Source organism: Amphiura filiformis, chromosome 11 (genome assembly GCF_039555335.1).
Source record: "Amphiura filiformis chromosome 11, Afil_fr2py, whole genome shotgun sequence".
NCBI lineage: Eukaryota > Metazoa > Echinodermata > Ophiuroidea > Amphilepidida > Amphiuridae > Amphiura > Amphiura filiformis.
Window position 1 is genome coordinate 59,221,595 of NC_092638.1, and position 144,179 is coordinate 59,365,773.

A 144,179-nucleotide genomic window follows, 5' to 3' on the forward strand; every position below is an offset into this window, starting at 1 on the left:
TGTCATCTTTAGAAGATGCTTCCGCCAAAGTTGGCCTCTTTCTCAATTCCAAGAAGACAGAATATATGTGTATTAATGGAGATAAGAACCCAACTCCAATCCTTTCTCGGGATGGCACACAACTCAAGGATGTGTCGGACTTTAAATATCTTGGTTCATTTGTTGCCGACAGCAAGAAAGACTTTCTGACTCGCAAAGCTCAAGCATGGAAAGCTTGCAACAAACTGCACACCATCTGGCAGTCCAACATATCAAGAAATACCAAGCTTGCCTTCTTTAGAGCCTGCATAGAGAGTATCCTCTTATATGGAAGTGAGACCTGGACAATGAAGAAAGATCTTCAGGACCGTCTTGATGGTACCTACACCCGGCTGTTGATGAGGGTTCGAAATATATCCTGGCGTGAACATAAAACCAAAGCAGAGATCTATGATGGTGTTCCACAGGTGTCCTCCATCGTTGCTCAACGGCGAGCCAGATTTGCAGGCCACTGCTACCGTGCAAAAGACCAAATAATTTCAGATGTCATCTGTATGAGGCTTCCACGAACATGTAGAGGAAGAAGACCATTCAACTACATCGACTGTGTGGCAAGGGACGTCAATCAAGAAATTAATGACCTCCCAAATCTGATGGCTGATAGAGATTCCTGGAAAAGAATCGTAAACTCTTTCTCGGATGCGTCCGCAAGATAGATAGATAGATCTGTCCCTAGTGTAATCACTAAAAGGATCTGCTGTAATTACCACGCTGCAAGGATAAAAGGGATATATGTAAACAGCATGTAAAAATCAGCCAACAAGCTTCTTATTATCTTGTGTACGTTTGGGCAATTACTGTTGCCTTCTACACCATAGGCCAGTATCTGTCACATAGTGTAATCACTAAAAGGATCTGCTGTAAATACCACGCTGCAAAGATAAAAGGGATATGCCTATATGTAAACAGCATGTAAAAAAAAAAAAAAAAAAAACATTTTATAACCAACAAGCTTTTTATTATCTTGTGAACGGTTTGGCAATTACTGTTGCCATTTGCACTGCAGGACGTGTCTCTCACATAATGTAAATACCACAAAGCTGCTGTAATTACCATGCTGCAAAGAAAAAAGGGGATATATGCAAATTGCATGAAAAACTCCACCAACAAGCTTCTTATTATCTTGTGGCCGATCTGGCAAATAATGCCGTCTTTTACACCACTGTCTGTGTTTGTCACATACTGTCGTCGCTAAGGATCGCACTACAACAACAGAGAAGCTGGTAATTACCATGCTGCAAAGATAAAGGGATCTGTAATTAGCATGTGAAACTCAAGCAAGTTTAAAACCTGGGAGAAACCCTGGCTAATGACTTTGCCAGAGGCGCTGGAGAGCTTGTCTGCTGGAGGCTGGTTGGAAACAGGGACATTTGTGAGCAAAACTGCATGGTTTCCTGAGCCATTTCCTTTATTGAACCTGTTGAAACTTGAGTGCAAGGTGCTGTGGGATTGCCACGAAAGGGCGAGTTGGAAAAGACTGGCATATTTGCCATCTTCTCGAGGAAGAGGACTGGGTCATGTAGCCCACGGGCGTGATGGATCTTGGGCTGGTCTATTAAAGACCATTTCATCCCTGGTGAGGCGTTAATCCCGCTCGTATGGATCTATAACCACTACCGCCATACGGTGATGGCGTCAAGTTGTATTTGATCAAATTTCTTTACAGTCGTCAATTACGGTTTGTGCTTTACTGCACTACCTTCACATGTTTCTATTTTTTATTCATTTATTTATTTATTTGTTTATGATTTATTATTATTTGCTTTACCTTTCCTTAATATTTTTATCAGCAATCTATATTTTATCTTCAACATTTTGATTGGTTGTAAATTGTAATCCGCGGTTACAACAAGTTAATCCGGGATTTGGACAAGATTTATTTCTTGCCACATCTGCTGCTCTCTCTCTCATCTCAGTAATCGCTAACCGGGCGTCCAAGGTACCAAGGCAACGCATACACCAGTTAGAAAGGTACAAATAGCTAATGCAACACATACACCCGTTACAAAGGTACCAATAGCTAAGGTAACACATACTCCAATTACAAAGGTACCAACGGCTAATGAAACACATGCTCCAGATACAAAGGTACCAACGGCTAAGGCAACACATACTCCAATTACAAAGGTAGGCTACCAACGGCTTAGGCAACACATATTCTATTTACAAAAGTACTAATAGCTAAGGCAACACGTACGCCAGTTTCAAAGCTACCAACAGCTAAATCAACACATCCTGCAATTACAAAGGTACCAATAGCTAAGGCAACACATACTCCAGTTACAAAGGTACGGGCAGCTAAGGCAACATATACGCCAGTTACAAAGTACCAACAGCTATGGCAACACATGCTCCAGTTACAAAGGTACCAGTTACAAAGGTACCAACCGCTAAGGCAATATATACGCCAGTTACCAAGGTACAACAACTAAGGCAACACATACTCCGGTTACAAAGGTACCAACAGCTAAGGCAACACATACGCCAGTTACAAAGGAACCAACAGCTAAGGAAACACATACTCCAATTACAAAGGAACCAACGGGCAACACATATGCCAGTTACAAAGCTACCAACAGCTAAGGCAACACATACTCCAGTTACAAAAGTACCAACCGCTAAGGCAACACTTATATGCCAGTTGAAAAGGTACCAACAGGTAAGGCAACGCATACATCACTTACAAAGGTACCAACAGCTAAAGCAACACATACGCCAGTTACAACCAACGGCTAAGGCAACACATACGCCAGTTGCAAAGGAACCAATAGCTAAGGCAACACATACGATTTTAAATTTAAGGATTGAAAAGATAAAAATGCTGGTCACAAAAATACCAAATTGACAGCTTGGAGATCATAAGCAAAAGGAAAGAACCACGGGCTGCAGCATGCAGGCAAGTGCACTGAGAAGGGAGCCCTCCATTGGCCACATGAGGAGAGGGAGAGAAACCAAAGGGGAAGCTGTCTGCTGCCCTCACAGGTGGAGGCCAGGGGGGACCAAGCATGCTCCTTCTAAACCCAATTAAAGTTTTAATTAAAACTCTAATTGGTCTTAAATCCACATTATCTAGAAATTACTGGTATCTTCAGAAACCTCTACTCATACATATTACAAATACAAAATAAAACCTAACACTTTCATTCCCTTTTCAAATAACTGCACTCTAAAGTTGATACTTATAAACACACCAAAGTGTTATAAACGGTTATAAACACTAATGATATAAACGCTTCCATAAACACATGTTTAAATTTTTAACATTTTAGTGTTTACGGTAAACACTTTCAGATTAACTCTAAACACTAACAATTAATGTTTCAAACGTAAACATTATGTTTAAGGTTGGTCTGAACCCTAGAATTATGGAACCTTTCGGGCCTCATAACTGCTTAATGTTGGTCTAAAGTATATAAAAGTATACATATTTAGAATGGCAAAGACTTGATAAGTTCATCTGTGAGGTCAAGTCAAATTTGGGCCAAAATTCTCATTTTTGGCCCAAAATCCCCCAAAACGGTTTTTTTGGCCCACTTCTTTTTTCGTTAAACGTAACAAAAAATTCTTGGGGTACAATTTTGTTTAAATTAATTTTTAAAAACTAGATAAAAATAACTAGGAGCCGTTTTTATTTCTTTGAATTTTGACCAACTTTGAGAAATTTGCACCAAAAATGGTTTAAAATGCAAAAAAAATCGTAAAAAAGCCCGATTTTCGCCCAAATGTCAAATATTTTTGGTGAAGTTGGTCAAAATTAAAAAAAACAAACAAATACAAAAAAAAAAAAAAAAACGGCTCCTAGATATTTTTATCTAGTTTTTAAAAATTAATAAAAATTTTTTTTGGCCCAACAATTGTTTTTTAGTGGCGTTGTCTTTTTTAAAGATAGTTTTTGTTATTTAGTTTGTGTCTCCCGGTTTGTACTTTTTTTTAACCATGTTAACATTATGTGCGCGTACACTACGAATGAGCCGTAAAGTCGGCAAATTGTATTCTGAGATACAGTGTAAAATGTGCGTGAAGGTCGTATTCATAGGTACCTCAATTAGGCGCGACCTGTTTGTCATTTGATAGCGTTTAAACCAATCAATAATCTTCGTTGAATAGATTCATCAGGTTTGTTCAGTAAATAAACATTTTGGATTTAGTTTGACAAAACCAAGTGAATACTCACTACAATGTTTCGTCCTTCTCATCGGAGGACTTCATCAGGTATGACTGATATGGTCGTCTGATCCACTTTCCCGGCAAACAAGTTTGAGTAGTTTCCGGTGTTCCTTAGTCTCTTTTGCAGACTTCAGTAGTGGATCATAGACGTGACTTAAGAGGTATGTGCCCTCCTCTCTGTTTAGGGTCTTGGTGCCCCGTCTCCTTATTTCCATTGCTTCCCGCACTTCTCTAGACATTTTATCGTGTTCCCGTCCAAGGATCTTAGATTCTTCCCAGGAGGAAGAATTGAGGATAAAGACCTAAAGAAGCGCACAAAACTTGAGGTCGACGACATAATTGAACTGCTTGAATTCATATTAACCACAACTTACTTTGAATTCCGGGCACCATTATTTTACAGGCAACGTTTTGGTGCCGCAATGGGCAACCCAGTTAGCCCCATCATAGCCAATTTGTTCATGGAATTCCTAGAGCAGCACGCTAACTTTCATTTTTTGAAATTCACGATATAATACAAATTCTATGACAAATTATTAACATTTAATATTTTTCACATTTTTGATATATACTGTAACAGTCCTCGAAGTAAATTTTATAAATCTAATGATATATTCTTAAAGTGTATGTAGCTGGGAGGAAAAGCCGACGATCAATTGAAAATTTTGACCTTTCATATTGAAGATTTTTTTTGGTGTTTTGGGGGAAAAATACGAAAGGTCAAAATTTTCAATTGATCGTCGGCTTTTCATCTCACCTACATACACTTTAAGTATAAATCATCAGATTTATAAAATTTACTTCGAGTACTGTTAAATATCAAAAATATCAATTTTTAATCATTTGCCATAAAATGTGTAGTACATTGCGAATTTCAAAAATCAAAATTATTTGATATCAGAAGGACATTCTTCGTATTCAGAATGCAATTCGATATGTCTGATGTGCTCTAATGTCCCACAATAAATACTGTCCAAACGTTCATACCCCATCCCTTAAGGGTGACCAATTCTCTTCGAGCTTTGCTCCTTTTGGTTTACCCGCCATGTAACTATTTTATTCTCTTGTATAATGTATTTATACAAAAACATGGTGAAATACAGGGTGTCCCAGAATGATCTATACCGGGAAAGATGGAATTTTTTTAGGTATGAAGGGCATGTTGAATGGTCATATTGTTTTACATTTTAAGTTCTACATATATTTAACTTTCTCAGATTTTTTAGATTTTAAAAATTGGACGTTTCTAGTAGAAGTTATAGAAAATTGCGTAAAAATGGTGAATTCTAAGTTTTGACAACGCAACCTATTTTGAAAATCTGTAACATTACTAACCGTTCAGCACAAAGTTATTTGGAAAAAGTTATGCAGGTATTTTAGTTGTGCCCTGTTCATATTCCCACTAAATAGCCGATATCTATCTATTATTTTTGACGTTACGAAGCAATCATTATATGGAATTAAGGATTTGTGGCCTAATCCCATTCTCTCTTTTTTTAGTTATTGTGGTGTGAGGTTCATGTCATTTGAAATGCTTGCAGAGATCGAACTGGTTGTGGTACAGAAAAGACGGCTCCTCAATTTACTGTACAGCAGCGTGGATTTCTTTCAAAAACTTACGGCAAACCGGCAGCTATGTTGAGACGCAAAGAAGATTCATTAGACGATAGTGTATAACGTAAAGAAGTTTGACGAGCACGGAACTGTCAGGAATCGGCAGAGTGAAGCTTCAGGTGCTCGTAAGACTGTAAGAACTAGAGCGAACATTGCAGCTGTCCGGCAAGCTTTAAGGCGCAACCCCAACAGTAGTTGTCGTCGAAATGCTGTGCCAAACATCCCACGTTCTTCATTTAATCGTATCGTGCCATTTTTCAAAGGTATGCGAGTCGTTTTTCATCGATTTTACATTATTGTATGCCACGCCAAAACAAATAAAGGTAGCGTGCTGAAATTAACAGAATAAGTAGGAGACATGTACAACATTATAATGCTGGTATCAAAAATAGATACACTGCCCGTCTTCTATGTTTAGTTATTTTTGCAAACACGGTACAAATCATTCTGGGACACCCTGTAAATGAAACTGAAACTGAATCATGCCAATCAAATATAATTTTCACAGAACGGATGATGGCCCGGGATGGATTACATGTGTGGTGTTGGACCAGGGTCTGTGTTGGACGTGGGTGGCTGTGGTTGCATATAAATACTGATGGCAGTTGGTGTGTGATCATTTGCGCATCTTCATTTTCAAGACTACAAAAGACGGCAGACTCCTGTTTCCAACTCATCACTCCAATCGCTTGGATTTTGGGAATCAATCAGGCTCGCATCACAGTTCCTGTGCTCACATCAAAGTGGTATAGGCTACTAACACTCGCATACAATCAAAATAACAAGCTATTAAAGTATATAGCATTTTGTTTTGAATTTGTATCTCTTCTTATTCTGAATCCAAAGGACATCCCCGGGACACCCTGTCATCCAGAGCATCCATTTTGGTAAGTAAACATTTTGTCATTTTTAAGATGAAGTTAGCAAGTTTCTTATTCCTGATGATTTGTATTTATCATGTATATTTTTTTTCAATACAATGGAGATAAAACTAACTTGTATGTTTGATGGATTTACAGAGGATTTCGATAATGCACTATATTACAATTACTATGCAAGCAAAATGTGTCTTATATGTGCATGTTTAGGTATGATATATCAGAATCAATGTGGTAGTTTCTCAGTTTACGAAGTAATCACAATATTCATTGCCAGTATCAGAGCTGCGTTTACGTGCTGACCATATGCTTGAACATAAAGTCTTGATAAAAGTTTTGATCTAATTTTCTTAAAATATTAAGAGCTATCTCAACCACTGAACCAATACTAGGCTTGTTTGTACTCTTGTACTTGCTTGTTTGTTTTTAATGCATTTTTCATGCTGATTCCAAATATAGGTATGAAAATGTACGAGTTTTGAATTTTTAAGATAACTTTGAACTTGTCGTCTGCAGTTGACACCCGCGTGGAAAGGGTTAATTAAGTTATTATAATGTTTTAACATTAAAAATCCCTATTTTCTTGAAAATAAGAACAATATTTTGATGCTTAAAGATATAAAGATTCATGTCAATTATTCACAGTGATGCAAGCTGACCTGAAGGGAAAATCATGAAAAGTGCGTGAATCTGGGCCAACAGCTTCCAAAACGGGCTGAAAATAAAGAAAAGTGGAATTTGGACTTCATGAAAGCAGGAATTCCTGCAAAAGCAGGAAAACTTGCATCCCATATATTCAACAACTGTGATTTTTATTCGAAATCCCGTATTATGACCCCTGAAAATGGCGGGACTGCAATAGGTACCTTACCAAAGAATGACCCGTCAATGATAACTTTTCACTTTCCGGTACGTTTAAGCTATGAACTCGTATTTTGTGGCACTTATCTTAACGCGGCTGTGTACTCTAGACATGGTTTCTTTCGCAAAATTGAGTTTTTTTGATAAGTTTGTACTTTGTTATGTTTTTTATAAATACAAGGAATGAAAATCCAGATTTGTAAACTCCAACTGCAATATTTTAAGGATTTTATTTCACTATTCCACTCGTATTTGAAATTGAAAAGGAAAGAAAATCTTTGTTGTACCAGCAGGGTACACGCGCGCAACGCGCCTCGCGTTGCGTATCGCGCAATTTGTTAACGCACAAATACGCTACGCATACGCAACGCTTATCTACATGCGCGGCGCATCTTATGGAAGCACTGCGGAAGCACCGATTTCACAAAAACCTAGCGGTCAAATGGCTCCGTTTTAGCTGATAAAATGTGGGTTTTTTCAAGTTCTTTCCCCCGATTTAAATATCAAATTATGAATGGATTTCGCTCAAACTTCTCAAGGGGCTGTGGATTTACCCGATGTTCACGTTATATAAGGTAGAAAAACGAAAACTGCCGCATTCTCCTGTAAGATTCGATGAAAGTGCATAATGTGACCACTTTAAACTTCAACGGCCATTATTTCAATGTTCATTTTCTCGGTAAAATGACGATTTAGGTACACGATAACTCAATAAATACAGCATCTATAGGTAAGCAAATATGATCATCGTAAAAAGCATGATCGACTCAAGAAACGGTTTTCTCATTTTTTTATATTTTGGTCTATTTATGATTTTAGGCATCATTTTGTGCAAATAGGCGTTTGTGAATTTTAAAAAGTTCAATTTGATGCCTTATATGGTCAATATCTCAAAAAATAAGGCCAATATCAAAAAAATAAAAAACCGTTTTTGGAATGGAGCCTCAAGATTGAGCTAAAAACAAAATAAAATATTTTGGAAAGAGTGTTTTTTTGTTATGATGTACCTAACAAATATTGCCAAAAACTCACTTTTTTGTGATTTTCTTCATAATTGTTGTTTTTACCCCAAATCTGTATTTATATTAAGATTTATTGATGTCTTGCCTTCATAAAAATGTATACTTTTATATATCTTGCGCGAATAATTACAAAGTTATTGCACTTTTACTACATGCATATCTGAGAGTACACAGCCACCTTAAGGGGGTACTACACCCATTGATTTTTTTTTGCATTTTGTGAAGAAATTACAAAAAAAAATTGGACAAAGTGGTATGCCAAATGATGGGGCAAATCTTCTCGTTTTATTGGTGGCATCGGTATCAATGTAGCTTACATGCCTTTGCAGATAGAAGCCAAAAGGAGGTACATCACTGATGATTTAAATTCACTTCATTTTGGAAAGCTTACTATCAACGGATTTCGTTAAAATTTTGGATATGTGTTGCTAACACATTAGGGAAATAATGTTGATATGTAAAATGGGAATAAGTGGTCCCTGATTTCTTTTATGACTTCATGAACTTGGTGCTCCACAACTATCAAAAACGAACCGGTTAAAATGCTTCTATTTTCAATGTCGAGCTATATTTTGTATTTTGAACTTGCAACACTATGTCACTGAAACTTAATTAAGCCATAGGTAACAGGTTACCACAACCACACTACAGCAATGTTGAAAAAGATTGTATTTTTTGTTACCTATACCACTATATTAGGTAGTTTTCCGTAAGCTTCATTTTTGTGATTTTGGTAACTATTTAATATTTATTTGCCCAATCCAACTCAACTAGGCAATCTAAATTGTACTCACCATTTACATCCCAAGGTATTTTAGTATATCCACCTCACACATTTCCATTATATATCCAGTAACAGACAAAATATCCAAATTGATGCCTCATTATGACATGTATGATATCACAGACTATCACATGTATTCAAAATTGATGCCTGAATTTGACCTGAACCAATTGACCTATAACCTGACCATTGATGACCTTATAGCCTTTTTAATCTCTTTTCCTAACAACATATTATAGAAGATACATACATGGTGTAGTATTAAATTGTCTATGTGGAAGAGATTATTATAGGCCTATTTAATTTATTCAGTGTTATAATCAGTGAGTATATTTCTATAGATAGTATAACAAAGGATTTAATGTGTTCTATTCATGTATTCTACTTGGACATGTTCAATAGAATAAATTATGGTTTGTTATGAAACACACATCTCAGTTACCAGGATACAGTAAACAAAAGTTCAGGACATGAGATGATGAACATATTTATATACTTTATAAATTTGCAACAAAAAAAAGAAGATGGGTAGGCCTACTGATGAAAATCAGGGTATTAAATCGCCTTAAGATAATTAGATGGGGCCCAAGACCCCACGCCCATACAACAGACATGACAGAGTATGTGTTAAAATCAGGGAACAAAGCGGCAAATATTATATATGGTTTTCTTTTTTTTTTTCTCACAGGAACGGAGTTGTTCATACTAGACACTTGAGGGTTACAAATTGGCCTTAGTGAGACTCAATAGTAGAAGATCCTGGTAAGTACATATCTAAGGTTTCTTACGTCTAGGTTGTAGCGCCGAATAGATCGCATGCCTTAATCTAGGGATTGCAGCAGAGCTTAGGGTTAGGATTAAGGTTTGGGCTAGGGTTGGGGTTAGGGTGGCAATCCTGTGATTTGGCCTGCCGAAATCCCGGGATTTCGGCAATCAACTAGTCTTTGGAAGTGATTGGTATATATGCCTACATGTACCAGCGTCTGGAAGTAGGAGCTATCGGTATAGCCTATGATGTGGGTTAGGGTTTATGTTGTTTTAAGAGAGGGGATCTTTGGGTATCACAAAGTGAAAAAAAAATGGTTTATTTATTGGATATAATTTTTTTTTAAAAGGGCGGGGTCATTTGATATAAAATTTTGAAGGAAAAAAAACGGTCATCGGGTAGACAATTTTGAATAAACGAAGCAAAATTCAATTTTTGGTTTCAAATTTACCGCCGGGATTTACCGTAACTTGTTGAAATAAGAATATTTCTCATTATGTTATGGCATTTTGGTAAGTTTTTCTCATAGAAACCTAAAACAAGGGGTCATCGGGTGCGATTGTTAAAAAAGTGGTTTAATTGGGGATGATACGACTTCAAAAAGGGGCATATTGATAGACACACACCATATGAAAAGGTTTGACTACAAAAACGATTCTCTTATAAATGCATACGCAGTTTCCACCTCGATACACCCAAGAGTAGATATTTCCATATACAGCGAGTCTAGCCTCTGCGCAGTATGTGGTTATATTACACGGTTGAGAGCATAGCAGCTTAAGAGCTGTGTGAGATCGAGTGGAAATGCATCTGTGATTGGTTTTTGTCAAAATCTCAAGTGTTCCCTTAATCCAATCAATTTTTTTTTATATTGAATGAAAGCTAACACTTCCTTCTAAAACCCTTTTTTTAATAGTCAACAGATAACGCAATTCAATGTTTATAGCAAGGCGAATGTGGTAAATCTGTTGAATTTTTGACCAAATATAGGTTTTAAAAGTCAAAACCTAAAGTGTTCCTTTCAACATTTTTCAAATTTTATGTCATTAAATGAAAGAGCACACTCATATTGTCCATATAATAGGTCTATTAGCTTCATTTTAATGAGAAATGGCCAATTCTCTTTATATTGCAAATCTTGTGCAAAAAGTTGCTATTTTCGCCTGTTTTGTCATACGGTTGTAAATTCAATGAACTATGACTCGACTATGCTAAATATATCACCTTGGTCTGGGGCGGACATTTTATAAATGAATTTAGATGAGCAGCACCGACATCACTTGCATTACATTCCAGATGTTAAATCTACATCATATGCAAAATTTGAGGGAAAATGAATGGGGCACTTTTATTCTAGGGCCATTTTTCTATAACTGGTCTTTACATGTAACCCTATGGAGAGAGGACCCGTTGAGGGGGCTATAACCCCCATTTTAGTAACAAAAATGTGATTTGTTTTTTAAATGACCCGTGCTAATTTTGTAGTATGTATGTGGTATGAACATGTAGAAATATAATCAAAAAGTCCTGTACCTCAATGATAAGGCCGTATAAAATTAATATTTTGGTTCTCGTCTAGAGGATTTTCATGAATTGATGAGGGAGGGAGGTTTTTTTTTTTTTTTTTTTTCCAATGTAAAATCACCATTTTCAGTAGTTGTCGGTCATTTTTTCAAATGTGAGATTCTGAGGATAAACCCCTAGAGTACCACAAAAAGACTTGGAAGTGATCCTTGTTCTCTAATAAACTTATTTATATGTATGAAAAATTCATAGATCATTCCAAAGTCTAAAATAATTGAAAAATCTAAAAAATAAAAAAAATCTGACAAATCACAGAAATTGAGGAGGGAGGGGACGAGAACCAAAACATTAATTTTATACGGCCTAACGAAACCTAGGTGATGTATATAAAGAGCGCTTTATGAAAATTTTCCGCCTTTTTTTATTTACTAATTGTTTTTTCATCCCCTTACGTTTTGCCGCCCCTGTTTTTGCCGCCCCTTCTTCTTCCGCCACCCCTTCATTTTGGCCGCCCCCTGCTTTTACCCCGGGGGCTGGCGCCCCCAAAGCCCCCCCAAAATACGCGCATGATATTGGCAACACTTTTTCTGCATGAAAAGAGCATATTGGCCATCTACCTCCACCACACCCGCCCCCTAGTCCTGCCCCATTATCACACCCATCCCCTACCCCCACCTTACCCACCTCTATCCCCATCCTTTCCCAACCCCACTCCTACTACTCCATACCCCACCCCTACCCAACCCCACCCTAATAATAATAATAATAATAATAATAATAATAATAATAATAATAATAGGCCTAATAATAAATAAGCATTTGTAATGCGCCATTTATCTAGAAAAATAAATCTAAGCCAAGGCGCAGAAAACCAGATACACATACAAACAAGAATAGAAGTATACATAACAAAAAGTATAGCCGAATAAAACAAATAAACTATCCAAATTGTTAGCTCTATACTATTTCATACAAAATGAAATTTTGTACTCTACTAGGCCTACCCCAATACTCCTACCCACTTACCACATCCATCCCTATAGCCTCACCCCTATCCCCTTACCAACTCCTACCCTAACTCACCACACCCTACCCACCCTACCCCGCATCCCTCTCTGGCTACGGCTCTCTGAGTACTGAGTATATGAATCTGAGCCCAAGTCTGAGTCCTGTAAAAACCAAGTCAACGCCTGAGTCACTGTCTTGAGATCATTTTGAGTCAGTGTCTGGACCGTCTTGAGTCATATGTTATACATTGGTTCAGTTATTTTAGTGTGCTTGTTATGCTGATATTATTTTCTATACAGAAAGAGAAATCCTCGACTTGTGATAGGACTACCTTTCTGGGAACAATTCAAGAAGAAAAAACAAAATGTAAGTTCCATGTAAATACTACATGTAAGGTGACATCATAGTGGCACTGACTTGTAGTATCATACCATGCAGTTTTCACCCTGACTTGGCAGTGAAGTCAGCAGTGGCGTACCCATGCCCGCTTCTACTCGGGAGAAAAGATGAATTTTTCTTCCCCCTTCAACAGCCCGAAAAGTTAGCCATTTTTTTCCCCGATGGTATGAAAAAGTGAAGAGAGAGAAAAAAAAAGGATAATAGGCGCTAGCCCCTTCTTCTCCCGCTCCTCCCTTTTTCCCGCCCAATACGGGGCCCAATATACATGATAATTATATGCGCATGCATCAGGGTGAAAAATGGTATATTTATTCTGGCTTTCATAATTCGTTATGAATTCGGCAGAGTGACGAATCAAGCATTTTGAGCAAATTGAGTTACTGTATGCTTGTGATTATATATCAGGTGATCTTTCATTTCCACCAAAAATTAATGATAAATCTTACTTCCCGACGTAGATATTGAAATTGTGATTTGGACGAATCGCGCCTAAGTGCGATTAATGAATTTGACCAAAATATGAATCGTATACTCAGCTGTACAAATCAGGTTGATCTATAGTATTGTATAGCTGGAAACCCCGAATTTTCTATATTAAATGTCATCATAGACCCTGGACTATTTCCAGGGTCTATGATGTCATATACTATTTTATATAACACCTAGGTAGATCCTTGTTACTTGATTGGTTGATTGTTGGTCACATGTCATTCAATAAATAAACTATTTTACGGCCTACGTCACTACCGTGGAATTTGGTTATATGCGCCGTGCATTTTCGTTATATGCACCGTGCACTTTTGTTATATTCCGTACGTTCTATTGCACGGCTAGATTGCATTTTTTTTTTTCTTAGTTGTTATATAAAACAAATAATGAATGTTTTTTTTTCGTGCAATGGAAAGAATATTTTCATTCGTTGAAAAAATGGAATGTTCCATTCAACTCAGCTTCGCTTCGTTGAATGGAACATTCCATTTTTCAACTCATGAAAATATTCTTACCATTGCACTCATAAACATTCATTATTTGTATAATATTTGATACCAATGGATAGCTATGGGTATCGTCTATCCAGTGATACCAATATAAGTACAAACATTCCCCACATGATATCGCTATGGCTTAATAATGTGAGTGTGCCCTCGTGAAATCCCAAAAATCATTAGCAAAATACATGAAATATAAGCCAATATTGTTATTTCTGCTTTAAAATCTGCGAGTTTTAACTAAATATACTGCGCCAATAAAGTATCCTTACATTTGGAAATATAATCACAATTTCCAAACTGAACAATATTTGAGTAAATTTGTTTTGTAATAGATGCACTATCTAATCCTGCACATTATGACACCACATTGAATCCAATGTGACTTCAAGAAGTAAAGTTACAAGCATTTGATTAGACGAATGTCCGGTTTCAAAAGTGACAAACTGGCCTATTCAAAACTCCACAGACCACAAATCTGGTTTGAGAGTGGTGAATGGCTAATTTATGCGTTTGGCTTTGATTTAAAACAAAAGGAACAAAAGAAAATTGAAACAAACGAACTGACAAATAAAATGAAAGTTATGAAAAGTACAGAGAGGTAAAAACTGAAATAAAACTGCTTTAAATAACGCTTCATTGAAGAAACTGTGTTGTCTCTTTGTTGCGCTTGTTGGAGTCTTTTTGCGCCTTGTATAGGCCAGTTTGTCACTTTTAAAACTGGACCTTCGTCTATTCAATTGCTTGTAACCTTACTTCTTGAGGTCACATTGGATTCAGTGTGGTGTCATAATGTGCAGGATTAAGTAGTGCATCTATTAAAAAAACAAATTTACCCCAATATTGTTCAGTTTTGTAATTGTGATTATTTTTCCAAGTGTAAGGATACTTTATTGGCGCAGTATATTACAGGGATGATTATTTATAACTTATATATCAAATTTAAAGTCAACATCCTTAGGACAACCAGTAATTTCTACACAAAATCACCAAATCAAGAATGCGTGCTATGGTTTACACGTAGTTGAATGCGTATTCGACCTCGTATACAACTATTTCCGCAGCGGTAAAGACATTTTGGATTCAGCAGAAAGCCGAATAGCTGTAAATACCCGTTTGGAGGGATGATATCGATCGTTTCAGAACATAGAAATATTGCAAATAATTGGTGCACATTCACTTCTATAATATACATTTCAAATTAGTGCTCAAGAATGTTCTAAATTTTTAGGATGACCAACGGAATGGTACCAAGATTTTCAAACGCCGTTTACTCAGAACAGCAATTGTGCGTATTCGGCACTCTGCCGTGTGCTGATAGAATATTAAGGGATCTGGAATGAGCGTTTTGACAGTATTTTTTGTGGGACATGAGAGAGCACATCAGACCTATCGAATTGCATTCTGAATACGAAGCATGTCTTTCTGATATCAAATAATTTTCAGTTTTTTAAATTCACGATATAATACAAATTTTATGACAAATTATAGAAATTTGATATTTTTCACATTTTTGATATATAACAGTCCTCGAAGTAAATTTTATAAATCTAAAGACCTATTTTGTTTTTGGTGTTTTGGGAAAAAAATCCATATCTTCAATACGAAAGGTCAAAATTTTCAATTGATCGTCGGCTTTTCATCCCACCTACATACACTTAAGTATAAATCATCAGATTTATAAAGTTTACTTCGAGTACTATTAAATATCAAAAATATCAATTTTTAATCATTTGCCATAAAATGTGTATTAATTGCAAATTTCAAAAAATCAAAATTATTTGATATCAGGACATTCTTTGTATTCAGAATGCAATTCGATAAGTCTGATGTGCTCTAATGTCCCACAATAAATAATGTCCAAACGTTCATACCCTACCCCTTAATGTGATACTGACTTGAATTTATTAATTCAATCATTCTTGCTCTGATAGAATATTAAGGTGGCACTGACTTTTTTGTAATTAATCCATTGATTAACAAATGATGAATTATGCCTTGTTTCCCATCATTTTCTATAACAGCTGTGCAGAGATCAAGCCTGTGTTTCAAGATTACTGAGCACCAAGCCACGACCAAGCACTGAACATTCCAGCATTGATAGCATTTGACAACTCATTTCTTTTCATATACATGTATAATTTTGTATGTAGTGTAGAATAAACTATAGCAGAGTAACTTGTCCTATTATTCTTACATCTTAAGGAGATTTGTTTGCTCATTTTTAATTTTTTGCAATCCCGTGTGCAATCACTAAATTATCCAAGAAACCATAATACCACAACAACATATTTTACTACATTCACTGCATATTTTCAATAACCCCAACACTTAAGAAAGTCAGCTTGGACAATGTTTACTGAATCCTCAAAAGCAATGTTTCACAACCCAGCAGTCCTTATACTTATTTTCATGTTTTGGTTAAGTAATGTCAATTGTGAAGAAAACCTAGATTCAAATTATAGTTCAAATTATTTTTATAGTTTGGATGCTTCTCCCACTGCCTTGGGTGAAACTGCCCTGGGTGAAACTGATTTGGGTGTAACTGACTTGGGTGTAACAGACTCAGAATTAGGTGACATTGACCAACCTACTACACAAGAAATTACTCTTCTCTCACTGTCCCACTCCTGAGTGTAGCTGATGCATGTAACATTGACCACCTTCTAATAGGTTCTACCAATAACATCCAACTCAGAGCATATACAGGTCCACACAAATGCAGTGTGTTGGTTACCACTGAAAATAGTACAGCTATTTCTGTCAAAATGCTACATTCAGGTCGGAACACTGTAATGACTGTATACTCTTATTTCTATATAGAAATGTTAGGAAATGAAATCCAACCGTGTGCAGGGCAATATGCGCTACTGTCAAATAATGTTCCTTGCATGATAGCTATCAGTGGAAACCAATTCAGGTTTCACTTTCAGAACACTGACATTTTGCTAGAGATACGTGCTGAAGATGTAAATATGTCAATTTGTTTTGAAAGTTTATCTGATACAGTTGCTGTGTGTGATTTGACTTTATATGAATATCTTGTGGAGCAAATCAAACAAAACAAGAAATATAGAATCAGAGATTACTGGAGGTACAGACCGAATGACAACTATGTCACCTTTGGCGTAACTACTCACATAATCAAGTGTGAATGTGAGTGCCTTCTGTCTTGCACATGTACATTAGGTTATCGAGAATGGCGGTATTTGTGCATTACAGACAGTACTAATAAGACCAGTTCAGATTTAATAGTATATGAACCAACTGCCTTGGGTCTATCATTTGCTAATACCAGTTTAAATGATATTAAGTCACATGCATTTGCAGATCTCAACGCACTGAAATATTTAATCTTAGACCATAACAACATTCAAGTACTTCCCATGACCATATTTCAGAATTTATCCCAATTAGAAGTACTTAACTTAGGTTACAACTATTTGACTTACTTGACACCTGGCTTATTTCATTCATCAGTTAGTTTGCAGTATCTTGACTTGAGCCACAATGACATTCATGTCATACACAGGGATGTGTTCAGCCTACTACATGAATCTTTCTACCTTTACCTGAGTTACAATAATCTCACTACATTACCAGACAGAATATTCATGTCATTAAGGAAAATAGATGGAACCCTTGACCTGAGTTATAACACTTTGACCTCATTACCAGATGGAATATTCACATCACTACAGGCAATATATGGTACCCTTGACCTGAGTTATAACACTTTGACTTTATTACCAGATGGACTATTCATATCACTACAGGGAATAGAAGGTACCCTTAACCTGAGTTATAACACTTTGACCTCCTTACCAGATGGAATATTCACATCACTACAGAAAATATACCTTGGTACCATTGACCTGAGTCATAACATTTTGACCTCCTTACCAGATGGAATGTTCACATCACTACAGGAAATATACTATGGTACCCTTGACCTGAGTTATAACAGTTTGACCTCATTACCAGATGGAATGTTCACATCACTACAGAAAATATATGGTGGTACCATTGACCTGAGTCATAACATTTTGACCTCCTTACCAGATGGAATATTCACATCACTACAGGAAATATCCTATGGTACCCTTGACCTGAGTTATAACAGTTTGACCTCATTACCAGATGGCATATTCACATCACTACAGAAAATATACCTTGGTACCATTGACCTGAGTCATAACATTTTGACCTCCTTACCAGATGGAATATTCACATCACTACAGGAAATAGTAGCTGGTACCCTTGACCTGAGTAATAATAAATTGACCTCATTACCAGATGGCATATTCACATCACGACAGATAATATACCTTGGTACCCTTGACCTGAGTCATAACACTTTGACCTCCTTACCAGATGGAATGTTTACATCACTAGTGGACACAAACTCTTGCATCTTAGACCTGAGCTACAATAATTTGACCACCTTGCCTAATAGAATATTCTCCATGATGGGAGGACTACTGGCCCTTGACTTAAGTCATAATGACTTGGTTATGTTACCAGGTGACATGTTCTCATCAATGCAAGAACAGGATCTATTGTCCCTTGATCTGAGTCACAATAAGTTGGTTACATTGTCAGATGACTGCTTTAAAACTTTGTCCAAGCTGAAATTACTCAACCTAAGAAGCAATCAGTTGATGATAAATTCTTCCCTGCTTTTCAAGTCTCTCAGTGCATTAAAAGTGCTTGATATAAGCATGAACACACTTGTCCCATTTTCAACAAATTTATTTAATTCGACAGTAAATTTGTTAAGTTTAGATATATTTCAAAACAGTTTGGCAACAATTCCTTCTGGTGCACTTAAAACCCTTAGCGCATTGATCTATTTGAATATTAGTAGAAATGTTCTTTTAACTCTACCTTCATTTAGTACACTAGTAGAGTTGACAGTATTAGATCTTAGTGACAACAAACTTCAAAGCTTCACATCAAAAACCTTTCATGGACTGGATAATTTACAATCTTTGTTTCTTTCCAATAACCAAATTTCAGAACTATCAAAAGATGCATTTTATCACTTACATGAGCTTGTATTTCTAAATCTCTCTCATAATACTATTCAAGAAATCAATTCTAAGGCTTTCCAAACCAAACTTGAAACTATAGACCTTAGGGGAAATGACATGTACAGAATAACTCATCAATCATTCAACAATTTCAGCAATTCAACTGTGATATTAGTTGACCAATATTCATCCTGTTGCTTTATTGAAGATGCCCAATGCATTCCTCAAGAACCACGTCCGGAATATTTAACTTGTAACAGAATGTTACCAAATGTATCTATCAGGGTTTCAATATGGGTTATTGGACTGTTTGCATTTATATCCAATGGAATTGCTTATTACCTGCACTCACAAAAAAGACACAAAAATAAGGTACAAAAATTACTCATATCACAGTTGTCATTATCAGACCTCCTCATGGGCATCAACATGCTGATTATAGTTATTGCTGATTTATACTACAATGAGTTCTTTCCATCATATGCTCTTAAGTGGCGACAAGGATTTGCTTGTAAACTAGCAGGTTTTTTGTCAATATTATCTAGTGAGGGATCTGTATTTTTTATTACCCTGATAAGCATTGATCGTCTGATTGCAGTGAAATACCCATTTGGCGGCCATCTATTAACAACAAGAATGGCTCAAATTTGTACTGCCCTTGCTTGGTTAACAGCCATATTTATGAGTGGTCTTTCTATTGGTTTAGCAAGTGAGGAAGGTGAACTATTTAGCATTTCTGAAGTGTGCATTGGTATTCCAATAGTTCGTAGACACTCGGCCGAATTGAAGAATGACAGCATTCAAATTAATACGACTGGTTTTGTTCCTAGAATAAAGCTATTTGTAAATAGGCTAGAATATATTCCAACTGATATCATCGTAGATCAACAACAATATGAACAAAATGTCACTTACACCATTGCTGAAATTACTGGAAGCCAAATTTCCCCTATCATTTCCATTGTGATATTTATTGGGGTTAACCTATTGTGTTTTATGGTGGTAGCAGCATGTTACATACAAATATTTAGAATTGCAAGAAATGCATCCAAAAAAGCAGCACGAACACAAACTCATGATGATGAAATACGTATGGCCAGGAAAATGGCTGCCCTTGTGTTTACGGATTTCTTTTGTTGGGTACCATTGTGTATAACATGCATCCTTGCACAGTGTAACCTTATTGAAATTCCACCTGAAGCATATGTATGGATAATAGGTTTCATATTACCTATCAATTCATCAATAAATCCATTTTTGTATGTAATTTATGGGGAGATATCAGATTATTGGAAGAAAAGAAAGGACGCTAGAAATGCAAGGCAACAAATTGAGATGCAACGTCGCTGATCAAGTACTTACATCATGGTAGGTATTATAGAAGGAGGTTCCACAGAAAAATCCTAATCCACTCAATAGGGTTAAGCCGATTACGCTATTCAACGCGAGTCATCACTTGAATGGATTTAATCAGTGCAGTCCCTCAAACACGGCCTTTGATGTTTATGATCGTTATGCGACAATATCGATCATCTATTTTAAAATTTAATTTAAACAGACCCCCCTAGGTGACCCTTACCGGAAATGGATGGTATTAGTGCCCTTTTGCATCGGTCACATGATCTTCGATTGCGTCATTGTGTTTCCGAGTTCAAGTTGATTTACTAGCGAAAACCTGATCGAATTCCCTCATTTCCTTCCAAAGTTACGGTGAATTTATGTATTTTTTCTGATCATGATTTTTAATACTGGCGGGTGTCTGCGGGACTTTTAAACCAGTGGAAATGATTTGGAAAGGTTTTCCAAGGCTGGCAATGTTGTTTCTATGATCCGCCAAGCTTGGCCATAAGAAATATTGGCGTTATAAAATTACCGGAAGTAAATTGTTTTCCTTTGTTTATGGTCACGGCCACAATGCTTTGTGGGTAAAAATGACGTCATTCTGCTTAGAAGTCGCGATAACGGTGGTTCATAACCGGCCAAGCTCAATAGATAAGAAGCTTAGCAAATCGATAGTGCACCATTCATACCAGATTGCTCAGTATCGACTCATAACGATCATAGTACAAAGGGAACTGGGTTCGTGAATTCTCCTTCTATAATACCTACCATGCTTACATAAGTTTCACCTGTTGTCTCAAGTTACATACTCAAAACTAAATTCCATTCAGCGTTAAATATGACATGAGTGTGAGACAAAGGGATGATGTCAAGCATTGCCATTACAAAATGTGGTATAATTGGGCTATTCCAGTTGAAATCCATACACCCCCTATGGAAGACATGACCTTAATCTCCCACACAGGGAGTGTGAATTTCAAATGGGGTTACCTGAACTGGTGACTCCATGTGAAATTCACACTCCCTGTGGAGATTACTTTTTGTTATCACAAAATATTATTTAAACTCTTTTACTAAAATATTTTATCTCACAAATAAATTATTTTTAATGATAAAATTATTACAATAATAAATGAATAATTAATAATGAAAGCAATTTTCCCAATAGGTCAGAGTTCATCTGTACCAAAACATGGCAAAATAAAAGGTCCACTAATTTGCCCTCCATGAGCAACCATGGTGGTGGCACCAGGATTTTTTTGGGGGGGTGCCAGGGTGGTAAAGTGAATTTCAGACGGCAAAATCAACAAATTTTTGTAATTTTGGGTTTTTACCAGAGGGGGTGGGGGAACTGGAGAGGCCGCGTAAGTGTTCTGTCTGGGTCAATTATCACCATGCCCCACCCCCCACAAACAATCAGCACACTCTTTTAAGATTGCCGTGCGCATGATGAAATAATTAGGAGGTACCATAGAATTAAAACCAGAGAACCAGGACTCGACCGCCATCTTGATACAGGCATGGAGCAAAAATTGGGGGTATTCGGTTTCCCTCGGAATGCGCTCGAGGCATAATCGTTGTCATACAAGCGTGACATGGATGATGGGCGCATTTGAGAGATGTACTTGATGCGACCTGCACACGAGTACCAAGACACTTCAGATGAGACGCAGAATTGTTATCGTTCGTCTCCGCGCACCGTCGGCAAGGACCCGAATACCCCCACTTTTCTCCCCATAACTGACGGCGCAATTGTATGTGGCGGTATAGGGAGTCCCGGTTCTCCTTCTCTAATTCTGTGGGAGGTACACTGTTTTGCCCTCCGTGAGCAACCAGTGGATGGGGGGAGGTATCAGGGTGATAAAGTGATTTTATTAGTGGGGAATCAACAAATATTGTCCAAAATTGCTGCAAAAAGTGGAAATTTTGGTAATTTTGAATTTTTACGGGGGATGGGGCCAACAGTTCTGACTGAGCAAATTTCCCCCATGCCCCCCCACCTGCCACTGTGAGTGACATGCAAACATGGCAGAGTTAGTTCTCTCTGAGTATAATCTCTTTGAGTCACATATAAACTTACCAACACAACATCACCAGGACAGAAGCAAAATAATTTCAAGAACATTTTAATATAAAATAAAGGTTTACTGACCTAAAATGTCAGTAACTTTTATCCTGTCTTTGAACATGATATAAAATTATAGCCCAGAGGTTCTCAATATCCAGCCCGTGGGTCAGGGGTTCTCAATAGCAAGCCCGTAGCCCAGATACACCCCACCAACCAATTGTGGTTGGCCCTTAAATAGCTCTGAAATGTACAGTAAACATAGCAAAACAAGGCGTATTTGGCCCTCAAATACAGATCTTTGAAATGTGTTTGGCTCTCTATGGCCTGTGAGTAAATATAGTTGAGAACCTCTGCTGTAGTCCCTTTTGAGCACTGACAGCTATGAGGGATAAAGAAAGTGCACGTTTAACAAGTCATATAATATATATATATATACATATATATATATAAGCGAGAGAGGTTGGAATAAAACATGTACACATATAGTAGCATAATATATAGGGTGCTTCTGAAATATTGGTACCAGATCAGATTGGGCTCATTTGCTCACTCACAAGGATGAATATCCACATTGAAACTCAGAAAGTATGGGGTTTTACAATTAAAACCCTTTTTAAATCATAAAATAATATGTTTCAAGTAAACAAAGAAACCCAAACTATAATGAAAGACAAAGATGAAAACAATTTATCGCGTTTGATGTCACTGCCAATTACGACGATCCTTGATTGGTTAACACAGGTTAATCAGCGCGTAAAAGGAAGACCGATCTATCTGGTGCTGATCGGAGAAAAGGAATAGCAGCAAATGGCGAAAAATTCCGTACTTTTACAAGGCAAAAAGCAGCTTTTCTAGGCATTGTGGACATGGTGCCTTCGGTTAAGAAAGTTTCCTACTATAAAGACCTAACTTTTGAGATGGCGCCCGGTTATAAATCCGCGTTCAGCAAGTCATCATCACGACACTTGTAAACAAACCGTGCTCGAATTTGATTGACAGATGACGTCAGACGCGATAAATTCTTTTTATCTGTGTCTTTAATTATAGCTCTGGTATCAATCTTTATGAAATACCATGTAAAATGATAGGTACCCATGCGATTCACCAATTTTTGTTTAAGACTTGGGCTGCATTATACAGGGTGTATCAAAATTATAGGTACCCACGAGATTCCAGTGATTATGGTTAATGCCACATAAAAATGCAACATAAGATGCACATACTTTACAGATTCAATCTTTATGAAATACCATGTACAGGGTGTATCAAAATGATAGGTAACCATGCGATTCACCAATTTTTGTTTAAGACTTGGGCTGCATTATACAGGGTATATCAAAATGATAGGTACCCATCAGATTTCAGTGATTATGGATAAAACTGCAACATCAAAATGCAACATATAAGATCCACATACTTTGCAGATTCATGTTATGAAAGTCATGAATCTAGTCATTTCAAGAGCATACAACAATTGGTAATTGTTACACTTGGAAGAAACAAAAAATCAAAACTGATGGGTACCAATCATTTTCATACAGCCAGTATATACAATGTATATAATAAAAAGGCCAATAACAGTAAAAGGTGAACATGATCCCCATCTTGGCAGACAAATGAAAGAACCCTTATCTAATCTACAGAATACGTTAGACCTATGATTTGGTAGTGATATCAGTGCTTTCACGCTGTTATGTCACACACATACCAACAAATTGCCCTTGTATGCATGTGTATACATACGCTCTGCGGGATATTAAAGCTCAGTATGTGCGATTTGATACTGTGATCATCAAAATAAGCACCTATGTCACTACCTAACTATAGGTGAAATAAAGTATATGTGACACGATCAAGGGAAACGAATCGGATGTCGCTAATATTGATTTTGAGATATTGGCAAAGAAAGTGTTTAAATTCTTTTGTTTTATATTGTTTTCAGCGATTGATAAACAGACGTAACTTCAAAAAGAAAAGTCGTATCAACATGTGGTTTTCAGTTTCTGAAATTTCTAGATGTCCTCTTTTTAAACCTGTGTAAAACTCATTTTTGATCAGGGCCGACATGTGACTCATTCCCCTTGATCATGTCACATATAATGGTTGCATATTGGACAAGATGGAGTTGGAGGCAGGAGACAGAGTGTCCGCCATCCCATCCTACCCATGTAGCTTTTACAAGACTGGTCAGCTCAATCTACTGGGCAGTAGCTGCCCCCTGGAACATCTGAACTAGTGTCCTATTTGTTCTCAAATAAGTTTTTTCTTTAAAATGAAATTTCTCGAAAATTGGGCTATTCCAGTCGAAATCCATACACCCACTAAGACATGATCACCCACATAGGATGTAGATATCAAATGCAATCACCCATTCAGGTAGCCCCATTTGAAATTCACACTCCCTATGTATAAGATTAAGGTAATGTTTTCCATAGGGGGCATATGGATTTCAACTGGAATAGCCCATTGATCTAGACTTCAATGGCATAAACCAGTGTTGATGCGATTAAACATTTCCAAGGGTTATTTTGCTGACCTGCTCCTGGAATGAAAATATTTGCCACTTTTATCCGTGTATTTCAATCAGGGGGGTGGACAAGTTTATGTCATGACCACAGAATTAAAGAAGGAGAACCGGGACTCCTTATACCGCCACGTACAATCGCGCCGTCAGCTATGGGGAGAAAATTGGGGGTATTCGTGTCCTTGCCGCCGGTGCGCGGAGACGAATGAAAACAATTCTGCGTCTTGGTACTCGCGTGCAGGTCGCATCAAGTGCGTCTCTCAGATGCGCCCATCATCCATCGAGGGAGCCCGAATACCCCCCAATTTTTGCTCCATGCCTGTATCAAGATGGCGGTAGAGTCCTGGTTCTCTGGTTTTAATTCTGTGGTCATGACCCACCCAACCCGGTATGTCACTGTAAGTAATTGTGCACCTTCAGTTTGTGCTGTGTAAATATCATATATATAGTACTGTTAAAATATAAATATGGTTTAATTTGCATGTAAAAGTACTACTTACTCAAATCTTGTAAGCTAGAGAGAAATAAATATTATAAGCTAAAGAGCAAAAGAATAAGAGCTCCATTACTATTGTGTATGTGTGGTTTCTTGCTTGAATACATTAATGTGTTTCCTAGAATCATATAACATAATACCAATCTACCTCTACCATATCGTTATGAATATGGCAGACGGGCGAATCCCGATTCGACTTTTGGTAAATTCATTTTATGCATGCATTACTTTTGAATTAGAGAACAAGGGATCAATGCCGTACATAATAGAGGGCAGCATATCGATTTTTTAACGGAGATCAGATGATAACAGCATAATAAGTAATCAAAAGAGGGTGGCATATAGGGTTAGCTGACGGTGCATCGCAGTACGGTCACCGACAGTTACTGTTAAAAATTGATATGCTGCCCTCTATAGGTATAACAACGATCCCTTGTTCTCTAATTCAAAAGTAATGCACACGTAAAATGAATTTACCAAAAGCTGAATCCGGATTCGGCCGTCTGCATAACGATATATTACCAATCAATTGCTCTTCATATTTGCAGCTTCAAAGGATATACAGTCACTACACTATGATACCCAAAATGTAGGACCAACTTATCAATATCTTGATAGAATACAGCAAAGATTCGCCTAATGGCGCACATGTGTTCCTTTGCCTTAGGGTAAATTTCACGTACAAATAGAGAGCTCTCTCCTCTGAAAATCCAAAGCTGAATTAAGGATATACGAGGTATTGTTGGTCGAAGCAGCCAAAAAAAAAAATCGATTTTCATTATCTGAATCAATATATTACTGAAAAATAACACTTTGGTGTTTTGCAAAAGTTCATTCTACAAATCATATACTTTGAAAACTTGCTTAATTTATTGTTGTTAATGAGTTATGTATGTGTTACAAGTGTTGTTGTTTCAGTCCTCTTTACAACATAACTCAAGAAACACTCCTACAAAAAAGTGATATTTGAATTCTTCTACATGCTCGCTATGAATTGAGCAATGCAATTTTTGCCAAAGCTCACTTCCATTCGCAAGATGCTGTGAACTACTTTTTTTCTGCTGCTTCGACCAACAATACATCATATAACATTAAGGACCCATGCCCTTATTTGTTGGTTGGATTTTTACAGGAGGGCACTTTTAGTTTGTGCCTAACATTCTAGTTATGTCAAGGAGCCCATATGCGCCCTCAGGCGAATCTTTACGGTATGCAAATTGTAATTAAAAAAACACATGACCCTGATACTGAATCAACTCAAAAACTGTTGTCTTCATGTTTAAGGGGGTACTACACCCCTGTGGTAAATTTTTGGACTATTTTTGCATTTTTCTCAAAAAATAATAACACCCTGGTAACGAAAGTTATGTATATTATTGGGGCAAGGAATCCATTTACTACACTGAAATTTCAGTGACTCAAGACAAGCGGTTCAGTATATATGATAGGATATGAGGTACATCCTAGTGGTACCTTATTTTTTATCATAAATAACAAACTGCTTGTCTTGGGTCACTGAAATTCCAGTGTAGTAATTTGATTCCTTGCCCCTTTATAACTTTTGTTACCACTGTGTTATTAGTTTTCGAGAAAAATGCAAAAATAGACACACATTTATTGAGGGGTGTAGTACCCCCGTAAGTAAAATAGAACACCCTTGAATAAATTACATGTTTGCTGTTTATTCTGTCATAACCTCAGTAGAAGGTTGCCATCTTACACAGGCTATTCCTGTTATTGGATATTGCTTACCATAAAGAACTTTTGGTCTGAAAGAAAAGCTCTACGGTTTGGGTTTCATTTCATTTCAAGGATGTAAAAATTGAAATATATTTAGCTGCAAAATCACTGTATATCCCTTTAAGCTGGAAAAACATTATTTTGAGCCCTGTACATGTATGCAGAAGAAATTGCAGCAATCCAAGAGTTAAATGCTGATTTGTTTTCGTCCAGTTCAAGAACATCCACTGGGACGTAGCCAGGATTTATTGGGGGCGGATTTTGATTTTTCAAAATTTTTCAAAAACATAAAAAGAACTTAATTTTTTCACTTGCTACACTCGCAAAAGTGCAAATTTGGAACTTTTTAAACCGAAAAAGCATAAAAACGGTTTCTTTTCACCCGCAACAATCGCAAAGTGGACCTTTTTGACCTTTGGTGATGACGGGGGCTCCCACCCCTGGACATCCTACTCCCGATGTCAGAAAAATAGTAAGTGTTTTGAATTTTAAAAATATACCGGTAATTGTTTTGCCAGATGAAAGAGTACAATCCTCATGCTTTAGTTTGACCCAGGTTAAATTTATGTATTGTTCAATCAATTTTTACAAAAGGGGGCTTAAACCTCTAAAATTATAAAACACCTCTGCCCAAAAATCAGAATGCATAAATTAAAAATCTAGACTTTGTACAAGTCTTTGGGGTTGATTGTTTTATCATACAAAAAACACGTCCAAAATACAGTCTTATCCCAGAGAAGATATCTTACACTTCCCACAATGCATTTCTTCCATTCCAATTTTCTGTACTGATTTGCTATCTAGTGCAACATGGGTCGATAGTGACAAAAAGTACTTCAATGAACAGAGCACATACACAACTTGCAAAATATGTTTATTTCTTGACTATCGACCCATGTTTAGCCAGTCTATGAAAACAAAGGGAACAAAGAGCGTCATCTGATGAAGTGAACTGATGTATCATGTTGCAAAGGATTATGGGGAGGGTAAGGTATCTTCTCTGGTTTTAGCCCAACTTTTGACAAATTGATTGAATATTACATGTTACAGGTCGAACTAAAGGATTAGGATTGGACTATTCCAGTTGAAATCCATACACCCCCTATGGAAGACATGACTTTAATCTCCTACAAAGGGAGTGTGAATTTCAAATAGGGTTACCTGCATGGGTAACTCCATTTGAAATCTACACCCCCTGTGTGGAAGATTAAGGTCATGTTTTCCATAGGGTATATGGATTTCAACTGGAATAGCCCATTGAGCTATTTTTCATTTGGCAAAACAGGATTAAAACATATTTTTAATAATAAAACAAGTATTTTTCTGGCATCAGGATTAGACTATGGTCTTTTTCAAGCAGCTTTAAAAAAATAAAAAAATCCTCGTCTTGTGGTAAATGTACACCTAGCAAATGTAAAATATTTGAAGCTGACCCTGCTAGTCCCTATTGAGAGCTGTAGGATTCCATGATATTCTTCTTCTACCGGCCTATCCTCCTCCTCTACCTCTTAGATTAGCGTCTTTCTCATGCAGCTTTATCTTCATCTTGCGGTAAATGTACACCTAACGAATGTAAAATATTTGATGCCGGCCCTGCTAGTCCCTGTTGTGAGCTGTACGATTCCATGATATTCTTCTTCTACCGGCCTCTCCTCCTCCTCTACCTCATAGATTATAATTAGGGTCTTTCTCACGTATCTTTATCTTCATCTTGGGGTAAATGTACACCTAACGAATGTAAAATATTTGAAGCTCCCTGTTGTGAGCTGTAGGATTCCATGATATTCTTCTTCTACCAGCCTATCATCCTCCTCTACCTCAGGGTCTTTCTCATGTATCTTTATCTTCATCTTGGGGTAAATGTACACCTAACGAATGTAAAATATTTGAAGCTGGCCCTGCTAGTCCCTGTTGTGAGCTGTAAGATTCCATGATATTCTTTAATAAGTTCACATCTACCTCTACCGGTCTCTCCTCATCCTCCTCATCCCCTGTAGCCGCTGCCCCTGCTGGACCCCTACTCACACCTGCTGCTTCTGATGAGGCTTTTCTGGGTTGGCTTTGTGACAGCGATAGACTCTAGAAAGAGCAGGAAATGAAAGCAATTAAATCAATTACTTGAAAAAATTTGAAAGCTTTGTAGTTGAATTGGACAGGCCATCAATCATCTCATATTGGGCTATTACGGTTGAAATTCACACACCCCCCCATGGAATACAGTGTCACTGGGCGGGAAAAACTTCATATGTACTTTTGGCCCATGAACATGGATAAAGCCTTGTAAGTGTAGACTTTATATAGAAGAGGTTGCTGCATTCATGTTCAAGGGCCAAAAGAAACACCTCATAATTACTTTTGGCCCATGAACATGGATAAAGCCTTGTAAGTGTAGACTTTATATTGAAGAGGTTGCTTCATCCATGTTCAACAGCCAAAAGTACTTGCAGGAAATGCCTCATATTACTTTTGACCCTTGAAAATGGATAAAGCCTTGTAGGTGTAGACTTTATATTGAAGGGTTTGCTTCATCCATGTTCAAGAGCAAAAAGTACATATGAGGTTTTTCCTGTCCAGTGACAACATGGCCTTAATCTTTCAACACAGGGAGTGTAGATTTCAAATGGAGACACATGTTTAGTAACTCTATTTGAAATACATACTCCTTGTGTGGAAGATTAAGGTCATGGTCTATAGGGGTGTATGGATTTCAACTAGAATGGCCCATTGGAGCGACTATCAATCATCTTGTTATATAGGTTGATTCATCTAACAAAGACAATTGGGAAGGGGGGCGCAACAGGCAAATATATGTGATGAGATGATCAAGCAAAATGAGTCGGATGTCAGGAATATTGAGATTTTGAGATATAGCAAATAATACTTCTCTATATTAACACATACAGATATTTTCATGATTTCTGACACAGAAGACTTTTGTGCATGTTGATATTTTTGCAAAATTCATCAATGACAAAATGACATATTTGTGTGTAGTTAAATTCGCGACGTAACCTTTATTTGCATAATTCACGAAAATAAAACCCTCGCGAAAATTACCACTTATTTATACGTTATCCAACTTCCTTTGAATTTTATTGTTCTAAGCAAATACTAACATGGCCATATCTCTGGAACCGTAAGTCTAATTATTACGACAGGATTTCCAACAAAATAAAGCCCTCAGAATGATTTATGTAGTAAAATTGAAAACTGAATTTTGATTTTGATCGACATCAGACTCATTTATTGTAACGAGGGGGGGGAGTTGTTGCAACCCCAATAATTTTCAATTACCAACGTCATATACCGTTATATGGCTATTTACATATGTGTACATCCATATCAAAAGGATGCACTTGTCGGCTGCTACATGTGTCTCATTTCACATAATAGCTACGAATAAATAACCAGACTCATCTCAAGTGGAGGTCACTTCAAATCATCCCCAAGTCACATGGTTAAGGAATGTTCTCTGTATTCCCAAACCATGTGCATTTGGGATGATTTGAAGTGACCTCCACTTGAGAGTCTGGTATTCATTCTTAGATATTATGTGAAATGAGACACTTGTAGCAGCCGACAAGTGCATCCTTTTGATATGGATGTACACATATGCGAAATTGATTTTTGGCTAAAAATTCTATGAACATGAGATTTTCACAGAATTTTCTCCTAAATATAAAAGGAAATAACTATTTCAACCTAACTAACAAATAAAAAGTCAGTAGGTCTTGGAATAATTTTATAAGAACAAAAAGAGTGAAAATCATGGATTTTATACTGTAGAAACCAATGGTGGGCCTACCCCCCCCCCTCCCCTGGCCATTTTTGATGGCTGGTCCTACCCCTGGGTAAAGTGCTGAGTAAACATTTTATCACTAAAATGAGCACAAAGGATGGATCTGCGATTAACTTAGGTCATTTGAGCATAAACAAATGCATTTTTATGACGAATAAAAAATCTTAGGCCTCCCCCCTTCATAGTTCTAGGGTTAAGTTTGAGCATCAAAAATTACACAGGTTCACGAAATTTTGACAGCATCTGTGAACAAATTAAAAAACAAATACTGCCTTGTTACTTAGGATACAGCATGTTGACTTAACAGTGAGCTGGCATACTTGGCTATTCGAGTTGAAATCCATACACCCTAAATGGAAGACATGACCTTAATCTTCCACACAGGGGTGTAGATTTGAAATAGGGTAACCTGGATGAGTTATTCCATTTGAAATCTGTTCACCTACTGTGTGGAGATTAAGACCATGTCTTTCATAGGGTGTATGGATTACACCAGGAATGCCCTTTTTTTTGGCCCAACGACTTGCATGAAAAAAAAATCGACCCATGTTTAGCCAGTCTATTCTCAAAATGAGGCGATCCTGACTTTTAGACCACCCGCGCTATAAAGGGCTAAAATATTACTATTTCATCAAGGTTTAATATTCTAACAAGCTTAATCTAAAAGTTTCATCTAAGGAGTCAAGCTTTAAACTATTTAGCAAAAATATCCAACAAGCTAAAAACGATTTTTTACCCGTTTTTTAACAAGCTAAAACCAATTTTTGAAAAGAAGCATAAAACGTCAATTTTTTCATCGTAAAAATCATCTAAAAAATCTCAAAAAATACAGTGACCTACCTAATATTACTAATCTATGTTTCGATGATATCCAAGAAGCTAAAATATTGTGAAAGCGAGCAGGGCTTTGAGTAATGAGGGAAATTTCGGGGTAAAATGCATCACGTTTTTCGAGAAATTCGCCATCTTGAATAAACATTGTAAATGCAGAATTGCGTCACGCAGTAAACCGATGTCAAACGCGCTTGAAAATGCATGATACGCTAGCGTAAATTACCGTCAAAACAAGCGTACATCAAGTGCTTGTGTTATGCGAAAACTTGAGCTGGCATCACCGGTTTTGTTACCAGCTCTTTTACGTCAAAACTAGCTATAAAAGCGTAAATTTTGGAACAAAATAAAGCATTCGATGGAATAAAAGGTATGTTTGTACAGTTGAAAACATGTTTAACCTTGTTGCGAAAGTTTAATATGATAAATTTGCAATTTGTACCTTATATTAGCTCGGGTGGTCTAAAAGTCAGGATCGCCCAAAATGAAAACAAAGGGAGCCTGTACAAAGTAATAGGAGTGTCATTTGATGAAATGAGGGGATGTATCACTATCATGTTGCAAAGGATTCTGGGAAGAGTAAGATATGTTCTCTGATTTCCAACATTAGATTCATTTCCTTGATCATGTCACATATCTCCAGTGGCAGTATCAAGGTTTTTCCCTGCTGGATTGGGGGGGGGGGAGAAATCGAGTGAGGGGGGTAAAACATTTCTGTGATTTTTGTTCTTAGGAAGTAACTGAGTGGGCAAAGCCCAAGATCTAGGGGGCAATGGGGGGGGGGGAAGATGGGGGATATTGAGGTAGGAGGGTAAACAATTTCTAAGATTTTTTTTGTTCTAATTAAGGGAATGAACAGGGGAGGGCAAAGCCTAAGTTTATGGGGTAATGCCCCATCTCCCCCCCTCCTTGATGCTGCCACTGATGATCTACCCTAATTATTAAGAAACAGATTCAAGACAACTGGGCAAATTCCCATTCTAAATCTGCATTTTACACCCCCTGTGCAGAAGATTAAGATCATGTCTTCCATAGTGGGTGTATGGATTACAACCAGACTAGCCCAATACTTTTTGCCTAATATAAATTGAAGAAATCATAGAATCATATCAACTCACCTTGGTTGCATCAGTTTCAGCAGGTTCCTTCTCAAAGCTTTTGCCAATTTCTGTGCCTGCTAACTCTCTGTCCATCTGCTCCATCAGGGATAACATCTGAACATCTTCTCCTACAGGCTCTCCATCATCACCATCTGAAAGGTCAATAGGTCAAACTTGAGTCATTAAGAATAGTTCCTTCACACTGTTTTGCCAATGTAGCCCATGTACTAAAATACCAAAGTATTGACACCTCATTCATTGCACAAGCTGCATAGCACAGCATGCATGCAAAAAAATGAGCTATTCCAGTTGTAAGATAAGACATGACCTTAATCTTCCACTCAGGGGGTGTAGAAAATGGAATCACCCATTCAGATAACCCCATTTCAAATCTACACTCCCTGTGTGAGAGATTAAGGTCATTTCAACAACTCTACCTATACCTTCGTTCAGGAGTCAACCGTTGTTAATCTGTGATAAATCCACACTTGTACAGAAGCGTATGCACGGCGCTAGCACGAATACGCTGTGTGCGTGAGCACGTAAATTTGTCATGTCTGGAACCTGTGTGCGAATGCACACTTAACTTGGAGGTAGCGGCTAAACATTGCCGCTTTATTCTGTAGTTTTAATTTTCTGTAATTTTTGCTGAAATCACAAATCTTTTTGTAAGGCTAAGTGGCAATGATTAACTGACATTCCTCATGAAATAATCCTTTGAATTATACGATCTTTAGCTTGCTTTTGTTGTTGAAAGAGATTCAATCATGTTTCACCCTTGTACTCCACTGTTTAACAACTCGCGTCTGGCGCGTCAGCGTGGTTTACTTCGTTAGAAACTCTAGCAGCATGTAGCAAATATAATATTTTGCAGTAAACCTTTGACGAGTGCGTACTACCGTGATGTTGCAAAGACAGAGCTAACAACGTGTAAGGCACAAAGTTCATTCATAAATATCCACTCGGCAACAGCAGATCGGAGACAAGTGTGTTCAACGCAGTAAATATGCGATGTACGCAAAATATGTTCTCGTCAAAGTTTTACTGCAAAACATTATAGTAAGGGACGAGTGAAGTATCTTGCGCACACACAACCTATAATAGTCCACGGCCTTACATCACAAAAATGCCAGTAGGAATTGCATGTTCATTTTGTTCTTGAACTGAAATTCAACCTACATGGACAATGCATCAAATGAATGGTTTCAGGGGGTCAAATGAGGATGGATTTAAATTAAAAAAACAAAATGAATGTGCACACAAAATGACACAATACCCTAGACTACTTAAATGTTTATTCTTTGCTGGTACCAGCCCTCTAATTAAGGATCTGAAGGGGCACTGCAACTTTTTAGGGCAAGTTGATAATTGACTTGGATTTTCACTGAAAAAGGCAAGGCAGCACGGCAGTTTGTAATATTTCAAGAGGGCATCATGGTAACTGTTGAAAATTTGAGAAGGGCACCAAGGCAATTTCTCCAAAACAAAGAAAACACACACAAACAATCTGATAGATGATTTCATAATGATGGGGCAGGGCTGAGGCACCAACGGCAACTTCATTAGAGGGCACGGCAAGTGACTGCCGTCGGAAAAGGACATATTTGTTTGTCAAAGTTAAGAAATAATATTATGACAACAGCCCTTAATTGGGCTATTCCAGTTGAAATCCACACTACCCCTGTGGAAAATTTTGGAAATATCTTCCACAGGGGGAGTATTTGGTCAGAGTTAATCATTTTGAAATCCATACTCCCCCTGTATTATGGCTTTACCAATATCTTCCACAACTGAGTATTTCAAATGGAAAATACCCAACTGTCTATTCTATTCAAAACTGATACTCCCTCTGTGGAAGACTTTAGGGGGAGGGGGAGTGTGAATTGTAAATGGAATGTGAAGACAGCAGTGAAACCACAAATTAATGCCATAAGTTAAGTTAGTATCTTACCTTCGAAATCAAAGTCATCATCATCATCTGAATCGGAATCATCTGAATCATCATCAGGACCAGCTCTCCTATAGCCTGAGAAATTACAAACAAAACTTGAATTCTTATAGCTACCAATTTGTTTCACAAGATATGAAGATATAAAACATGATTCGCCGATCGCACGCGTCATCTCAAAACCAGGTTCTACCCGCAAAGTGCGTGGTGTGCTTGCATACGCCTGCCAAACGCATACTTTAATTGCCACATACACTTTGCAAAAGCCTTCTGGCACATTGCTAGAAAAGCATGAGAAACAAAATGCACTGTTTGTGCATGCATTTGCAGGGAGAACCTCGTTTTGGTAGCAAGATGGCAGATCCGTCCAAATAATGCACCATTCTCAGTCATTTTGAGATAAGGCCAGCAACATGTCCTATTATAATATTGACAACCTACTTTTAAAATTCCCAAGTAAATTTGTGAAAATATGATCAAAAGTAGCACATATTTTCTTATTATTTTTTGACCAGATTTACTGGCCAATATCTCAGATTGGGAGCCATGCATGTATACGCTACCACAAAATTAGTGTTAAGTCCCAAGTTGGTAGTTTCGAGACATCCTGGCTGCTGCATTGGTGTTCTTTGTTTCACACGCACCTGTTCTAGCCAATAGTATGTCTGTACCATTCACAATGGGGGACATTTTGTATTGCTATCCAAGCGAGGATGTGTGTATGGTGTTTTCATCATATAACCATGGACTTAAATGGCAGATTTTTTGTGTATGATAGGAAACAGAATTTTACCAATCAACTGCTGACTGTATTTTTTACACATACGGTCTACGGTTTTTAGCAAGTACTGCTCAAATGAATTAGCATGCATTTGAGGTCTATTGCAGCAGTTTGAAACTCAGGATAGTCCTCGGTTGCAGGTAAGTCCACCGATTAGAGTGAAAAATCCTCTGTGTGTCCTTGTTTACAGGCAAACACAGACGCACCCCTACCCACTTCTACACACCCATAACTTACTCAAAATGTTTTCTAGGGCCTCTTCAAATGAGCCAACATCAAAGTTAATTGCTCCACCATCATCATCTCCACCAAACTCCTTTGGGAATTCTGCTCCTTCATAACTTGACACTTTATCTACAAATGTTTTGATTCCTTTTGTCACAGCATCAAGGTCCATGCTGGGATCATCGTTTGCGGAACCACCTGATGTGCTTGCTTTGTCCTTGGATTTGGAAGGATTCCCTGCAGCTTTTTCTAGCATTTTGTCTAGTTGTTCAGGTGTGAGGTTCAGCCAACTGTCATCTAAAATGGATAAAAAATATGTCGCATAAATTATCTTGCATTTGGCAGTATACAAAATCCACAACCATATCACATGACCAAATCACATGATCACCAGGGACCAATCATATTTTGGGATTGGACAGTGGCTCAAACAGCACGTCACATTAGTCACCACGATTGGACTATACCACGATTATATGCAGGCATACACAGACACCTCTGCAGCATACAGGAACGATTCTTCAGCATACATTAATTGGGACCTCCATAGTACTGGAGGAGTGATGAAGTGGAGCCAAAGCAACACCAAGAATCACTTGGAAGTTCAAATGGTAAAAGTCAACATGTAGACCAGCGAAATTGACTTTCAAGACTAGAGCCCTTCTACCACAGTAAAGTAAATTAAACTTTCCACTAAAATATGTTTTAATTTTTCTGTGGTCTGGGTACGATAATAATAAAGTATTGATGATTTAATGTAGTAGATTTCAGGATCCTTACCTTGTGATGGAGGTAGATCTCTCTCAGCTGCTTTCCAAGCTGCAATGTCACAAGGCACAGATTGCAGTATCTGAAGGACTTGGTGACCTATGCCCGAAGTACCCTCACTGTCAAGGAAAAAGATTTTTATTTTTTTATTTATTATGGTAAATTACACAAAAGCTAATGTATTCTCTATAACATTTCCTACCCTCACGGCACATGTACCACCAACAGCTAGAATAATCCCACTCCTTGGGTATTCTGAATACAAGCCCAGGATACAAGCCCATGGCGGCCATCTTGGATTGAAGGAAAACATGTACTACAATTACAATTGACCTTTTCGGTAAATCCCATAAGCCTTTGCAAGTACACCTGTGAACTCGTCATTTGATGTCACGCTGATCTGCGCCGATGCGCACATCGTTTATTGAACATCATCACTGCGCATTTCAAGTTGGTGTGACGTCAAATGACAAGTTTCGCAAAGGCTTATGGGATTTACCGAAAAAGGTCAGTTACTTCATAAACATTTCAAATGATTATTCCTCATTCCTCCTAAACAGTTTTTTAATTCACCTTTAGCACATCCAACATGGCCACTCATGCCAGGTGGGGCCATCTTGGATGTGCAAGAAGGGGATATGCCCATTTTGTGCAAGAACATCAATCCTGGCACTTCACCAGTAGTTGGGGAGTTTACGTACGTGTATGTCTGCTTGCGCAATGCTTCAATAGTGAAAATGACTTAAAAACAACTTTCTGACAAATAAAAAATAAAAAACAAAAACCAGCAGGGCACAGGGTTATTTTTCAAACCTTTTTATAGCCTAATGTGTACCAATTATTTTCAAACAGCCAATCTATACTCACCTGGATATATTACTGGTAGTTTCTTGGTAGAATTTCTTGGCCGAGTCTAATAGTTTGGTGTACAACTTAGAACCTTCTAATTCATCCTAAAATGACACAGGTTAACTGTTACTACATTGTTATCAGACCTACCAATTAGAGGCTATTCTTAGTCAGTGGGAGTGGTCTATTACGTAGACACATAATCTGATTGGACAATCGCATGATTTTAGGTGTCGTCTATCAGGCGGTAGGGGACCCCACGTCATCATGAGTGTTGATAATGTGTAACACGCGCCATAGAGGTGCGTGTATGTATCGCGTTGTATGCGTAGATGCAGTGAGGAATACTCGCACGCGTTAGCAGTACGCGCAACAAAAGATGACAAGTTGTAAACAAGTTTCGTTCATTTTATAAGAAGGGTAGTTTTTATGACGGTAACTTAATTTTTGCTTTAAAAAAAGTTTACAGTTATTAAAATAATATTTAACTGACTAAGAATGAGAATAAACAATAGGAATTTTTATTTTGTCTATCCTCTATCTATGATAGATGACAGGCAGGTCAAATATTTTTATCATACGGTAGAGGATAGTCAAAATAAAAATTCCTATTGTTTATTCTCTAAATAACTGACTGTGCATTAGTCTTGGTCCCAGCCGATTTGTGCTCCTTCGTCACTAAACAAACCGTCTGGCGACAACTTCATAGTGCGTCTTTCATGATTGGCTGAATTAACTCATTAAAATATGGTGTTGCCAAATAAGGCAAGTTGATGGACAGCCATCCGGTGATATAAATCAACACAATGTATGTGAGTACGCGCTGCGAGTCGCTGACATGAAAGCCTATATCGGACGCTTGGCGCCTCAGTGGCTGCAAGCTAGCGTACATTATGCGTTTGTGGTATCTACAAAATACAATGTTTGTGTCACTCACACAAGTCACGCCCTAATTCATCAGCCATATGGGTTCCATAGCCAATTGAAAACCTTTTTATTTGGAAATTCATTAAACCAATCAGTGATCGTCATTTCTGGGTTGCCGCCAGATGGTTTGTTTAGTGATGGAGGAACACAAACCGGCTGGGACCGAGACAAGCTGTGCATCAGTTGTTTGGAAATGGAGAGCATTCAATGTCAAAACATGTTCAATTTGAGCCCTTTTCCTTCCCAGCATGCATCACTTTCGCCTATCGATCGCTATCAGCAATATACCTTATATTACAAAAACAAAAAAACCCTGTGTAACAATCATGTCATACTCACCCTGAAGTAACCTTTGTCTTTAAGACTCTGTAGATATCGCTGCCACCTCACGCCACTAGTACCTTCAATACTGCTCTCACTGTTGGATGATCCACCATCGGCACACCTGGAGCAGAGTATTTCAAACCCATGTGCCTGTAAACAATAATTGATAAAACAGTTGATGTGGATATATTTTTACTACTTTTAGTCACTTTTCTGAGCTTTTGAGACAGGTTACGTCAGGGGTTCCCAAAAGGGTTGTGATCTCTTCTGAAAGGGGTCACAGGACTTACCAGAAGTGGTGCAGCCCGTGTACCACTGCATTGCCACTGCGTTGCCATTGCACTGCCACTGCGTTGTATGCCTGTTTGTTTGTCCCTGAGGAAGGGCAGTTTATCTGCTCGAAACGTTGGTTGTATTTTTGTTTCAGTTTGTCTACTATCCCTGTGGTTTTCTAGTGCAGTAACAGTGTACACCATTCTGGTTTACATACTGCATTAGTTTTTATCTTGTCTTTGTCTTGTTCCCCACACCAAGTTGGTATACCTGGCTTGAATCTCACTTTTACAGTGCTATGTGCATACAGAGTGTTCCATGGTGGTTTACTTAAAAGGACTGTAGACACACTCATTTGTTAGATGCATGAAACGTTTTCTCTCTCAAATTGGACTATGCCAGTTGAAATCTGTACCCGAAGGCATGACCTTAATCGTCCACACAAGGAGTAAAAATTTCAAATTGGGTTACCTGAATAGGTGATTCCATTTGAAATCTACAACCCCTGTGTGGAAGATTAAGGTCATGTCTTTCATACAGAATGTATGGACTTAAACTGGAATAACCCACTCTCATTCTATGGAGAATCTAGTCATGTTGAGGCCAAAAAAATAAAGTTTGTTTCCTGTAGCGCGCGCATTTCGTTTTTGACGGCTTATTGTGCGCATTTGATATTTTTTTCTGCCAAAAGCAGTATGTATTGGAATTGGAACTTGAAACACGACTATTGGGCGAAATAATAGCCGGCTTGCCATGACCAATCATTCTGTCAGTCAGGTTTGGGCTACGTTTTCCATGTTGCCACGAAGTTCTTACGGTACAAAATGCTCAATGAGTCTGCATTTCGGGCTAATGAATTATAAAAAAAAAAAAAAAATGGCAGGGGACGGTCATAAATTCTTTATACTGGGGTTGTAGTAAAATGTTTGCCTTGAAGAGTGATTATAAAAATGTTTGACTTGATTCTGGACTTTGAAAAGAACATAAAGCTTTGAATGTGTAAAGTTTTTATTGTTTTAAAGAAGTTAATCTGAAATAAGGTATCTGTGGAGGATTTTAGGGATATTTAGAGGGCCTGCACCCCCCGTCTTACAAAAATGTCGAATTATTTTGTGAACGGCACCTAAATAGTTCAGCCTGAGACGAATATTTAGGGGAGACCGGGGCAAAGTGGAACACGACACTCATGCAGCATAATTTGTGACCGAAGGTGATCGAGTGTGGTTAATGAGATATAGTCACTTTTTTGTACTTTGTGTACTTAACCCTCAATATCCCACAGAGTCGTGCGATATGTCAAACTTTTCCTCTGGTCATAAGGAACAAAAAAGTCAGTGGCCACATCTCTGTAGGATCATTGGTTAATGAGATATAGTTACTTTTTTCTACTTTCTGTACTTAACCCTCTATCTTTTTAACCAAATATCCCACAGAGTCGTGCGATATGTCAAACTTTTCCTCTGGTCATAAGGAACAACAAAGTCAGTGGTCACATCTCTGTAGGATCATTGGTTAATGAGATATAGTCACTTTTTTCTACTTTCTGTACTTAACTCTCTATCTTTTTAACCAAATATCCCACAGAGTCGTGCGATATGTCAAACTTTTCCTCTGGTCATAAGGAACAAAAAAGTCAGTGGTCACATCTCTGTAGGATCATTGGTTAATGAGATATAGTCACTTTTTCTACTTTCTGTACTTAACCCTCTATCTTTTTAACCAAATATCCCACAGAGTCGTGCGATATGTCAAACTTTTCCTCTGGTCATAAGGAACAAAAAAGTCAGTAGTCACATCTCTGTAGGACCATTGGTTAATGAGATATAGCCACTTTTTTCTACTTTGTGTACTTAACCCTCTATCTTTTTAACCAAATATCCCACAGAGTCGTGCGATATGTCAAACTTTTCCTCTGGTCATAAGGAACAAAAAAGTCAGTGGTCACATCTCTGTAGGATCATTGATTAATGAGATATAGTCACTTTTTTGTACTTTGTGCACCAAACCCTCTATCTTTTAACCAAATATCCCACAGAGTCGTGCGATATGTCAAACTTTTCCTCTGGTCATAAGGAACAAAAAATCTTACTATCACTGTATGATAACTTCTGTATGATAACTTCTGTATCAAGGTGTACCAATTGACACTTTTTGACTTTCAAGCTGAAGTTTCTGGTGTCCAAATTTCAAATTTCCTACACAGTTATTAAGCTATTTCCGTGGTCACAAGTTGGGAGTTGAAGGAGGCCCTCTATTATCTATACGCATCTGGGGCACATGATACGTGATTATAGCCTTCCTTGTGTGTAGCCTTCTTCACTCTGTACGAAGGCTACAGCATCAATGTATTGAAAAATGCAGGGTCCATCCAGGGGCGTAGCCAGCTTTCTTGGTCAGGGGGGGCAAAATAAAATTTTGGGGGCACAGACTTAAACAAGGCGGTTCTCGAACCACGAGTCTCGCCTGCTTTTGTGACCGCCTGCTTTTGCGATGACTGTTGGTAGAGAGGTAAATGAATTTGGCGGTTATCGGCTGGGCACGATTATCTGGCCGATGGTAACTGTACCCACCAAGTTTCATGTCCATACGACAGTTTTTACTAATTTGACCTCAGATGACCCCTGGTGACCCCAAAATGACCTTCCAAAAATTTGCCTTGAAATGTTGACTGTACCTATCAAGTTTCATGCCCATACGAGTTTTTAATAACTTGACCTCAGATGACCCCTGAGTGACCTCGGATGACCCCGTAATGACCTTCCAAAAATTTGGCAAAACCAAAGAACTATTGCATCAAAGTAATAAATCAAAACAGAAAGATGCTTCCTTTACGAGTTATCACTCATTGAAAGTGCTACTTTGCTATACTTTACATGGAAAGCGACTATCTTAAAGTCGTCATATTTCCTTAATTACATGACCGATCAAGCTGTTATTGGGATATGTGATGCACAGTTGAAAATTAATTATTTAAAGATTTGGTGACCTCAGATGACCTTTGACCTTGTATGTGACCTTTGACCTCACGAAATTGGATAAAGTATGTTCAGGGAATAAATAAAGATTGGGAAGCGTCACTCGAAGATAAATGTAATAAAACTATGGGTGCCGCCATTACCCTGCCATCGCGTAGGCCTGGAACACTACCGCGATTTCTACCGGCTATATCGCGTCCATGCTCCGCGTTCAAGTCATGAAAATTACTGGTAAAATCGCGGCTTGCTGCATCCACGGTTAGACTTTTTCAAGCCTGCTACAGTGCATTTTTTTCAAATGTTGAACAGCTTTTTTAATACTTTTAATTATATTTTTTAGCGCATCCATGAACTTAATTTATCAAATGCATTAAATCAACCAACAATCCCGCTATCCGGGCCAAGATTTATACAATAAAAATACTGTTTCAATCACGAAAATTAACCTAAATTTCGCGCATACACGTAAGACAATAGTGATAGTCTATTCAGATATCGTTGTCAAGCTCGAGGTGATTGACCTCCAATGATTGACAGTTGGGAACGCGAACTGTACGCGATGCTGAACGCGTAGTCAAGGTAGCCGGGTTCTAAAGTGGGTGCTAAAACTCAAATGGCGGCCTCCATGCGTGTACCAGGGGGTGCTAAAGTGGAACCAAAACAACAGCGGGAATCGTGTGTTAAATCTACATAGAAAAAAAAGGAGGGATCAGCGAAATTTACTGTCAGCCCTCTGGTATGTTGCGCTGAAAAATCAAATTTGGCAATACCAAAGAACTATTTCATCAAATAAATCAAAACAGAAAGATGCTTCCTTTACGAGTTATCACTCATTGAAAGTGCTACTTTGCTATACTTTACAGAAAGCGACTATCTTAAAGTCGTCATATTTCCTTAATTACATGACCGATCAAGCTGTTATTGGGATATGTGATGCACAGTTGAAAATTAATAATTAAAAGATTTGGTGACCTCAGTTGACCTTTGACCTTGTATGTGACCTTTGACCTCATGAAAATCTAATCAGGTCGAGTACCTCTAGCCACCAACTCCCCACCAAGTTACCAGGGGGGGCCGGCCAAGATTGGCTGAATTTTGACGTTGTCATTGGTTTTACACGTAAACACAAAAATGTCTCAAATTATTCCAAAACTGTACGTATGTTATTAAGCACTATTTTATCAGTCTAAATCCGTTGAGGTTCGCCAGTGAACCTCATTGTAAGTACTGTTTTTTGAATGTTTTGTATGAATAACGCACGGTATGTTTATGATATATACCTAAAATTTCTCCCATTGTGTATCACGGTTCGCTTGGTCTAATGGTACGGGTCTCGCCTGCGGTGCATAGGATCCGAGATCGAGTCCGCTCACTCCCGGCTATAATTTTTTTTTCTTCACATTTATTTTGAATCCAAAATATTTATTTTTATGTGAAAATTTATACATTCACTGAGAAATATATTTTGTGCATTTTTTTTCTTTTTTTTTGCTAATAGAGCTAAAAACACAACTCAGCACGTGGCGTCCAATGTCCAGGCAGTGTTGCCGTCATATTGTCTGTTTTGTTTATACGATATTGGCTGTTGCCACAGTGAATAATGTAGTCCACCATCGTCTGCAAGTTACGTCACTGTACCCCATACGGATCTTCAGATAATCTGTTCACAAGGTATTTTGCTTATTACGCATATATTATGCAAATTAGGTACTTAATTACCATATTTTACGCTCAAAATCTAATCAGGTCGAGAACCTCTGGCCCTTACTCCTCACCAAGTTACGTCACTGTACCCCATACGGATCTCCAGATAATCTGTTCACAAGGTATTTTGCTTATTACGCATATATTATGCAAATTAGGTACTTAATTACCATATTTTACGCTCAAAATCTAATCAGGTCGAGAACATCTGCCCCCGCTACTCCTCACCAAGTTACGTCACTGTACCCCATACGGATCTCCAGATAAGCTGTTCACAAGGTTTTTTTGCTTGATACGCATCAAATACGCATAAATTATGCAAATTAGGTACTTAATTAGCATATTTTGCGCTGAAAATCTAATCAGGTCGAGAACATCTGGCCACGCTACTCCCCACCAAGTTACGTCACTGTACCCCATACGGATCTCCAGATAAGCTGTTCACAAGGGGTTTTTGCTTGATACGCATCAAATACGCATAAATTATGCAAATTAGGTACTTAATTAGCATATTTTGCGCTGAAAATCTAATCAGGTCGAGAACATCTGGCCACGCTTACTCCCCACCAAGTTACGTCACTGTACCCCATACGGATCTCCAGATAAGCTGTTCACAAGGGATTTTTTGCTTGATACGCATCAAATACGCATAAATTATGCAAATTAGGTACTTAATTAGCATATTTTGCGCTGAAAATCTAATCAGGTCGAGAACATCTGGCCACGCTACTCCCCACCAAGTTACGTCACTGTACCCCATACGGATCTCCAGATAATCTGTTCACAAGGTATTTTGCTTATTACGCATAAATTATGCAAATTAGGTACTTAATTACCATATTTTGCGCTCAAAATCTAATCAGGTCGACACCCTTTGGTCATGCTACCCCTATAAAGTTTCATCATCATAGCACTTACGGTTCTCAAGATAACGCGTTCACAAGCTTTTTCCGAACACACACACGCACACACGCACCCCCCCACACGGACACACACACACCATAGTGATTACTAAGTCTCTCCCTGAACATTCAGGCGAGACAAAAATTGCAGTTGCATCATACAATACATAGAGACTGTATGTCTTCGAGCTTCCCGAAAAGGGCCTTATTGGGATGATGTGCGCGCGTAGCGAGAAAAAAATTGTATTTTACACTATTTTCGCCCATTATCCGGCTAAAAAGTGCTTTATTGTTACAATTTTGTATTTTACACTATTTTGGCCCTGAATTTTGCTAGAAAAGGGCTCCTTGCCCTTTTTCTTTTCTTTGCCCTCCTGATTTTCTCTCTCATTTTTTTGTCAGAGGGCACTTTTTCTTTCATTTTTTTGTCAGGGGGCACTCTGCCCCCTGCCCCCCCTCCTAGCCTAGCCTAACTTCAGTAAAAAAATACGATCGCCGATATCGATGTGATGTGGGACTTGCATAGGATTACACAGAGATATTTCTTGCCAAAATTTGACCATTTGTAGGCAAGTTGGCCTTACTTTGTCTGCGTTATGTAAAAAAGGACAGTCTTAAGTATTATGTGTAACGCTTTTGATGTTTTGGGAGACTGTGAGGGATCCGAAACAGCGGGTGGCGGAGCTTCTTCTTCACTGTTTAATATTCATTCAATACGCTGCCGACGGTAATAGTCTTATACGATGGACAGATAGTATCAGTTTGTGAATGAGGACATCGTATAAGTTCCTTGTACTAAGCTTAAAGCTAGCATTTCAAGTATCTCTTATGGCAAATAACAGATGGTGCCGCTGGAATCTCTTGAGGCATTGTCTTTTTAAAGACATTTCTTGTTTCACTTACAAAGAAAAAAACCCCGGAAAAATCACAAAAAAATAATATAAACCACTACTGGAGTAAACATTTACATAACAAATGAGCACAGTGAAAAACTACTGCAGGTTGAAAGGGGCTCATAAATATTCTTGAATATGAAGAAATATTTTTTTTGTGTGTCGGAGAAACCCACTGTAAATTCCCATTCCAATTTGCAGCGAAAAGGATATTTTTTTCCATTTCAAGACATGGATTTAAAACAAAATGCATTTTGCATTTGACTTTTTGGACCAGCTACAGGAAACAAACATTTTTTTTTTTTTTAATACTTCCAACCACTTCCCTGATCTGGGTGGAATTTCTGCTGAGTTAACTAGGCAATATATTTCATGCCTAGGTCACATGCTTTAACTGGGCATATACTTACTAGTTTCATGCCTAGGTCACATGCTTTGTGCCTTGGATTAGACTGTGCAGGGACCTTCCAGCCACTTCTCTGATCTGGGTGGAATTTCTGCTGAGATAACTGGGCATACAGACATCGAGTGAATTTCACCTGCAAATGGTAACACAATGGTAAAGATGAAGTCAACATTATGCCCGCTATATCGTCCATGGACAGGGAAAACCTAGACATGCATTGGGATATTCCAGAAATTAACGGCACCTACCCTAACGAATACATGGGAATCCCAAAAAGTTTGAGTTTTCCCATGTCTTCTTTAGGGTAATCTTCCATCCTTAGCAATTGCGAGCACCAACATGCTATATACAATGTACACCCCACACACACTTTTGAACATGAGAGTCTGTGATCATTATTTTTAGAATCCAATTAAATATTCATAGCTGATTGATCATTGATTATCGGTTATCGACTATCGATTAACACCATCTCAAACGCTGCTTACCAGCGTGCTAAGTTATAAGACTGTGATCATGAACTCCGTAGGCAGGATACTCTATGTACTGCTGGCTATGTTCTTTCCTTTGTTTTTTCTTATTTCATTTGTCTTATGATTTTTAAAAGAGGTCAGCTGTGTCAAATTTGTCTTCTTTAGGGGTAGGGCCAAAAATTTCTCGAAGCGCCCGTTGAAATCAATGTACCCAGATTTAAGGAGGCACACAGGATCACTAATTATCCATTATTATTCATCTCATAATTCGAAAAACTATTTATGTAAAGTATATAAAAGTATACATTTTTTTAAAGGAAATTAGCTCATAAATCCATTTAAAGCGTCAGTTTTGGGTCAAAAAGTACAATTTTCGAGAAAATCTCAAAAAACGGCTTTTTTGACCAAAAATTTTTGGTCCGCCATAAAAAAATTATTTGAAAATCAAAAACTGTAAAACATGAATTTTATTAATTTAGACAAATAAATCTAGAAAGTGGTTTTTTTTTTCTCGAAATTTTGCTTAGTTTTTAAAATACTAGAGTACCTGCGGCTGTGAGGGCACTGTAGCTGTACGTGAGAGCACCACCAGCATCAGATAGTGATGCTGTTTGACCCCCACTGAACCCATCGACCTCTGACCCTAAATGACCTTGGCTTGATCCCTTTGACCTTTGATGACCTCAGTTTTATTTGATACATCCATTTGAAATTTAGAAATCATTTTCAGCTATGAATGCTGGGAAGACATTGCAGTCCTCACAGGGAGTGGTGAAATCTTCCTGTTCCTGTCATATTGAGAATTAGTTATACCATGTTTAAGCCCTCGTAGCAAGGACTCCACCCACCAAGTCTGTGCCCGATCGGACAAAGTTTGAAATTTGACCCCCTCCGTAATGACCTTTGACCTCGGTTGACCTCAATGGTATTTTGCGCATATATTCCCCTCGTAGCAAGGATTGCACCCACCAACTTTGAGCCCCATCGGACAAAGTTTGAAATTTAACCCCTCCATAATGACCTTTGACCTCGGTTGACCTCAATTTCATTTCGGGCATATATTCCCCTCGCATCAAGGATTCCACCCACCAAGTTTGAGCCCGATCGGACAAAGTTTGAAATATGACCCCTCCGTAATGACCTTTGACCTCGGTTGACCTCAATTTTATTTCGGGCATATATTCCCCTCGTATCAAGGATTCCACCCACCAAGTTTGAGCCCGATCGGACAAAGTTTGACATTTGACCCCTCCGTAATGACCTTTGACCTCGGTTGACCTCAATTTTATTTCGGGCATATACTCGCCTCGTATCAAGGATTCCACCTACCAAGTTTGGGCCCGATCGGACAAAGTTGAAATTTTGACCTTTGACCTTGACCTCCGATGACCTTTCAAACTACCCCATAAACGTGGAATGCCCGATACATATCTATATCCGAAATATCGGAGTGATGCGTCGAAGCGCGGCGAAACGCATTGCCGGACAGACGGACAGACAGAGCTTACGATTTTATTAGTACTAGTGCACCTGCAGCTGTGAGAGCCCTGATGCTGTGAGAGCACTGGCATGATAGCGATACTGTTTGACCCCAGATGACCTTTGACCTCGGTGTAATTTTTTTCATGGCCCCCTCATACGAAGGATTCCACCTATCAAGTTTAAGCCCAATAGGGCAAAGATTAAATTTAACCCCTACATGACCTTTGACCTCGGTTGACCTCAATTTTGTTTTGCGCATTTATATTCCCCTCGTATCAAGGATTCCACCCACAAAGTTTGAGCCCGATAGGACAAAGTTTGAAATCCATGACCTTTGACCTCGGATGACCTCCATATAATGTTTTTCATGCTCCCCTCATACGAAGGTTTCGACCCACCAAGTTTGAACCCGATCGGACAAAGTTTGAAATTTGACCCCCTCCGTAATGACCTTTGACCTCGGTCGACCTCGATTTTATTTCGGGCATATATTCCCCTGGTATCAAGGATCCCACCCACCAAGTTTGGGCCCGATCGGACAAAGTTTGAAATTTTGACCTTTGACCTTGACCTCCGATGACCTTCAAAACTACCCGGTAAACAGCGCCCGCCCGGTACCCATCTATGTCTGCAATATCAGAGCGATGCGTCGAAGCGCGGCGAAACGCATAGCCGGACAGACAGACAGACAGACAGACAGACAGAGACCGGCTATTATTTTAGTAGTACTAGTGCACCTGCTGCTGTGAGAGCCCTGATGCTGTGAGAGCACTGGTTGACCTCTATTTTGTTTTGCGCATATATTCCCCTCGTATCAAGGATTCCACGCACCAACTTTGAGCCCGATAGGACAAAGTTTGAAATCCATGACCTTTGACCTTTAACCTCGGATGACCTCCATATAATGTTTTTCATGCTCCCCTCATACGAAGGATTCGACCCACCAAGTTTGAGCCCGATCGGACAAAGTTTGAAATTTGACCCCTCCGTAATGACCTTTGACCTCGATCGACCTCGATTTTATTTCGGGCATATATTCCCCTCGTATCAAGGATCCCACCCACCAAGTTTGGGCCCGATCGGACAAAGTTTGAAATTTTGACCTTTGACCTTGACCTCCGATGACCTTCAAAACCACATGGTCAACATGCGTTTCCCAATACCTATCCATATCCGAAATTTCGGCTCGATGCGTCGTAGCGCGGCGAAACGCATAGCCGGACAGACAGACAGACAGAGACCGCTTATTATTTTAGTAGTACTAGTGCACCTGCTGCTGTGACAGCCCTGATGCTGTGAGAGCACTGGTTGACCTCAATTTTGTTTTGCGCATATATTCCCCTCGTATCAAGGATTCCACCCACCAAGTTTGAGCCCGATAGGACAAAGTTTGAAATCCATGACCTTTGACCTTGAACCTCGGATGACCTCCATATAATGTTTTTCATGCTCCCCTCATACGAAGGTTTTGACTTACCAAGTTTGAGCCCGATTGGACAAAGTTTGAAATTTGACCCCTCCGTAATGACCTTTGACCTCGGGCGACCTCGATTTTATTTTGGGCATATATTGCCCTGGTATCAAGGATACCACCCACCAAGTTTGGGCCCGATCGGACAAAGTTTGAAATTTTGACCTTTGCCCTTGACCTCCGACGACCTTCAAAACTACCCGGTAAACAGCGCCCGCCTGGTACCCATATATGTCTGAAATATCGGAATCATGCGTCGAAGCGCAGCAAAACGCATAGCCGGAGGGACAGACACACACACATCTAACGGCTATTATTTTAGTAGTAAGTGCACCTGTAGTTGTGAGAGCAACTGTAGCATGATATAGAAGTCATACTGTACACTGCAGTTGTAGGTCCTAGGAACGGCAGCATTTATATTCTGGTGTTAAATGTTAAGGACGCAGTGATATCAAGGATTCATTTTCAGAAAGTGTATCAAATTTATTCCCTGTCCTTGGAGCTGGTGGCGGGAAAGAAAACATACAAATTGTACAACATGAATCCACCAGCTCCACCTGTTAGATTTACCACATTTTTAGAAAAACATGTAAGGGGTTGTGCAATAACTATGAGCCCTTGGGGAATAGTAAAAGGGGGGGGGGGGCAAGGATTTGTTGGCAAGGCGAAGGGGGATAGTAATTTGTGGCAAACATGCATGGGTGACCTTGTAAATAAAATGCTTTGAATAGGCTTGGAACAACAGTACAGAATCAGTCAAATATGCCAATTTTTTGGCAGGCCTGGGGGGAGGGGTGTCATTGTTGGCAAGCTAAGGAAGGGCTAGCATTTGTTGACATGCTGTTTTACCGGGGGAGATACATAATTATAGCACAGCCTTTAGGGGGTAGTGCAATAATTATGTGTTCCCCGGGTTGGTGAATGCTCAAAATAGTTTGACTAAAATTGCCCTCCCCTGTTTGGTAGTGCTAAAAATCTTGTCCCCGCCCCCTTTGAGCTGAAACATTTTACCGAATTGGAAACCTTAATTTTCTAACCATTTTGGTGTGTGGATATGTGTTTGTCTTCTACTTTGTCTACTTATATAATTTGCCACTCTGGTGTTAGACAGAAGTATTGCACTACCCCTAATATAAAGAACATGAAATATTAAATGTATAAATTATAGGCAGAGCAGGAAACGAAATGCATTCATCTAAACTTTTGAAAGTGTTATGGGAAAATGTATATCCAGCCATCAAAATGCTTATTGAAAATTTGCAGGAAGGTACATATTTTAGCGTATACTATTAAAGTACTTCAATTCTTGTTTGATAATGGTCAAATCATATTTCCTTTCATTTATTTGCATTTCCTTCTCTTCCTTACAAAGTGAACATTTATCAATTTGATGTTATTAATTTTAAATAACAATTTATGTGTTCCGAGAATTCTGTGTATTATTCTGTATTGAAATCAGCTTAATTTTACATAATTTGTGAATTTCAAATTAAGACTATACTATATATATCTTTCCATCATGTTTTCATGAAATGGTACATTAATTGACTTTGCTAGTTACACGTATATAATAACTAAAATTTGTCGCTGTTTTGACATACTGTCGTTTTGAGAAAATCACATTTAAAGTTTTTCCAATTTTTGAAGACCTACTGGAGAGCACCAAGGTAAAATATGTTATTATTATCAAAGAATATAATCAATCATATATTTGTCTTTGTTCTCAACACAATACAAACTTTGTATTCATTCACTAATTAGAAGTAATTAATCTGCAAACTCATACGACAGTATGCCAAAATATGTACAATTTGACAACCTATGTAAAAATATATGATACGCCATGTGATACGACAGTATGTCAAAACAATAGGCAACTGCAGTTACACGGTGGCCTATGGCGACGTATCATGATACAACTGTATGCCAAAACAAAGAATGAAGATTTAAGGGGGGTGTTACATGAAAACCATGTCGTATCACACTAATTAGTGCCATAACTCATTAACTAATTACATTTAGGTATCAAAACTTTGTGAATATATAGATTTTGAAAGTTTATATAACTCATTTTGCCCAAAAAGCGTCATACGACAGTATGCCAAAACAGCGACAAATTGAAACAATAACACTCCCATCCCACTCGCCTTAACACTATGTAGATTATGTTATGATATTTGTATTGCCCTTAAAGCTTTAATGTTAGGGTTGGTTGGTCGGTTTTTGTAAAAAATAAATAATTTGTCACATGAAATGTTTAGCAATGCAAGTTCTCCACAAAAGGGTAATGAAATCTTTGTTTTTAGGCTGTATGAAATGCGCACAAAAATGTATGCAAAAAGCCGTATCTTAAAGACACTAAAACTGAGCCAGCTCGTTTCATATTAATGACATGCAATGATTGCAATCCTGACACACAAACATATCCTAGGAAACGTAATTGCTTTTGTATATGTAATCGAATTTCAGAAGAGAGAGGGTTGAATAAAGTGAAAGATTAATGGAAAAATTTGTTCTGCGTAATTTGATACCATATTCAGGTTTCCCTCGGCGCACACAGCTATGTCAACTGTTCTGTCCTGTATTGAGATGCCTACAGGATTTCTGTGTACACAATGTTCTTGGTAAGGCACTGCACCTGTCCATTCATATTTCGTGTACGCTTCGATGTGAGGACAGTGATGTTTTCAAAGCGATCTAGCTCTTGACAGGGCAACATAAAGTTGTCCGTGTGTGAAGACTGGCTCTGGCAGATAAAGTCCAACATAGTCTAGAGTTTGACCCTGAGATTTGTTGATGGTCATGGAGAATGCAACTCTCACTGGAAACTGTCGGCGTCTTAAGGTGAATGGGAGGCCTGTGTCTGATGGGGACAGAGTGATTCGTGGTATTAAAACTCTATTGCCATGATGACGCCCTGTGCAAATTTCACACTCAATGACATGTTGATTTAGACTGTGGACTATCAAGCGAGTGCCATTGAGTAGTCCTCGTGCTGGGTCTAGGTTTCTAAGAAGCATTATTGGAGTATGCACCTTGAGGGTAAGGTCATGTGGTGGAAGTCCGGAGGGGGTGAGTGAATTTAAGAACTCTGTAGGATAGAGTGAAGCCTGACTCTCTGCATCTACACTATCTGCACTGCTATATGTGAACGGTTGTCCTGGAAACTGTTCCATCATCATTGCATTAATTTGATCTACAGTGGAGTTCTTTGTAGTGAGGATTGCTCGAGCACATAGGAAGTTACTGTCCAGATGATTTGATGGCATATTTGGGAAGACTTGAGTGATGAGGTCTTGTAGACATCCATCTTCTGATTGGAGGGAAATTGTTGGAGGAAGCGTCACAATGTCCTCTTCACCACAGTGCGTGGAGGTTGGCTCAACACCATTACCAATGCGGAGGAGGTAGTTGGGGAATGTGGAGTCTCCTGATGCTGATGCTCTCATGTTGCATGTCAGGTGGAGTGTTTTAACATGTTTCCAGAGTGTCGATCTTTTGAAGGCTGACTGCACAATGGTAGCTCTGTTGCCATGTCGCACAACAGGAAGTACCTGTCGGAAGTCTCCTCCGAATGCTATAACTTTTCCTCCAAATGGCTTGTCAGATTTCGAGAGGCTGCGCAGTGATCTCTCAAGGCATTCAATTACTTGTTTGTGTGCCATGGGTGCCTCATCAAAGATTATGAGGCTTGCATCGTTGATGAGCTTAGCAATGTCCGTGTTTCTCCCTATATTGCAGGTTGAAGTTTGCTGAATTGGGATGGGTATTTTGAATGCACTGTGTGCTGTGCGTGCAACATCTAACATTTCAGCTGCAATACCTGATGTGGCAACAGGGATGACGATCTTGTTCTGAGATCGGAGTGTGGCAGATAATGTGTTGTATATGAATGTTTTGCCAGTTCCACCAGGACCATCAATGAAAAATGCTGTGTGATCAGCCATGTCAGGGTTTGATGTTGTTGCAATGATCTCATCATACACTGTTCTTTGATCTGCATTCATCATCTCTATGTTTGTTGATGCCTTTTGTGCTTGTTCAGATACGGAAAACGATGTGAAGTGACGGATGAGATTGGAGATGGCTTGCTCTTGTTGTGTCTCGGGGAGCCCTTCATAATCACATAGGCGCTTGCCATGGATCTGGAGGTGACGGTCAATGTCAAGAAGTGCAGTGTTGATGACATCATTGCTGGGCCCAATTTCTGTTTTGCCATGCCTGTGGTACTGGATGTCTTCACATAGTGTTGCTTTGTGCTTATTCCACAATTTGCCTGGTTCTGCAGGTGATGCAAAAACCAAGATAATTGCAAATAGGTGACGCAGCTGGCTAGGCATCTTGTACTGAGCTGCTTCAGTAAGACAGGTGTCCCACTCAGCATCACTCTGCAGGAGTCCAAGTTTCAGGGCTGCCTCTTTGTATGTGGAACATATCGTGCCATCACTGAGTGTTCGTAGATTCAAGAAGCTTGTTTTTCCACGAACATGAGTGAGAAGCATTCGGAGATAGTATCTTTCTCCCTGAGATGGAGATGCTGTACACATGCGTCCTATAGTGACACCTGCCTTTCTTGCTTTCCACTGGCTGCTCTGAGAATTCCAAGTATACTTCTCTGGGAAATCGGTATATAGCAGCTTTCTTGCTTCAACATCTCTTTGGTTGGTTTTGAACCACGCCATCAGTGTAGTGTCTTTTGCTTTTTTTAGTGCATCAGTAGCATGTCCCTCTTTGAAGAGTATCTGCTGTTGACCCTCGAGATGTACACTTAGTCGTTGGATTGCAGGTGACCTGTCATGCAGTATGTAGTGGAAAATTCTCCAGCATGCTTCTTGCGGTGTGATAAAGCGGGCATTGACATAGTGGTTGATTTCGTCGATCACTTTTGTTGGTTGATCTCCACTGCTTTGTTGCTCTGATGGTTGCTGTTGACTGATCTGTGCTGTGATCATATCATTGCCCTTGTACACATACTTGTACAAATACTTCACTGCTCTGATAGTATTACAGATCTCTACATTGATGTGAGTGTTGAGTAAGGCAGTCAGGTATGGATTGTAGGGGACTACCCATCTGTTGTCCATTGGAATCTGTTCTTTATCTCCACCTGCTTGCGTGATGGTCTTGAGAATTGAACGGCCATCATTCCGTCGCCTATACACCGGGTAACCATCTTCATTACTTTGTGATACATCAGCAAATTCTTTTGGGTACCCCTTGGAACAGATTCCATCCTTCATGCATGGGGAGGTAGGCTTGAGATGTCCGCAAGGACCGTGTATCATGTGACTCGTAACTGTATTGTAAAGTGCTGGGAGGAGCTCCTTATGTGGTATCTCAGCTGCGACAAATTTGTCATAGTCATCGGCACTCTTAGGTTTGTCATCTGGTGCGAGGATAGTAAGAATGTGCACATGTGGTAGCCCTCTCTTTTGAAATTCGATTACATACACAAAAGCAATTACTTTTCCTAGGATGTGCTTGTGTGTTAGTTGATTAATTAACTCCTTCATCTTGATCATGAAGACTCGCACGACAACATCTGGTCTGTCACTTGCTGTCTGTTGTGGAAGAAGAGCTTCTTTGATCTCTGGCCAGTTTGGATTGCATGTCATTGTAATGAAAAGATCTGGCTTACCGAATCTCCTGACTATAGCCATGGCATCCTGATAGTGTTGATGCATAGAGCGAGGACTACCTGTAAATGTAGCAGGCAGGACAACCAACCGACCAACATTTTTTCCATCATAGTCTCCATTGTTAACAGCATCACAGAGACCTTGATAGAGTTCAGCATACAGTGCATCCTGATTTAACCTGTGGAATGTCAGGCGTAGTGATTCAATCTTGGCATACATATCCACAACATACTGCTGCAGCAGCCTGCCTCCATGCAGCAGAGTACTGAACTCACCACGGACCATAAGTTTGTACGAATAGTACATCATTGGAGACATCTTCTGTTTGGACCCCTGAGGTAAGTTGATGCCAATTTGCCAGCCAGTTTCTCCATGAGGAAATAGTAGAACATACAATAGAGGGTCGTACATCTGGTGACATTCGTTGATGTGTTTTAGAATGTGTCCGCTTGGATCATCACTTGCTCTTCTATAGAGTATGATGTCTCTGTGTCCTGGTTCTTCACCACTCCCTGGCATTATTAGGGCTACATCTGATGATGTAGGTAAGTTGTACCTGCGGGGATCACGTCCAGTTTCCTTTAAAACTAAACGGATATCCCCAGCGTTATCACCTGCTGTACGGATAGCTTCAGCAGCATGTTTGTATTCTTTGATGTATGGGTTGACATCATGGAGCATGGTTTGCAGTTGGTGCAAGCATTGCTCATCAAGGCCACTGTTCCATTTCATCCGGTTCGTCAGTTGATTCGCGACATCATAAATAAAAATCTGGCTGAACTTTGGTTGTTCCCCCTCTTCTGGAAGAAGTTGTCCAGTCCGATGACATACAGTACCTTGGATCCTGAAAGTAGGGGGACCACGCCCTGCAAGATACTGCTCATTAACCCCGAGAGATGTGAACGCTAAGCTTGAGTTGTATGCACGGATATTGTTCCTGAAATGTGTGCCCTCTGGCCCTGGGTTAGTTAGCAATTGTTTCAGTATACTTGGTGGCTCAGGTGGTGGTGGTAGTAACACCTTGCCTTGTGAGCAACACGTTGAGTACTTAACAGTTTTATTCTGTATAGAACCGGTGTGTGTCTCCTTGTTCCACATCTTGGCATTGCATTTACTACATGTGATGTCCATAAAGCCAATGTTCAATACATCTGGTAGAACTGATGTTCGACTAATGTACTCTTGTAGTGCATGAGTAGCAGTCTTGTGTGTCCTCATTTGTGCGCTTGTGTGACATGCTGCATCTACTTGTAGCCTGCGTTCTCTGTGTTCATCGTCTTCCATTGCCCTAGCTCTTGCATGATGTTTTGCATCTACGTGTAGTCTGCGTTGTCTGTGTACATCCCCTTCTGTTGCCCGAGTGCTTGCTTGACGGTCTGCATCTACTTGTAGGCTGCGTTCTCTGTTTTCATCGTCTTCCATTGCCCTAGCTCTTGCATGATGTTCTGCATCTATGTGTAGCCTGCGTTGTTGGTGTACATCCCCTTCTGTTGCCCGAGTGCTTGCTTGACGGTCTGCATTTACTTGTAGCCTGCGTTCTCTGTGTTCATCATCTTCCATTGCCCTAGCTCTTGCTTGACGGTCTGCATCTACTTGTAGACGACATTGCCTTTTTTGATCATCTTCACGTTGTCGTTCTGCTCTTTTACGTGCTGCTTCCTGCTTGGCAGCTTTACTGTATGTGCTTAATGACAGTTTCTTTTTAGGAGGCATGATACTGGTTCAATGCAGGTACCGTAGATATTCAGTGGTTCAAAGTTCAAAGGTAGCAGCAGCCTTTATGAGGATATGGATCTGGATAAGAAAGAAATAATAATGCAGAAGATGTAAAGAAAGGATGCTATGTTGAATGCAATTACATTTAAATGAATATTTTCATACATTAGTAACTTACACAACTGCATACATGAATAGTGTTGTTATGCATAGTCATTATAAATTCACAATAGCTAAAACCATTTGGTGAGTTACCCTGTACATATTTGGTGAAACGTTGACATGCATGAGATAAAGCCATGGTAAGATTCTGTATTATTTGATTTTGTACTTTTAACTATTTTACCCAATTGAGAGCGGACATTTTGTTCCAAAGATATAGCTGTTTAAAGTTTAATCAATTTTTCTTTTGGTTTTTTTTTGCTGCTGTGCCATCTGCGAAATAGGAACTTGAAAAGATATGGCCCCATCAGGAATCGTAACACCTGTAAAATTGATAATCTGGTATTTGGATATGATCGTTTGAAGTGTTAGCCAAGCAGAGGTTCTAACGTTGATGTTATAATACAAATTCTTTTTATTTTGTTCAATCAAATTCATTATTGTTTTATTGAATTTTGTCAAAGTATAAGCCTTCATAAATAATCTTACCTTACTCATTACAAAGAAAAACATAGCTTTAACCAATAGCAGCACCAGGTATTTTCAGGGGCGGCGCCAGGAATTGTTTTTGGGAGGGGGGCATTGAGGGGGCAAAGTGGATTTCAGGTGGGGGGGGCAAAATCACCCAATTTTGCGCAAAATTACTATGGAAATTTTGGTAATTTGGGGTTTTTACTGGGGGGGCAAAGGGAGGGCAGGAGTTCTGATTGGGGGCATTTGCACCTCATGGCCCACATGGCCCGCCACTGGGAATTTTGGTCAGGGGGACAGCATGGGGGGAAGTGAATGTCAGGGAGTCAAACATTTCACAGAGTCAAAAAACATGTGAATTTTCTATAACATTGAAACATGAAATTGTAAAATTTAGATTGTTTTGATTCCATGGTGTGGGGGGAAACTATAGGGGCAAGATCTCTTATCTTGATCGCTGGCATTCCCATGTCCCTTGTGGTACTGCCACTGGCTATGTTGGGGCCTATAGGTTAAATACCACTAATTATGTATTACACAGGTTTCAATGGGGAAATGGCTAATTTAGGGTGGAATTTTTTCATATTCAGAACTCTCACAGTTAAATGCCACTAATATCAGGTGAAACTATATGATTTAGATGCCAAATGATCAAAAACTCAACATGGGTTGACCTGAGACTTTTCTTGTTGTAACGCTCGAAGTTGAAAGTTACAATATGGTAGGGCGAATATTTACTAAAAACCGAAGCCGTGCATATGAATTTTGGTACTATTACAACAAAAATGTCATATAATGAGAGAAAATATACCATTTTGAAGCATCAAATCCTAAAAAGTACTTTTTTGGCTATATAACTTCAGTCTTTTCAGATGCCATGCAAACAAATAGTTACTTGTCGTATTTCCATGTATAGCCCAGGCCTATTAGTGGTATGTAACCTATTAGATCTTGTTACTTGTTTTCCTAATGTATAAAAGCCTAAAATGTTGAATCAACATGTGTAAAATGATTGCTTTCTTGCTCTTGTGTCTGGTATGACTTTTCAAGTTCATTTTGTTCTCAACTGGCATGCAGGCCTACAAATGAGCACTTGAAATTTTTGATCAATATCATGATTATGCTTTCAGATTTAGTGCATTTCTGTAAAACCTATTCCATAATTATGCAATATAAATATTCAAATTACTTAAGCCAATTCTGTACACTGGACAGTCAGTCACCTCTCAAATTATTAGGTTACATTTGTTGTGTAGAATATTCAGCCGCGGATCCAGAGAGAAAAAATACGGGGGCGCAATATACATGAGATTTCTAGAGAGCGACGAACCATATGGCCGCGACGCGGTCATCGCGGCGCGCTTGCGCGACGCAGGGGGGTGCCTGAGGGGGGATTTGCCCCCCTCAGAAGTGAGAAACTTTTGCAAAATGAAGACCTAATTGAAGCCATTTGGTGGACCATTTTGACACTATTATTGTGTAAAATTTGAGTTTCAAAGAGCGGAAAATTTGTGAAATGACGGCCCATTTCCCATTTGTGGGCAAGTTTTCAATATTATTGTATAAATTCAATTGCTTTAAGGGAAGGGGTATGAACGTTTGGACAGTATTTATTATGGGACATTAGAGCACATCAGACATATCGAATTGCATTCTGAATACGAAGAATGTCCTGATATCAAATAATTTTGATTTTTTGAAATTCACAATGTAATACACATTTTACGGCAAATCATTAAAAATTAATATTTTTGATATTTAACAGTACTTGAAGTAAACTTTATAAATCTGATTTATACTTAAGTGTATGTAGGTGGGATGAAAAGCCGACGATCAATTGAAAATTTTGACCTTTCGTATTGAAGATATGGATTTTTTTCCCAAAACACCAAAACAAAATAAGTCTTTTGGGAAAAAAATCCATATCTTCAATATAAAAGGTCAAAATTTTCAATTGATCGTCGGCTTTTCCTCCCAGCTACATACACTTTAAGAATATATCATTAGATTTATACAATTTATTTCGAGGACTGTTATATATAAAAATTTGAAAAATATCAAATTTTAATAATTTGTCATAAAATTTGTATGATATCGTGAATTTCAAAAAATGAAAATTATTTGATATTAGAAAGACATGCCAGTATTCAGAATGCAATTCGACACGTCTGAGGTGCTCTCATGTCCCACAAAAAATACTGTCGAAAGCATAAACGCTCATTCTAGATCCCTTAAACATACAATTCTGGGTATCTAAAGCATAAAGAAAAGGGCAACTTCTTTATACATACGCAGTGGGGTGTCTGAGGGGGGATGTTCCCCCCTCCGAAGTTGGACAATTTTGCAAAATGAAGGTCCAATTGAAGCCATTTGGTGGACGATTTTGACACTATTATTGTGTAAAATTTTAGTTAGATAAAGTTCGGAAATGTGTGAAAATGAAGGACCAATCGAAGCCTTTCTTGGACCATTAGTAGGCCTAATCATTAAGTTATTACTAAAAACAATATAAAGTTTTTATACGGATGTCCAAAACAAAAGCAAAAACGGCCAGTTGTTTACGCATAGGCCTACGTAGAGGGTGTCTGAGGTGGGAATTGTGCAAAATGAAGGTCCACTTGAAGCCATTTGGTGCATCATTTTTGCACCATTTATATCATTGCTTTAAACAAAAAAGGGCCCGAACTCAATTTGCAAAATTTTAAATGTTACACTGGTCCAAAGCTTTATATTAGCATGATCAACGGGCTCACAGTACAATGATTTTCGCGTGGTTTTGGGCCGAGGACCTGCCTTCAAGCAAGTATGCCTAGAATAATCACATAACCTACACCTATTAGGCCTTCGTGATCGATCGACCCGACTCTGCAATTTTTTTAGGCACGGGCCTACTCAATTACGCGCAATTCAACCTTTCTCTTCCCTTTTTCTCGCTTTTCTCTTCTCTTTTTCTCCTTCTCTCCTTTCCCCTTTTCCTGTTTTTACGGGCGCGCCCTCTTTCCTACTTTTGCTATTTTTACGGGGCGCCTCCGCCCCCTCTGGATCCCCACCTGATATTCCAGGTAACTATTGCACCACAGACTGTAATGTTGTACAGCTGATGAATTCATGTATTGAACTTGTTGACCTTAGTGCTCTAAGCATGTTTTAAACAGATTAATTGAGTAGAGCAAAGCACACTTTATCAATATGCCTTTTGTTTGAAGCAAATCGGACATGAATGGTTTTCAAAACTTTTGCCTTGAAACTTGGTCAAAGTGTTTCTAATATGTTCTAATGTATTATATAGTGAAACCGCCCACTAATTTGCATATTTGCACAATTAATTAGCATTTATGCAAATTAGCTCATTAATCATGCAAATATGGAAATTAGAGGACAGCTTCACTATATGTAACATTAGAACATATTATAAACACTGTGACAAAGTTTCAGGGCAAAAGTATGCAAAATAAAAGTACCCTGAACATTTATGCATTTGTTTTTAGCAAAATATTGGCAAAACATTATATATTAATGAGCCTTTCCAGTCCTTTTAGCTCATTAACTATATTGATTATTGATGAAAACAATAAGATATAAAGAAAATATAATTTGATGTATTATCATGGAAACCGTATGTCGGATTTGCTTCAAACAAAAGGCATATTGATCAGTGTACTTTACCCCCGGCTTTACCCTACTCAATTAATCTGTTTAAAATATGCTCAAAGCATTTCTTAATTTCTAGAAAATGCCTCCAATACCACCTTTATAATGAGCCTCATATATAGTTTTATTTAGAGCCTATTTCACAAAAACGTTAAAACTTTAACACATGTTTGAATTTGTAAACATATGCATTTAAAACACAATATGTTATAAGAAATGATAAAATAGCTTGTCCAATTCAGTAAACATCGCCAAGTAGAATGAATCTGGCGAAATATGATGAATGTCAATAATGTAATATGAAATACAGCTCATTTAAAAAATTAATTTCAAGGACCTATTTGTGACATGATCAAGGGGAATGAGTCACATGTCGGCAACTTTCAATCAGAAGTTTTTTACATCATTTTCTGGCAGTTTATAAATGCTACATTTTGATGCAAACCCCATCAAAATCGGACATCTGGTTACCGAGTTATGAGCAATTTATCAATGGCTGAAAACAATATAAAACAAAAGAATTTGAACAGTTTTTGCCAAAATCTCAAAAACAATATTAGCGTCATCCGACTCATTCCTCTTGATCATGTCACATTTATGAAATAGATTTTGAGTTTCTGCGGGCGTGAATGTTTTGAATGAATTTGAAATGTCCTTCTACTATAAATATCAATGACCAAGGTACTAATGTAATCATGGTAATAATGTTAAGATATTTGCAGTAAACTAAATTGTATACAACATACAGAATATAATAATGAAATGAAATGGAGCTAGTTGCATTGTACTAAAATATAACGCACAAATTATTAAAGGAGAATTTCGTGATCCTAGCATCCTCTTTCAATGACATTTTTCAGTAGATATCCACGATAAAAGCTTATTCCCTAAATTTCAGTTGGTTCTGATTCTGCGTTTGCGAATCAATTATGCACGATTATGTGTATTTTACTGCTCCATAGACATTGTGTTGTAATTTCGTTCTGGTATACCAGAACGAAATTCAAAGTGCACTATATTAAGGGATCCAAAATGGCGTTTATTGCGTTTCGACAGTATTTTTGTGGGACATGAGAGCACCTCAGACCTATCGAATTGCATTCTGAATCTGAAGCATGTCTTTCTGATATCAAATAATTTTCATTTTTAAAATCACAATATAATACAAATTTTATGACAAATTATAAAAATTTGATATTGTTCACATTTTTGATATATAACAGTCCTCGAGTAAATTATATAAATCTAATGATATATTCTTAAAGTGTATGTAGCAGGGAGGAAAAGCCGACGGTCAATCGAAAATTTTGACCTTTCATATTGAAGATATGGATTTTTTTCCCAAAAAGACCTAATTTTTTTGGTGTTTTGGGAAAAAAATCCATATCTTCAATACTGAAGGTCAAAATTTTCAATTGATCGTCGACTTTTCATCCCACCTACATACACTTTAAGTATAAATCATCAGATTTATAAAGTTTACTTCAAGTACTGTTAAATATCAAAAATATCAATTTTCATGATTTGCCATAAAATGTGTATTAAATTGCGAATTTCGAAAAATCAAAATTATTTGATATCAGAATGACATTGTTCATATTCAGAATGCAATTCGATATGTCTGATGTGCTCTAATGTCCCAAAATAAATACTGTCCAAACGTTCATACCCCAGCCCTTAATGTGCAAGAAATATTTCGTACATAAGCATTATTTAGCCACAGGTTTTCAGTGGTATAAAAATGTCGTTTTTTTTTTTTTTAAGTGGGGGATGATGCTGTGGATCACGAAATGCCTTTTTAAGATATGCATTGTGTTGAGTAACGCAGCCAAGAGCCTTTACAAATATGCCTACAGCTTCAAAACTATTATGTGTAGGCCTATCCACAATATTTTGACACAGAGAGGAGGATGGTGTACTTACGCGCATTTCAATATCCCATTTATGCAATGTTGTTCAATATTAACAACACAGAAAAATACCGGAATTAGTAGCAGTTTACAGCGAGCAATGGTTATTATGCAAGCAGTGTGGCATGTAAAACCTGCAATTGTCTTCGCAATAATCTTGACTTCAAATCAATACAAATAGCAGTAACTTTTAAATTCAGGCAGGTATTGTTATTTCAAAACACTGCTACATGTATGTTGTTATTATTAAACGAATGGGGTATCAAAATGTGCGGAACTAAATCATTCTTCTTTCTATGTTAAAATATTGTGGAAATGATTATTAGTTCTGAAGCTGTAGGCATAATTTTTAAATGCTTTGTTAGTTTTGTGAACTTTTTCTATATGTGATGCAGCACATCAAAATTGGGGACTTTGCAGGAAAGTGCTATAAATATATTAAATGGGTAGGAAATACAGAAAATAATTAGAATTTGGGATGCTTTTGCTTTGATCAATTTTAGCAAACATTGGCAAATAAGGTGTCATTTTACAGCTTGCAAAATGCTTTAAATTACATATTATGAACATCATCAACACGTATTGATGGACAAAGATCGTTCCATCAGTAGGCAGTTTTAATATACAGTCATCTTACCAATATTAGAAAGATTAAAAAGTATTGTCTTACCTTGCTCCTGTAGCATCCAAAATGACAGTCCCAAAAAAGATAGCAAATACACAATATTGTCCTGATAACAGTTTGCAGCAATTGAATATAAATGTGAACTGATAACAATACTTTTACACGTTGATGAAAATGAGTGCTGTTCTGCAGTTGATACAACCAACTCGATGGTACAACTCTTGGTGTTGTCAAAGTAGATGTGATCCCAATAATCTGAGCTCTCTTTATAAATGATTGGAAGAGAACAATATGTCACAATCCGCAGAAATATTCTTCTAATTTGATAGATGATCTCATGTTGACACTCAAGAAATACTTGTGCTGAGTAAAGCAAAAAGTTCTCTCTACAATGTATCTTTATATGTCACAATCCGCAGTAATATTTCTTTAATTTGATAAATGATCTCATGTTGATACTCAAGAAATACTTGCGCTGAGTAAAGCAAAAATTTCTCTTTACAATGTATCTTACAGATGATGTTATATTTGAATATGTCTATATTTAATATTATGTCCACTAAAATACTATGTCCACTAAAATTTACCAAGCAGCTCAAACTTTTTAGACTTTCACTGTTTAATATGCATTGTAATATGACCACTTTGTAATTTGGGCTAAAGGTATGGACTTTCCTATGCTTGTGCAATGCATAGGGCTACATTTTTGGAATCATAACAATGAGCTATAAATAGCAATGATCAGGTAGAAGTAACTTCATTTAGATAAACAAAATACTACTTCAGTGAGATAAAGATTTATGCTTACATTTACTTTTTTAACAACTGCCTAGTGACTGTATACTGTACTTCTTGAAATTGTAGTGTATTCTATAGCTTATTTGTTACCCCTGCTTGTGTAAAAAAGCAGTGCCTACAATTAATGTAGTTCACTGATCTTGGCTACTCTTTTTAAATGTCTGAATATTTCGAAAAATATGTCTGAAACTTAATGCAATGCTCACAATATTGTTCTTTTTTTCTATTGTTCTTATTTTCAATTGTTGCTTGGTACGCTCTCTGAGTATTCAATTTTATTCAAATACGGCAAATTATCTGATTTAATTTTCCCCCCTCTGTGACCCCAGATGACTGTGACCCCAGATGACCTTTGACCTTGGATGACCGTTAATATAATTTTTTTCATGCTCCCCTCATACGAAGGATTGCACCCACCAAGTTTAATAAGCCCAATAGGGAAAAGTTTAAATTCAGCCCCTAGATGACCTTTGACCTTGGTTGACCTCAATTTTGTTTCACGCATATATTCCCCTCATATGAAGGATTCCACCCACCAAGTTTGAGCCCGATCGGACAAAGTTTGAAATCCATGACCTTTGACCTCGGATGACCTCCATATAATGTTTTTCATGCTCCCCTCATACAAAGGATTCCACCCACCAAATTTGAGCCCGAGTTTGAAATTTGACCCCTTCTAAATGACCCTTGACCTTGGTTGACCTCAATTTTATTTCGCGCATATATTCGCCTTGCATCAAGGATTCCACCAACCAAGTTTGGGCCCGATCGGACAAAGTTTGAAATTTTGACCTTTGACCTTGACCTCCGATGACCTTCGAAACTACCCGGTAAACATTGCCTGCCCGGTTCCCATCTATGGCTGCAATATCGAACGATGCGTCGAAAGGATTCCACCCACCAAATTTGAGCCCGATCGGACAAAGTTTGAAATTTGACCCCTTCTAAATGACCCTTGACCTTGGTTGACCTCAATTTTATTTCGCGCATATATTCGCCTTGCATCAAGGATTCCACCAACCAAGTTTGGGCCCGATCGGACAAAGTTTGAAATTTTGACCTTTGACCTTGACCTCCGATGACCTTCGAAACTACCCGGTAAACATTGCCTGCCCTCTATGGCTGCAATATCGGAACGATGCGTCGAAGCGCGGCGAAACGTATAGCCGGACAGACACACAGACGGACAGACAGAGCTTATGATTATTATAGTATAGAAGATAGATAGATAGATAGATAGAAGATAGGCAAAAAATCAGTGAAAATGTGTGACCCGTGTTCAAAATTTTGAATCATGGGTGATAAAAAAAGTTCTAGGCCCTAATTTAAAAAAAAAAAAAAAAACACTATCTAGATTTTGGCCATATCTAAACGTTTGACTTAAAAACTTACCTCAGTGATGCTTCATTTAGATGCTATGGCGTACCAAAAATGGTTAAAAGTGGTCAAAAGTGAACTTGCCGAAAATCGCGATTTAGACAAATATAGCGTAATTTTAGGTCCATTTTGAAGATTATTCAATAAATATATAATCCGGTGACTTGTGACGTTTGGTCAAGTTAGAAAATGAGAAGGGGCGTCCAACTGCAGCAGATTGGCATTTTTTTGGTGATTTAGAAGGTAAAATATGCAATATGATAAAATTATCCGTGCACATTCGGCAGATGTTTATCCACATGGAGTAGCCATTTTATTTACTTCAGTCTTGTTTCCATGGTGCAGCAGAGAGTCCGGCAAGGCCGCGGCGTCAAGCGTCGGCGTTTGAGGAGCGACTGGCGCGCACACAGACAGACAGGTTACGCAAATAAGTTGCACAGTGCATGGTCGTGTTGCCGCGAACGAAACCAAGATTATTTAAGCACAATTTTGTCCTGTTCCGTATAAAAAAAGATCATGCTCTGTATTAAAATTTGCGGACATAGGAACATTAAAAGTAGCATAGAATAACTGACAAGCAATTATTTAGCAGATAATCAGGAAGTTTTATGAAATGAAGAATAAATTGAGACATATAATCATGATAAATGCAATTTCTGTTTTGTCCTAATTTTCATAATTTTGCTTTAAAAATGCAATGTTTTTAATTTATCGTTTTTGTGGATTTTCTTTCTTTTTTTTTTTGGTGTTGACAAATTTTGAATTTTTATGTTCATTGTCCTTTTCTGAACCACAAACATGATGTTGTTACTACTTGAGAGGCACCATTGCGGCCCGTCCGCGCCAAAGATAGGGGCCTAGGCATTTTAACGCCCGTAATAGCTAGGCCTACCTACATCACAGGAATCCCAAGTAAAATTTTAAAAGATTCTGATGTGTCGCATTACTCAATATTCCGCTTTTTGTTATTGTAATTGTTTGTTGTTATCATATTTTATTTTTAACTTTTTACGGAATATCAAACACGTACAAAAGTCATAGGCCTATTATAGGCCTAAAGCCACAATAAAGTTGTAAAATATTTTGTGCCGCATAAAAAGTGAATAAAATACAACAACAAAAATTTAAAAAAGTGTGTCTGTTGTTGTTTTCAATCAAATAAACGTGTAAAAAGTGGGGTAAAAGTTGTAATATGTCTTGTATAAACTTCTTGTAGAACGGATAAAAAAGTAGGCCTATATAGGCCTATTATGTTAAACGGGCAAAACACGGAGAGGTCGCAAGAAAACTGAAAAACACAGAAATTGACATAGCCTAACAAGTGTGTGTCTTTGCTAGCTGTACGCCGCAGTACGCGTTACGAGAACGCGATCTATTGCGGGAAAACAATGATTTATTTGCTTTTGCATTTTGACGAATTTTTAATGAAAAAGGGTCTTTAAAATAGCTTTTCTTATGGTTCAAATTTTAAGATTTCTTTAAAATCTATTAATGACAAGATAAAATACGGTTTGAAGATGACATTAGTGATGAAAACTCAATTTTGGCCATGTAACACTTCAGTGATCCTGTGTGCATCCTTAAAACCAAACTTTTGTACAATTTACAACCAAATGACTGTAACAGCCTGTTTCTTCAAATTTAAAACTGAAACCAAAGCATAGATTTTTAGAACCTTTGCTACCATGCAGGAGGATGTTTAGTTCTTGAGAATTTTGATACACATTCCAATTTTGCAGATAGGACTGGTTCTGAAACTGGGTACATTTTCACAATAACAGTTTTAACTTCTAAGGTCAAAGATCAAATAAGCATCATTTTTCCTGACCAGCAATGATATGCTAATATAATAATCATTTGCATTATATTTGCATAATGATTACTGCTTTCAGCATGTTAACTCTTCTTTTAAGTACTCAAAATTGTACACAGAGATATTGTTGTGTTTTCGTTTTGAAATATTTTAATTATCGGTAAAACAAGTAATTTTGCCATCACTTTTTTCGAAAATAGACATAAATCCACTGTTCTGCAGAAACCATAATTTGGGAAACTTTGTTGGAATATATATGAACAAATATTTTCATGACTAAAGTTGTAATCTTACCTGAACCATAACCATGTCTTCTGGAAGAAAATGTTTCATAACTCTACAAGCCTGAAAATAATTCAAAATAAAATATGTAAGAAAATTATTCAGAACAATATGTAAGTCAATCAATCAATCAATCAATCAATCAATCAATCAATCAACCTTTATTTTTCATCAATCTCATATAAGCATAACAGCAAAGGTAAAACAATATTATTGCACATTAACAAGTATTGATGAAGGTAGGTAGGTACACCACAAGGCCAAGGCCTGAAAACGATGTACCACCTTATAACATACTAGTATAACTATAATAGTACATTAAATATTCAGAACAGTATGTAAGTATTATCAGAAAGATAACAAAATGAGGAAGCCTAGAACATCAAAAAGGGCTACTCCAGCTAAAATCAATACAGCCCTTATGGAAGACATGACCTTATTCTCCTACACAGGGAGTGTAGATTTCGAATGGAGTCACCCAATAAGGTGTGTAGATTAAAATGAAATCTCATACCCATTCAGGTAACCTAACCATTCAGGTAACTCCCTGTATAGGAGGTTATGTCTTCCACAGGGGGTGTATGGATTTCAACTGGACTAGCCCACTCAATCCATTTAGCTCAGAAAAGAGGTAGCTCTAGTGGTTTGGTTTCATAATGACACACTTTGTCGTCTGCATCACATACTGCCGTATCTCAAAAGGTAGACTTCTCTTCTCCATAGTCCACTTGCCCATTGCGTACTATGGCTATTACATTATACAAGCATAAAACTCTTGATTTGTATTAATTACCTTTACATTAACACCCTGAGCACTACCTGCCGATCTAACATTGCCTCTGATTGGACAATTACATGATATCTTCATTTTAATCACCAATCAGAATGAAGCTTTGCAAATAATTCACCCCATTTTTGTGTGTGTGGTGAAATTATTGCAACAATGTTGCTGATTGGTCCAATTGATAATGAAACTTCTTTTTGGCCAATCGGCAAGTAGTTCTCATGGGGTTAAAAATGTTCATTCTCTTATATAACCTACAAATTTGTGGGCGGGTTATTCAAATGTCAAAAGAAAAATATCCAATAGAAAAATTAGACTTGGAGTCAGGTGAGGTATGACAGACTTAAGTAATGTTCGAAAGTTAGATTGAACCGAAGGAATTAAAAGAACGTAAAAATCAACCTTGATTTAAGTTTAAGTCAGTTTTAGATCTGGTGTCTTTATTGCACATTGTGTGCTTTCTTATAAAATACACAGTGCCTCATGGACAAAAAGTCACATTGGGTATCACAGTAAAATGACTCATGAAAATTAAACAGCAGAACTTTGCGATTCACTTAATTTTTTCCAAAAAGGTGATTATTGAATGGGGCATTAATAAAAACTTTCAACAATGGGAAAGTTCAACTTGTTTCTCACGTAAATATTGATTCTTCACCCTATATATTGCACTTTTTTTTACTCACCCTGTAGCTAGCGTACATGCATGCATGCAGCTTACTTGACAGGAAGATAGAATATTAATACTTACCTTCAGATCTATAGGATCCCTTTGATAGAATGTCTGCACAGCAGGAGCAATAAGTGTTGGTTTATGTCTAAGTACTACAGCTAACTTGACAGGAAGATTGAATATTAATACTTACCTTCAGATCTATAGGACCCCTTTGATAGAATGTCTGCACAGCAGGAGCAATAAGTGTTGGTTTATGTCTAAGTACTACAGCTAACTTGACAGGAAGATTGAATATTAATACTTACCTTCAGATCTATAGGATCCCTTTGATAGAATGTCTGCACAGCAGGAGCAATAAGTGTTGGTTTATGTCTAAGTACTACAGCTAACTTGACAGGAAGATTGAATATTAATACTTACCTTCAGATCTATAGGACCCCTTTGATAGAATGTCTGCACAGCAGGAGCAATAAGTGTTGGTTTATGTCTAAGTACTACAGATAACTTGACAAGAAGATTGAATATGAATACTTACCTTCAGATCTATAGGATCCCTTTGATAGAATGTCTGCACAGCAGGAGCAATAAGCGTTGGTTTATATCTAAGTACCACACCTAACTTGACAAGAAGATTGAATATGAATACTTACCTTCAGATCTATAGGATCTCTTTGATAGAATGTCTGCACAGCAGGAGCAATAAGCGTTGGTTTATGTCTAAGTACCACACCTAACTTGACAAGAAGATTGAATATGAATACTTACCTTCAGATCTATAGGATCCCTTTGATAGAATGTCTGCACAGCAGGAGCAATAAGCGTTGGTTTATGTCTAAGTACCACACCTAACTTGACAAGAAGATTGAATATGAATACTTACCTTCAGATCTATAGGATCTCTTTGATAGAATGTCTGCACAGCAGGAGCAATAAGCGTTGGTTTATGTCTAAGTACTACGCCTAACTTGACCGGTAGATAGCAATGTGTATAATGCCAATCATCCTTGATCTTTCCTGGAAAACTGTAAGCATATAATTGGATGTAAATTTCTTATTCAGTTAGTAAGAAAGACTATTTTGGTATCTCTATGTTTGCAGTCAATTACACATGTCAGGTAAACAGGGATGGTCCTCGGTTGCAGTAACGTCCACTGTTGGAATGTAACGTCCACATTTAACAGTGTTTATCTATGCACACACACACCAAGTATACAATAAACTTGTAATGAGGGACTGCACGTTTATAGCCCAGCGGCGGTGGTTGGTGCACTACGGACAAGATAAACCACTTACTCACATGCACACACCACCTATCTAACAGCATGGATAGTGTGCCATGGCAAATGCAAGATTTGTGCTGGTCACTATTGAGTAGCCTTGCTGCACATATGTATCAAGAAGATACATCAAATCTGGTTATGAGTACAATATATGGAATGGACGATTTCAGTTGAAATCCATACACCCTCTATGGAAGACATGACCTTATCTTCCACACAGAAGGTGTGAACTCCATTTGCAATCTACACTCCCTATGTGGGAGATTAAGGTCATGTCTTCCACAGGGGGTGTATGAATATTAACTGGAATAGCCCAATATGCTGAGTAAGATGAAGACCCCCTGCAAGGACTCCTAAATTAGTAGTACACATATCAAGAACTCAAATCTGGCAAAGCTCGAGAAACACAGCTAGTAGTGTGTGTGCAACGTCTTGTGGTTCGGAAGTCATGTAAAGCTGTTGGTCCTGCATGTACGAAGAGTCAAACCCTGTGCACGTTAAGTGTCAGAACTATTCGAAAAGAGAAGGGGGACCATCCCCGGTTCTGATATCTGGAATCAATCCTAGGTTCAAGGATCGCGCATAGGTAAACTGTGCATGTAAAGCCCATGCGTTGATGCTAAATCAGTTGAGGTAAGCACGTATATGGAAGGAAGGGAGGAAGGAAGGAAGGAAGGAAGGAAGGAAGGAAAGGAAGGAAGGAAGGAAGGAAGGAAGGAAGGAACGAAGGAAGGAACGAAGGAAGGAAGGAAGGAAGGGAGGAAGGAAACAAGGAAGGAAGGAAGGAAGGAAGGAAGGAAGGAAGGAAGGAAGGTAGACTCTTTAGCTAAACATCTTTGGGTGAATTATAGTAACATTTCTTACTGGTTGATTCTCCTATGAATATCATCTCTGATAGGTTTATCAGCAAGAGTTACTACATCCTGTCCTCTCACAAGATTCAAAGCTTGTTGAATACTGGGCACCCCTGCTGGTAGTGTGACTAGCTCTGACGGGTTGGTGGGTGTAGGTATCACATGTAAATCACCATTGTAAATGAATACCTGCAATATAACAACAACAAATCAAACTTTAGCATTAAAAGAGAAACAACATTGACCAGGCCAACTACAGACAAAGGATGTATTTATGTCATTTGCATGCATTTCGGGTGCCATTCACCAAAGAATGCCATCAAAGGATAAAAAATTAGGCTGTTCCATTTTAAATACATACACCACTACTGACAGCATGAATTTAATCTCCCACACACATTTTGGACAACTTTTGGAAACACATTTGCATGCATTTATTTGAGCACAATATGTAACCTAATGAGAGTAAAGTCCCAAGTTGGTAGTTTTGAAACTGCCTGGCTGCTGATTTAGTGTTCTTTATTTGATACACACCATCATGGTCGGGGTAGGGTGGGATGGTAAGGGATTGATTGCCCCCAAATGAGTTGATTGGCTAACTCAACCCCCAAAAGAACCCTCCCCCCTAAATAGTGTAAAATTGAAAATTGGCCTAGTAAACACAAAATTTTGCCATTATTTTGGACAGAAATAGTTTAAAATTGAAAATTGGCCTGGTAAATACAAAATTTCACTTTGTATGTACACCTAGCACAAGCCAATAGTACATGTCTTTGTGAATGGGTCATTCTGCAAGTCAGTAATCCTTTGCTGTTGTTGTAATTACTAATACTTACCCTGTTGGAGCTAGTGTCAGGATTCAGCCAACGTGGTAAATGGTATGCAGCCTCTATCAGAAGAAAGTTACCATCGTTATCTTGAATGCTGAAAAAAGTAAATCCAGGTAAAATTCTTAAATCTATAGATATACTTTTAATCGTTTAAAAAGCCTTAGCACACCTCTAGGCCTATATACAGGTGTGTACAAGGTATATACTTACTGCATTCATAAGATGCTGTGTATCATTATCTGTATGCGTTTACTAGGCTGTGTGATAGGGAGATCCATGTGATCACACTATTGAGTCTTGTGTCGATCAAAATCAAAATTTACTTTTCAATTTAATTACATGAGCAATTCTCATAGCTCTATTTTGCTGATAAACCCATCATATTCAGACTTATGGTTTAAAAGATGGTCATTTCAGTGTAACATTCCCTGACACACAAAACCAGGGAATGCAGCAGTGAGTTGATGTAGCAAGTATACAATAAACCACTTACCTACACACTAAGCCAGGGAATGCAGCAGTGAGTTGATGTAGCAAGTATACAATAAACCACTTACCTACATACCAATCCAGGGAATGCAGTAGTGAGTTGATGTAGCAAGTATACAATAAACCACTTACCTACACACTAAGCCAGGGAATGCAGCAGTGAGTTGATGTAGCAAGTATACAATAAACCACTTACCTACCAGGGCTGTCAACTTTTTGGAATTGCTTGGCGTGAGACAGAGGCGTACCGGGATTTGAGTTCATTTTGTACCATAAATATTTGAGCCACGGCGCTCGGGAATGTGAAAAGCGGGGGTAGGAGCAACAAATTATTCATGACGATGCGTGAGATTTTACTAATTTTGCAGCTTTTTGCGTGAGATTTACTAGACTCACGGCCAATGCGTGAGAGTTGACAGCCCTGCTACCTACACACCAAGCCAGGGAATGCAGCAGTGTGTTGATGTAGCAAGTATACAATAAACCACTTACCTACACACTAAGCCAGGGAATGCAGCAGTGAGTTGATGTAGCAAGTATATAATAAACCACTTACCTACACACCAAGCCAGGGAATGCAGCAGTGAGTTGATGTAGCAAGTATACAATAAACCACTTACCTATCACACCAAGCCAGGGAATGTAGCAGTGAGCTGATGTAGCAAGTATACAATAAACCACTTACCTACACACCAAACCATGGAATGCAGCAGTGAGTTGATGTAGCAAGTATACAATAAACCACTTACCTACACACCAAGCCAGGGATTGCAGCAGTGAGTTGATGTAGCAAGTATACAATAAACCACTACCTACACACTAAGCCAGGGAATGCAGCAGTGAGTTGATGTAGCAAGTATACAATAAACCACTTACCTACACACCAAGCCAGGGAATGCAGCAGTGTGTTGATGTAGCAAGTATACAATAAACCACTTACCTACACACCAAGCCAGGGAATGCAGCAGTGAGTTGATGTAGCAAGTATTCAATAAACCACTTACCTACACACCAAGCCAGGGAATGCAGCAGTGAGTTGATGTAGCAAGTATACAATAAACCACTTACCTACACACCAAGCCAGGAAATGCAGCAGTGTGTTGATGTAGCAAGTATACAATAAACCACTTACCTACACACCAAGCCAGGGAATACAGCAGTGAGTTGATGTAGCAAGTATACAATAAACCACTCATCTTCTATGTTGTCACCAAAATGTGTGGCTCCAAACAAATGACTTGGTAGATTGTCTGAAAAGAAAAGATGCAATATATTGTCATGAAAACATCATCACAACTGAACTACATAATTTATGATAACATTTCATGGGCTATAAGTGCAACCTGCCTCATCTCCATTTTTGATCAAAAAATGGCATTTTTGATACGAAAGTTTTCAGAAAAAACATGGCTTTGCAGTTAACAAAGGCCAAAATGCCAATTTCTAAGACCCACAGACCTGTGACACATAGCCTGATCTCCAACTGGTCTAAATTGTTGTGCAAATAGGGCAGTTAAGCTATTATCCTTTAGTGAACATGAATTCTGCAATCTCATTGGTCAAACACTAACACAATAAAAAAATGTATTACATGCGTAAACCTAATTAATATTCATGACCTGGATACGCAGGTAATATTTCTCGTATCACCTGTTTGTAACATCTTGCGCATGCGCACATCGGCTGTAGTAGATGGCAAAATGGCTGACCCTGAAATGCCTGCACGGCGATTTCAACATTTTTCAAAATTTGAAATCAATGATAAAAAGGTTTCTTCCACGCCAAAAAATACTCTAAAAGCAAACAAAAAGGCATGCCGGGCTATAAGATAGGTATGAGAGGGAAATGTCAGTTAACACATTTGCTAGTCAGCCAAAATAGCCTAAACTGGCAATACAAATTTACATTGAAATTTAAAAGAACTGCTTGCTCAAGGAAACCTACATAAATAAGTTGTCTATACTTCACTATGACAAAAAGGTTTTCAGTGTTGGCTTTCTTTACTCAAGGGCTTTAATTTGATATATAAAATGATGCAGTTTGATGGCAAATTTGACTTCACCTGGCATACCTATATAAGAGCCTATCTAGAAGAAAGCGATGACTACGATGACGTCGATTTTGAAAATTTTCCACCAGAAAAGCTTAATGCCGGTCTCGAAGGATTTTGGTTGGGTGCTCGCAAACAAAAACAACTTACCAGGCGATAAACAGAAGTGTCCGATAATTGGTAGTCCTACCCTAGTACGCAAAGAGTTGTTACATGAGTAACGTTAATAAATTTTTGTCCAAATAAAGCGTTAACATATGGTTTACACTTTACAGTACAACCAGTGTTTAAAACGTACTAGAGGTATACCCGTATGGCCGTATGCATTAATGAATTTATTTATTTAACTGACCATTTCTTTCTTCAGTTAAAGGGTTAATATAGCCTAATACAATCACCAGCATAAAGTGGTATAGGTCTAATCCTGGGGACTTTTATTTATCATAGCCTGATTCCTCAGATTTATTTTACCAAGTTAATAAGCTCAATCCAGCTGATAGTGTACTGTTTCACCCCATTGACCCCTTATGACCTTTGACCCTGGATGACCTATTGGATGACCTTTGACCTCAGATGACATCACTTATTTACCGTAATTAACTACATCAATTAATAAATATATTTTTATTGTTTTACTGACTACACTTTGTTTCTTCCTTCATTTAATGGGTTAATATAAAACCCACAGTGGAAGACATTGGCTTGATAGCAAGAGTTGGTATATTGTGCAAGGCCTATACATGTATCAGCATGATCAGAACATATCATCAGAGCTATTTATAGATTAACAGAGAGGGCATTCAGGGTGCAATATACCATACTGTGGATTTTGGATAAAACAAACAAAATATCACATTTGCGCCGATTTTGAGCCCAATCCTTTACCGATCTCGACCAAATGTGACCTCCGCATTCCCCTCGCATCAAGGAGTCCACCCTCCGAGTTACAGCCCAATCGGACCAAGTTTATAATTGGACCTTTGACCTTTGAGCTCCGATTTCGACCGAAGGTAGCTTACGACACTCCCCGTATTTTTCTGCATCCCCTGTGCGAATTTGACGAGGCTCGGATCAAAACTGACGGAGCCTTTAACACACACACATACATACACGCATACAACATTAGGCAAATTATAGTAAGACTAGAGGTATACCCGTATGGCCGTATGCTACGGAGCCTTTTACCTTTCAAAACCCACAGTGGAAGACATTGGCTTAATATAGATGTTACCAAGTTCAAGTACATGAATCAGAATGCATCAGAGCTATTTATAGAACACAGGCAGCAAGTGCAATTGTTTATACCATGGTCACTGACTTTTGAAAATGCACATTTTCACGGATTTTGAGCCCAATCCTTTACCGATCGCAACCAAATGTGATCCCCGCATTCGACCGAAAGTAGCTTAGGACACTCCCCATATTTTCCTTGATCTCTCGTATAAATTACAGCCCAATCGGACCAAGTTTAAAAATTGACCTTTGACCTTCGACCCCTGATTTCGACCGAAGGTAGTGTAGGACACTCCCCATATTTTCCTTGATCTCCCATATGAATTACAGCCCAATCGGACCAAGTTTAAAATTTGACCTTCGACCTCCGATTTTGACCGAAGGTAGCTTAGGTCACTCCTCGTATTTTCCTTGATCTCCCGTATGAATTACAGCCCAATCAGACCAAGTTTAAAATTTGACCTTTGACCTTCGATTTCGACCGAAGGTAGCTTAGGACACTCCCCGTATTTTCCTTGATCTCCTGTATGAATTACAGCCCAATCGGACCAAGTTTAAAATTTGACCTTTGACCTTCGACCTCCGATTTCGACCGAAGGTAGCTTACGACACTCCCGTATTTTTCTGCATCCCCGTGCGAATTTGGCGAGGCTGGGATCAAAACTGACGGAGCCTTTTACACACATACATACATACATACACGCAACATAAGGCAAATTATAGTAAGATTACAAACGTTCTACTTCTGACACGCATGCATGATAAAGCTTACTCACTGCTTGTATCTGGGCCTACAGCATGAAGCGAAAACGGTTGGCTCTGCCAGATATAATCAACAAGGAATGGACTGAGATGAGCTAGATATATGTCCATACATTCTTCCAATGTTTGTACTATTGCTGTTTCATCTTTAAGATCTTCTTGAAGCGCAGGAAAGAGTCGATATTCAAGCACATCATCGCGATGCACATGTGGTAAGCTCACCATTTTGCAATGTTTTCACTTCGTTTCGGGTCGAAGGTCACTGGGAAAAGCCCTCTGCGTTGCCAAATTGTTTATATTTAGTGATTTCTGAATTGCATTGGGGATTTTTTCCTTTAATCTACTCAAGAAAACAAAGATGAATAAAATTAATTACAAAACAAAAGAAAACAAAGTTAACTACATTAAACAATAAAAAATATCAAAAATAAACAATAAAAACTAAAAAATATAGGCCTATACATCCGACTTTCTTTTGCCAAATTCAGAGGGGGTGTACTCAGTTGAAGCGGGGGGGGCACTCAACTTTGGAGGTGACGCGTATGTAGGGCTGTTAAGACCCCTTTTTCAGCATCGCTGTCACCCAAAGACCCCATATTTTTTACGAACACATGCTCGCTCCGCGCTCTGTCACCCAAAGACCCCCTTTTCCATTTGATCTGTCACCTAATGTCTTTATCATACTACATTTAAAGAGAAATATTCTTTTTTCCTTTATTTTGTTAATAATTTTGAAAAAATAAAGAAATTTGAAGCCATTTAGAACTAGAAATTCGATTTTCGAGGTTTTTGTGGCGCTGTTTTGGTTCTCACCCATGATTCATGTTCTCACCCAATGACCCCATATTTTTTACATTTTGCTCTCACCGAATGCCAAAAATCATGCTCTCACCCAATCGGACCCCATACTTTTTTTGACGCGTATGTAGGGCTGTTAAGACCCCCTTTTTCAGCATCGCTGTCACCCAAAGACCCCATATTTTTTTACGAACACATGCTCGCTCCGCGCTCTGTCACCCAAAGACCCCCTTTTCCATTTGATCTGTCACCCAAAGACCCTTACAAGTTCAATTTGAACAGCAACTTTCATTTATCACTGATTTTGTTACTTATTTTGAAAAAATAAAGAAATTTGAAGCCATTTAGAACTAGAAATTCGATTTTCGAGGTTTTTGTGGCGCTGTTTTGGTTCTCACCCATGATTCATGTTCTCACCCAATGACCCCATATTTTTTACATTTTGCTCTCACCGAATGCCAAAAATCATGCTCTCACCCAATCGGACCCCATATTTTTTACATGTTGCTCTCACCGAATGCCCCTTAGTGTGAAAGCGCCAGCCCTACACCTATATCCATTTCAAATTGAAGTGCCCCCCCCCCCTGGGAGTTGAAGGCCAAGACAAAGAAAATTACTATGAAGAAGCCATTTTTTCAATTTAGTCTCAGCCACAGAATTAAAATCTAATTCTGTGGTCTCAGCTCAGCCTGAAGTGCTTGGGGCATTTATTTTATTATTTTACCACTATCATAATCATGAACAGCAGGCAAAATAGGCAAAAATCTCTTGAATTTGTTGAACTTTGTTAATTTTGATGACTTGGCTACACCATGGCGTGGATTAGACTATAGAGTGAGTGTGTGAATAGATTCTTCTTGATGAAGAACTGATTTAAAGGTCCATCGGTGATTTGCTCACCATATGTTCACCAACCCCCTCTTGGCGGGCCAAGGGGGGGGGCCCGGGGTGGGGCAAGCGATTTTTGTGAGCTGTTTAGAAATTCAAGTTCCCGGGGGGGATGAAGAACCCCCTCTTGGAGCCAAGAGGGGTGCCGGGCAAGCGATGTGTGAGCTGTTTGGAAATTCAAGTTACCCCCGGGGCCTCATAATTATTGCACAGCGCCCCGGGACAGAGCCTTAGTGTGCGGCATTGTTAGACCTGTGAAGAACTGATTCAGTAAAGGTTCATTCATGATTTGCACAATCCAGTTGATAGGCCTACGTGTATTTGAATGGGGCTTGCTTCTACTTTGTCATAGGCCTAGGCCTATATAAGTTTTCCTCGTTTTTTGTTTGTCTCTTTGTTTTTTTGCTAAATTTTTTGTTTCAAAAATACCTAATAACTTATCCGTCACGTTTAGGTCATCTATAAACAATTTCAATTTTTCAAAATTCTCTTGGATCACTGAATGGCCTTATAGGCTTTAAGCAAAGCAAAAAAGTAACAATAACAACTTAGTGATTTCCACGACCAACGTTGTGAGAAAGTTTACCAATCAATGAGACGGCAACTCTAATTATTGATCATGATCATGTGACTTAAAAAACACGGGTGCAGAATTTTGAAGACTTGTTGACGTTTTTTAGTGCGGAAATTGCAAACCTATTTGAATAATGCTGAAGCCCAAAGCATTGACGCAGGTCCTCAGTCAAGCTAACACAGGAGGTGTTCAAAGCTCATTGTAAGTTTTGAATAAGATTAGGATAACCAAGCAAACCAAATTGCGATGTTTCTGTATCTAGTCAACTCATTTTGTTAAGCTTACCAAAATTTTCCAAATAATTGCCAAATATCTTTGTAGGTAACCTAGGCAAACCTTAGTTAACACATTTACTAGTCAGCGAATTCGCCGAGACCGGGGCCCCAACACAATGCATATTTACATAGAAATTTGAATTTTTTTCGAGAATAGGTGGGTGAAGGAAACCTACATAAATATGTTTTCTATACTTCACTTGACCCAAATATATGATTTTTATGGTGATAATCAAGTCGCACATGGAATTTTAGAGGATTTTGATAGCAGTTCCATTAAAAAAAGCTGCCATCGCCATGAGACTAAGATCTAGAAACACCCCGAAATGCCGTTTTGGGGAATTTTGCTAGCTGAATCTTTTTGATGAAAGTCAATCTTTGACAAGATGTAACTTTGCTACGGAAAGTGCTATGAAAAAAAGGTTTTCAGTTTTGGCTTAGTTTACTCAAGGGCTTTAATTTGATATATAAAACGATGCAATTTGATGGCAAATTTGAATTCACCTAGGATACCTAATCTTTGCCGAAGACTTTAGACACTGGATTATTGGCTACTACTAACGGCTACGATAAATTTATAGTTGCTTACTGGACGTTTTAAGGAGGATTCCCTGATCCTAGCATCCTCTTTTTATGACATTTTTCAGTAGATATCCACGAAAAAATTTATTCCCAAAATTTCAGTTGATTCCGATTTTGCGTATTGCGAGTTAAGCTGAATATATACTCGATCGCTTTTGCAGAAAAGCGATTCTCACGCATGCTCAGTGTTTACTTACATTTCCAGAGTGTCAAGCCGATCAATCGATTCAAATCGCGGAGACAAAAACAACGTCGCATTTGCAAGTTGAAGAAATCTCAACTTTCCAGCGATATCAGTGTCACTTGACACATGAATGCGTCAACCAATCAGTTTCAACCAAATGGATCTATTATTTTGCTAATTAATTTAACTTTCTCGATTATTAACTTTTGATAATGAATTAATTCAAAGCAATAATTATTGACAGCAACTGATGTTTTAAAAATGTATTTTGAGGCATTTAGAATATTTTAATTGTCGTCTGCAATCGCTATCGCCGTGATAAGTATAAATGCAAAAGCGACGAAGCGATGCATCATAAAATTCGGCGATTGCCCATCGCTTTTCAAAAGCGTTTTATCGCAATCGCTCGGCGATCGAGTATAAATTCAGCTTTATATATATACGGTATGCATGAATATTATTCAGATTTCCTTTTACAAATTAAGTGTACTGCTAGCTGTCCAGCGCTTATTATTTTGCACATGGTCCAATGCACGTGCTTGATAGGGTGCATACGTAGCCCCCTAATTTTCAAAAATGTAAACATTGAACTTCTACCTACCCCTATAGTGTTCCACTTCCTAAAAGAACCCCTCATGTGAAATTTGGTTGAAATCGATCATTGTCTAGGGGTCCCACGGGCCGTTCAAAAGTATTTTACTACTGAAGCACTAAATGCGAAAGGCAGCTATTTGGAATGCAATATATTTATGTAGAAAATGATAGCTGCTTTATGATTCATTCTGCATAACTACCCTGTCCATAGTTTCTAAGAGTTTTTCAGAGTCCTAATTCACAAAATTAAATGCAGAGCAGTTTTGGGCAATGTAAAGTACATAGTTATCAATAGCTGCCGTATGCTATATTTCACTGGAGCTTCATGTACACAGTAATATATGGCAAAACGGCTACATGAATTTATGCTGAAGTCACAGAACTTTAATCCCAAAGGCAGAACAATGTCAGAAATGGTACTAACTATGCTGCTGAGCACTAACTTAAAAAGGAAGCTGTAAATACCTGGTTGACTGCTTGTTCTTGCATGTTTTATATTTTATTGTCATATTTCTCTTCAGATTTCCGCTTCCAAAGGTTTGACATAAGTCTTGTTTATTACATTCAAAGTATCAACATTATGATCAGATGCTTGGTATGCAGCAAAGTTAGACCAGCTTTTAACATTCTCTGTGAGACTGTGAGAAACCCGGGGGGGGCACATCAAAAAATTTTGGTGGGTATGCTCCCCGGAATTTTGAGGTGGTGGGTCTTTGGGAGCTGATGGCGAACCGGTAAAAGGGGTCTTTCGGAGCTGTGAACCGGGCTGTGAACAAGTAAAATGGGGTCTTTTGGAGCTGCGAAAAAGTCAAAATCAAGGGTCTTTCTTGGCTTTTTGGTTGAAAATCGCCTGAAAAAACAAGAAATATGAGGAATTAGCAATTTTTGGGTCTTTTAGAGCTGAAATGATCAAAATCAAAGGTCTTTCGGAGCTGTATTTTGGTCAAATATCGGGGTCTTTTCGAGCTGCGAAACCCAAAAGGGGTGTCTTTCCGGGGAGCATATCCAGTATGGTCATTTGTGTTGAGTGCCCCCGGGTGAGAAACTCATGGTCTATTTGTAAAACTTGTAACCTTTTGTGAACCATGAATCTTGGTTGACTAGATCAGCAAGGGTACATGTAGTACACTGGTCTATGCATTTGCGGACTTTGGGCTTCCTAAACCTAGTACCATGATCACTTGGTGCATGCATTAGAGTCTATGCTGAGGCCTAACAGCCAAGAGTCCATCAGCTAGTGCTTGTTTCTCCTCTTTTGGTACAACACTACTGAAGAGTGCATGTGGAACCATCTCTGCATTGAGGTGCAGAGATGCCTTTGGAAAGCTCCGATTTCACTTCTTAAAACCACAGGATCTACGACCTTGTACATTAACAGAGAGTGGTACAGTTTCAAGTCATTCCATGGTGCATTGACAGCAGACTTGCATGGAATTTGGAAACCACCACAAGCTGCTATAGATAAGGGTAGCAAATAAGTCCCTCACTCTTGGCAATTGTTGTCTTGTTGTAATTGTTCCTTGGGGAAGTTGGAGATTCCAGCAGACAGATCTTTATGGCATCATAGAAGCTTGGCCATCAAACATGCTTTGTGCAGTGCTGCTCGGGGCGGGGCTCTGGTTTGCCTCAAGTTCACTTTGTCCTTGCCACCTAAAAATACAAGACATAGTTCCATAAACTCTTGACGATCATTGATCATCTTTTGAAGGCCTAATTTGGGGTATAAGGTTTCCTGAGCACTAGCTCTCCAAAGTCTCCAAGCATGCCAAGCTTCTATCATCTTCTGAGTGCTTTCTGTATGGGGAAAGGTTCAACTAAGATGCCGGTTCACTCTTTTATGGCAGTAATTCAAAGAAATCGCAAGAGAAGAGATACATCAGGCAACTTTGAGACCTCAATCTTTAAGTCTGCCATTGAACATATGAGTATAATTTCACCACTGTGATGCCTACAACCTGACCACAGGATTGCAGGCATAGGTGTTGCTGAATGGTCACACAGGTTGCTGTCACATGTTAGACTCTGTTGCTTCCAGTGCTGTCAAATACCATGTTAACTTACAGAGAAATTAACCGGAAATCAAAACTTCATGTACAACACTTATAGTTATAAAATACAAATTATAGGCCTACAATCACAGACTTTTCCCATGAAACATATTAAAATACATGTGGCAGCTATAATTGTGTACATATTAATAGCACCAAAAGCTGCTTTATGTATTTTCCTTTTATTCTATTTCAACAAGTGATAACTAATGATCTCACAGCATTAATACAAATAACACAGAGAAGGCAGCTATTACATTTGCAATACATTAATGAGGCATTTACAAATAGCTGCCTTATGAACACAGGCAAGGAAGAAGATTCCGAACTTTGGGCTCCCTGTGGGACCCCTAAACGACTTTTGATTTCGTTTAAATTTCATAGGGGGTATTTTTTTAACCAATGGAACATTTTAAGACTAGGTAGAAGTTAATTGGTAACTATGAGGGCTACATATGCACCCTAGTGCTTGATGTCGCGCACATATGCGCGATGGTTAATTTGTAAAAGGAAATCTGAATAATACTTTAGCCAGAGGTTTCCAGTGATTATAAAAATCTCAACTTTTTTTGAGAAAAGTGGGTGGGATGAGACTGTGGATCACGAAATTCCCTTTTAAAGCTGTAAATCACTCTTAAATTGCAGTCAGGGGAGCTGTTTTTACGACTTCACCCAATAGTTTCACAGAAATTGTATTACAAATTATGACTAAATAACATACTTGCAATCTATTGATAGGTTTTACCCAATTCAAAAACACTTTTTGCATTCTAATTTCTAGGTGCCAAAAAAAACTGTCCATTATCAGGCTTGATGTAGAAAAATCTCCTTACTTGCCCACCACGCTCCTTAACAGTTCGGCCACTCTCCTGGGAGCGGTTTGAACAGCTCTCCTTAATACCCTCACGGGGAGTTGTTCACACCTCATCTAGACAATTTTTAAAAAGGCCTGATGATGGGACTTACTCAACAACTCTTAATTAGCTTTGAATTTGCACACAGTCAATAGTTAAATTTTGTACGCATTCGATGCTTGAGTCCATTACTATTTATTCGGTAGCATTGAAATTTTAGATGATCACTTGGATGAAAGTCATTTTGATCACTAGTCAAAGTTTTTGTTCTTCTTGAGTGTAGCCTTGTAAACATTAAAAAGGTCCATCAAGTATATCTTGGCTAGACAGGTACATGTAGATCCCTGCACAGCCAGCTGATGGTATCTGACTATCTTCATCAAGCTCTTGAAGTACATACAGGACAGTGGTGGCGGAAGCATTAAAATTGGACGAGTGTGGTATATTTTGTTCCAATTTTACTGGGACCTTTTTTTCTTTCAATTTCAGACCATTTCAAATACACATGAGGTATGTTATGCTATTTTGTGGGCCAGTGCATGCAAAAAGTGCCCAATTTTGCAATTTTACAATATTTGGACCAAAACATGTTTTTTTGTACTAAAAAAGCAAATGTACAAGGTTAGCTTTTTTCCCTCTGTTATGATTTTAGCTGGGGATGTCCCCCTTGCAAAAATGGGGGAGGGTGTATCACCCCATCTCCTGCTTCCACCACTTCTGGTCTAGGGTTAACATTGGGGGACATGTAGATGTAGCCTGTAGGCATGAGAATTTTCAGTTTTAAAACTGAAATCCGTTTTTTTTTAGTCAAAATTTCTGCAACTTTATTTAATTTCAGCCTGTTTTTGGTACTTTTTGCCCAATTTCACATGCATTTTCAGTTTTTTTTAAAGGAAAGTGCAGTCTTATACAGGACAAACATCGATGATGTACTCCATCATTTGAATATCACCACATTCACGGCAATGATGCTGCACCAATCTTGTGTAAGAAGTGCTTGGTCGGTCCTATTTAAATTCACCCAGAAACAAAAATGGCCACTTGTTTTATCCACAATGCAGGGGGGGGGTGTCTGAGGGGGATGTTGCCCCCTGGAAAATTTTGCAAAATGAAGGTCTAATTGAAGTCAGTTTGGTGCATCATTTATACACTATTTAAATCCCAGGTTTAAACCATTGCTTTAAAGAGAATTTTTTAGAATGTGTGAGATTTTACTAATTTGACAGCTCTTTGCATGAGATTTACTACCTAGGCGTGAGATTAGACTACCTTGGTGTGAGACCGTGAGAAAGTGACCGAATGCGTGAGACTCACGGCCAATGCGTGAGAGTTGACAGCCCTGATTGATTTCTACTGCAGGGTCAGAAATTTGCGACCAAGTGTGAGAATCCATAGAATTCTGCAAGAATCCATGGATCTCGCTATATAACTTTGCATGATAAACTGAAATATTTACGTGAACCCATTTAGATTCTTGCAATTTTGTTGACGAGAATCTTTGCGAGGATGGATTCTCGTCAAATTTCTGACCCTGCTACTAGATTCTGCTACCAAAGTTTGGACTCCAATATGAAGCTATCGGTGAGCAAACTTGAAGCTAGACTTCTCGAGCAAGATGGGACTTGATTGTTTTTGATATTCTTGTTTGACGGCTTCTAGACTTGGTAAAGTTACGGTGTTCTCGGTTAGTTGGTTCCGATCTTGAGTTGTTTGAAGGAACCAAGTAGGAGAACTTGTTGGTGTTGGCAGATATATACCTTTCGAAGTTTCTTACTGTGACTGCCTCTGGTTTTGCTTTCTACTGCGAGTATGATGTACTGGTTTTTTTTTTTATTCCCACCAGCTTGTTGTCAATTTTGAACATTATAATTCTGAAGACCTGTGATTTCTCTCACTCAGGGTATCTCATCATCACATCAGTCGCTACCAGGGGTAGCGCTAGAACAAAACACTCCAGAGTCCGCAGGGACCCCCGAACTTGCAGAAAATTAAAAAGTAGGGGGTTCGGAGTAGAGTTTGGCGAGTCCGAGTTGCACAAATGCAGCATAAATAGTATGTCTGTGTAGCTCTAGATCAGGCTTCCTCAAATACATGTAGATTTGTTGAAGCGCCACATGAAATTTAAAAAAAACTGCAAAGCGCCACTCAATGGCTGCTAATTGCTGGGAGTCAGAGGGGGTTTCCCCCTGTGAAGCTATCGATTTTTTTTTTTTTTGAGGTGCAAATGACGCCATTTGGTGCAACATTTTGTACTATTTTAGCCTGTCTTTACAAGGATAACATGGGAATCGCATTGTTTATTTATTTATTTTTAAATCTAAACGGCGCCGCGCTCCACTCGGGAAGCCACGGCGCGCCACATGTGGCGCGCGCGCCGCTATTTGCGGAGACCTGCTCTAGATTGAAAAACTGGGGGTCTGCAGGGACCCCTGAACTTGCAGAAAATTTAAAAACAGGGGGTCTGAACTCTATTTTGGTGGGTCCGGGACCCCAAAATGCAGCCTAGTGCTACCCCTGGTCGCTACTCTGCTGCCCATAATCATTCATACAGAAGCATGTATACAGCTATTCTCTGAACCATATCTACATCTCCTTGATATCCTTATCATACTGAGGATCTCATACCACGCTGCTGTATTCCAGGATTGGTTTGTGCAAGCATTTCATAATATAATAATAATAATAATAATCTTTCTTTATTGAGGGTAATTCCACTTCAGTGTCAAGCACTGCTTTCCAAGCAGGCCCTCATACAATTATAAAATACTGTAATACATATTGATACATAGTAAATTTACATCTTACACATGGTAAATCAATAACATAATAAATAGTATTGAACTCATATGGCAAAGATTATACAAAATACAAGCTAAAGCTAAAATGTCCTTATAAAAAGTACAATTTATAAGGGATTTATAATTCATATGCTGTAGCTTAAGCTGTTTTCCCCGTAGCTTTCAACTCTTGATCATAAGGCCAATGGAATTTGTCATGGTACATGTCAACTACCCATGGCAAAATAACGGCCACGTCAAAATGTTATTATTTGGTCACAATTTCGTGATGGCTGCCCCAATATTTTTGACTTTACTACAGCTCTGTGCTACGCCAAATATTAGACAAAAATCATGTGATTTAAATTGCAATTTAAAGTTTAAATCGTGCCAAACCTGTGTCTTCCATAGGGGTTGACGGTTGTAATGGATTTCAGCTGGAATAACCCATTTAATGTCATTTATTTGTATGCTTATTTGACAGACTATTAAATCAGGAAGGCTCACTCTTGGCATATTCTGGATACGGAGACAAAGACGCCAGAGTCACAGCTGCTATTGCAAGTAATATTTGGGCTGCTTATGAGAAGAATGGCAAGATAGCGTTCCATGAAGATGACTTACAGCTGGTATTAATGGACTGTGAGGTAGGTAGGACAGCTACAAAATGTATGTATCAGTGCAAACAGTGGCGGCAGCATGGGGGGATAAGGAAATAATCAGTGGCGTAGCTGCCGGGGGCAGGGGGGCAACCTATTTGGGCCCCGCCCTCTAGTGCAAGGAAAAAAGAGGAAAAGGAGGGAGATAGAGGAAAAAAGAGAGGAGAGAGAGAGAGGGAGAGGAGGGGCAGAGAGATGGGGAATCCATACGATATGTAATACCATACAATTATAATCAATAAGCCTGGCAAAAATTGTCTATTTGCCCCCCCCCCCCAGGTGCAGGGAAATTTGGTGGATTTGGGCATGGGTGGGGGGCAGTGGCCAGGGGGCCTGGCTCCCCCACTTTTAATCCATAATGTGCTGTGTGTAACATGTCCGGGTGAACATAAATAATCAAATCTCTATTCTAGACCCTTAACATGCTTAAAGAAAGTGTAAAAATGATGCATGAAATTGGCTTCAATTGGACCTTCATTTTGCAAAATTTTCACTGTGTTAATACACAGTGTGTAGGCCTATGGATAAATAAATTTCCCTTTTCGCTTCTGCTTTGGACACCCAACACTAAAAGCAATAATTTATACCATAATAGTGAAAACTTTCCACGAATGGCTTCAATTTGGGCCTTCATTTAACCCATTTTCGGATTTTTCAAGCTAAAATTGTTCACAATAATAGTGCCAGAATGGTCCACCAAATGGCTTCAATTGGGCCTTCAGTTTGCAAAAGTTTCTCACTTCTGAGGGGGCCACATCCCCTTAGACACCCCCCTGCGCCCCCATAAGCGACACGATGGCCGCTTCATGGCCATTATTCCGAATTTTTACATCACCCTGACTGGCCCCCACTTTCAAAATTGTTCCGCTGCCCCTGGATTTGGGCCCCGCCCCATACAAGCTTGCCCCCCCCGGAAAAAATCCCAGCTACGCCGCTGGAAATAATGGTGTTCTAATATAATAGTTGTCCCTTGTCCGTAGTACAAGTGCATGGCTCATTATATGGTTGTCATGGTCAACATGATTTTTGGACAAGAGGACATTACTTTGCTGCAAGGGTATGCGCTATCCTTGTATCAGCAGAATTTCTTTAGATTTTGAGGTGGCACGCATAATTAATGGTAAATTCATAGCTTAGGCCACAAAAAACTTGTTTTACGGGTGGATGGACTTTTCAAGTAGGGTCGGTCAAAAGATTGAAAATTTGGCAAAAACATATTCTGAAAATGTTCAGATTTTTTTTCAAAAATTTTCAGTCACCCAAGAACGGTTGATTTTACATGATTTTAGCAAAAAGTAAAAATAATATTCTCCCAAAATGCAAAAATCTGGGTTGGTCGGGTTATTTTTAATTGCATATTTCAAATCTTTTAGGATTAGAGGCCTATCTATTCTACAGGTCTTTTTCTTTACACTATTCTCTGTTAATCGAATTATGGTGTTTTCTCTTATTATTATTTTGCACAGAATGGGAGAGTAGCAATTACTAGTGTTGCCAACTTACTGTTATGTGTCTATGCTACACCTGATGTTGGATTTGGAATGCTGAAAGCTAAGGTAACTAAAGGGAACATAACCAAAAGATGCTTGCATTAAGCCTACTCCCCATTCCAGAAAGACATGTGCACTAATTTTTTTGGATTGAAAAAATATTATCCTGTTTTGCCAAATGAAACATAGCTAAATCCTAATCCTTTAGTTAGTCCTAATTGGCAATGAAAGTAAAATTTTAATGTTTTCAACCTTTGGAAATAAGGGCCAAAAACATGCATTTTAGGGTGTTTTTCGACCTTTTTCGTATTCTGTGACAATCAAGCCCAAAGACTTGAACAAAGACTAATTTCAAGCTATGCATTTTAATTTTTGGAAAACGCATTTTCCAATCTTTTTCATAGCCAATTGGCATAAAAAACATATAATATTAAAATTATGAGCTAACTCTTACCTCATACTCAAGATTTTGAATGCTTAGTCTTGTGCCAAGTCTTAAAATTGTGTGACTGTGTGGGAGATTAAGGTCATGTCTTCCATAGGGGGTATATGGATTCAATTGCAATACATGTAGGTCAATGGCGGCAAAGGTACGTCTGACGCGGGGTTGTAGCTAGAGAATATTTAGTGCCGGGTGTATTTGAGGGAATTTTTCATGATTTTGCCATTTTGACACTTGCTGGGTGCTAAAGTGGTGGGCTCTAAATCTGAGTGCCAGGCTCTGCTACCCGCCACTGCCCACCGTAGCTACATCGTTGGTACGTCTAGTCGTCCATAGACACATCTTTCTACCGGTTGCCTATTTTTATCAGAACATAATATTCTATATTATGTAATGTTTTCTTTTGTTTTTCTAGGTGGAAGCCTTAGCAGAGTACCTTCAAGAACCATTAATGCAAGTTGCAGCTTCATGACACCAGCTGATGATGTGCTCCTGAAAATGCTATTTTTTATATAAACAAACTATAGAAACATGTGAATAAACCCCATGTGCACTACCACCTTTCATACAGTACTCATGATTGGTTAATTACATGATACAGCCTTTCATACAGTGCTCATGATTGGTTAAATATAGCTTGATCAGCTCGTAATCGGCAAGAATTGTTAGGCTTACCACTACGCCAAAAAGTAGACCGACATTAAAAGTGATATAGTTGACCTGTATGGTTTATATTTTGTGTGTTGAAGAAAGTAGACAAAGTATAGGACTTCAGTTAATGCTAGTAGTTTATGATGCTTCTGGCGAGATGTCACAAGACAATTCTCAAAATAAAATATATTGATCTTAATCCGCAATGTTTATAAGGCCTGCCGATTACGAGCTGATCATACTGTAGATGATATAATATAATAATCTGAGTAACAAACCAAGTTAGGTATCAGGTAAAGTTAAATTGAATTTTGGGAATAAAATTTGCAAGTTACATGTGCCAGTTGCATCCGGTAACTCAGAACTTCATCAGGCTGATTGGTCACATGACAAGCAACTGGGAAGATTTTGTAAAGCTTGGTCCCAGGCATGTGGCAGTTGAAAGCGGAGTCCTCCTTTTTTGTTGATGGCTGGCTGCTCCATTCTATCTCAATTGGCTTCCCAGACACCCCACTCGAACCACTTTTCTTCTTGGGACCAAGCTTTGCAAAATATTCCCAGTGGCTTTTCACATGACCAATCAGATGCCTGAAGAAGTCCGGTGTTACCAGACGCAACTGTCGCATGTAAGTTACAAATTTTATTTCCAGAATTTGATTTAACTTTACCTTATATGTTATTTACTGGATGACTAATCTACATGAAGACAACCAAGTTAGAGGTTTTTGACCTTTTTGCAATTTTAAGCTTAATTCCTCTCAACCTTGGTATTGACTATTCTTACCATATCATTCTGTGATTGGCTTAATTCGCCCTTTTCACGGATCCGCCATCTTGCTACCAAAACGAGGTTCTCCCTGCAAATGCATGCGCAACATGTGCATTTTTGTTTCTTGCACTTTCCTAGCAACACGCCAGAAGGCATTTGCAATAAGGTAATTAAAGCATGCGTTTGACAGGCATACGCACACACAGCACACATTTTCGGGTAGAACCTCGTTTTTTAAATGATCGTTCGATCGGCGAATATAGCCATCTTTGTAGCCAATCAAGATATAGGATCCACAACTTAAAAGTCCCCCATAACACTTTTTGGAATAAATCACAAATATGTTACTAAATGTAAAAAGGTATGGGTAGCCGTATTTGTTTACACATGTAGACCAATTTATAGCGTTTTACATCATTCTTCAGTCACAATGGTTGATTTTGTAAAATGGAGGCCGTTTTAAAAGTTGTACCCGAGTCCATAGCAGTCATATTTACCTTAACTAACACAAGGATAGGCCTGGCCTTCTGTATTGTTTGGAGAGTTGTCTCTGATAGACTCAGATGTAACTTTTAAAACAATCTCTTTTTTACATAATGAACCATTGTGACTGAACGCAATGATGTGTAATACTATAAATTGGGCCATATTTCTGAAACAAATAAGGCTACACATACCATTTTACATTTCGTAAAAAGTTTGATTTATTTCAAAAAGTGCTAGGGGGACTTATAAGGTGTAGATCCTATAGATTTTAGATGCCGAGATCGGCTGGTAGAACCCATGGGGTTAATAAGTGAAGGTCAGTTTATATAATTTTGTACAAACTAAAAATATGTGAATGAATCAAGTCTGTTGCAATTGGATATAAATCGTAATATAACCGAACATTTAAATGTTTTCTGGCAACCTTTCACAAGTGTTTTTTGAAAGCATTTTGTGTTTGCTGGAATAAAGGTTATAAAACATTATTGTAACATTTTCAAAAGCATTGTACCATAATATTATTACAAGTGTTTACAAATTAAAGGATAACTGAATATTTAGAAAAAATATTTTACATTTTGTTGCTAAAGAATGTTGAATCTTTTTGAATAATCAGATTTGTAAATGCTAACACAGCATGGAAGATATATCTTACACTTCCCATAATGCATTTCAATTTTCTGTACCGATTTGCTGTATAGCAGTAGCATAGGGGCACGACAGGGGGCATGTGCCCCCAATCGATTGCAAAATTTAGAAAACCCCACAGGAAAATGCCACAAAAGGTGTTTGTGCCCCCCCCATCAGATTCAGTGCCCCCGGGATAGTGACGAAATGTACCTTATTGAGCAGAACATTCAGATCGACCCATGTTTAGCCAGTCTATTCTTAAAATTAAAACAAAGGAATCCTGTACAAAGTAATAGGAGTGTCATTTGATGTAATGAGGTGATGCATCATGTTGCAAAGGATTCTGGGAAGGATATGATATCTTTTCTGATTACACAGTATATTTTGAAGTGTCGTAATAATCTAATAATCGTAATAACTACCACAGCGATGGGGTAAAACAATTTTTGAATATATATCGCACTTCACTGGTACGTTCATGCGGTACCTCTGCATTGAACCATATCATGCTGATCACTCACACTTGTAAGATTAGTATCTTTGAAAAGAGCGACATTGTATTATTATTATTATTTTATTATTTATTCTTTCTTTATTGAGGGTTATACTGCTTCAGTGACAAGCACTGCTTTTCAAGCAGGCCCTCATTGATACATGTTATATAGCAACAAAATATATTACGATACACAATATTTACAAAGTATCATACAGTATTTACAACGTATTTACAATATATTACAAATAAGTATAATGGTACCATCAACTACAAGATAATTATAAATACCATGATTCAAAATACAGAAATACAATAATTATATTTATATACAAAATCAAGCAAGTAAATGAATAAAATATAGAAAAAGACAGGCCTAAATTTCTTTAATTTTTGATTGAAATTGGCCTAAAGTCATATTTTGCATCTGAGCTCTTACTGTCGGTGGCAAAGAATTCCATGCATAGGCTGCCCTGACATGAAAAGTACGTTGACCTGAATTTGATTTAAATTTTGGTACAATCAATGTATTAGAAGTATGATTTCTAGTTATATGATTATGGTTATCATGAACAAAATCAAATTGAGAAGATAAGTACGATGGATATTCATTCTTTAAACATTTGAAAACAGTCATTAATAGAGTATTATGCCATCTTAGTTTAACCCACTGCAATGTATTCATTAAATCATTAGTTGGTGTCCTTATATCTGCTGAGAGAATTATTCTAGCTAGATTATTATGAAGTACCTGAAGCCTATTATGGTACTCTACACTAAAATTTGACCAGACCATGCTTCCATAATCAAAGTGGGGAATAACAAGAGCATTGGATAACATTACAGTGGTTTTGTATGGAAGGAAATATTTTATACGTTTTATTATGCCAGTTCTTTTGGAAATAGTTTTACTAACATTATCGACATGAGCTGACCAAGACAGCTTGCTATCAAATTTCACACCTAGATATTTAAACTCATCTACTCTTTCAATATCATTGTTGTTATATATTAAATGTACATTGTTGAACTTTTCAAGCATTTTGTTTGTACCAAAGATCATAAACTTAGTCTTTTCAACATTTAAAGTGAGTTTGTTTACTTTGAACCATTCAGCTACCCTACTTAGACATGACTCCATTTGAATTTTAAGATCAGATTCATTTTTAGCTTTACACATTAAAGAGGTATCATCTGCATACATTACAGTTTTACATTCAGACACAGCATTAGGTAAACAGTTAACAAAAATTATAAACAGTAAAGGACCTAAAATTGAGTCCCCTGAGGAATACCAATATCAATTGGCCTAAAGTCAGAAAAAGTTGAGTTAACATTAACAGTTTGTTCTCTGTTGTTTAAGTATGATTTAAACCATAATAATTCATCCCCACATACCCCATATTGTTTAAGTTTCCTAATCAGAATATCATGATTTACAGTATCAAATGCTTTCTTTAAGTCTATAAATAAAACGCCTGTAGCATAACCTGTATCCATATTCTTTAAAATGTAATCTTGAACATCTAGAAGGGTTGTTGTTGTGGAATGATTTGGACGAAATCCTGATTGAGCATTTGATAATAGTCCTACATTACTCATATATTCATATAATTGATCATGAACAGCTCTTTCAATGATCTTTGATACAAGTGGTAATACAGAGATAGGTCTATAGTTACTAACATTAGTTTTATCACCCGATTTAAATATTGGAGTTACTTTAGCCTTCTTCCATGCATCAGGAAAAGTAGACCCATTCAAAGACAGGTTGCAAATATGAACAAGGCATTTTGAGATGAAAGGCGCAGCCAACTTTAATAACCTTACATTGAATGGATCTAATCCTGATGATTTGCAATTTTGCATTTTACTTATTTGTTTAAGAACAAATTCATTAGATATTGCTCTAAAACTAAATTTGTTTACACTATCATTTTGATGAGAACATACAGTATTACAAGTGCATACATAATTATCATTGTTATTATTAAATTTGCTCCCAAGTTCATTACCTATAGAAGTGAAAAACTCATTGAACTCATTTGCCATATCCTTTTATTACCTGAGTAATTACCATTCTTTTTAACAACTGCTGTAGGTATACTTGATGTTTTGTTTGGTATAATTTTCTTAATTGCTTTCCAAAGATTTTTACTATTATTTATGTTGTTATTTATAGCCTCGTTACAATAACTCTTTTCAGTGAATATTTCATATTGTTTACTTTATTTCTAAGAGACTTTGCTTTACTCCAATCTTCAGCATTATTTGTCTTATGTGCTTTTGAAAAATAGTAGTCCCTATCTTTACTTAGTCTCAAAATTCACTGTTCACCCATTCAGGTAAACAACCTTTAACTTTCTTTTCCTTAAATGGTGCATGCTTGTCACAGGCAGCATTGAATGAAGACTGCCATTCATTAAGTGCTTCATTGACATCATTTATATTACATATTCTACCCCAATCAATATTTTTGATTGTATCAATATAATCTACTTCATTGAAGTTTTGAAACACCTGGATCTTACAATTTTTGGTGGAAGTTTCAACTTATTACATTTTCTTACAGCATATATTAATGAATGATCACTAAGACCTAAACTATGAACACCAGATGAGATTATAAGTTCTGGTTTTGATACAAATATTAAGTCAATTTTTGTTTTACTAGTTTCGGTTATTCTTGTATAATCTGTTATAATTTGTTTCATATTAGAATTGTTTGCCAACCTTGTCACTTTTCTTAAATTACCAATTTTAACCTGATCTAAATTCAATCTATGATTGCAGACATACACAGGTGATGAGTGCAACTTGCTTGTAGTGCAGCGCAATATGTTCAAAAATGGCTTTACCCTATTGCTATGGTAGTTTATCCATGGCTGTCAACTCTCACGCATTGGCCATGAGTCTCACGCATTGGGTCACTTTCTCACGGTCTCACGCCAAGGTAGTATAATCTCACTCCCAAGTAGGAAATCTCACACAAAATACTGGAAAATTAGTAACATCTCACGCAGCATCAAAATAATTCATTGTCCCTCCCCCCCCCCCCCCCCTCCCGCCGCTTTTCAGATTCTTTAACGCCATGGCTCAAATAATCATGGGTCAAAATGAACATTGTAGTCGACAAATCCCGGGATAGTCCGGTGGCAGAGCAAGGTTAATGGTTTTGCCAGTTAAAGTAGTTTTCTTTGCTGATTATTACTCTTTCAGTGGTACAAAATAAGATTTTGGGGGATGTAAAATGGTAACCCTTGGGCAATTAGAAATATTCAAGATGGCCGCTATGACTACTAAAATTAAGCTCGGTTATTCACTAGCGGTACCATAATAAATGATAACTTTTGTTTCTTACAATAATTAATGTACACCCTAGAATTAAGCAGATCCAGTTTGATATTTTACTTCTTTACAATCGCATAAAAATTCCAAGATGGCCACCACCGAAATGAAAGGTAGAAATATAACACATTTTAGAAGACTTTTTGCAGGGAGTCTATTGAGTGACAGCTCGGGGTTAACAGCTTTCCACTTGGTGATATCTGAACTGATATCTGTATCTGCCCACTTGTACCAATCCTTCCTGAGCTGAGCGCCTTCAATTCCTTGACGACTAATATCAACAGCGCCTGCAACTGCAGCCGAAATTCTTGAAGTGTAGGACCGATCCTTATAGCAACATGTAACCGGGTAGTCAAACATAATCATCTTTGAATCTCTGAGTAAGACACCCAAAGCCACTTGAAGATCCATTGCTTGCTTTTAATTGCACAGGACTTTGTTGCCTATCAGTAAAGCTGTCAAGGACTTCTTCAACTTCGGCGAGGAACTTGTAGCATGTCAGATACTGATTATGCAGCCAAATCCTCGTCGATAGGGATATTGTAGTGTGACTTTACAATGCGAATATCTTTGCACTCTCGTACTATCTGTTTGGCTACTCTTTGGATGCTACTGCATATAACAGTATCATTATAACTTTACATTTCACGTGCGTTAAAGTTGCAACGGTATACGATAATACTAGAATAACTTTGTGATGAAAGAACTAGAAGCTCTTCGGCAAAGTTTGTTTGGAGTTCTTCATTGAGTCACCTACGATCAGCACGAGTTAATGTGATGCAGCATTCCTGATACAATTCAGCAGGTTTCCAAATGCGACTCTTATCACCAGATAGGGCATCTAAAGCATGTTTTAGGAATTCATCAGTTGCATCTTCTTCAGATGCTGCAACATCACATCGTGTATTGCCTTTGTCACTAAAAACAGTAAAATAATACAGTTTTAATGCTTGCTTTAATTCTTCTTTAACATGGAACGCTCACTGAATTGAAAACACAATCATCTATTCTTCCTTGAGGCACACAGGATCTCTGTGATGCCTAATTCCCATCGCGTGAAGATCACTCACAGAGATTTCTAAACGTTCTCTGATTTCATTTGCCTATCTATCACCACGATCGCGCATTTTGCTATGAGATACTCAAATTTTGGCATAACGTTTATGTGTAGATATTTACATAATGCAAGCTTCCTTCTGTCTGGAAGCTTTGAATCACTTCCCCACATTAGTATTCCTGGAAGTCAAAGTGGGGGGAAGATCAACGTAGTCGTTTGGCGGACTGGGTAGAACCGTCTTCTACATAATTGCCAATATCAGTTTTGCGTGATATACAATTATAGCTACAATTCTCAGGTATTTGTGATAAAGAACATATTTGTGGATGATAATATAATACACATGTAATGATTTTTAATTCTAATTGGTGTATTCTATTGCTAAAATGGTCTGAAAGACAGGTAAAACTTTATGCAAATGGTTAAGAATGATTAAATTAAATCAAATAACAAGAAACGTATGAGTATGATATGTTATGCAAACCATTCAATATGTTAAGAAAAGACAGTTACCTATTATGAGCATACATTCCACAACTCACGGGACGCCATCATGGCAATTTGGGATCACTGAAGCGTGTCAATTCATAATCTATGTGCATATACTATTGAGCCCACACTACCATTAATGCGCACTAAATACGCTATAATTATTTATTTTGTTACCAAAAAATCTTTTGAATGCTATTTAAGACTTACGTGTCGGCCATTTTGAATATCTCGGATTGCCCAAGGGTGACAATTTTACACCCACTAGAATCTTATTCTACACCACTTAAAGATCATTTATCAGCAAAAAAACTAACTTTAACTGCCCAAAACACTATAATTATTTGGTATGATACCATTTGTCACTAAAACACCATTTAAATGCTATTTCAGAGTTACGAATCGGCCATTTTGAATATCTCGCATTGCCCAAGGGTGACAATTTTACACCCCCTAGAATCTTATTCTACACCACTCAAAGATCATTTATCAGCAAAAAAACTAACTTTAACTGCCCAAAACACTATAATTATTTGGTATGATACCATTTGTCACTAAAACACCATTTGAATGCTCTTTCAGAGTTACGAATCGGCCATTTTGAATATCTCGGATTGCCCAAGGGTGACAATTTTACACCCCTAGAATCTTATTCTACACCACTCAAAGATCATTTATCAGCAAAAAACTAACTTTAACTGCCCAAAACACTATAATTATTTGGTATGATACCATTTGTCACTAAAACACCATTTAAATGCTATTTCAGAGTTACGAATCGGCCATTTTGAATATCTCGGATTGCCCAAGGGTGACAATTTTACACCCCCTAGAATCTTATTCTACAGCACTTAAAGATCATTTATCAGCAAAAAAATAAACTTTAACTGCCCAAAACAGTATTTGGTATGATACCTTTTGTCAATAAAACACCATTTGAATGCTATTTCAGAGATACGTGGCGGCCATCTTAAATATCTCGGATTGCCCAAGGGTGATAATTTCACACCCCTTAGAATCTTATTCTACACTACTCAAAGATTATTATCAGCAAAAAGCAAACTTTAACTGCCCAAAACACTATAGTTATTTGGTATGGTACCTTTTGTCACTAAAACAATATTTGAATGTTAGTTCAGAGATACGTGGCGACCATCTTGAATATCTCGGATTGCCCAAGGGTGACGATTTTACATCCCACGGAATCTCTTTCTACACCACTCAAAGATCAATAACCAGCAAAAAAACAAACTTTAACTGGCAAAACCATCTACATGTAACCCCCAAAATATGGTGTTTGCAGCCGGACTAGGACGGGTCTGTCTCACGCCAAGCAATTCCAAAAAGTTGAGCCCTGGTTTAACCAATTTTTACATCACTTAGACAGCGAATAGTAGTTTATTTGTGAAATAAATAAAAGGCATGGATTCTGTGTTCAGTCTATTTCCAGGGCGTGCAGACTCGGAGCATTTTGCATTTTTGGCCCTTAATGGTGGGGTGTCGGTCATTTTTTTGTCCCTGCCAAATGAAGTTTGTTGTTGTCCCTGCCAAACAAAGTTTGTAAAGGGGACTATAAATGAAATCCGATTTCTTTTAATGTGGCTCTCTGTATGTGCAGAAAATGTTAATCTTTTGCAAGAAATATTTTAATATTAAAATCCTTTGACATTATATTGTTAATTTCTCCCACATGCTTTGATTCATTGGGGCTTGGACACAATCACCCAATGTCAACAAGTGAGATCAAAGGTCATGTAGGGGTCACTTGAGATTTTTTTACGAATCACTATTAAAAGCCTGAGAACTGTCCTTCTAGCGGAAACACATTTTGTGCACCATGTAATTTACTAGTTTGTCACTGGGAAAGTGTGCTCTGTTACGAGTCGTACTTGACTCAAGGCCAAAATCACCTTTTACCCAAATTCACACGAATGCACAACACAAATACACTGTTTGGTTAAGCTAACAAAATCTAAGTCTTTAATTGAAAGCTCGTTATTATTGGTACGATATATGACAACAAATGCACATACACAATAATCAAATATAATCACTCTATCTATTTTGTACTTAGCCAGCATTCTTCTTCTTGGCGATCATAAAGTTCCTGCAATGTTCTGGACGACTGATGTAATATATCCTTATTCACTTGTCCTGCGAAAATCAGCGAAGTCCAGTGAACACTTGAGTTTATGAATATCCTTGCGTATGAAATCCTCACACAAAAATGGTGTTGCTTTCTCCTTGCGTTGCTTTCTCCTCCAAACTTAACTCCTTGCGCTGCTTGCTCCAAACTCAACTCCTTGCGCTGCTTTCTCCAAACTTGGTGCTATTTCCACCTTTCACACAATATCTTCAGGAAGCAGGACTGCGATGCAGTTGTCCCCACTTATTTTGACAGTTGCGTTGAATCAAAATACCAGACTTCAGCAAGTTGACAGAAGAATATATTTCCTGTCTTGGAAGAAGTACGTTCTTTGACGTATTCTAGATCTTTTCCAACAACACTGGCAAATAGTAGTACTTTGACTACATAAAATATTTCTGGTTTGCAATTTCCTTTCTGTGAAGGAATTGGACTGTAAGCATATTAGCTAGCTAGCCCAGATCAACACTATCAACTGTGACCATAATTGTGTTTCCATTTTCTTATATCCAAAGCATTGGAAAAACCCCATTCTATTATGGGCCATTTACTACCTTCACATTATGCTCAATCTGTGGAATTCCAAAGTCTTAATTATAATATTAGCCTTTCTCATTACATCACTTCTTTAGGGGAATTCCATTACATCACTTTCCCTTTACAACCTCAGGGGGTTTCCAAATTTCCAAATTAGATATGATTCAACTTGTTTTGTTCAATTTGAGAGGGGAATTCTCCCAAAATGTCATCACTCATGTAACTTTGTAAACAAAGATAAATCATCAAATTAAATTACTCAGGGCACATCACACCCTCCCTCTTAAAAGCAGAAAGTTTGAATGTAATGAAAACTTTCTTGTTTTCTTCTTTTACATCAACTTCAACTTAATTAATGTTAACTTTGAGTGCTTAACTCAACATACACAGTGACTACTTGTCACACAAGTTCCTTTTTAAAGGAATTTTTGTTTGTCAGTTTTTTATGCAATTTTGGACAAGGCATCAGCCATTACATTGTCTTTTCCCTTAATATGTTTAATGTCCAGATTGTACTCTTGCAAGGTCAAACTCCACCTCACCAGTCTTTGGTTTTTGTTCTTCATCCTGTTGATGAAGGTGAGGGGATTGTGATCTGTGAAAACAAGCACAGGGTATACTGTGGTACCCAAATACACATCAAAATGTAGCAATGCTATTATAGCAATGCTAGACACTCCTTCTCAATTGTGGAGTAATTTCTCTGGTGCTTGTTGAATTTCCTTGAAAAGTAACATATAAGGTGGTCAATTTGATCTTCACCCTCTTGCATCACAACACCTCCACAGCCTATGTCACTGGCATCAACAGTCAACTTGAACTGCTTCTGAAAATCAGGTGCAGTAAGTACTGGTGAACTCATGAGTATTGATTTGACTTTGTGAAAAGCATTTTCACATTGTTCTGACCAAATGAATTTTGCATCTTTCTTCAACAAATCAGTCAAAGGACTTGCTATCTCTGAACAGTTTGGACATAACTTTCTATAATAGTCAACCATTCCTAGAAATCTCATGAGTGCCTTTTTGTTTACAGGTGTGGGGTATTGCTCAATTGCTTCAACTTTGGCTTTGATAGGCTTCACCTGACCTTGACCTACAACATATCCCAAGTATGTGACTGTGGCATGGCAAAACTCACTTTTTACCAGATTGACTGTCAACTGTACTTCAGACAGCTTCTTAAACAATTGATGGAGTTGTTCCACGTGTTGTTCCCAAGTTTGACTGTAAACAATCAAAATCATCTGCATACGCTTCACATCCCTCTATGTCTGCCACAATTTGATTTACCATTCTCTGAAATGTTGCTGGTGCATTTTTCAATGCAATCATCAATTCTTGGAATTGGGTACGAGACCGTCTTTGAATGAACATTTGCAGCTCTCATGTCTGCGACCAATCGGTATGAACCATCAGGCTTGGGAACAAGTATACACGGTGAACTCCACTCACTACTACTTGGTTCTATGATATCATTGTCTAGCATGTAATTGATCTCATTTTTGAGATGTTCCATTTTCAATGGATTGACTCTGTAAGGATGCTGCTTGATTGGTTTTGTATCACCAACATCTACATCATGAAATGCAACATTTGTTCTACTTGGCGTATCAGGAAATATATTGTCAAATTTGTGAATCAAATTTGCAATTTGACTTTGTTGAGCTTGAGAAAGATGACCTAACTTTGAGTCCAAATTAGTGAACACATCAGAATTGTTCAATTTTACATTATACTCTTTGTGCTCCAGCACTTTATCCTGGTCAAATGCGACATCAGAATTGTCATCTTTACTCTTGTCTACATTGGCAATTTTGTCTACATCGGCATGTTTGTCTACATTATCAGCATGTTTTACTGTACACACAGGTTTTGAAATGCCACTGTCACTTCTTTTAACATACTCTTTGAGCATATTTTTGTGGCATAACTGCCTGCTCTTGCGTCTACCAGGAGTCTTGATAATATAATCTACTTCACCCACTTTTGACTCTACTTCACATGGGCCATGATATCTGGCTTGCAATGGGTGTCCTGGAATTGGAAACAGTACTAGAACTTTTTCACCTGGTTTGAACACTCTTTCTCTGGCATGTTGATCATACCATTGTTTCATTTTGGCCTGACCCTGTTTCAAGTTTTCTTTGGCGATATCAGTTGCTCTGTTAAGCCTATGCTTAAAATTGGAGACATAATCCAATAAATTGATATCTGATTTATTGAGCCACTTTTCTTTCAACAACTTTAAGGGCCCGCGCACCGTGTGTCCAAACACTAACTCAAAAGGACTAAATCCTAAAGTTTCCTGAACAGCTTCCCTAGCAGCAAACAACAACAAGTGTACTCCCTCATCCCAGTCCCTCTGAAATTCCAAACAATATGTCCTGATCATATTTTTCAACGTTTAATGGAACCTTTCTAGTGCACCTTGTGATTCTGGATGGTAAGCACTTGAGGTATACTGTTCTACACCTAATTGATACATGACCTGCTGAAATACTCCAGAAGTAAAGTTTGATCCTTGATCTGACTGTATGGACTTGGGGAGCCCCACAAATGTGAAGAACTTGGTTAAAGCTTTCACTATAGTCACTGCTTTAATATTTCTCAAGGGTATGGCTTCAGGAAAGCGTGTTGACGCGCACATAATTGTCAGAAGGTATTGATTACCTGACTTAGTCTTTGGTAGGGGGCCTACAAAATCAATAATAACCCTACTAAATGGTTCATCAAAAGCTGGAATTATTATTGACAATGTTGAGAATAGGAATTACCTTGAAAAATGTCTCAAAAATATATGATGCCAGTTATATTCCGATCTGAAACTATCAGACAATATTTTAAACATTAACAACATCAGTACATCACAAATTCGCAACAAACCCAAATTGTGAAAAAAATCACCCCGGGCAGATTTTGGTTATTTCTCCATTTACGATTCTGCCCAAAAGTGTCTCCTTTTGACATGTCCCATGTCAAAGCTCAAAGTTGTTGTTTTTTTGTTACATTTGATAATGTGAGCAGAAGGAACAGAAGGTCGCAGTGGACGGAGAACTGCAAACGCAACGTCTATCACATTGGAAACCACCGCAAAAACGTCAAACTATATCTTGGCCTTTAAGAGAACGAGACGTACAAATCACGTGACACTCACCGGTACATTAACATTGCATCCAGAGATTTTCGGAACAAGAGATAGATGCCGTTGGTGGCGTCTGGCCAGGCGTCTGGCCAGAGGAAGGGGGCTACCTGTACATGTATAGACCCGTGATGTCGATTAAATGCACTTTTTAGCCCAGATCTATGCTGTTTCGTATATTTATCAGGGGGTCCATACAATCATCCCCCCCCCCATGTTGACGCCTGATAATGGGTTTCTGACCAAATTAACCTCATATTTGCCCCTTTTAGCCCCAAAAGTGCAAGCATTTATTCTACTTTTACACCACAATTCATCACTTTAGCTTCAAAGAAGCAAAAATTTTCGAGCGCTTCGCGCGCATTTCTACCATAAACTTTTTATGTTGCCAAAAAGTGCCGGATTGACTATACGTCAAGATTTTTTTCCAACCCCATCCCTCCAATGTCAAAAAGAAATCTACTCCACTGTTCCGTGTCGGAGTAGTAATGGTCATTCAACTCCAAAAAAAAAAATTATTGTCTAGATTGGGGGAATAAAGTAAGTTATACCTTTAATAACATTGGAATGGTTACGGAATGCAAAACATGCACTTTCAAAAATGGCATCGAAATTCTAAGTAACAATGACCCATCACATAGTGCCAAAACTTAAAGTCTAGTGATAATAAACAAAGCAGGAAACTACTGGAGTGGTGTCTTGAGTTCTACAGGGTTCACTTACTGGAACCATTCCACTATTTGATTATTGATTATTATCACTGTAGACCACCGGAGTCAAGTCCGAAGTCGACATCCATCCATTGCCCATGACGGTCAAGAAGATGTCTCTCCAAGTTATCATAGTTATTGAATTACCTGAACTGAACTGATTTTTTAATTGCCTGAGCCCCGTCACAGTTCTCTAGGATCCGACAGCGGATCCGGGTCGTCGGTGCTTCCAAAACGGAATCCATGACTTCAAAATGTCATCCCAGCCAACATGCTCTTGAGGTTGAAGACGGTACCGCGCACCGTCGGCCTTGTTTTTGATATCAGTTGGGGGTTTCGATACCGGGATTTGAAGAAACGTAAAGCCTTAACCTGGGCAGTGTTTTGGAAGCGGGAACGATGCTTTTTGAGACTACCAAGGATGTGGAGGATGACATCGATGATTTTGCTGCATATTGCTGTAGGATCGTGCTTGAAGTCAGGGGGTGGACCGAATCCCTAGTGAAGCCATCTACAAGCTGATCACAGTACTTCTGGTCATCCGAGTTAGGAGCGGTTAAGACCCATCAACTGAAATTCCTGGGTCATGTACTTATCGCATGCCGGACATTGAGCCTGTAAAGGAATATGTGATATGCCATTTATGTTCCACCACACGGGAAGAGGAAATTCGGACGACAAAGCACACTTGTTTTACTGGTAGTCCCATGTTCAGCACATGTTGGGCGATCTTGATGGAATGTTGCAGCCATACCAAGTTGGTCAAGAAAACTGATGTACTATAGAGCCAGTGGCGTACCGGTTGCAATTTCCAGGGGAGCTACCCGCTACCGGAATTACATTACCGAGATGAATGCGTGCGAAAATGCGCCATAAAATGCGGTTCCTTTTTGACTGAAACCGGAAAGAAGTTAAAAATCGCAAAATTGTAAAACTCTGTCCCGGTATTACTAATCAGGGGGCAACTTGACCCTGGTCAGTACGCCACTGACTCATATACATAACTAATTATCTAGATCGCTAAAGGACCAAACACGATGGACGCGCTAGCTGGAGGATTGGCGGCTATATGCAAATTAGGAGATTTATGTTTATGTCCATGACGTCATTTTTTGTCAAAATTATTTGAGTCGAAAAATTACGAACATTTGCACTTTTCTTTTTCATTACTGTTATATTGTGAAAAACCATATAGCTGTGGTGTTAGTCCAATACGGTATGTTAGAAAAATATTAAAAGCGATGATACCATGTTGACATTTTCACTTGTAAGGGTAGAACTTGTCGCAATTACGTCATCAACTTTTACAGACGAATTGACCTTTTGAGGTCATTAAGTAGACTTTTTACCAGTCGTTTTCTTTTCGTAACAACAGTTCGCACTTTGAAAAGTGAAAATTTTGAAAATTCTTGCCACCAGCCACGATTGTTTTTTACGACGCTTCCCGATTTCTTCTAATCGTGTGGTTGAGCGAAGCCAGAAAACAGGAGGGAAAAGGACACGCGGCACTAACTTAGCTGCCTTGTACTGACTAGACCGTTAAAATGTATCACACAGCATCCACTAGAAACAGTGTATTACCATTACATGCAGTCAATTGTACGGAATCCTTCCAAAGTTGGAAGGTGAAAAACAATGAAGCGAAACTATTTCATCGACTATTTCAGATATATATGTGTGTAGTACGAGTCGATAGTCTGAAAAGCCATTAGTCCGAGAACCAAATAACTTGATCCTAAACTGCCCTAACCCCAACCTAAGCCTGAACCCTAACCCTAAACATACCCTGAACCCTAACCCAAAACATAACCATAAGTCCAATCCTAACACTTACCCTAACACTTACCTAACCCTATCCCTATCCCTAACACCATAAACACTAACCCTAATGTTAACCCCAACTCTAACCCTAACCTTGTCCCTTATCAATAACTTGGCAGGGGGGGAATGGGTGTTTTGGCAAAAATATTGACAAAAAATTTCACGTTCCCCCCTCGCGTCCGCTCAAAATTTTCGCGTTCCCCCTTGTTTTCCCAATTTTCTCCATTTAAAATTTAACAATCCCCCCTCCTGGTTCAGCTAAAAATTTCGGGTTCCCCCTCAAGATCACAAAAAATTTCGTGTTCCCCCTAAATTTACCCATTCCCCCCTGCCATAAATAACGATCGCTCCCTTAAAATGCCCTAAACCGTTAATTTAACCCTTTTCGGGCTAATGACACTTCGCAGTAACGGTCTTTTCCAGTTTTGGGTTTAGGGTACCGATACTGACCCAGCAAACACAAAACGTTTTCGACATCAGTCGCAAAAGGTTATAAAAGGTTGTCAGAAAACGTTTAAATGTCGGGTTATATAAAGGGTATATTAAGGGTATAAAACGTTTTCATAACATTAAAAAACATTTTTTGATAATCTACTGCCCAGCAAACACAAAATGTTTTACATAAAACGTTTAAATGTCGGGTTATATAACGGATATAAAAAACATTTAATAACATTCCAAAAACATGTTTGAAAACTTGATACAAAACATTCTAAACAGAATGTTATTTTGGGGTTGAAAAAATATTTTGCGAAAAATGTTTGCCCAAAATATTTTTATATTTTATATAACCCGACATTTAAATGTTATTAAAAAAAAAAAAAAAAAAACATTTGAAGAACATTTATGTGTTTACTGGGTGCAAATATTCTAACATAATGTTATTTAAGTCTTGACAAAATATTTGGCAAAAGATGTTTGCAAAAATAGTTTACAATAGCATTTTGAAAATATTTAAAAAATATTGTTGTAGTGTGTTTTCATACAAACGTTTTAACTTATTACCCGAATAAAGCATGAACACCATTTTCAATTACGATTGCACAAATTTACACCACAACTATATTTTGTATCTTTTCACCCATCAAGAATGCTGGTAATTTCAAAGTGACGGTGTATATGAGAATGTTTCTACTTATCATTTTATCACTAGTCGCTGTAATTTCCGCAGGTGAGTATTTAATATAACTATCAGTCGCCTTTAGAGGTCACCACCTTTAGCGGTTGATAAATGGGACTGATATTTTGGATATGCAAATGTTCTATTGGTTAGCGACTATTTTAAACTGTTGCGATTTGGTAGTTCGTAGCATCTTGCAAACGGTAGTGAGCTTTGGCCAAAATTGCATTGATCAATTCATAGCGAGTGTGTAGAAGAATTCAAATATCACAGCTATACTTTTGTAGGTCTTGTGGCTCTTGAGTTATGTTGTAAAGAGGGCTGAAACAACAAAACTTTTGTAAAACGTACATAACTCGTTTACAACAAAAATCAATCAAGTTGTCAAAGAATATGATTTGTAGAATGAACTTTGCAACACATCAAATTGTTATTTTTCGACAATATATTGATTTTATAATAGAGAATGAAAATCGTTTTTTTTTACTGGTTCGACCAATAATACCTCGTCTACCCTTAACGTGATTATGAGAGGAGATTGTCATTTAGGAATACAATGATAGAGAGGTAGGTTCCCGGGGTGGGTTATTTTTAAAAGTACACATCATGTAGCAGATGAACACAACTGTTATTCACACATCCTAACAGAAATATCTGACGTCGGAATGCTCATCCCATCATTTGCTGAATAAATATGCAGTGTTTCTGATTAAAGGAAGTCTCCGGCAATCACAACATCATGCCTTTAGGTAAGAAAAATAATTATCAAGCACAAATCATGTGGTTTTCTTTAAAACAAACTCCTAGTGACCATAAAAACGAATAAAAACATCCGTCTCTCAACACGCGATATTCAAAATTCCCGGGGGCCGAAATTGACGAGTGCAATGACGTCCCAGTAATACAGTGAAGGTTGACGACAAATGAGCACAAATAACCATTACGTCATTGCACTTAGACAATTTGGGCGCGTGAATTTTGAATATCGCGTGTTGAGAGCCGACTGTTTTTATTCGTTTTTATGGTCAATATGAGTTTGTTTTAAATAAAACCATGTGATCCGTGCTTGATAATTATTTTTCTTAAATATATAGCATAATGTTGTGATTGCCGGTTAATATTAATCTTTATGGTGTAACAAATCATCAATATCTTCTAAATCAGTCTCATTTTACTCGCATTCTTTTGTCACATTTTGCGTTTCTATAGAGATCAACTCAGAAATATGTGGGACACGACCAGCGATCGGACCTCAAACTAGGATATTTGATGGCCGGAATGCTGCACAAGGAGCCTGGCCGTGGATTGGTGTTATGGTTCCTCGAATAAGAAATTTTCCCGGGGGAAGTTTTGAGTGTATGGTAGCTCATGACGAACAACATGCAGTAACTCCACATATTTGCGGGTCAAACGACTTGATCCACCAAAAAGTAGCAAATTTTAAAAATGTACCCGCCTCTGCGCTCTTTTTCAAACTTGGTCCCATTTGTAATAGGTAATGATTGAGGAACCTATCGTAATCAATTTAAAACATTTCCAGAAATGTTATGTATCTTTTTGTGCAGATGCGATATTAATTTGCTTGCCTCATTGAATCACCAGTAAGGGCATTTGCTTGTTCTTGCATGTTTTATAATATTAATTGTATGATTAATGAAAATGACAGGCCTGTAATATCACTGATGCTGTTGTTAAAACGTTACAGAAAAAGTAATATGTTGTTGAAAATAAAATAATATGTATACACTTATTTGCTGTAAATGATGTTCAAACTGGGACCAAGTTTAAAAAAGTAAGCAGAAGTATGAGCTTTTCTAAACTTGCTGCTTTCTGTTTTTTTGATGGATTTCTTTTCTTTTTATGAATGTAGCCAAGCTTGATAGTCACGTAGGCATCATGTTACGGAGTAGTCCATTCAAAAAATCGAACAAAATCGAAAAATGAATAATTAATAAGGAGGTAGTCCATGAATAAAATGAAAGAATATAATCAACAAGCGCACACAATTATAACATAAGGTCCATAGGCCTAACAAAGGGCTTAAATGATAATGAAAGTAAATGTGAATGACGAATACAGGCCTGGACTACTATAACAAATCAAAAATCTTGCCGTGATAAAAAAATAATATCAAAATATTCCATTGGATGTTTAAAATTAAGTGACGTCACGCTGATGCGCACATCGTTTAGCGAACATCACTACTGCACATTGCAAGTCGGCGTGACGTCAAATGACGACGTCATTCTAACCACAATAAATTATGGCATTTACCGAAAAGGTCAGTTGTCTTAAATTGCTTCCCTGTCATGACCATCCGAGACTGACTCCTCCGTGGCTTGAACCGGGCAGAACCGGGATTTTATACGAACTTACTGGTCATCTTGGTGTTTGTAATTGATTTGCTATTTTGTACTTTTTGTATCTAAGTATGAAGGGAAGCTTGATATTCCCAAACGTACAGTGGCGGCGCCAGGAAATTTTTTTCGGGGGGCATTAGGGGGGCAAAGTGAATTTCAGGGGGGGCAAAATCAACAAAGTTTGCGCAAAATTACCGTAAAAGTGGAAATTTTCATAATTTTGGGTTTTTTCTGGGGGGCAACAGGGGGCAAGAGTTCTGACTGGGGGCATTTGCCCCCCCCATGCCCCCCGTGGCGCCGCCACTGCAAACGTATCAGCAAGCATGGGAACGTGTTTATAGAAAATATAAAACCATGCACAGCGACAACGCCAGGTAAATAATTATATTGTACAGGTGGGAAACTAAATCAATACACGCGTATATAAGAAATTTCAAAATAGAGTTGACATTTCTATTTGCTCCTAATCAATGATAACTACCCTATTGTTAGTAACGACCAAACAGAATAAAAATCCTATATTGTTGAGCCATATACAATAAAATAAGCAGTGTCTCACCGTCTCTGTAGAATTCCTGAACGATTAAACCACATGGAGGCAATGAGATAATTTGAAGTAACAGCTCGCGCTCTTGTCCTTTCTATGTGGACTAAGGGAATTGGGGAGCCGAGTTCTGAACTGGCGTAGAGTGGTGTATCTGCTGTTTGATATTCAGACAGTAGATCTTTGAATACCGGAGTAGAAAATGATGAATATCTCCCGTTATTTTTGGTTTCTATAAAAAGTGTAAGGCTTGCACTAGAATATATATTTGAAAGAACATGATAATCGTAATTGTGCGTATTAAAAAGTAAGCTTCCGTTTTGAAATCAAAAACTGACAAAAACTTATGTACAGAACAAAAAATGACTACTTCCCTCATTCGTCAGCTGATTCGTCAACCCTCAGGATAACGTAGCATATAACACAGTACATGCATAGTGTAGAAGACTGTTAGAGTTAGTCTAAGGCAGATAACGTTGGTCAGTGAGCAGGCTATTGGCAATAGCCTTAGGCCCATAGTCTCAAAACTATTTAACAGGTCGGAACAAAATGGCCATGCGTGGCTGTTGAAGAACTAGTAGATTCGACCTACCATCATGGTGATTTTTGCCATGAAGATATCAGGGCGATGACACTGTGCCATGAGTACTTTAAAATTTGATGTTAAACTTGTTCATGTCATTTATAGACTACGAGATGATGTTACAGCAATTGTTTTCGGTGACACAGAAATTTACGGTTCTTCACCAAATCGCCAGGAAATGTCTTTTCGAAGAGCAGTCTCTCATCCAGACTATATCGAGTTCATACAAAATGATATTGCGATATTGGAGCTAGAATCACCTGTGACTATCACTGATTATGTCCGCCCTGTATGTCTGTCTGGTTTGAAAAATGAATTGGAAGCTTATGATAACTGTTGGATTGCTGGCTGGGGCGAAATCAACGCATTGAGTAAGTTTAATATTGACGTTTCATATCTGCAGTTTCGCGGGCCTTTTATTTATATGACCCTTTATTGTTTGGCTATAACCGCCGGGGAGGCATCCGCATCATAGCATACGGGGATGTGAGAGCTTTTCCGCAAGAAGTCCTTGAGATGATGGACCTATATTTGGTAGAAAACAATCTTTAGATATGTGTCCCAATGTTCCTTTAGAAATAGGTGACGGTACGGAAGCTCAAGGCGAATATCCCAGTCAAAATACAATTAAGTAGCCTACTCACCCGAGTACGGTCATAACAACAATTTTGATACTTAACAAATTTTGAATGCCTTACGAGTTGACACACAAGTTAACACATGGCACATTTGAGCATACTTGGATTCCGTTTATTGATTAGTGTTTTTGTTGTTGTTAATGCAATAAAAGTCGTTGTAAAACTCGGGTCATTAGTTATAAAATCGTCATTAGTTATAAAACCGGCCCTAAACAACTGAAAATCGGATTCCAACTTTCCCTTTTACATAATAGTGCTGTTTTACTGCACAGCAAACATGATGCGACCTTTGCAGTACTTAAACCTGGTTAACAGGAAACTATTCCAGCAAAATCAATCGATAAAGTCTAGTCTATCCTCCACATTGAATGGTGGACTACACTTATGCCCAAATATGGCACTTGCCAATCAATAATCACCCACTTGAAATCCCCTGGCTCGCTGCACTGACCAAAGTTATGGACAGATATGGGAGCCGTTTTTTCTGTTATCTGTCATTTACATATCAGGGAGATACGAACATTTGCAGATGCCCCACATACTCAGTTTTTAGCATACATGTAATGTATACATTATTCTTGATTGACATCAAGTACAAAAAATATGCGTCAAGTGGTTTAGTTTTAATGCCCTTCGAAGAGAGCAGTCTACAAGTGAGTGATAGTCACTAAAAGTTGCATTCGATTTACATAGGGAATTTTGCAGGCCATGCCGTGCCCTACTTGTTGAAACACCAAAGTGCGAATATTTCCAAATATCTAAATTAGCTAAAACTTTAGGACACAGCTATATTTCCTAGAATTTCAGAAAGTACAATAAATATTGGCCGATTAATTTGTACACAGTGACGTTAACTAGGAAATGCCCTATACCTCTAACATACACTGTTTAGAGGTCACACCTCAATGGTGAGAGCACTGTGTATTGTGTAGGAAAATGAACAGTAACTGCAGTATGACGAGTACACTTTGTTATAGATCGTGTAGATCAGTGGCCTATCATGACAAAGAAGTGCATTGACACCAACGGATTTCTATGTATCTGCTGGATGCATTGTACTTTCAGATATAAGTTTATATTGATTGAATTTAAAATTATTATTTGAAGTGGAGAATCCACAGTTTCTGCAAGAAGCTCCATCGGGAGTTCAATCTGATGATGAATGTCAGGCGGACTTAGAAAGTATTGGTGGTACCTATCACCAGACTGCACTATGTGGACGTATAGGACCCGAAGTGGAACCACACATATGCTCGGTAAGGTGATTGGTATGTTCTCTAAACAGTTTTGCTAATGACAGTGGAAAGATGTTTAAGCATTACGTTTATTAATGTCAGTAGAAAGATGTTTAAGCATTACGTTTACTAATGTCAGTGGAAAGATGTTTAAGCTTTACGTTTACTAATGTCAGTAGAAAGATGTTTAAGCATTACGTTTACTAATGTCAGTAGAAAGATGTTTAAGCATTACGTTTATTAATGTCAGTAGAAAGATGTTTAAGCATTACGTTTACTAATGTCAGTAGAAAGATGTTTAAGCATTACGTTTACTAATGTCAGTAGAAAGATGTTTAAGCATTACGTGTACTAATGTCAGTAGAAAGATGTTTAAGCATTACGTTTATTAATGTCAGTAGAAAGATGTTTAAGCATTACGTTTACTAATGACAGTGGAAAGATGTTTAAGCATTACGTTTATTAATGTCAGTAGAAAGATGTTTAAGCATTACGTTTATTAATGTCAGTAGAAAGATGTTTAAGCATTACGTTTATTAATGTCAGTAGAAAGATATTTAAGCATTACGTTTATTAATGTCAGTAGAAAGATGTTTAAGCATTACGTTTACTAATGTCAGTAGAAAGATGTTTAAGCATTACGTTTATTAATGTCAGTAGAAAGATGTTTAAGCATTACGTTTAATAATGTCAGTAGAAAGATGTTTAAGCATTACGTTTACTAATGACAGTAGAAAGATATTTAAGCATTATGTTTATTAATGTCAGTAGAAAGATGTTTAAGCATTACGTTTATTAATGACAGTAGAAAGATGTTTAAGCATTACGTTTACTAATGTCAGTAGAAAGATGTTTAAGCATTACGTTTATTAATGTCAGTAGAAAGATGTTTAAGCATTACGTTTACTAATGTCAGTGGAAAGATGTTTAAGCATTACGTTTATTAATGACAGTAGAAAGATGTTTAAGCATTACGTTTACTAATGTCAGTAGAAAGATGTTTAAGCATTACGTTTATTAATGTCAGTAGAAAGATGTTTAAGCAATACGTTTAATAATGTCAGTAGAAAGATGTTTAAGCATTACGTTTACTAATGTCAGTAGAAAGATGTTTAAGCATTACGTTTACTAATGTCAGTGGAAAGATGTTTAAGCATTACGTTTACTAATGACAGTAGAAAGATGTTTAAGCATTACGTTTACTAATGTCAGTGGAAAGATGTTTAAGCATTACGTTTATTAATGTCAGTAGAAAGATGTTTAAGCATTACGTTTATTAATGACAGTAGAAAGATGTTTAAGCATTACGTTTACTAATGTCAGTAGAAAGATGTTTAAGCATTACGTTTACTAATGACAGTAGAAAGATGTTTAAGCATTGTGTTTACTAATGACAGTAGAAAGATGTTTAAGCATTACGTTTATTAATGTCAGTAGAAAGAGGTTTAAGCATTACGTTTACTAATGTCAGTGGAAAGATGTTTAAGCATTACGTTTATTAATGTCAGTAGAAAGATGCTTAAGCATTTCGTTTACTAATGACAGTAGAAAGATGTTTAAGCATTACGTTTATTAATGTCAGTAGAAAGATGTTTAAGCATTACGTTTATTAATGTCAGTAGAAAGATGTTTAAGCATTACGTGTACTAATGTCAGTAGAAAGATGTTTAAGCATTACGTTTACTAATTGCAGTAGAAAGATGTTTAAGCATTACGTTTACTAATGACAGTAGAAAGATGTTTAAGCATTACGTTTATTAATGACAGTAGAAAGATGTTTAAGCATTACGTTTACTAATGTCAGTAGAAAGATGTTTAAGCATTACGTTTACTAATGTCAGTAGAAAGATGTTTAAGCATTATGTTTACTAATGTCAGTAGAAAGATGTTTAAGCAATACGTTTATTAATGTCAGTAGAAAGATGTTTAAGCATTACGTTTATTAATGTCAGTAGAAAGATGTTTAAGCATTACGTTTATTAATGTCAGTAGAAAGATGTTTAAGCATTACGTTTATTAATGTCAGTAGAAAGATGTTTAAGCATTACGTGTACTAATGTCAGTAGAAAGATGTTTAAGCATTACGTTTACTAATGACAGTAGGAAGATGTTTAAGCATTACGTTTACTAATGTCAGTAGAAAGATGTTTAAGCATTACGTTTATTAATGACAGTAGAAAGATGTTTAAGCATTACGTTTACTAATGTCAGTAGAAAGATGTTTAAGCATTACGTTTACTAATGACAGTAGGAAGATGTTTAAGCATTACGTTTATTAATGTCAGTAGAAAGATGTTTAAGCATTACGTTTATTAATGTCAGTAGAAAGATGTTTAAGCATTACGTTTACTAATGTCAGTGGAAAGATGTTTAAGCATTACGTTTATTAATGTCAGTAGAAAGATGTTTAAGCATTACGTTTATTAATGTCAGTAGAAAGATGTTTAAGCATTACGTTTACTAATGTCAGTAGAAAGATGTTTAAGCATTACGTTTACTAATGACAGTAGGAAGATGTTTAAGCATTACGTTTACTAATGACAGTAGAAAGATGTTTAAGCATTACGTTTACTAATGACAGTGGAAAGATGTTTAAGCATTATGTTTACTAATGACAGTAGAAAGATGTTTAAGCATTACGTTTACTAATGACAGTAGAAAGATGCTTAATCATTTCGTTTACTAATGACAGTAGAAAGATGTTTAAGCATTACGTTTATTAATGTCAGTAGAAAGATGTTTAAGCATTACGTGTACTAATGTCAGTAGAAAGATGTTTAAGCATTACGTTTACTAATGTCAGTAGAAAGATGTTTAAGCATTACGTTTACTAATGACAGTAGAAAGATGTTTAAGCATTACGTTTACTAATGTCAGTAGAAAGATGTTTAAGCATTACGTTTACTAATGACAGTAGGAAGATGTTTAAGCATTACGTTTACTAATGTCAGTAGAAAGATGTTTAAGCATTACGTTTATTAATGTCAGTAGAAAGATGTTTAAGCATTACGTGTACTAATGTCAGTAGAAAGATGTTTAAGCATTACGTTTACTAATGTCAGTAGAAAGATGTTTAAGCATTACGTTTACTAATGACAGTAGAAAGATGTTTAAGCATTATGTTTACTAATGTCAGTAGAAAGATGTTTAAGCATTACGTTTACTAATGTCAGTAGAAAGATGTTTAAGCATTACGTTTATTAATGACAGTAGAAAGATGTTTAAGCATTACGTTTACTAATGACAGTAGGAAGATGTTTAAGCATTACGTTTACTAATGTCAGTAGAAAGATGTTTAAGCATTACGTTTATTAATGTCAGTAGAAAGATGTTTAAGCATTACGTTTACTAATGTCAGTAGAAAGATGTTTAAGCATTACGTTTACTAATGTCAGTAGAAAGATGTTTAAGCATTACGTTTATTAATGACAGTAGAAAGATGTTTAAGCATTACGTTTACTAATGTCAGTAGAAAGATGTTTAAGCATTACGTTTACTAATGACAGTAGGAAGATGTTTAAGCATTACGTTTACTAATGACAGTAGAAAGATGTTTAAGCATTACGTGTACTAATGTCAGTAGAAAGATGTTTAAGCATTTCGTTTACTAATGTCAGTAGAAAGATGTTTAAGCATTACGTTTACTAATGTCAGTAGAAAGATGTTTAAGCATTACGTTTATTAATGTCAGTAGAAAGATGTTTAAGCATTACGTTTACTAATGTCAGTAGAAAGATGTTTAAGCATTACGTTTACTAATGACAGTAGAAAGATGTTTAAGCATTACGTTTACTAATGTCAGTAGAAAGATGTTTAAGCATTACGTTTATTAATGTCAGTAGAAAGATGTTTAAGCATTACGTTTATTAATGTCAGTAGAAAGATGTTTAAGCATTACGTGTACTAATGTCAGTAGAAAGATGTTTAAGCATTACGTTTACTAATGTCAGCGGAAAGATGTTTAAGCATTACGTTTACTAATGTCAGTAGAAAGATGTTTAAGCATTACGTGTACTAATGGCAGTAGAAAGATGTTTAAGCATTACGTTTACTAATGTCAGTAGAAAGATGTTTAAGCATTACGTTTACTAATGACAGTAGAAAGATGTTTAAGCATTACGTGTACTAATGACAGTAGAAAGATGTTTAAGCATTACGTTTACTAATGACAGCTCACTTTAGTGGTGCAGAAGAACAAACCTTTCAGAAAGTTGTTTTACCTGAAATCGCAGAATATGTTTATGTGACCAACCAAAACGCAACACAATTTGTGGCCTGGCAAGATTTGGTAATGCAAATGGATAAGTAGCCATCAACTTGATCCAGTTTGCTCTCGAATGGTATCACGTTCCACTTGTACATACGTGAATTGATAAGCAATTACTATAATGAGCCGTGTATATACGAGTACGTACGCAGAAGTGGACAAATGACTTTTAGTTTATGTTCTAGATATAGGATTATTCTAAAGCTGCTCTCTATCAGTAAGGGTCACCTTTCTGATCGTATTTAACCTTCTGTTAGATCTTAATATAATCTCAAGATCAAACAAGACCTTGGATACCAACAGAAGGTCACAAACGACCTTTGCCGAGAACAGCATACCCGGCGGAACGTTGGTTTCACTAGAATGGGCAAACATATTGATCAAGAAAAAAAACATTAAATCGACAGCTCAATACCAGAAGTGGGTAAGTGAAATAGTTGCCCTGTGACCATTTGCCAATTTACACACAGTATATTGTACTCATCTACACATGGCAGCAACACATGGCAGCTATTGCACTTATCCACTGCTGGCACTGAGCAATCGAAATGCTCTGTCCTCCCTGGTGACAGAATTATCAGAGGAACTGATGTTGGTATCCCTATGCAGCATGGTCCAATAATGCTGAAGCTCTACCTGAACACAATACAAGACACACTACCTACACGTACCAGGCAACCTGAAGGACTGGAATTAACATGCACTTGGACTGTGCGCCCTGTGGGGCTACAATAACTGTACAATGATGCATATCTTCAACTGCTGCCAGTATTCCCTAAGATCTGAAAGATACTACTGGAGACAGTCACGACATGGTACAACAAGAGATTGTTCATCAACTAGTGCCAGATATTATTCGAGCAAGAGCTCCAGGGAATAAGGACATACACAACGTTCAAAATAGAGAGTACAAGATACAGCAATGTAGCCTGGTTTGGTGACAAAACTCAAGTCAAAATCCAGAGTTGAGAGAATTTTAATGTGGTGTCGGGAAACCAGGATGAAGGCTTAAGTACTTCCCTGTTGAAGTTGGATCCAGGGACTTCACCAACAAGACACTGAGAACTTGCTTCAAATTCCTTGGCTTGACAAATAAGGAACATTATTAAAGACGGCGCTAGACAATAATATCAAGAGCGGTTCTACGAGCTACCTATACGTTATGGCTATCAAGTAACAATAAGACGTTTGGTAGTTGGAAATTGATTACAAAAGCATACATCCCCCCTGTTGAAGAAGCTCATGCCAACAGTACATCCATTACAAGGCTAGGATCAGTCAGATGCCTTCACTTTCACTTTGCACTTTCTTCAAATGGTTCCAGCTTACAAGCCCGGCCCTATGGACACTATCCCAAGAGAATATATAGCGGTCAAGTAGGCGCCCACGGTCTTCTTTAATTTGTTCATGAAGCGATGTTGCAGTTCTAACACACTGAGCTATAGCAGCCCATGTCTATCTATATACATGTATACTCTAGTATTCATTGCACAATGCCGCTCGTTAAAGGGGCATTTCGTGATCCACAGCCTCATCCCCCACTTTTCCCAAAAAAAAGTTGAGATTTTTACACCACTGAATACCTCTGGCTACATAATGTTTATGTACCAAATATTTCTTGCAGATTAATTCGTTTAGCAAAAATATCACCAAATTTTAATTTCGTTCTAGTGCACCAGAACGAAATTACAACACATTGTCTATGGAGCAGTGTAATACACATAATCATGCATAACTCGCAAATGCAAAATCGGAATCAACTGAAATTTTGGAAATAAGCTATTTTCGTGGATATCTACTGAAAAATGTCATAAAAAGAGGATGCTAGGATCACGAAATTCTCCTTTAAGATTAGTTTCTCGTAAACATTATTTGTCACCCCTTTAGGACGATGTTGGTGGACCTATGATGTGTTATGGTGCAGATGCCCGTTGGTATTTAATTGCTCAGTTTGTCAGTAGGGCGGGTGAATGCGGAGATATGCATTCATACTATAATCGTGTATCCTATCTGCGAGACTATATTAATGAGACTATCAACCGCATTGAAGGTATGTAAATTAGATCAACACTCATGGATTTATAACATAACATAACAAAAAGTATTTATATGCGCCTTTACCTAGGAATTCAAGGCGTAAGAGAATTTTTCTTTTACAAAAATACAGAAAGCAATGACAGCAAAAATTGATTGTAGTTGGAAAGCCATTTCAAAACTTTGGAGCAGTCACTGAAAAGGCTCTATCCCCAGCACATTTCCTGGTGAGAGGAATAATAAAATTAACACTCTCACTGGACCTGGTTCTCATACCATGCATGGAGCTCTTGACCGTGAGACAAATGTACTGAGGAGAGTGTAATCAAGACGTGAGAGAATGAGGGTTCTCGCAGTATTTGACAAGTATTAAAATCCAAATATGGACGAATTCTGATTTACATAGTTGGGTGATGTGATCAGACATACACATTTGACGATAAAAAAAACCACAAGGTTACGAACAAAAGTGGATGGAAAAATTCCACACTATCAAAAATAAGCCTAACATTGGCAATATTTTTAAAATGATGGAGACTGGGAGATGCTGCCAGAAAAAACTCAAGTCTTTTCTTAATTTAATTTGAGCTTGTTTTCAATCACCCAAGTCTGTATGTCAGCATCACATCTGGAGAGCTTCCATAATACTCACACTACATCAGCAGGAATTGTAGGATCTACTACCAAATACCAAATAAATCTGGATTTATGAAATTTGTCATAAAGATAATATTAATTCGATTATTCGATCAGCGGGTATTTGATATGCCCACTTATACGAGTTCGGGTTAGTGCGTAATCGTGGGAACCAATCACATCCTCCGTTACAAAATTATTTACGCAGTGTCATATGGCGGTACATTCATAGTTACAGATAACATATTGCGATTTAATCCATCCAACTTTGTATCGGATTAAAATCCCAACCTTGCTAGTTCGGTTCTTGGTAGACGAGTAGTAAGAAATACGCTTTAGAATGCCGAGGTACCGGGTTCGATTCCCAGTCTGGTAAATTGGTATAATGGTATAGAAACAAAATCTGATTGGTTCTCACGATTAGGCATGGACCGACCTTCGTACGATCAGAGTGATTGAAATCAGATTTTTACCCGACGAGTGAGTCGGGCCCAAGGTTTCTTTGCGGTAGTTACAGAGCATTTTGGGTTTATCATTACACGTAGAATACCACCATTGGCGTATAGACGAATCCAATTTCACACATTCCTATACCTCAATGGCAGCCATAGCTGTCGGCTCCATCCCACCTAAAATGTAAAATGATGAGGCCTTGGTGTGGATTTTAAACTGCATTCTATCACCCATGTTACACGTAGACAAAAGAATGATAACAGTTTATAACACAATACAATAATACATCGACTTTTAAGCGGCTTAAATACATCAAATTGGGCAGTCACAACAACGGTGTGGTGCGAATTGACCCAGTAATGGCCGAATGGATTCTGACCATCACGTGGTTCGTTGGATTCCTATGATGATGATCACGACCATGATGATAATGATGGTGATAACGACGACGAGGAAAAATATACGTATGAAGATGTTAACGCATTGTATTCTCATTTTCTGATTGCAGAGAACCAGATATGATGTGTAATGACGGTGTGACGTGTGTTCTTGAGAGAGAATTATGTGATGGTCGAAACACTTGTCCTGACGGTGGAGATGAAATCGACTGCATTAGTAAAACTATTTTTCATTATTTTATTATTTAAGAATTTAATTAATAATTATTCAAGTTAAAACTTGATTACATTTTAAAGCTACAAGGTGATCATGTTAACATGATTTTGGATACTTCTTGTTGAGATTTAGGACAGAAATAATGTACATAAACTATAGGGCGCAACTTTAAAATCTGAACGCCACTACTCACGTTTGTTAAAAGACAATAGTGTTACAAAAGTATTCAAGGAAAACCTTTGACCTTTTTTTCTTCTTGATGGAGCCGTCGATCATGGCGATAGTTTCGAGACAGAATATACCCAAATATGTTGCATTCTTTACCTAATTGGACTACAAGTGCATATTTTCTCCCTATTCTACAGCTTTATCTGTCATATCCTGGTGATGCTTTATTCAGCCTGTTCGTCTTTCTGTCCATATGCTTATCAAAAATACCATTCACACACTGAATAGGTTTGGCTAGAACGAGCATAGAGTACAAGTTATATTTACAACTGGGATCTTGATTAATTCGAGAACAAAAGCGATAAAATAATGTACAATATTGCCAACATCGCGGTTAAGACGCCAGATTGTGCTAGTTCAGTGTATAACATAAAATCGTTTACCACGGCTTCACCAAAATATATGACTATTTAATTTAGATCCCAGTTTTGGATATTGTTTGAAAGTATGCTTTCTTTACGAGTTGATGGAGCAACGTAATATATTGGTATTGGATAATTTATCAATGAAGTATTCCTCCATTGGCTAGAAGTAACATTTTTTTTAAACCGAGTACATTTGACGCGGAGTCTGGGAGGTCGATTGTTGATTCGCCACGCCTTTATGCTTTCACTGCTTATAAGGCATCGGCAACACTGATTGAGGTCAAGATAGGTTCAAATAAGGTTTTCTAGTGAGGTCAAGCAGATGCGTCCTGTCGGCACCATGGTCATACACTCTTTGATTATTTTAAGAATGGTGCATACTGGCGTAATAAATCGCAGCTCGAGCCTCGTGTGTGGCGCACCTTTCTGTGAAATGCAGCATGTTATTTTTTCATTTTAACTCTTTCTCTCTCTCCAATTCCTATGTTTTTGGTGCAGGTTGTTTTAACGACACGTGCCAAAATAAGGGAACTTGTCAGGATACTTCAGATGGCTACCTATGTCTATGTCATGATGGTTCATCTGGAAATAGGTGTGAAATAGGTAGGTATAAAAAGTTATGATCACCACCCAATGTACCATCATACCAATAAGCAGTAAGCTAATAAATGGACCGGGCAATAATAAACCAGTATGAACTGTGCCAATATTGCGTATACTGTTGTATGGCGGCCTGCTAACTGATTACTGCGGCACCTCATAGCGCCATCTATTGATAAATGGGTGACGGTCTGTATATAATTAAAGAAACTGCACATTTCTGCCATCGTATGAATATGCAGTTTATTTCATTGTTTATTTATTCCAAGTTCCCTTATTGGTCAAGCCATGCCTTAAATACAAGGATATAAAACCATACTTTAACTTTGATTGCAAAGGTAAATATCATAGTTTTAACCAATTTAAAGTAAAAATCATAGTTTAACCTAGTTTAAAAGCTCCATGGCATGATGTAAGTTTTCATAGAGGTTTGGATTGGGAACTAGATGTTAAATTTCTCCAAGCCCAGGTAAACATCTTTTCTGTATTGTCATTTCTGGCAAACTTGCTGCTACTTCCCCCCGAATTAGTACGGGCGGTGGTGGGTCACCGCTTTGTTCCCGAGAACCTTTCCCCTTATTAGCAATATGTTAGAAAAATAATTTTCCTGATGACTTCATGTTGACACTCGCTAGATAAGCTGTATTTTCCACTCAAGAGGGTTACCATTACTGCTATTTCGCCATTTTTATTTTCACAGACGACTTGACCTTTTGAGGTCATCTAGTAAAATTTCTTACCAGTCGTTTTTGTTATGAGTTCGCCCTTTGAAATGTAAACTTCGGCGTACGGGGTGTAAAAATTCTTACCAATAGCGGCGATCGGTTTGTTTGGCGGTTCCTTTTCTTTTGACCGTGTGGTACGGCGATGTCTGAAACCCGGATTAATGAAACAGGGCAAGGCAATAGCTTAACTGTCTTATTTGAAGCAGGTCTTTATACTGTGGACTTGAACTGTTTCCTGTGATTGGTCTGTGCTAATCGGCTGGTACCGTCAATTAAATTATGATACCTCATTTCTCAGATGGTAAATAGTGGGTTTTGTGATGTTGCATTCCCGGGTTGTACTTTTTCTAGAGCGAACATAGCTGGATTGTTCTCATCCCGAACCTCTTATTAACAGTCCTCACTGTATTGGATTCTAGTCTTCTGCCCTTGGTGCTAGTTCCTTGCGAAGTTATATTGTTGCATCTTTTGCCTTCACCTGTCTTTAAGGTAATTTGCCTGTTGTCTGGCCCAGGTGGGTACCTTATTCGAAGGATAGCTGGTACTATTTGGTGTATACAATATTATAATCACACGTAGGACTATAGCATGCAGCCAATCGACCCGTTCATGTTATAAGGCAGTGCTGACAACAATTGTACAACAATATAGTTATTGTAGCAACAGAGAGGACACTGGCGAAGCTGATGTTTATACCGAAGATTGTGCCTGACGACTTATAGGGACCTACATAGAATTTTATATCGTGTTAAGATGTGATGTGGAAAAATGTACTGTACATCCCATCTGCTATTCCACCCCTTCAACACGTTCAGTAAATTTTCTTCTTTTCTTTCTCCTTACAGTTGACTGTGGTTCTTCATCCGTCCAGTTAACACCAGGAACACCTTTGGCTTTCAGCTCGCCACTTTATCCGCAAGACTATCCTGTTAATAAAATCTGTAACTATACGGTTTCCGTTCCGGAAGGCTATAAAGTACTGGTAGAGTTCTTAGATTTTGAGGTGGAAGATAGCTGGGACTTCCTGTTTCTTGACGATGGCATACTAACAGGGACTAGTCCACCTGACAACTATACATCCGTCAATGAAACACTTAGCATGCGTTTTGTCTCCGATCCTTCTTACGCTTATCGTGGATATTTGTTACAGCTTAGTGCAATAGACGTATCAGGTATGATCATTCTCTTTCATTTATACATTAGGGCCTATATTTGTTCCTATCTCCTTTTTAATATCGTTGTATGCGAATCTTTCAAATTGGACATAAATTTATATGGCGCGTAAGAACACGGGTTAACCCCTGGACACTACTGGTTATCTAACAGTATTTCTGATTGGTTGATAACTTGAAATGCTCATTTCAATTGCCAATTATGACAAGGCTTTAAACTATTTATGGTCAAACTTGCATTTGCAGATGATCTTATTAACACCCTCCTTGATTGGTTCAAAATTGGACACAATATTCATGTTGACCAATCGGCAGGTAGTTCTCATGGGGTTAAAAAATAATTACCCTTGTCCTTTTTTGGCTTTGGTTATTTATATGAACCTTTAAACATCAGTCAATATCCGTAAATAATTTCATCAAGATTATCAATAGATATCATTTGTAAAATTTCTTGTAAAAAAATCCAAGTGAATATTGGGAAAAATGATGTTGAACATACCCATGATTCGGTTTTGTGTTCTTTTAATCGCGTAACAAACACTCTGGAGGTTTCACCAATGTAGGTTTCATCACAATTACGGCATAGTATTTCTTAAACGTATCCAGCTTTTTGTAATGCATCGCGTTTGTCCTTCCGATGGACCAGGATGTTTTGTAGTGTCTGGTGTGGCTTAAAGCCTTAATGTACGATCTTTTTAAATTTTTAGATTTTTCTTTTTTTCTACCAAAATGATAATATGCAATCATTTTGAAACTTCACCTCTATCACTCGAAACATCTCGCACTATTTTGGATTAGGACAGTGAGTGCGGCCTCAGAGTTAGTCTCCTACGCGGCCAGTTTGGTTACGCTCCCTCCACATGTGGAGGGAGCGTAACCAAACTAGTATTGTAGGAGACTACGGTTTGCGATCGTGGCCGACATGAAATCATAATCTAAAAAATTATGATTTTATGTCGGAACAACAGAAAATCATCCCGTTTTACTACAAATAGGGATCATAGATTTAAGTTAGAACATGTGTAAGTATTACAAATATGCCAAAAATCGGGTTTGAAAATAATGAAGGTAAATTCTGAAAAAAGATCGTACATTAAGGGATCTAGAATGAGCGTTTATGGCGTTTCGACAGTATTTTTTGTAGGACATGAGAGCACCCCAGACGTATCGAATTGCATTCTGAATACGAAGCATGTCTTTCTGATATCAAATAATTTTCATTTTTTGAAATTCACGATATAATAAAAATTTTATGACAAATTATTAAAATTTGATATTTTTCAAATTTTTGACATATAACCGCCCTCGAAATAAATTTTATAAATCTAATGATATATTCTGAAAGTGTATGTAGCTGGGAGGAAAAGCCGACGATCAATTGAAAATGTTGACCTTTTATATTGAAGATATGGATTTTTTTCCCAAAAAGATCTATTTTTGTTTGGTGTTTTGGGAAAAAATCCATATCTTCAATACAAAATTTTCAATTGATCGTCGGCTTTTCATCCCACCTACATACACTTTAAGTATAAATCATCAGATTTATAAAGTTTACTTCAAGTACTGTTAAATATCAAAAATATCACTTTTAATGATTTGCCATAAAATGTGTATTACATTGCGAATTTCAAAAATCAAAATTATTTGATATCAGAAGGACATTCTTCGTATTCAGAATACAATTCGATATGTCTGATGTGCTCTAATGTCCCACAATAAATACTGTCCAAACGTTCATACCCCTTCCCTTAAGGCTTTAAGCGGGAAAAGCCCCAACAATGATTAACACCGGGAACACAGAGGAAGGCCTCAGTCACCGGAGAGGTAAATAAATCCACAATCACAGATCATGTGGCGGAGGACAATCATGTCATTGGCTGGAAAGACGCGAGTATCAAAGACAGAGAAATTGAAGACACATAAAATAGACTGGTTCTATTTTGGAAAAATCGCGTTCCTGGCGGCAGGTTTGCGTCAAAGTTGGCAACCATCTTATTTTTTGTTAATTTGGCTATGCTGAACTCGAATCTGTTGTCTGCCAAGCAATACGAAAATTTGAAAAAGTGCTACGATGTACATGTAGCACGAAACATCATCATAGGTATGTTTAACATCATTTTACCTAATATTCACTTGGATTTGTTTACAAGAAAGTTTACAAAATGACATCAGTCAACTTGCAGGTAACTAATCTTTGATTATATCGTAAAGCTGAAACTGGGATCTTAAACATTAACATTTAACATTACTTTGTTTCTAGGAGTCAACGAGTGTGAATGGCAGCCATGTGGAGTTAATGGCACGTGTACTGATGAAGAAGATGGGTACAGTTGTGAGTGCGGTGATGACAGATTCGCAAGAAATTGCATGACTCCAGGTAAAGATTTTCATGGAGGAACAGAGCTCCTGGTCTTTCTGCCATGTCTGCGATTACTATAAACAACAGGGTCGTCAAAATCCAACATTTACATTTGTATGACGCCTAATATAGGTTGTGTTGCAAAAATGCTTTCGTTTATTTGGATGTTTTGTATGGGTTTTCGAAACCACCGAAAGCATATGAAGGTATCAGGGTGGATTTTGTGAATGTGTACCTGAGACTAAAATACCTAGGGATTGGTAGCGCGGTTCTTTTACGGATGAGGGCGCTGTTAGCGTGCATCAACTCACACTGATTTGGTAAATAATTGCGACTCTGACATTGTACTTATTTTAAAACTATGTTTCTTTACTAGATTGGGAAAATTTTTATTTTTAAAGGTCCTTGACCCGATCGACAGCCTCATCCGCCATATTTCTTCATTAAAATTGACATATCCGAGGGTGAAATTTGGTACTTTTTACGCTGAGTGTTAAACTGTTCGTTTCTGTCCTCAGTTGCCACCTGTAAACCAGATGACATCTACTTGGATGATGGTTCCTCATATAACCTGACCTCCTTCTACTACAACTTCATTGGCGACATCTACGCCTTACGTTATGGCTGTAGAGTGACAGTTACTGTACCAAAAGGTCATAAAGTACGTGTGGAATTCATTGACATCAATTTGTCTCAACCATGGGAAATTCTGAGTTTTGACAAGCAAGTCTACGATAATTTTGATGAGTACATATCTGATGATAACTCGCTGGAAATTATCTATTACACGCAGACCCCATGGGCATGTTGGAGTCTGCTGCTTTATGATTGTATTCCTGAAGGTAGGCAATGTAGTTTTGATGTCATCTCTTTCTATCTTCTTTTTGTCTGTCTGCCTACGCCGTCTTTCTGGGTGGGTGTCTGTCTGTCTGTGTGTTGGGGTGTCTGTCTGTCGGGGTGTCTGCCTGTCTGTCTTTCGTTAGCACGAAGACTGCCTATTTGTTGGCTTGTCGCTGTATACCCTATTTTGTTTTGTTTTAGTGTTGTCTTTGGATGACGAAATGTCAATCAAATTTTTAGTAATAGTTATCCAAGAGGTGTCATTATAGGTCATACAATGTCATCTCCTGGGACAAATATTACTAATTTGAATTGTTCACTAGCAATGTGTATTGACTAGTTTTTAATTTTAAATGCACTCGTATTGAATTTGTAGCTTTTGCCGTTTGGAGAGGGCGCCAAATCGAACGATGTATGTATGGCCATACAAAATACAAAAATCAGTCAATTCGGCGCCCCCTAAACACCGCACAGGGGCACGTGCCCCCGTACACCGTTGTTACACCCCTGAATTTAAGCACTTATTGCAAACAGTTCCTTCATGTTCCTATAAGTGATGGTATGGGCCATGGAGCGTTAATAATAGATTAAACTCACTATTAACAGGACCAGTAAACCTAAAATCAAAAAACCAATCCAATCGACATGATCATTATTATGCCATTTTTAACAGATGGTGACGAGTGTGCAAGTGAACCATGTCAAAATGGCGGCGTTTGTATTGACAAGCAGAATGGCTTCAGCTGCAAATGTAGGCGCGGATTTCAGGGTCCAACGTGCCAGCAACAAGCAGGTAGGGCATTTATATAATGTTAAATTAATGTTAATGATAAACCCCGACTGCATGCTAAGGCGATGAGTTAGCTTCGTGGCCATCGGGAAATAGAGAACATAAAAAATGTACAATTAGAGTATTGTGCTGCATACAATAGGTGCTTTGCATAAGCATGGTAAGGCAGCTATTACATTTTACTGCACTTACGATGGTCTTGCACAATGCCCATATCACTTCTGGCTTTTGGCCAAGTGTATAGTCAGTGACGTCTGTGCGAGAGAGATACTCACACTCTGAATGGGGAAAAGAATTAATATGCTTATTTTGTATCCTTTTTAACCTTGAAATGGCCATATTTTGATCATTAATGCGATTCTGAGTGGATAGAGAGGATGAAAATCCCTGGTCCAATTGCGGCAGGGGGGGGGGGGTAAAACATTTTCTTGGCTCTCCAGTCTGCCCCTCCTTACTTTTAACCAAAATTACGATATTTTTCAATTGTGCAGCAAGTTTGCGCAAAATGTGTTGATTCCCCCCATGCTCCCCGAAAATAATTCCTGGTGCCGCCACTGCCCTTGTCTTCAACCCGCTGGAGCGTATGAATTCAAAATACACTCGGTCGATTGCGGCATAATATCATATGACGTCATCCGCGCAGTGGACCCCCATCCATTTCTTACCTAAACCAATATATTATTACGGAACTTGTTGTTTGCGGCTATCATGATCGAAAGCCGCACATCATCAGAGTGACGACAGTTATAGATGATCCAACATTTTTGGATGCCAGTAGGGTTGCGCTCACTTCCAGAATAGGGTCGTAAAATGATCCAAGATAATGTGCAACCTCCGAGGATCCGTTGGTATCAGTCAAGGAAAGGATGTCAAATCGTCACCAAAGTACCGTTGCGTCAACCACCGTCCGTGTAGTAGTCTGATGATGGCTTTCGATTATGACGCACGAAATTGTCAGATCAGCATTTTTTATTGTTTTTAAACCCTTAAATGGGTATGAATTACGGAACTCGAGATGAAGCTCATGTACAAAGTAGAAAATACAACATATTTTGCGAGCAGTGAACACATGGTGTATACTATGAAGAAACTGTATGACAAGCATTATACAGATGATTTTTTCAAGGAGAATTCATGTTGAAAAAATAAAATCATCTGCATAATGGTTGTCATCAGGGACTCAATGACTCAGTATGTCAATCTATTTAGTGAAAACACGTCTAATAATTTTGTTTTCTTCCAGGATTGTCACCATGTGGTCGTAACTCTTTCTTATGTAACAACGCCCGATGTATTAAGGCATCTAGAGTATGTGATGGGCGCAACCACTGCGGTGATGGTAGCGATGAGCTGAACTGTAAGTGAACCACGAAGGGAAACATTGAGAAAATCAAGTGATTCTGTATACATGTATATACGAGGGGGTATCAAAAAGTTTTAGAAATCGCCAAGAAGTGAAAGAGCTATATCAATGAAATTTTGTCAGTGCAATCACTGGTCCTTATGTACACTATGGTGCAAAAATGGTCTCATAAGTATGTTTACTTTTTTTACAGGAGCTAGATGTCACTACCTGCCTATGTAACCGCATAACCAGCAAAATGGAGAAAATTGAGGCATGCAGCATGATTAAGTTCCATTTTAAGGGTTACAGTGCCCAGAAAATCTGTGATGAAATAAAAATTCCTTTTCCAAAAAGCGACAGTGACATATCACAATCACCACCGAAGATAACTTTCATTTCATCATCAATTTTCTAGGCACTGCAACCCTTCAAAAGCAGGATCTTAATAATGCTGCTTGCCTCAATTTTCTCAATCTTGCAGTTTATGCACAGTAACTGGGGCAGCAGAATATTGGCATCTAGTGCCACCTGTAAAAAAAGTAAACATACCTATGAGACCATTTGTGAACCATAATGTACATAAGGACCAGTGATTGCACTGACAAAATTTCATTGATATAGCTCTTTCACTTCTGGGTGATTTCTAAAACTTTTTGATACCCCCTATTACTTTTGCAATGTAAAATCTGATTGCCACATATCAATTATTTTTGGAATCCCTGTATAATTCAAATCAATACCTATTTCAGCCAAGAACAGGCTCACAACCAGTTATTAAAGCCGCCCTCTGCATGTAAGCGGGATTTTTTAAAGAAAAAGTCTATATTTAGAAATAGAAACGGTGTTTTTCTGTAGTAAATTAGAATTAGGTTCCTCAGGACTTTGTGGCCTAGCAATCAGAACGTGGTGTTGTTCATGTTCTTTCATGTGATGATATTATCCATTTACTTCTAAAATGCAGGTGATTGTGAATATCCCTGTTACAATGGTCGATGTATACCAGAGCGTTATGTTTGTGACGGCAAAAATCAATGTGGTGATTGGACGGATGAATTGAATTGTCAATAGGTAAGTGAATAAATAAATAAATAAATAAATAAATAAATAAATAAATAAATAAGTAAATAAATAAATATATACTTTGATAATTATTAATAAATGACTGAATTAAGAATATAATTCGATAAGTGATGTAATAATCGGATTAACTACCACAGCAATAGGGTAAAATAATGGTTCTTGAATATATCGCGCTGCACTACAAGCAGGTTGCGCTCATCACTCATGTATGTAATCGTAGATTGAATACCACATCGCTCTTTTTAAAGATACTAATCTTACAGGTGCGAGTGATCAACATGATATGGTTCAATGCAGAGGTACCGCGTGAACGTACTAGTGAAGAGCGATATATTCCAACATTGTTTTACCCTATTGCTATGGTAGTTAATCCGATTATTGCATCACTTATACGGCGAATACAGACACTACCGTTTTCGTATTATTCCCATATTGTAAAATGTAACCTTTTTAAAAAAAACCTGTCATGACTACAATTTTACTGTCATGACTACAATACATTATTATTTTTAAAACACAAACGGCCGGCATCACTGCAACACCTCAAATTTGTTTTTCTTTGTTACATAATTTATAGGTTGAGTAAACATTGATGCACCAATCAACTTGGGATATATGACGATTGTGGAAAGACTATACATTGAAAGCAAACTATAATCAATATTGGTGTATTAAACACAGAGAAAGTTATTAAAGTTGACTAAGGACTTATATAATAGTGTAATTCTTAATTAGCATTGGATGTACTAGTAGCCTACATCAAATATATGAAGTATATTACTGAAAGAAATATTAAGGGCTCTGATAAGAGCGTTTGGACAGTAAATTTTATGGGACATTAGCGTAGCCATATCAAATTGCATTCTGAATACGAAGGATGTCCTTCTGAAATCAAATAATTATTTTAATTTTAATTTTTAATTTTTTGACATTCACGATATAACACAAATTTTCGTCGGCTTTTCATTCCAGCTACATACACTTTAGGTACATATCATTTGCCATAAAATGTATATTATATCGCGAATTTCAAAAAGTCCCACGAAAATCCTGTCCAAACGCTCATATCCCAGCCCTTAATTCTCTATCTTCCACAGTCGGCTTACCGGAAAAAGTGTCTTTGTACACAATTTTAGGTACTCTGGTTCAAAACTTATTTTTTCAAGATGGCGCCGGCGGCCACCATCTTGGATTTCTGGGTAAAATGAGGTCGTAATGTCAAAGTAATGTCAAATTTGAAATCCTTGTGGTCGACTTATCCAAAAAAGTGTCTTTGTACACAATTTTAGGTCCTCTGGTTCAAAACTAAATTTTTCAAGATGGTTGACCGGCACCTCATTTTTGGACCGATTTCAATAAAAGAGGTAAATAAAGCTGGAGCCCTAAGGAATTTGAAACATCATGGTTGTATAACCCAGTACTAATTCCAATAACACTTTCAAACATGTCAAATCATGCGTCTGGACCCGCGGATCCCAGAAATGTAATGTTTGTGCGTTTATGACCTATCGTTAAGAAGTTATGGGCACAAAAGGTCACAGGTCGATTTGCATGTTGTGTATGGGTAAAAGTTGTTCAAATTTTCGTAAAAGTTGAGGCAAATTGTTAGCATAGCTAAGAGGTTTCAGAAAAAGAATAGTTTGCAGTATCTGCGATGTCTAGTTAACATGTTACACAACAAAGAGTCAAAAGATATGAAGGATTCCATAGGATTCAAAAGAATTTGTATTTATTTATCATCTATCTTCTGAACTTGACATCGCATATAAAAACTCTTCCTTTCCTGAATCCCTTGGACTTGAGGAGCAGTTTGCATCCATTTTTACGAAAATCGGAGCAACTTTAAGGGATGAGCGTTTAAAAAATGAGCGTTTATTGCGTTTCAGACCTATCGAATTGTATTCTGAATACGAAGCATGTCTTTCTGATATCAAATAATTTCCATTTTTGAAAATCACAATATAATACAAATTTTATGACAAATTATAAAAATTTGATATTTTTCGAATTTTTGATATATAACAGTCCTCGAAGTAAATTGTATAAATCTAATGATATATTCTTAAAGTGTATGTAGCAGGGTGGAAAAGCCGACGGTCAATTGAAAATGTTGACCTTTCATATTGAAGATATGGATTTTTTCCCCAAAAGACCTAATTTTTTTGGTGTTTTGGGAAAAAAATCCATATCTTCAATACGAAAGGTCAAAATTTTCAATTGATCGTCGGCTTTTCAACCCACCTACATACACTTTAAGTATAAATCATCAGATTTATAAAGTTTACTTCAAGTACTGTTAAATATCAAAAATATCAATTTTTAATGATTTGCCATAATATGTGTATTAAATTGCGAATTTCAAAACTTCAAAATTATTTGATATCAGAATGACATTCTTCGTATTCAAAATGCAATTCGATATGTCTGATGTGCTCTAATGTCCCAAAATAAATACTGTCCAAACGTTCATACCCCAGCCCTTAATTTTTTACCCCTGTATAACATACAAATTAACCTTGGACCTATTAAGCCTCATAACTTGGTAATTATAATGTCCTACGCGCAAATATGTTACATTTTTGTGATTCTTAGACTCAGAAAATAATTTGACATCTTTTTTAGTGAATTTGGAGCATTTTTAATATTTGGCCCTATACCGTAAAACCCCGTCTACAAGGATATACCCAAGAAACGCCCTCAATAAAATTGGTTGCTTGTTGTATTTGGAGTTTGAGCAAATATATACTGGCACTGGGTGGCTTTGCATTCCATCTAAGTATGTTGTAACACCAATCAATTGTATTGACATAATAACGACTGTTTCGTATATCAGGATCGTATAGCTCAATTGATAGAGCGTCAGACTTTGGAACTGAAGACATGCTGAAGAGAGCATGGTCCGGGCACAGGTTCCGTTTTTTCATTCTCGTTTAATTTTAACTTTTGACATGTTCTTTTATCTTTCTTCAAATCTACCTTTCTACTTTTAATTTTAGGTGCGTTTTTTTTTTTTTTTTTTTTTTAATAGTTTTTTTTATAGTTTTTTTTAGTAATTTTGTGGTTTTATAGAAACTAGTAAAAGCATTTATTCTAAAAAATAGCGAAACCCACGGTTAGACAGATGTGTTGTAACTACTTGTCTGTCCTCGTCTTTGCAATAAAACCTATGTTGCACCTTTGTGCCATCCCAATTCTTGAGGTAGGGTGCGTTTTTGGCTTAAGCACGATTTTGTTTCTACTTGAAATGAAATCAAAATAAATATTGTTCTGTTGCCACAATTGCAGTTTTTTCAATAAAAAAAAATAGATGAGGAATAATAATTATTCCATATTTGAATCTATTGTCCCATCAAGAATAGAGTGTCTTCAAAAACTTCAATCAATTCATCTGACAAAGGAAACTATTCTGGTCATTCAATTTTGTTTCGCTTGCACCTGTTATGTCACAGGCGTTGGTAGAGAAGGCACACTTCTCTTGTCTTCACCGAAGTAGTGATGTAAACACTAACATGATTAATTACCATAGCTAGCAATGGACATACACTATTTTTTGTTCCACTTGAACCCATACTATAGGCTATTCGCTGTCGATGTGACGTAATTAATCGGATTAACTACCATGGCAATTGATGAATACAATGTCGAATATATAGCCCTGCACTTCATCGTTCACGTGGCACCTATGCATTAAACCATAGTTGTCAAAGAAATGCTAATCACTCGCCATGTAAGATTAGTATTTATGAAAAGAGTGGTATTCAATCTATGTTTGGTGACATACGCGGGTGATTAGTGCAATCTGCTTGATGGTAGTTATTGCGATTATTACGTCACTTCGACAGCGAATTGTAGTATAGACGAATCCAACAAGCCAAGTGATCATGGTGATGGTCAGAATTTATTCGGCCATTATACGCTGGTGAAGTTGCGTAATTAATCGGATTAATTACCATAGCAATAGGTGAAAACAATTTTGAACATATCGCGCTGCGCTACAAGCAGGTTACACTCATCACCTGTACTGTGTATGTCTGCAATCATAGATTGAATACAATACTGGTCTTTTCAAAGATCTTACAGGTGCAGCATGATATGGTTCAATGAAGAGGTACCGCCTGAACGTATCAGTGTATAACCAGAGAGTTGATATTCTTGAGAGGGCACTCAATTCACGTGGTTTCTTTTCCAACGCTAAAAGATCACGAATTTTGGTGGTTTGCAAATAAAAAGTGTCCGCACTATCGATTGATTACGTAACTGTTATGAATAATTTATTAGGTTTTTCAATGCAAGCGCCTCGACCCATTAATACATATTATCTGTATTATCAAAGTACTAGGAATAGCAATCCGGTGAGTTCACTGAACTACGCCCTAATACTGATGGCGTTTTAATGGCGTTTAATGGCGCTAATCCTCTCCATACACAGATGAACAAATACAATAGATGAAGGTCAACACGTATGACCTCCTATGTGACATGTTATATGTGATGTACAAAAACCTGAATATCATAAAGATCAGTATTCGTTTGTGCATATGAACTGCACATTTACGTTGCTAGATATTACTCATTATATATAATGACAAATATTGGTATTATGACAATACGGTATACATTGTATATAAAACGACTAATAGATCCTACTATCATGGCGTCAGGTCAATGTTCATCATACCCCGTATGTTTCTTAAAATTCATTCATATTTGAGACAAATTGCTGTGCCAATTTTATTGGTGCACAAGTAGATCCGTGTTTTTTTTAATTTTCATTTCCTTTTAATGAAAGAATTAAGGTTTTCCACTGCACGGTGGCCACAAGGGTGATACTAATTTTAATGCTATATTTTCAAAACGAATACGTGCTCCCGGTTGGCTCTATAGCGATTTCACAGAAAAGGTATTTCTAGTGCAATGCAGCGTCGGACTCTAGCTAAGAGCGTAGCCTAAGTCATTAAGGACAACAAAAAGGGCTCTCCATACACAAATGAACAAACACAAAGGAGGGTAGTCTCCTCCGTGACCGGCTTGATTTCGATGGAGCGGAACCAAATTGGCTGCGGAGGAGACGGGTCATTTTTCCATGCAAATTTTTCAGTGTCAGCCGCCTGGTATAACGCGGTATATTCAAAATTGTTTTCACCTATTGCTATGGTAGTTAATCCGATTATTACGTAACTTCGCCAGCGTATTGGAATAAAACAGGAGGATGTGAGTTCATAAGGGCAATGTCGGGGATAGGTCACAATCGATGTGGAGAGATGAGAGGTCCGACCAACAGCCATAGCGATTCAACTAATTCCAGCGGACGGTCTGTGGCTAGTAAGGAATCGTCTTTGACCACATGCGCAGATCTGTCTCGTCAGGAAGATATTTAATATCCCGAATTTATAATAGGCCTATGCCTACCAGTTCCATCGTATAACCGATCTGCTAGAGAATATTTGTTACCATGTTTAATAAATTCGTATTTATCGTATAATAAAATGTAGCCAAATGTATATTATGTGTCACACGGTTTTCTGCTGAACATGCTGAACCACTAGCAGGCTATGTTACCACATCTATGACAATGACAAAGGTGAATTTTGATGATTTTTACGATCGTCCGGATGAGCAAATCACTGAATGGGTCTTTAGTTCCTCCTCTCCTTATCCTGCCAATAGTATATGAATCAAAGAAAAATAAAGAAAAAATAAAATTAAACAAGAAAAAAAGACAAAGAAAAGAAACAATAAAAGAAAAACAATAGAATAAATTAAACTAAATATGAAAAAAAAAATGATCACGAAAGGAGTCTTTAGAAAATGCAAGAAAATATAAATGAAAAGTTTGAACAATATTTTGTTTATAAAAGTTTGTGTGACCGTGATGAGGCTCGAACTCACCATCTTCCGATCTAAAGAACCAAAGTCTTATGCCTTGCCAAGTGAGCTATGCTCGTGAGATGCGAAATAAAGATACAATAATACATTGTATACCTGCTTGTGTCGGTAAATGATTTGCTCAAATTCCATAATGATATAATATTGTGGAGGGCGCTAGCGTGAAATATGCTATCATCACAGTCGCTTCTATTCCTTATAGACGGGTTTCTACGGTATGAGCATGTAAGGGATTTTTTGGAGGGGTTCTTTTTAAGGGTCACGGGGCTCCAATATAGCTTGGCAGACATTTGTTTTTGCATACTCGAATTAACCAAAGTAATTTGGTTGCCAGCTTTTACACAAACTCTATTGATGCTTAAATAAGCACACATGGACAGTTTAATATTTCAATGCTAAAATTCAAAGGAGTCTATGAGCTATTTGGAGTCTATGAGCCAAATGAACAAAATTGAGGACAATTGTGTCTAGAATCGTGTCAAAGGAAGATGCACATGCCTTTTACAACTTTTGGTTAATTTAGTCCCGGTATTTTGATCCAGCTCACGAGTTTTATGCCTTTATCCATAAGAGTGACTATTAGCAGGGGAGAAGACTGACTTGTCACCCTGCCCCATGACCAGTAGCTTAGACTTATTTTTGACATGGGGAGGCGGTAATGGGTGTTGGTGAAGGACGCGGTGACGAGGGGTGATGGGATTCGCATATATTTTTTTTTATTTAATAGTGTTAGAAGTACATACACTTTAAGTACGTATCATTAGATTTAAAAAAGTTTATATCGCGAATTAAAAAATTATTTGATATCAGAACGACATTCTTCGTATTCAGAATATAATTCGATATGTCTGATGTGCTCTCATGTCCCACAAAAATACTGTCCAAACGTTGCTACCAGAGCCCATCGCCATCGTGGTGTCATTTAGTATAAGAATGTTTGAAATCCCCCCTATGGTGACGGCCCTTGCTGTAGCAATAGAGCAATAAAGGCCATTCACTATTGACCACCGTCCGCAACCCATGTTGGGGTGTTACCCAATAATTTAAAACACTGACGCAAGTAAAATTAAGACAGATCATATTTACATCTTGAAACAGATTCATTTGATTGATAAAGGTTCTTTTTCAGATCCAATTAAAATGATACTACTCACTCAGAAATATTTCAATTCCTTTCAGGAATCTTGTTCACTCAGGTACTGGTGTTTCTAGATATTTAGATGTAGTAAATACGACATTCTTGTTAGTCCAGTTACGATTACATTATGCTCTGCAACATGTGCGAAATGTAATAATAGTTCTATTCATTCATCAAGATATACAGCGTTACATCCAATCAATACTGACGTTGTCACATTTAATTTTACCCAATTTAAAACACAAACACTGACATATTCTTTGTAATATTCTAGTTACCTATTTCTACAAAATGTTCTATTAATTCTATCAAGCTATACTGTTTTTTTACTAGCTCAAATACTGCCGATACTTTATTTTACAACATTCAAAACATCGATACACGTAAAGTTAAAGTCAAAATGTAACAACAATTCTATTAATTTATCAAGCTATGCTAGACGGTTTTACATCCAATGCTGACAATAATTTATTTTACCAAATGTAACACACCGATACAAGTAAGTAATGTTCACACTTAGGAAATACGGCACTTCTTAACAGTCCGATCTGACTGCCTGCCCAGGAAACATTGCCGGGCCAGGTAGCACCCCATTCCCAGCAAACACAAAACGTTTTCGACATCATTCGCAAAAAGTTAGAAAAGGTTGCCAGAAAACGTTTAAATGTCGAGTTATAAAGGATATATAAAGGATATAAAACGTTTTCATAACATTCAAAAACATTTGTTGATAACCTACTGCAAATATTCTAACATAATGTTATTTAAGCGTTGACAAAATATTTGGCAACAAATATTTGCAAAAAATATTTTACAATAACATTTTGAAAACATTTTGAAAATATTGTTGTAGTGTGTTTTCATACAAAACGTTTTAAAACGTTTCCATGACCCGACATTTAATGTTATTAAAACGTTTTTATCTAACCCAAAACCCAAAATATAACATCTTTAAAAACATTTTTGTGTTTGCTGAGATGTTGTTTGGTAACTCTTCTGAATTTGGCAGACTAATCCTAAAATTAAATTGTTCATGGTGATTTTATAAAATTTTACTTTACACACATGAGCTACATATAATTTGACAATTTTTCACCGGGCGAAACAAATTCACTAGGAGGTAAATAATTTAAATAACAAAACAATTTCTATCGGTTTTTGACAATTTCATTTAAATATGCAAATTATCTTCATTTTAAATTAAAATAGAACATTGTATTGTGTGATACCACGTTGCTTGCACAGGCAAATCGGATGCCTGGCCCGGCAATGTTTCCTGGGCAGGCAGTCGGACCGGACTAATTTAGGTTCCATTATGTTCTGCAACATGTTCGAAATTCAACAATAGTTCTATCAAGCTAGACTATAATATATTTTTCACCCTAATATGGCAGTGACGTCAGCGCGTTGAGGCAACTTTTTAACTGTACGCCAGCGCTTTGAGCGAACACGAGCGCTTTTTTGTTGCGCTCAATAAAATGAGCAATGACGTCACTGCCACGTCAAAGTGGACAATTGCTAACCTTCTACATCTAATACTGACTGACGATATTTCATTTCAAACGTATTCATTGTAATTCTACATGCATACTGAATTATACGGCCGATCGCACACAAGAATACTGTTTGACACTCTGCTTTTCCTCATAAATCATATTTCTTCTCATCTAGATTTTAGGTTTCGGTACTTTAGTGATTAAGGGTGCACACTCTTTCTAATTATGCAAGAAGCAAATTTTTGTGACAATTCTAACTGTCATCTTTCAATGAAAATATAATACTATGTTGGTATGCCTCATTTCCACAGTATAAAAATGGTTTCCGCTTTGACATCATGCCACAAAGTTTTTTGTGTCAACAATTAAATGTTTGTGCATTTCGTATTTAAGGAATCGGATTTTAACGTTTGCACAGTATTTTTTGTGGGAGCTGAGAGTACACCAGATTTATCGAATTGCATTCTGAATACGAGGAATGTCATTCTAATATCAAATAATTTTGATATGGTGAAATTCGGGATATAATACAAATTTTATGACAAATTATTGAAATTTGATATTTTTTAATTTTTGATATTTAACAGTCTTCGAAGTACATACACTTTAAGTACAAAACATTAAGATTTATAAAGTTTACTTCGAGGACTGTTAAATATCAAAAATATCAATTTGTAATCATTTGCCATAAAACACATGTATGTATCGCGAATTTCAAAAAATCTAAATAATTTGATATCAGAACGACATTCTTCGTATTCAAAATTCGATATGTCTGATGTGCTCTCATGTCCCAAACAAATACTGTCCAAACGTTGCTACCAGAGCCGTTAAGTTCGTGGTGTCACTTACTATAAGAATGTTTGAAATACCCCCCCCATGGCGATGGTCCTGGCTGTAGCAATAGAGCAATAAAGGCCAATCACTATTGACCACCGTCCGTAACCCATGTTGGGGTGTTACCCAATAATTTAAAACACTGACACAAGTAAAGCGAAGTTCGTAGAACTCGGTATGCTACTTTGTCGCACGCTATTGAATTTGGTCTCATTTGAAAGCTTGTTCCTTCAAAACATTACTGCAAAGATATTAGATTTTTGCATCACTGTATGTGGGCAGGACACTCTTCAGAGGAAGCCTACCTCCATGAATTCGGAGGTACTACCAGAAGTGAATACAGGGTCATTATAGAAATATCTCCGAACGGCGGTAAAAACTCAAATGAAATTTAACAATGTACAGTTGCTGTAAATGGTAATGAAGTCCTTGATATTCAACACCAACGAAATGGTTCTTAGAGTTCAAGAATGGAATGAGCGTCCTTGAAGATCATCCTAGGTCCAAAAAACTTGCTGACGTCACCACTAACGATATACGTGCTGGTACAGTGGCATTGATAAAGGATAAAGAGCCAAAAAAGAAAGATGAGATAGCCACAAAATATGGCAACTCTGTTGAATGTGTTTTCAACATTAATCCATTAATATTGGGTATTCCAGGGTGTCTTCTAGATGGAGTCCCAGAATCTTAATGTTCAAATTTGATACCAATTGACATATTCAGGTCCACACCTTCTATACACTTAGAATGAAGACCGAGACAAGTTTAATCTATATGTGGCTAAAGGTGATAAAACACACATTAATCACTGGAATTACGAGAGCATTTAGTGGAAGCATCTGGATCTCCCACCCCTAAGAAGATCATCACTCGGTCACCATAGTGCAAGGTCTTCATCGCTGTCTCTGAGATCCAGGGAGAGTCTTCATGACAGATCATTTGCCAAATGAAAGTACAATCATAGGCATATATCATACAATTTTGATAGCAAAATTGAGGCAAGCCATCATGTGATGAAGGTTGATGGTAGGAATGTGACTGTTCTCGGATTGTGTCCTGTACGCTATTCTTAGTTTGTCAAGCTGCCATTCACGACAGAGGGGTCAGTTAACTAAAGTAACCACATTGTGGTTCAGGCATGGCCTCCAGTTAGTGAAACCTATTTTAGAATTTTAAGTCCTAGCTTCATAATATCAGATTTGCTGGTGATCAATGCTGGTGAGCCTTCACTGAAGAGTGGCTCAAGGAGCTACCGGAAGACTTCCATTTTGTTGACATAGAAGGTTTCAAGAAAAAATGCGACGGGTGCATTAAGGTTTGTAGTGACCATGCTCAAGAGTGAGATAGAAAGGATTTGGCTAGTACTCTTTCAAGTACCTTGTTCTACGAACTTATTGACCGCCCCTCGTAGAATAGATCGTAATATTTACATGTAGTAAATACGACATTCTTGTTAGTCTAGTTACGATTACATTATGCTCTGCAACATGTGCGAAATGTACATACTGCAGTTACTGTCCGTTTTCCTATACACAATACACAGTGCTCTCACCATTGACGCGTGAACCCTTACAAATGATGTATGTTGGGAGAATGGACACTTGCCTAGTTAACATCACTGTGTGAAAATTACCAGCCAATATTTTATTTATTCTCCAAAACTTCTAGCAAATATATTTCTCTAACATGACCTAAAATTACAGCTAGGTTAGATGTTCAGAAATGGTCGTACTTTTGTAAAATATGAGTGAGGGCAAGGCATAGCTAGCCAACTCCCCGTGTTATTTGAATGGAGATTTGACCGAAAATATTGGTATCGGACCGCTCACTTCTGAAGGATGCCACAAAAAAACCGGTAAAAGCTACATTTAAATTATTCTAAATAGGTTCTAGAAAATAAAGTTTTGTAACATGTCCTAAATTTTTAGCTAATTTAGGTGTTTGGAGAGGGTCGTACTTTTGTGTTTTAGGAAGGACATGTAAACGACAGATAACACCAAAAATATGAAGAAATTATTTCTAAACCGTGTTAAGTCAAAAATCATTATGTTGCTCATTTTCAAGAATGCTGGTTTACAAAAAGCACGACATTGTCTGATTTCGTGAACAAAGCCACACATAACATTGTTTCCTTTCGTTTCCTTTATAATCGGTTACCCAACTGAAGCTATGAATGGCAGCTTTATTGCGATATCGCACATGAAAACAGTCACTTGTGCACAACCAGAGAAGATCCGATTTAATCAGTTGAGCTGTTTCAATGAGTGTTATCTTGGTTTAATAGCTTTTAATGGGGTTAAGTCCTGCAAAGGTCGAGATGAATTCTACTGTAGACATGACTGCATCATGAATAATAGTTCTATTCATTTATCAAGCTATATAGCATTACAACCCATCAATACTGAAGTTATCACATTTAATTTTACCTAACTTAAAACACAAACACTGACACAATTTAAGGAAATGCGATATATTCTTTGTAATAGTCTAGTTATGGTTACATAATGTTCTGCAAAATGTAACAATAGTTCTATTAATTCTATCAAGCTGTACTAGTTTTTTATATCCAATACTGACGATACTTTATTTTACAAAATTCAAAACACCGATACACGTAAAGTTAATATCACACTTGGCAAATACGATATACTTATTAGTCTAACATTATGTTCTACAAGATGTTCAAAATGTAACAATAATTCTATTAATCTATCAAGCTATATTATATAGACGGTTTTACATCCACTGATACTTTACTTTACAAAGTGTAAAACACCGATACGAGTAAGTTAAGTTCACACTTAGCAAATACGACACTTTTCAACAGTCCGATCCGACTGCCTGCCCAGGAAACATTGCCGGGTCAGGTAGCATGTTGCCTGCGCAGGCAACATAGACTTTGGTAACTCTTCTGAATTTGGCAGACTAATCCTAATATTAAATTGTTCATGGTGATTGTATGAAATTTTACTTTACACACACGAGCTGCATATAATTCGACAATTTTTCACTGGGCGAAAAAAATTTCACCGGGAGGTAAATAATTTAAATAACAAAACAATTTCTAACGGTTTTTTGACAATTTCATTTAAATATGCAAATTATCTTTATTTTAAATTAAAATAGAGCATTGATATCATGCTGCTTGCGCAGCCAAATCGGATGCCTGGCCCGGCAATGTTTCCTGGGCAGGCAGTCGGACCAGATTAATTAAGGTTTCATTATGTTCTGCAACATGTTCAAAATGCAACAATAGTTCTCTTAATTTATCAAGCTATAGACGAATTCAATTTCACGCATTCCTACACCTCAATGGCAGCCATAGCTGGGTCCCCCTTAGGTCTATCCCACGTACCTAAAATGTGAAATGATGTGGCCTTGGCGGGGATGTTAAACTGCATTCCACCACCAGTGTTATACGCAGAGAAAAGAATGATGAAAGTTTACAACACAATACAATTCAACATCGATTTTTAAGCGGATTTAATCCACCCAATCGGACAATAACAACACCAGTTTGGTGCAGACGGGACCCAGTAATGGCCAACTAAATTTTGACCATCACTTGGCTCGTTGGATTCGTCTATACTATAATATTTTTCATCCAGATATGGCATGGCAGTGACGTAAGCGCGTTGAGGCAACTGTTTCAACTGTACGCCAGCGCTGTGAGCGAACACGAGCGGGTTTTTTTGCACTCAATATAATACGCAATGACGTCACTGCCACATCAAGGTGGATAATAGATTAGCTTCTACATCCAATACAGACTGACGATACTTCATTTCAAACTTATCCAATGCATTTCTATATGTATACTGAATTATACGGCGGATCGCACACAAGAATACTGTTTGGGTGCATTACAGTTTAACTATGGCAAATTTAACTTGACGCTCTGCTTTTCCTCATAAATCATATTTCTTCTCATCTAGATTTTAAGTTTCTGCTACTTTAGTGATTAAGGGTGCACACTCTTTCTAATTATGCAAGAAGCAAATCTTTTGACAATTCTACCTGTCATCTTTCAATGAAAATATAATGCTATGTTGGTATGCCTCATTTTTACAGTAAAAAATGGTTTCCGCTTTGAGACCATGCCACAATGTTTTTTGGTGTCAATTATTATTAAAGGTTTGTGCATTTCGTATTAAGGTATCGGATATTAACGTTTGCATAGTATTTTCTATGGTAGCTGAGAGTACACCAGACATATCGAATTACATTCTGAATATGAGCAATGTCCTTCTGATATCAAATATTCTTAAGCACTTCAGAACGTTCCTCCGATCTTATTGGTTCTTACCCGTGTGATATGACACGATATAACACGGGTTCAGCACGTGTGCATCTACGCGATACGCGTAGTCGCTATTTGAAGCAATTGGATGGGCATAGCAACAACGAGTAAAATTTGTAATACTTATGATATTTTAATTTGAATTAATTTAATTTGAATAATGTCGCCCGTGTTATATGAGACGACAGATGCACGCTAGCGGCTAAAAACAATATCTTTATTCTCTACATTTTGATTTGATTTTGATTTTTTTTTTTTGATTTTTTTTTTTTTAATTTGCGATATAATACCAATTTTGTGGCAAATTATTCAAATTTAATATTTTTTAAATTTTTCATATTAATACTCCTCGAAGTACATACACTTTAAGTACATATCATTAGATTTATAAAGTTTATTTCGAGGACTATTAAATATCAAAAATATGTGACCGTACAGCTCGAATGAGCCATAAATTCCCTAAATTGTATTACGAGTTACAGTGTAAAATATACATGCATGTCGTATTAATCGGCATTTCTAGTGTCAGTACAGATACCAAAATTAAACTTTCATTTTTTTTGTGATTTTGGAAAACTTTAGCTTAGTGCATGATTTGGTCAACCAGCTGAGAGTTGCCAGTTGATAGGCCTGTGATTTACCTGTTTATTAAAATGGATCAGTCTTATTCTGTTCATCTATTGTTATTTTATGTCAAGTGTAATGATACAATAGAACACTATCAAATATGCATAAGGTTAACTAATTGTAGGCAAGCATACATTGTGAAGAGGGAGTCCTTACTTCCAGACAAGACTTGGTCAAGTGAACACACAAAATATTGTGTGTGTGTGTGTGTGTTGCAAAATTTATCGCATCATCAGTATATTTTAAGAGAACAAAATTGATTGTTCTTGTTTTATACTAGTATAAGACCTATCCAAGCCAAAGATAGACTTTGCAATTGTTTTTGTACCCAGGCAGAGGGTGGTATAAGTTGGCATAATTATTATCATCACACTATGGAGTTGTGAAGATAGAGCTGTTGGAGTCACACAGTTGTGTGAGTTTGAAATGCGATCTGCAACTGAATTGGAAGTCACCAAAACTGACGGATGAAGTAAGTTTATAAAACTCTTAATTGTTATTGCTATTGTGTTAAATTAAATGCATGCTTGATACTGTATGTTGTTATTCTTAATGTATTATTTTAAAGTTTAAAAACAAACTGGTGGAAATTGATTGTATTTGAAGAACAAAGAAGTTTAAGATTTCCCGCCAAAATTGGAGAACAAAGAACTTGCATGTTTACATGATTGTTA

At 37.6% G+C, this 144,179-nt stretch overlaps 5 protein-coding genes and 1 long non-coding RNA gene across 6 annotated transcripts; 5 read left to right on the forward strand and 1 right to left on the reverse strand.

Annotated features, from left to right (window-relative positions):
• The first annotated feature begins 6,455 nt into the window (after positions 1-6,455).
• LOC140164075 (uncharacterized) lies at positions 6,456-16,439 on the forward strand. The gene is made up of 4 exons (XR_011860487.1): positions 6,456-6,707; positions 10,054-10,127; positions 12,963-13,029; positions 16,076-16,439. It is a non-coding gene; the product is annotated as an uncharacterized lncRNA (long non-coding RNA).
• A 587-nt stretch (positions 16,440-17,026) lies between these two features.
• On the forward strand, positions 17,027-25,011 carry LOC140163815 (uncharacterized). The gene is made up of 2 exons (XM_072187130.1): positions 17,027-21,890; positions 22,231-25,011. Exon 1 carries the CDS (start codon positions 17,027-17,029, stop codon positions 20,432-20,434), a length of 3,408 nt encoding a protein of 1,135 aa, XP_072043231.1. The 3' UTR covers positions 20,435-21,890; positions 22,231-25,011.
• A 4,066-nt stretch (positions 25,012-29,077) lies between these two features.
• On the reverse strand, positions 29,078-77,060 carry LOC140163816 (protein ecdysoneless homolog). Its single transcript, XM_072187132.1, has 14 exons — positions 76,801-77,060; positions 73,874-73,991; positions 72,259-72,346; positions 71,433-71,611; positions 70,169-70,310; positions 67,841-67,891; positions 45,963-46,091; positions 38,821-38,955; positions 37,573-37,658; positions 36,718-36,824; positions 35,950-36,234; positions 34,935-35,009; positions 33,002-33,135; positions 29,078-29,332 (listed from the first exon to the last, which is right to left on the reverse strand). The coding sequence occupies exons 1-14, from the start codon at positions 77,009-77,011 to the stop codon at positions 29,084-29,086; spliced, it is 1,989 nt and encodes a 662-aa protein (XP_072043233.1). The 5' UTR covers positions 77,012-77,060; the 3' UTR covers positions 29,078-29,083.
• A 2,028-nt stretch (positions 77,061-79,088) lies between these two features.
• Positions 79,089-91,431, forward strand: LOC140165092 (ragulator complex protein LAMTOR2-like). The gene is made up of 4 exons (XM_072188519.1): positions 79,089-79,247; positions 86,845-87,007; positions 88,486-88,575; positions 89,367-91,431. Exons 1-4 carry the CDS (start codon positions 79,180-79,182, stop codon positions 89,421-89,423), a joined length of 378 nt encoding a protein of 125 aa, XP_072044620.1. The 5' UTR covers positions 79,089-79,179; the 3' UTR covers positions 89,424-91,431.
• A 17,632-nt stretch (positions 91,432-109,063) lies between these two features.
• LOC140163817 (transmembrane protease serine 12-like) lies at positions 109,064-118,034 on the forward strand. The gene is made up of 4 exons (XM_072187133.1): positions 109,064-109,083; positions 109,942-110,207; positions 111,582-111,730; positions 117,864-118,034. The coding sequence occupies exons 1-4, from the start codon at positions 109,064-109,066 to the stop codon at positions 118,032-118,034; spliced, it is 606 nt and encodes a 201-aa protein (XP_072043234.1).
• Positions 118,035-119,605: 1,571 nt separating this feature from the next.
• LOC140164076 (fibropellin-3-like) lies at positions 119,606-131,058 on the forward strand. The gene is made up of 7 exons (XM_072187331.1): positions 119,606-119,714; positions 120,806-120,910; positions 122,478-122,804; positions 126,677-126,796; positions 128,037-128,150; positions 129,100-129,206; positions 129,796-131,058. The coding sequence occupies exons 1-6, from the start codon at positions 119,618-119,620 to the stop codon at positions 129,204-129,206; spliced, it is 870 nt and encodes a 289-aa protein (XP_072043432.1). The 5' UTR covers positions 119,606-119,617; the 3' UTR covers positions 129,796-131,058.
• The last annotated feature ends 13,121 nt before the right edge of the window (positions 131,059-144,179 follow it).

What these genes read in the sequence shown, in the direction of transcription:
- LOC140164076 (XM_072187331.1), top strand. Translation starts at nt 119,618, where the DNA reads ATGATGTGTAATGACGGTGTGACGTGTGTTCTTGAGAGAGAATTATGT. An exon ending in AGATGAAATCGACTGCATTA is followed by an intron (nt 119,715 to 120,805) that starts GTAAAACTATTT and finishes TTTTTGGTGCAG; the next exon opens with GTTGTTTTAACGACACGTGC. An exon ending in TGGTAGCGATGAGCTGAACT is followed by an intron (nt 128,151 to 129,099) that starts GTAAGTGAACCA and finishes TCTAAAATGCAG; the next exon opens with GTGATTGTGAATATCCCTGT.
- LOC140165092 (XM_072188519.1), top strand. Translation starts at nt 79,180, where the DNA reads ATGCTGAAGCCCAAAGCATTGACGCAGGTCCTCAGTCAAGCTAACACA. An exon ending in GGAGGTGTTCAAAGCTCATT is followed by an intron (nt 79,248 to 86,844) that starts GTAAGTTTTGAA and finishes CTTATTTGACAG; the next exon opens with ACTATTAAATCAGGAAGGCT. An exon ending in TGGTATTAATGGACTGTGAG is followed by an intron (nt 87,008 to 88,485) that starts GTAGGTAGGACA and finishes TATTTTGCACAG; the next exon opens with AATGGGAGAGTAGCAATTAC.
- LOC140163817 (XM_072187133.1), top strand. Translation starts at nt 109,064, where the DNA reads ATGCACAGCGACAACGCCAG. An exon ending in GGGCGAAATCAACGCATTGA is followed by an intron (nt 110,208 to 111,581) that starts GTAAGTTTAATA and finishes TATTATTTGAAG; the next exon opens with TGGAGAATCCACAGTTTCTG. An exon ending in TGGAACCACACATATGCTCG is followed by an intron (nt 111,731 to 117,863) that starts GTAAGGTGATTG and finishes TCACCCCTTTAG; the next exon opens with GACGATGTTGGTGGACCTAT.
- LOC140163815 (XM_072187130.1), top strand. Translation starts at nt 17,027, where the DNA reads ATGTCAATTTGTTTTGAAAGTTTATCTGATACAGTTGCTGTGTGTGAT.
- LOC140163816 (XM_072187132.1), bottom strand. Translation starts at nt 77,011, where the DNA reads ATGGTGAGCTTACCACATGTGCATCGCGATGATGTGCTTGAATATCGA. An exon ending in GTGACCTAGGCATGAAACTA is followed by an intron (nt 38,956 to 45,962) that starts GTAAGTATATGC and finishes TATTGTTTACAG; the next exon opens with GCACATGGGTTTGAAATACT. An exon ending in GGCCCTAGAAAACATTTTGA is followed by an intron (nt 35,010 to 35,949) that starts GTAAGTTATGGG and finishes GTAATTTCTCAG; the next exon opens with GCTATAGGAGAGCTGGTCCT.